Source organism: Panthera pardus, unplaced genomic scaffold (genome assembly GCF_024362965.1).
Source record: "Panthera pardus isolate Hobbes unplaced genomic scaffold, ASM2436296v1 HiC_scaffold_6, whole genome shotgun sequence".
Taxonomy (NCBI): domain Eukaryota; kingdom Metazoa; phylum Chordata; class Mammalia; order Carnivora; family Felidae; genus Panthera; species Panthera pardus.
Genome location: NW_026526991.1, coordinates 86,358,233 through 86,496,316, shown reverse-complemented (window position 1 = coordinate 86,496,316; position 138,084 = coordinate 86,358,233). Strand labels below are relative to the sequence as shown.

The window sequence follows — 138,084 nt, the reverse complement described above, 5'->3', positions numbered from 1 at the left end:
CTCTCTCTCTCTAAAAAATAAATAAACATTTAAAAAATAATAATACATGAATAAATGTAATGAGGACACATCTGCAAGCAATGAGGCTGGAGTCACCGTAGAATGTGGACTTTGACAGCTGTGGATGGCAGGAGAGAGCAATTGGAAGTCAGAAATTTTTATTTGAATCTCATCCTAGCTTTGTGACTTTAGGCAAGTTATTTAATATTTCTGGGGCTTGGTTTCTTCAATGATACAAATTCATAGTATTAACATGACCCACTTCATAGTATTGGTTGTAAAGATCAGAGGAGTCCAAGAATGTTAAAGTCCTTTGAAACCAGAGTTACAAACGTCACTGCCTATTTTCTAATAGGTGACACTTACTGCTTATTAAAAATCTGTTGAATAAATAAATATGAATGATGTAATGTGAATAAATGGGTGGTGAAGGCTCAGACTAGCATCTTGCTCCCCACTAATAAAAGAAGGCCAAGGCAATCTGAACACCGTGAGATCAGAGTGGGTGTGTGGGTCTGTGGAGCGAAGCAGGAGCTGCAGGACCAGAGTATTAGTGAGAACCCTAAACCACCCTTCGACCCAGTGCAAGGAAAATGGAGCCAAAGAACTAAGAGGACAAAAGAAAATGAGTCAGGAGCCCTAAAGAAAAGTCCAAAAGAATCATGCTTTGATCTAAAACTATGTTAATGTTTTCCCTACTGTTATGGACTGGATATTTGTGTCCACCAAAAATTTATATGTTGAAGCCCTAAAGCACGATATGATGGGATTTGGAGATGGGTCTTTTGGGAGGCAATCAGGGTGAGATGAGGTCATGAGAGTGGGACCCTCATGATGGAATTGGTGCCCTTGCAAGTAGAGACCAGAGATGTGAGGACATGTAAGGACACGCTGAGAAATCAGCTTTCAACAAGGCAGGAAGAGAGTCCTTATTAGGAACGAAATCAACCAGTACCTTGATCTTGGACTTCCTTCCTAACATCTAGAAATGTGAGAAATAAATTGTTTGTGCCACACAGCCTATGATATTTTGTTATCGCAGCCTGAGAAGACTATAATACCTGATTCCCACAGAATCCCCAGTTTGGAAACACTAGTAAAGGCCTGCAATATCTGATACTCCAGCTGCTTCTGTATGTTTGTAAGGCACCCAGCAGAGTGCCTGGCACATGGCAGACACTCAGTAAACACTAGCCATTAAGATTTTCTGAGTTAGTTTCTTGTTATATTGGAAAAGATATGGGTCTCATAATAAGATTGTTCCAAGAGACCTTGAGCAAGTTACTCTTAGAATTTACATTACTTCTTCTGTAAAATTTGCTAGCACTTTGTGTGGTTGTTGTAATGATTCTGTATATGAAAGTGCCCTCTTCACACCATAAGCACTCAGCTAGTGGTAGCTCCTTAAAGCCTTCCAAGAGTCCAGGACCAGCATCCATTCAATATTTATTAGGTATCAGGCACTGGGCTAGATTAAGCAATACTGAAGTCAGGACATTTGAAAAATTTCTTATTTATTTATTTATTTTTTATTTTTGTAGAGAGAAAGAAAGCAGAGGAGAGGGGCAGAGGGAGAGAAAGAGAGGGAAAGAGAGAGAGAGACGAGAGGAGAGAGTGAATCTTAAGCAGGCTCCACACTCAGCACAGAGACTGATGCAGGGCTTGATCCCATGACCCTGACTGAGATCATGACCTGAGTCAAAATCAAGAGTCAGATGCTCAACTGACTGAGCCACCCAGATGCCCCCAGAGTCAGGACTTATACAAAAGAGAAAAGAGACTTTAAACTTCAGGAAGATAGGATTCATTTTTCAGCAGCTCCTTCCTCTAGAGAGGAAGCCTCTCGAGAGACTTTCAAAGTCACGTCAACCTTCTCTCTGACATAGTCAGGAGTTAGCTTGTATTCTGACAACATCAACTGTCTCAAGATCTCACAATCTCACTCAGTAAGTATTCTTCAGTCCTTGTATCTGTCACTTCCACTGGTCTTCATGGTATTATTCCCCTTGTTAAAAAAAACTGTCAGTGACTAACTTCCTATTCCTGATGGCAATCAAGTCCAACCTTCTAACCTGACATATAGGTTAGGAAAACATTAACTACTATAAAACATACAGCCCAAAATTTTAGAGTGGTAACAAACAGAAATGGATGTATTGGTCAAGTGAAGTCCAAAACACATGACCCTGATTAGCAAGCAGTCCTCTGCCCGGTAGCGATTCAGAGAACTGTGTTCCTTCTGACCTGTGGCCCTACCATCTTTAACATTTGGCCTTCAAGGTCCGTGTGCTTAAGGTCATATGAATCAAACCACAAAGGAAGGAACATGAAGGATCTCCCTTGGGAGGCTTCACGGGCCAAGCCTGGAAGTAGAACATGTTACTCAAAGTGAAACTGAAAAGTATGGTCCAGTTGTGTGTTCAAGAACAAGAAAGGAAGAGATTCTGGTAATATATAGCAGGCTCTGCCTGCTTTAAGTGGTTGGAGGCTTCAGATGAAAGGCACCCAAAAGCAAGCAACAGACACCCTATTTAGTCATAAAAGCAAAATACTATCAAATAACTTGGAAAAGGCAGATGCTCCATAACTTAGTGCAGCAGACAAGCAGGCATCCAGGAAGAGCAAATCAATCCTTTGACTCTAATCCTTTTATATGGAGATAAGGGGAAAGATCATTTTGAATGCCTCAGACTATCTGGAGAGTCTAGGAAGGGGGTTTGGAGTAAGTGGGGAGAAGGATGCCCAAGTCTTTAACTTGATTTGGGTTGTGGGTAGAGAGTGAATCCTTCACCTCTCCTAAACAAAGACAGGAGCAGGGACATGTGTTATCCTAATTCATTTAAGCCAGTTCAAAGGTTTGGGCAAACCAGTTCCTCCAAGTGGCTTGTTTGTGAGTTGTGACTGGTCCTGAATTATTACAGGCTCTCTTTTCAGTTTTATTCTTTGTTTACCTCCCCATCACCACCACCACCTCAGGCAACCAGTTCCCTTACTAGACCTAGAGGACTTTCTAGGAAAGCCCCATCCAAGGACCCCTGACACAAACCAAGTTGGGGAAAAAAATAGCAGTGCACAATATATTATTTTTACAGGGACTGTCCTGGATGTTGAAGCAAAGAAGAAACTGCTACCACAGCTAAGAGTTCCCCATCCCCTAAACAGTGGGTAGCCATGATGGAGTCAGGCAGCCCTGGTGGAGATCTACCATCTCATACCTTTGATACTTTAGACCAGTTCCATAACCATTCTGGCTTTAGTTTCTTCATCTGTAAAGTGTGAGCAACAATACTATCTATCCCACAGCCTGTGGTGTAAAGCAAACAGGAGAGTGCACTGCAAACACATCCTGCCCCTTTTAAGGCATTATGCAGAAGGTATTAGCACCTTAACTCCTCCCCCGATCAAGACTTTTGTTTCATATTTGATGAATGTTTCCAACTGTTATGGATTTTATTTGTGGGCAGTATTTGAGGTTCCTCAGGCTTAGATCTTTAGGGACAATTCATCCCCACTTAGAAAGTCAGAAGATTTGTATTTGGAGAAAACATGGACAAATTTTAACTAGGGGTTTCTCAGAGATGAAATCCCAAAGAAACCCCTTGTTCTCAATCTAGTACTTATTTTGGAGGAACAAGTTGCTTCTTTTAAGTCTGGAGGTGGCCCACCTTTCCTTCTCTGCTGAGTTTCTGTTGTCTTTTAAAGTTTCTACCTGACCCTCTGACTTCAGCCTGGCTTGGGGGTGTGATATTTGGGGGTGTGCACACGACTAGTGGCCATGGCTGATTGGACACTGTCCACTGTGGCTGACAGAGGATGAAGATTAGTGGGCTGGAGAGGAGTGATGACACGGGCCATGTCACAACCCTGGACTGAGGAGTTCTGATTGTTGTTGTTCCTCACCCAACCCCATATTTCTCGATTAACTCTCCCCACCTAACTTGGAACACCTTTTTCTCTCAATCCCATCTTATAGTATGCCTCCAACTACCTATCCAGGCACTTAGAATTGAGGCTAAATGGGGCAGAGAGAAAACGGGGAGAGAAATACTAGAGCTGGGTTCACATATAGTCACACCAGCAGGTTTTTAGTCCTGTTCTTGGCAAGACCTGAAAAAAAGAATGTTAAGTTCTTTTTGAACTATCTCTCCTTTCTCTCCACAATATATATACATTTCCCCTTCTCAGGACCCCTTACCTCCCACTTTCCAGTCTATCCCCTACCAGGGGATGGGACTTTCCTGGCTCCACGTTCCCAAATTCCATCTCCCCACACCACCATGTCCTATTGAATGTTTCACTCCACTCTTGAAGCAGCCGCCTCCAGAATTCTCGACATCCTGGAGTAACAAAGTTGAGAGACAGAACCTTTCCTTATATCTCCCTTTCCCTTTGTGTCTTGAATAAGAGCAGAAGCCTTTTTTTTCCTTCAATTCATGGGGTAGACAATTCATAGAGGGGAGAGAACTGAGACTTCAGGGGCCTGAGGATAGGGCTGTTGGTTCCCCCAGCCATTTTCCAGCTCTGAAGACTCAGCCATTACTTTCAGAGATTATTTGTTGATTTCAGGTGTTGTAAGTAACTCCTTGATACATGTGGAGTGTTCTTCAGAATGAGCAGGCCCCACACTTCAGTAGGATTTTTCGTTCAAGAACCAAATGATGTTGGGGGTGGGGGGGGTGGGATGGGAAGATGGAGGCTGAAGAATTTGGAATGCTCAAGTATGTTAGGAGATAGAAAAGGAGGGACTGAGGGGACAGAGCCTGGGATATGGAGACTTAGTCAATGACACTGTGAAAAGGGAGCAGAAATGAGAGAGAACTTAGCTCTAGGAAGAGCCTATGACTCAGAGAGGGTACAGTGTGAGACAGGATGGGGACTGATTTAGAAGGTCAGGCCTATGTCCAAAAACTAAGAATCACACCTCTACAGGGTCCTGTAATCCCTAGGGGCTGGAAACCAGATATGACTTCATCTCCAGGTGCAGTGGCAGGGACTATGGGTGGGTGGAGATGGAGTTGGGAGGAAGAAGAGATGGATTAGAGAGATTTTGGGGTATTAACCCTTTGTTTCACAAGGGGCAGATATCTGAGGGCAGGATGGAAGAATCATCACTAAGCCTGTCACCATCCTGGGGTGGAGTCAGCTTTCTTAATGTAGCCCTGACATACATCTCCTACATCAAGGTGAAATGTCTCTATACTCTTCCCCCAGGCACCGTGCCCAGTGCCAGTGACTAGATAGGCATCTACAAGATATGTCTGGAACACTTTTGGCTCAGATTTATGGATCATGGGTTGATTGGAATTGGGGGAATGACTCAGTTCTTGGGTTCTCAACCTCATGTTGGTAAAGAAGGGAGAAAAATGTCACAAATGACAGAGGCCATCTGTGTAAGCAAAACTCATCTTCTCCTGATCTTAGCCTTGCTCTCTCATGCCACATTAGTGTCCCTCCACTTTCCCTGTCTGTCATCATTCTTGAAACTGTAACAGCATCCTCTCTCCCCATTCAATCCCTCAGTCCTTTCTGCCATCCCCAGGTGGTAGTTCCATCACCATAGCCCTCTACCACTGTGGGCTTTCACAGGTGGAGGATGCATGTGTTCAAGATTACCACATGTTTGTGTGGACTTCATTGCCTGAAAGTGAAACTGATTGCTCCTTGGTCCATGCCAGGGTCCAGTTCTAAGGTACAGGGAAGATGGAAAACCAGGAGGGAAGAGGCAAGGGGATAGAGACTTGGAGGAAGGTATGGGATCAGGAACAAAAGTTAGGCACAGAGGACAAGGAAAAATAAGTGCAAATAAATAAGAACCCTAGAGTTCAGCAGACATAGAATCCACAGGGCTAAGCAGAATCAGGGGCTTAGAGATAACAGGAACTGTGGAAGGACACTAGTCCTGCCTCCTACCAAAACAAAGGAGGAAGTCCTTTTAGGGAACCACGGGTAGGGAAGAGGTGTCCTAGATTGAGAAGAAGGCGGTCATTAGATTCTGAAGGACCTGGGTTCAAATCTCAGTTCTAATACTTACAAGTTGTTTGACCTTGGACAAATTACTTGATCTCTCTGTGTCTGTTATCTTAACAGTAACAGGGATGCCTGACTTACAGGGACAATATGAGGTTTAAAGAGATGCAGATAAAGGGTTAGTATATGCCTGCTACATAGTGGGCCCTCAGTAAGTGCTAGCTATTATTATTATTATTATTATTATTATACAGGAGGGTAGGTTTGGGAAAGAGAGGAAGGTTGGGGCTAGGCAGAAAGGATGGAGAAGAGTATCCCAGGGAACAGAAATAGCCTGTGGGAGGTGGAGAGGAAAGTAAACAGTATATGGAACAGGGAACAAGGGACTGGAGCCAAGGACAGTGGGTGATAAGACACATCAAGGAGAAAGGGGAACTGCCAAACAAGCACTTGAGGGCCTGGGATCATTTTGGAGTCCTGGGTCCATTCCTCTTTCCACATCCAGCTACCTGTCCAGTCCCACATCCCAGCTCTACTTGTTCCGATATGTGAAACCCAGGGTCAGCTGTGTCGACAGAGCCCCCCGTTTCCATTTCTGAAAGCCAAAACCCATGGTGAACTGATGACCCTGAGGGAGACTGTAGGTGACACTGACATCCTGACAGTTGTCCCCAAGGCCTCTGTGCTGCCAGTGAGAACAGAACAACAGAGCTGCTCCTGGGCAAGGAAGTGGGAGGACAGCATAGCAAGGACCCCTTCTCACTTTACCCTCTGCTCAGCTATGTCCTCAACTGAGGACCTCACTGGGAGTTACGCATTAAGAAAGTCTCCATCTAACACAGACAGAAACATGGAAACAGGAAAGTAAGCCACCCACAGGCCAATGTCACTCAAGATTTCATAACTGCTTTTCAAGCATTCCTTCTCCCACGTGTGATGTCCTGTCCTAGGCTCTAGAGGAAGATACAAAGGGTGGAGGGAGGCCACTCCAGAGGAAGGGGAGGGTGAGGCACGCTTCCAGGACAGGTGGGAAGTGAGAGCAGATAGTAGGGCCCCAGACCTGCACCATCCAATACTGGAGGGGCTGCCCACAGGTGGTTCTTGAGGGCTTGAAATGTGACTGGCCCAAACTGAGATGTGTTGTGTGGATATAATACACAAAAGATTTTGAAAACTTCATATTTTAAAAAATTCAAAAATTTTTAATGATTTTTACATAGATTACATTTTGAAATTATAACATTTTGGATTGACTAGGTAAAATATCATTAAAATGAATTTCACCTGTTTCTTATTACTTTTTATAAGTGCGTACTAGAAAAATTTAAATTTATATGTGGCCTGTATTCTTATTCTGTAGGGAAGAATTAGAGAGTGGGCACAGATGTTGGCAAGGACTTCCTGAAGGAAAAGAAGGGACAAGGACAGGTGGGGACAACATCCATTCCCCAGACAAGAGAACAGACTTGAGGAAGGTTCAGGAGGTAACAATGAGTAACTTGCCTGTGATGTAGGTAATTTCTTACCTTCTAGAACCCTCTAAACACATGGAACCAACACAAGAATAGGAAGAAAATCTTTACATCTTACATAAGTCTGAGATGTACGAGCTCCTACCCTGTGTTCTGTTTTTACATTTTTCCGTTACTCTCGTTAAAATTACCTCTCATCAACTCAGGCTAAGAGATAACTTTACAAATGAGAACAGAGACTCAGAGAAGTTAAGTAAAGCATTCAAGGTGACATAGCTAGTAAGAATTGTATTGGAGATTTAAACTCATATATCTGACTCAAGAATAGATTGAGGAAAATTAGGGGAGCCATCCCTTTTGTCTGTATGGATTGAGAAAGATTTCTTCCAAGAGTGTCAGAGCTGGTGCATGAGATTGGTGGTGGGCAGGATTTAGTAGTGCAACCAAGCCTCCCCTTACTCACCTCTGTATAGCCTGTACTGATGCAACTTCCCAGTCCCAGAATGCATCAGCAGCAGCAGAGTGATGGGGATGGGACCTGAATGGGTGCTTCACAAGCACAAGCATAAACACCTCCTCATCCTGCCCCCTGTTGTATACCAGCTGGATGAGAATTAGCATGAGAGGAAGGACCCTTGCATGTGAAGCTACAGCTGGAGTGTCCAGTGACCAAGCTGAGGAGCCAAGTACAGGGGCTCCAGAAGACCCTGGCAGCCACCAGGCAGGAGCACGCAGAGCTGAGAATAGCCCTGCAAGGGGAGTTGGGCCAGGTGGGTGATGGTGCCTGGCTGCTCACCCAGGACTCAAAATCTGAACTCCATTAAAAGGGGAAAGGGAAGATGTTCATGAGCTTAAGATGGTTCTGGCATAAGGGCACCTGGGTGGCCCCATTGATTAAATGACCAACTTCAGCTCAGGTCATGATCTCACGGTTCATGGGTTCAAGCCCCGTGTTTGCCTCTGTGCTGACAGCTTGGAGCCTGGAGCCTGCTTTGGATTCTGTGTCTCCCTTGTTCTCTGCCCCTTCCCCGCTCATGCACTTGATATCTCTCTCTCTCACTCTCTCTCTCTCTCTCTCTCTCTCTCTCTCTCAAAAATAAATAAGCATTAAAAAAATTTTAAATAGCTTTTAAAGGGCAACAAGCAGAATTAAACTTGATATCACAGGAGACACCTCCCAAATGTAATGAGACTCAGTTCTTTGAGTACGGGAGGGCTGAGGTAGGGTGGAGATGGCTGTATTCACCAGTAAGGGAATGTTACCTTCCAGTGTCTTTTTGAAGGAAGGTGACAGAGAAGGGGGTGAGAACAGTCAAACTCTGGTATGCTCTACCGAAGCCCGTGTTCCATTTTTTGAGAGATAGTCTCAAACTCTCTCTTGTGAGAGAAGCTTCATTCCAGGGACTTTCTCAGTTTCATAGGTAGCTCATGGAAGAGAAGGACACCCTGAGCTGGCAACAAGGAGGCCATAAGGCATGCATCCTGGAGCTGGAAAGTGACATCTTGGCCATCAGTGAGAAAGTGCTGACAGAGAAGGTACAGCTGGAAAGGTGAGGGTACCTCCTCTACCCCCATCACTCCCCTTCATTTGCTGTTACCTCCAAACTCCAGCCTCCTGTTTCAGGCAGGTGAACCTGCTCTGTATTCTTATTTGTTTTTTTCCCTTTTTTACCCTCACTCAGGGTATTCCAATTACTGGGGATATTTTCCCTTGCCTAGCTCTCTTCCATTTTTCCTAAGCCTATTCTATGTTACTCACCTTGAGAAGTAATCATTGTTACCACTTATGGTGCAGCAAAGGCTAAACAGGAGCTAGGAGCAGAGGATTTGGAAGAGGAGAATAAATAAAACAGCACAAGAGAGGATGGATTTCAGATATGACCACAGCAAAGAAGATCAGACTCCTTTCTCGCTGTTAGGAAATGTGAGAACTGGTGATCCAGGAATGTTATGGAATCTCTCCTCTGAAAAAAAGTATAAATCATAGAATCTGAGCAGCAGGAAGAGTGTAAGATACTTAAGAAGGTATGTGAGAGAGGATCGCTACCTCAGAAGGCAGCTTCTTTCAATAGCAGATAGCTATCATTTTTGTATCTCTTATATTGAACAAAACACCTCCATCCTATGACTTTCTTCCATTGGTCCTGGTTTAGACCTCTGGAGCCACACAAATGAATTTCTTTCCTTTACTGGATAACTATTATTTCTATCAAATAGCACAAATATTGACCTCTTCCCATGCCTGTCCTTCAAATTTTCTCCAGGAGAAATCATACTAGTTCTTTCTTTCATTGAATAACATAATCAGTCAGGAAAGGACATTCTAGGAAAGAGACATTCTACCCAAGGCCCAGAGTAAAAAGTGAGTTGCTCCCTGAGGCTTCTTCAGTGCAGGATATGCTAGTTTTGCCCCAAGGAAATACTATTGCGAGGTAAGAATAGTTTTAACAATTATTAACGGTTAAACAACAAAAGAAGAAAAATACTTTGTGATGTGAAAATTATATGAAATTCAAATCCCAGGGTTCATAAATAAAGTTTTATTGGAACTTTAAGCCATGCTTATCCTTGTACATGTTGTCTGTCACTGCTTTCACACTACAGTGGCAGAATTGAGGAGTTGCCACAGAATCCACATGGCCTGTCTAAAATATTGACTGTCAGCCCCTTTACAGAAAAAGTCTGCCAACTTCTGACCTAGATCCAAAGTTTATGATCAATAACAGCTGCCTCTTGTCTAGAAAAGATTAGATTCTGATCTCTTAATTGAGTGAAAACAACTAGGAAGCCATCTTAATTGAGTGAAAACAACTTGGAAGCAATCAGCAGAAACTTTCTTAAAGTGATACCTAGAGAGAAAAGAAAAACTGTTTCTAGATTGTGCTCTAGAACGAGGAATCTTGGGTACTCAGGGTTTACAACAGGATCACCTTCATCTGGGGATTTGAGCATCGCATCCCAGAAATAAGTGGAAGTCTGGGCACAGAGGAGCACCAGTAGAAGAGCTCAAGACAGAAGTCCGAGTCCTTCATTTCTTCTGTGGTGACCAACTGGTTACCTGACATTCATGTCCCCACACACCAGATGAGAGACATGGTGAAGGCCCTGACTCAAGAACAGGAGAAGCTCCTTGTCGACGGAAAGACGTGCAAACAGACAAGGAACAAAGCAAGGTAAGGGCTCAGAGTCAGTTTGCTTTCTCAATTGTTCTTCCAGTGTCTGTTGAGTCCCTTCTGCGTGCTGGGCACCAAATGGGATGTAAATATAAAGAGGGCATTGTGTATGTTCTCCTAGGAAACATAAAATGTTTATCTAAATAGGGATTAGTCAAAGTGGAATATATTAAGCATCACTAGAGAAGAAGGAAATGTTATCATTCTCCACAGAGGTGGACGAGAGCACATCTCCTTAGGAACATCAGGAAGGGCCTTTAAAAAGGGGCATAACCAGCAGTGCATTTTCAAACCTTTCTAGCAGTGAAACTCTCCTCCCCACCCCCTAGTAAACTTATGTGGAACCTCACTGATTAAATACAAGCAATATTTTATTGATATAAATTATTTTGATAAATCCAAATGTATAATGTTTACCTATAAAGTAGCAAAAGTAATCAGGTAATTCTGATGAATGCCTCATCAGAATTGAAATTACTCAACAAATGTTTATTCAGCCCACTTTGGTATTTCTTGATACTTTAGTGGTCAGAATTGCAAGAACATCTGGAAGAGGTTTATAGCTTCTAACTTGTATTTTGTTTGTGTATGCACACAGTTTATTTTTTCGTCTAGCCTATAAACTACCTGACAAGGCTGTATGAGTCATCTCTGTAATTGCCACATTATTTAAGCCATTTATCGAACACAACAGACATTCAATATATGTTGTTAAATAAATGTATTCAGACGTGCTAGCCATGGTAGGGATCTGGCTAAAGACCATGGGCAGAGTTTTCTCACAGATTTGGGACCTGATTGGGGCTGGGGTGTTGAGGAGACACCCCTCTGGTTTGACATATATAACGCCTTTCCCCCACTGAGAGAGTTGGTCTTCCAAAGGCCCCGCTTGCAATATGACAAAGCCAAAGCTGCAATCCAGAACACGTTGTACCCCAAAGATTGGATTAGAGTGAAATTTTATTCAGTCACTAATCTGGTCAGAAAGCTTTTGATCTGTTCAATCCAAACTTCAAGTCTACCTGTCAACAGTTTGTAGAGAAGTACATTGAACTACAGAAACTCAGAGACTGTTTTATTAACAGAAGGTGTCATTTTAAGACAAGTAGGAGAAGCAAGGACTCAAAAGGAAGATAGTCATGTTTCCTGCGAATCTGAACCCACAGCTGTCAAACTTCAAACAGTATTGGGGTGGGAGGGTGGTAACAGCCTCTGGAAGAAGCTCCACAAGCCCACCATTTGGAAGAATCTGAATAACAGTCAAAGGGTCTCTCACCTCCCCGAAGAACAGGTATACCATGCATATTGACATCCAAACTGTAGCCACTAGATGAATGTTGAACTGTTTTTAACAGCTGAACTCGATCTCTAAGGCATTATGTTTGCCTTCTTTTAGTTCCTATTTCTAGGTTGTCATAAAGCTCAGTTTCATGGTTTGAATGAACTTTTATGTTATGACAGTATTAAATAAAGAATTCCCTGGTTGCTTGTAAAGTAAGTTTACTTTAAAATTGTAAATAGCACAAGGAAAACCTTATAAGTATGGTTTGAATGGGACTCGTTCTGTGTAGGTTTGCTTGGATTTTTGTGTTAACATGTGGGTTGGTTCTATTTAATCCTCTGGTATCTCTCTCGTTTCTGGCTCCTTCAGGCTTTTACTTGTGCATTACGGTATGTCCCCTGGCCAGCTCTTCCTGTCTGCAGATCATCTTTACATTTTGCTATAGAATTATCGATCTTCAACTTGAGCAGCCAAGCTGACTTGTGCTTCGAGGTAAGAGTGAGAGCCTATCATTGATGATAGACAAAGGTCAAAACTATAACTTTACTCTCATAGCTTGAGTATGCTGGAGATGATTAGCATAGGCCGAGCATAGTAGTTTGCTCAGTAAAGATTTGAATGAATAAGTGATTACATCCAGTTAAAGACTGAATACAGATGACATCTCTATTGATAACTGGATTGCCAACACGGAGCCAGTTAATTTAGATGCCATTCTCCACCAGCATCCACCTGCCTCCCTGGTATTGAGATGTGCTTACAAGACCTTACTAACTGTTCTGCTTTCTTCATTTTCATATCTTATACTGAATAAATGAAATATTCCTCTGAAAAAAACATAAATGTATTCTATGAATAATGAACAAAAATGAATAAGTGAACTTTAATATAAAGCTATGATTTAATACAGTGTGATAAAGTTGATAGGGTGTGGCAGCTTATACCCCTTGTAAAACAGGGATAATAATTGTAGGTATTTATTAAAGAGTAGAAATAAAATATGCAAAGTAATTGGTCATCTTGGGTGTTCAGTCAGTGATAGCTGTCATAGCTATGGTAACTGTACACAAACAAAGGAATGATATGGTATGATAGTGGGTAATTTTGTTATTGATAGCAAGTGAAAGGATATAAAAAGAGGCGGGTGGGGAGGTAAAGGTAGGTAACAAAGGTGAGCTGAAAACAATGTGGAGAAAACTTAAAAAAAACAAAAAATAGAATAATGACAATAATCTACCCAAATCCTAAATAGGATTTGTATCACAAGATACCTTTCCTGCTCCAATAACCAATGATGCAAAGGCATTTGTCCTGCACAACCACCAGAACCATACAAGATGCAGGTTCTGAAAATCCATCCTCTGTGATGTGAAAAACATTCCTTTTGTTAGTTAGAACAAAGGTCATGATCAGTAAGAAGAGGCACACAAGTCCTAATAAGGAAATCACAGACTATATAGAAAAAGCACATCTGGTAGAGTTTACCTGGGTTGGAAGTAGGTTAGAAGAGCAGAAGCAAATTCTCAAACTTTTAAAGGATGGAATTTAAGTAGCCAGAAATGTCACCACGTATTTTAGAAAAAAAAAAAAAAAAACTACATAAAAATAGATTCAATACTTTGAAACCAAAGATAACCTTTATTAAAAGGAAAATTAATTTCATCAAAAAATTATAGTAAAATTCTTTTTCCATCTATATTTTGATTATCCTATAAACATGTGAATATGGGACCTATGTAACTGAATTGCTGAAATAATTAGTGTGAGCTTACCCGAGGGCTGGGGGCCTGTGGCCCCACACACATATAACTATGATAAAACTAGTTGTGATAATGGACTTTATTTTATTGAATACATGCCTCCACTTCCAGAAATATGAATGATATGAATAAGCAACAGGACTAGCCAAACTCCTACCCTAATTAACCCCCATACTTTCTATGACTTGAAATCCATAATTTTGCATTTTAAAGGGTTTTTACTTCAAAAGTCCCTCAATAAAAGACAAATCCCTCTTGATAGGGAAATCCTGACCATCAACTAACACCCTACCTGAAGTATGATACCAGCTAGCTAATAACAAACCCTCAGAGAATGGAGTAGGCACCTAAAGACAAGAAAAAAGGTGGGCTGAGGGGAGGGAAGAGGGGGAGGGCTTGAGCTGCAAGGAAGAGAAAACAGAAGAAGCAAGAGGAAAAGACATAAAAGGGTCCTGGTTACCTTACAGTTTCTCTGGTCAGGCTTTGGGACCTACATTCATTTGTAACCATTTTTTTGCACAGAGTTAGGCACGATCAGTATTGAAAGCACAGATTCTACTCTGGTTATAAAGGCCTTAAATGTTAGCCTGGGTCAGTGGGGTAGAGAAGGCTGACAGGATAAAACAGGAAAAAGAGCAAGACAACAGAAACCATTTGTTTCTCTGAAGCTTCCTCAGGCTTCCTCAGACAGTATTGGATCCTGGGGAACCCTTTTTCAAAGTCCCCCACCTACAAAAATGGAACTGGAAAGACACCGTGAAACAGAATCAAATTCTTTGAGTACCAGGACATTTGAAGTCAGTTTCTGGAGTTTTCTTTGAATTTGAATTTTAATTAATAGATATCTAAACCCAGGAGATATTGTCTAAACATGTTCAACCTCCTTAATACCAAAGTAAAATCAAGCATTTAAAGGATGTCCTATCATTATGTTGAAAAACAAAAACTCACCAGGTCTCTGGAAGCTACTACAGTGAGGCTGCTGGTGTGGTGGGAAGGATAGGTTTTGGAATCACGCTGATCTTTGTTAGGATCCTGGTGCTTTTCAGAATTTTGAATACACTTCTTAATTTCTTTAACCTCAATTTCCTCATTTACATATGAAAAAGATAATATCTGTTCTGCAGAGATGAAAGGATAGAGACAATACACGGAAAGCACTTAGTATATAATTATATCTGGATAGAGGCACCTGGGTGGCTTAGTCGGTTGGGCATCCGACTTCAGCCCAGGTCATGATCTCACAGTTCATGGGTTCGAGCCCATCGGGTCTGTGGTGACAGCTCAGAATCTGGAGACTGGTTTGAATTCTGTGTCTCCCTCTCTCTCTGCCCCTTCCCTACTCACGCTCTGTCTCTCAAAAATAAATAAACATTGAAAAAATTTTTTAAAAATAATTATACCTGGATATACTACCTTTAGCAACTTTGAGCTGTGATTATTATTAGCTCAATTCCAGGATACAGCCTTGACCAGAGCATGAGGTATTAAACACTGCTACAGCTTCACTCTGTTCACGTTTGGCTGCACTTTGATTCTAAGATTTCCAAGTAAAAAAATAAGAAAAGAGTAAATTCAAGTCAGGATGCTCAGGAGATCCTAACAGCTACAACTGAGAAAAGCTGCGAGTGTAGGATTGGTCTTCTAGAGCCTATTCGAATATAGAGAAGACCCGTTTGTTCATCATCATGAACACCCTCATACAACAATCTAACGAACGCTTGACTGTGGCTGTTTTAACACATCATGTGCTGAGGTACTTAACCATCCTTTACGTCTACACATCTCTAGTACATGCTGCCCTTTTAGTATATTTGTGTTTAAGAGCAGAATCACCTAAAATGGATAACGTGCTGCTCTACCAAATGAGCTTAGTCACTGTGACCAGTAATCTGAGCTAAATTGTTTTTCATCTATAACACAGGAAAGCATCAGGATAAAATGTTTACGTATCTAAAAATTGTTATATCAATACAGTTACACTTTATTGCAAGTTTTATCTGGAACTTTGCCTCAGAAAACCTTAGGTATCATGACCTACACACCTCTTTTTCTAGCCTTTTCTAGAAATATATATTTAAAACTTAATTTAGCTGATAGAAATACACATAAATGTGACCACAATGACCAGATGCAGATGAGACTTATTAACAGATTAAGATCCACTGTTGACTTAAGAGGTTAGCAAATGATCCATGTCCCAGCTGGAAAATAGAAACTTGGAATACAGTGTATCCTCTGCCCTTTCCTTATGTATGTAAACAATTTCTTCTGTTCAGGTAAATATAGCAAAAGACAGTATAGAAAGATCAAAGATATGTTCTCTATTTCTGACATTGTAGCTTATTAAGTAGTCCTACCGCTTAGCCCCATTTACACGGGTTTTAACACCAAAACTCACAGCATAAACAATAAGAATGCATAAACTACAAATGATGTGTCACTAGCAAATGAAGGAAACATCACACTCATGTAGAAATAAAAGAAAGAAAATGTATCAAAAAAGAATCAGGACTTTTTCAAAATGAGGTGTTTCTGGTGGGCTTTTCAAATTCCTATTTTACTGGCTGTTTTCCCATTTGAGAATGCAAGTAAATTATACAGTTTCACTGGATCACCATATAATATTCTCATAAAAGTTGGTGAAATCACAGATTGTTACTGTCAAAGATTTCTAATTTATAAGACAAAAATGTTGGTGAGCCAAACCAATGCAGAACCCGGTCTACATTCTCCTCTCCTGTTCTTTTCCTGCACTAGCAATACAATGCGATTTACATCACATATTTAGATGACATTTTACAACACCCAAGCTCCCACTGCCACATCTGAATTAATTCTAATTTTTAAACCCAAGTAACCTAAATACCTCGGATTTTCCAGAACTGCCAAGGGACCATCTAAGTAGATCTTCTCAGGCTTTCTAGAATTGACTCAAATAGGAGATATCTAAATCTTCTTGCTGGATCCTGAAAATATCAGACATCCACATGGCATGTAATGAAAAATGAGATGAATGGTGTAAAGTACCTGTCAGAAAGCCTGACACATTTTAAGTTTCAATAATTGGTATCTCTTGCTGCCTCTGTTGCTACACAAAATGACTAAAAAGCTGCCAAACTTGAGCTTCATCTTATCCTGTTCTGCCTCTGAATAGCTGTATTTAGTAACTTTTTTTAAGTAATGTCTACACCAACATGGGGCTTGAACTCATGACCCTGAGATCAAGAGTGGCATGTTTTACCAACTGAGCCAGCCAGGTACCCCTGTAGTAAGTAACTCTTAAGACATTTTCTACTTGCTGTCCTCATTTCAGATATAGGACATGGAATCCTATTTATATCCTGTCTTTCAAGAAATAAATGGCTATTTGGAGATTTAAAATACTATATACATTTGGAACTCCTGGGTGGCTCAGTCAGTTAAGTGTCTGACTTCGGTTCAGGTCATGATCTTGCAGTTTATGAGTTTGAGCCATACGTCAGGCTCTGTGCTGACAGCTTAGAGCCTGGAGCCTTCTTTGGATTCTGTGTCTCCCTCTCTCTCTGCCCCTCCCCCACTCATTCTCTCTCTCTTTCTCTCTCTCTCTCTTCCAAAAAATAAACATTAAAAATATATTAAAATACTATGTATATTTCTGAAATTATTACCATTATTATAAATGATAAATTCTACCTTTAAAAATCTCCCTTTTTAACGTGGCCCAGATTTGATTCACATGCTTTGACTGTCCTCACCAATCCCCTATCCTGTGACATTGATGACCTACTTTCAAAGCTAAATCTATTCCCATGATTCATAAAGATGTCTTTAGGTTAAATGGTAAAATATTATGTATGTGTAGAAAATACTTCAGTAGAGCAACTAGCAACAGTATACTAAAGTAAGGGGAAGGTTGAAGGCAGGCAAATATATAATCCTGGTGTCTTTCTGAGAAGAAGGCCAATGTTTACTGAAAGGAATATGTTGTTGAGAAAAGACTTTAAAGTTTAAATAATCCACCCTTGTGCTCCTGACCAGTATTTACATTAGAAATTGATCACAAGTACAAGCCCCTTGAACAAATGGTCTTTATGATATCAGAGAAAAAGCCTTATTCTTCTCCCTCCACTGCCTATAAAATTTATTTTATGGGGCCAGTTCTTCTAATACGAAACGGAATTTCAGGTCACACTACTTTTTGTTAACTTTCAAAAGAAAAGAAAAAAAAAAGCCCTCTGGTCACGTTAGTCCCACAAAAAGGACTTTGGACTTAATTTAAACTGAAGCTTCTTCCATCCCACTACAACATATCCAAATCCTCCAGTTGGGAAGAAGGGTCCTGGTTGTGTCTCTATGTGCTGCACCAACTTCTCTTGGCCTCTCTCCCCAGCCCCACTCCAGCTTTCCCCCGACAGCTGAGGAAGGCTGCTTCTGTGTCCTCCAGAGTTGAAACTTGCAGGGGGTAGTTAAGGAGTCAGGAAATGTCATTTTTTTCTTTCTCTGGCCTAGAGAATAATTTAAAACAGACTCTCCTGGCCATTTCTGTGGGTCTTTGGACAGGCTACCCTTCATTTGTGATCTCTAACGTGCAGTATCTTCGGTGGGGTAAATGCACTTCATCTGACTAGTCACACACAAGTTTTCCTTCAAATTTTTACATGCATGACACACTTTTAGCCTCTCTACTCAGGTCTCATCACTGCTCCATATAATCCAATCAGTCAGAAGTAAGACAGACCCAGTGCCAGTGGACCCACCCTTGACTGGGATGTTGCTCCTTTTCAAATGTAGCCCTTGTTTCCTTCCACCTCCTGGCAGGAGGATCCACCCATGCTCTTTGCCTTCTAGACCTTTTAGCAAGAATCAGACAACAGTCCCTGCATCCTCCAAACTGCAGAGGACAAATATAAAGTGCTCTCAGAAAACCTCAAAAAGTCATGCTCACTAAGCTTGAGGTTGGTCAAAACAATGTCTTACTCTGCCCTGAAACTGAAAAGGATTGTGGGCACCTGCCATAGGAGATGCTAAAACCTTCTGTAGCACTAATGTGATTCAAAAAGAAAGTCATGAGCAAAAAAGCAGGCAAACAAGTCACTGGTACAAAACTGAGTCCATTACTAGATCCAGTAAAAATGAAAATGTAGTATATGATAAATACTTCAGTTATAGTTTATTAGGAAAAAATGCAGCTTATTTAAAAATGATACTGATATCATAATCAGATCTCATCTGGAAAGAAAATAGTGTTAGCCCTTCTTAATGTCATGTTCAAAAGTGAAAAGAGCAATGGATTGAGGATTTAATGTAAAAAATGAAAATATTTAAAAAAAATAAGAAAGTATTAGAGTCAGGAAAAAACTCTTCAAAATTAAAAAAAAAAAAAACCAAGAAACTATAATGGAAAAAATTTACAGAGTTGAATTCATAATAATACAAATTATACAAAGACAAAAAATATGATAAGTAAGGTAAATAAAAAAGGGAAAGAGATAGAGAAAAGGCTTGAAATATATATGAGGCAGAAATATATAAAGAAATATATAAATATATATTATAGATAGATGAAGAATATGTATTACATATGTAAAGAAGTATATAAAAGAGGAAATACAAATGGATGAAAAAATTTATGAAAAGTTTTTTGTAAAAGGTGCCACAGCTCACTAGCAGCTGAGAAATGCAACTCAACACAACCCAATACGCTCATTTTTTCATATATTAAGTTAACAAAATATTTGATAATTCATAACATTTAGTGAAACGGACTATAAAAATGGTGAAGTTGTGAATTGCAGTACACATTGTTTCTGTAAATGGAAACAATTTTGGAAATCTGTTCTGTAGAAACGGACATGTTTCTTTCTAAGAGATGAATGATTTAGATACATGTGCTGGCCTAGAGGAATGTTCATGGTACACAGTTCAATGAATACAGCAATGAGGTAAGAAACATATATAATAATGATCCTATTCTTGTGACTAAAAGTATGGGGTACATATGTATATAAATATGTATAATTATATATGTCATATTTTTATGTGAGTATAGAAAGAAATGTAAATGATAGGCACCAAATTGACTTTTTCTTTTTATAATTTTGTGTCATTTGGCTTTTTAAAAACATAACTCCCATTTTTGAATTTTGAAAGAAAACACCATTTTGTGTGTGTTGTGTGTGTGTATAGTATAGACAACTAGTGCTCTAAGATTTCAGGGGAGAAAGAGAGGGATATGGGAGACATGTGGCTTGATCAGAACTAGAAGGATGGGTTTGGAGAAATCAGATAAACAAAAAGAAGTCTTTCAGACCATGGACAAAACAGGAGGAAAGCAGTATTATCTTGAATCACTTAGACTCACTTCAAATGCTCCACACCAATTGTAACTACATATTTGAAAAAAATCAAAGTATATATCCATGTGTTTGTGAACAAGCAATATTATTATGATTTCATGATCCTGCATTACACAGAATTTTTGTCACTACCAGGAAATTATAGACAAGATAATTAGAAAACCAAAGAGTCTTATATTTCTGAGTATTAAATTGACCTTACATTTTTCCCAAGCAAAAATAACTGAATTGCAACTCACAACAACCTAAATCAAAGAACTCCCTTTACCTTAGCATTCACCATCATCTCTATTCACTGCTGCTTTTACACTTGCGTCTGATCATCAATTTTTTTAAAAAAATTACTCATTGAGTAACCAATATGTATAAAGCTCTGCACACATGTAATCTGGAGCTTCTTGCTCTGCAGAGAATCAGAGTTATAAATAAAGAGATCTTTGTTTATGTAAATTTTAATCCTTTGATAAAGTTTCCTTGGCTCTGAGGGTTACATAAAACAGGTTATAGAAAAGATTAGTCACTTGGAACCAGAGGCTCCTCCCTTGCTGTTTGTTTGTTTGTTTGTTTTGTTTTTAACAATTAAGCCTTATATGGTTGTGGCTCTGACTATAACATCATATTAAAAAACTAAAGAAAACCTCAGTGAATAAGTATAAGTAATAAGTAGTTCACTTGCTGAGCTTTCAGTGTTTTTCTTTTGTACTTTAACAAGGCATTTGTAAGTCAAAGAATTACTTACCAATTTGCTCACATATTAAACAAAATGCTAATATGTTGTTCGATTTTCTGGATAACTGTATAAGCTAAGAAAAGATGATACCAAAATAGGAATAAACTTGGAAGCAATAAACTTGAAGCAATGCTGTGGACAGGAGCATTCATTTCTATGAAACATTGGTTTTCTCCCATTGGCCACCAACATTTCTGAACAGTAGGCCAATGGGAGAAAACCAATGTTTACCAGTTAATCCACCTTGGTAACTTGCCAGCCATATTGGATGAGTGAAAGATCAGGGGCTATGTCATGTGGTGAAATAGTCAGATGCAGGTAAAATTTGGGATGAAGTAGAAAGGATGGTTTGGATTAAAATGATACAAATGCTATGGAATGTTTACAAACATCAGCTAAACCAGCTCCAGCACTGACGAGTTGTGATCTTTGACAAATTCATTTGCCTCAGTTTCTAACCTATTCTAAGGGATAATTATAGGACCTACCTCAAATAATTATAGGACCTACCTCAAACAAAAAGAGATTATTGGTTTTTCATTTAACAAATATTTGCTGAGTGCTTGTTCTATGTCAAATACTATCCTAGGTGGTAAAATGTCTAGAAGCTACTGTTTGGATCTTGAGGCAATCATCTTGGTAGAGTGTTAAGATGAAGGCTCAGACTCTAAATTCTGTAAAATTTGAATCTTAGTCCCTGACCATGACAACGGAAGAACTGGTGCTTTCCCAGTAATGAATGGCATAGTAAAGGAATAGGAATAGCGGCGCCTGGGTGGCTCCGTCGGTTGGGTGTCCGACTTCGGCTCAAGTCACGATCTCGCGGTCCGTGGATTCGAGCCCCGTGTCCGGCTCTGTGCTGACAGCTCAGAGCCTGGAGCCTGTTTCAGATTCTGTGTCTCCCTCTCTCTCTGACCCTCCCCCGTTCATGCTCTGTCTCTCTCTGTCTCAAAAATAAATAAACATTAAAAAAAAAAAAAAAAGGAATAGGAATAAAGGCCAAGATTTTACAATGTTATAGTGCTGTGACTTGCACTTTTGGACTTCAGTCCTTGAACATGCCAGGAAAAAGGTCTTATGACTTCTTAAGATACTTAGTTCACTGATTGTGATGCTTTCTTCTTTTCTTTCTTTCTTTCTTTCTTTCTTTCTTTCTTTCTTCTTTTTTTAATGTTTATTTACTTGTGAGAGAGAGAGTGCACAAGCAGGGGAAGGGCAGAGAGAGAAGGGGACAGAGGATCCCAAGCAGGCTCCATGCTGACAGCAGAGAGTCCAATGCAGGGCTTGAACTAGTGAACCACAAGACATTACCTGAGCAGAAATTGGATGCTTAACTAACTGAGCCACCCAAACACACTGCTTTCTTCTTTGTTAATGTAAGTCCTTATGGTTATAAATTTCTCTTGAAGTACCACAGGTTTTGATAAATAGTATTTTTCTTACCATTCAATTCTAGGCCATTTTTGTTATGATTTTTTTAACCTATGATTTATTTGATAGCACTTTTTTTTTTAATTTGCAAATATGTGGGGAATTTTATATATGTTTTGTTTCACTTCTAACTTGTCCTGGCTTGCTAATAGTATTGTTCAGATATTTTAAATCTTTCTAACCTTTTATATATCTGGCGTATCAATAATCAGAAGAGTGTACTGACATTTCAGTACTGTTAATTTGTATGTCAGGACCCACAAAATGGAGGTCACCCCAGGAACCTAGCCCATGTCACAAATGTAAACCTAAGTCCACCTACTCATACAGGAAGCACCTGTCAAAGAATCCTTACACCAGTCACAATCCTCCAACCTAGCTTTAGCTAGCTTCCCTTACTCTAGAAAACAGGACCCTGTTTCTGAGTTGCCCCTTCTAAAGTTCTACAAAACTCCCTCTTGCCTCAAATCCCTTGGGAAGAGTGTTCCACTGCTTGTGAGGCACTGTAATCCCATAACCTATGAATTGGTTTTCCTTGAAAACAGGGCATCAGACTTGTCACTAAATTATTTTAGTTTTATCATTTTACAGTACAATAGTGGATGATATATTAATGTCTCTAATGTCTATCAATTGTGATTAATGTATTTTAAGTTTTAAAATTTATACATTTTCAAGGCATATTGAATCTTTTTCATTGTGTGATGATTTATTTTAGTTTTAATAATTATTTTTTACCTTAAAGTCTATTTTATCTGATATAAATAACTATAAAAACTTAATCTCGGCTAACATTTGCCTGATATAAATTGTTTTCATATTTTTACTTTTGATCTTTGCATGTCATTATACTTGGTGTTTCTTTTGTAAACACTATACATTTAGATTATTTGTCCTATTTATCCCCAAAATTTTAAGTTTTTTTTTTTTTTTTTTTTTTTTTTTTGAGAGAGAGAGAGAGCATGCAAGTGGTAGAAGGGCAGAGAAAGAGAATCCCAAGCAGGTTCCACACTGTCACTGCAGAGCTCGATGCAGGGCTCAATCCCCTGAACTGTGAGATCATGACCTGAGCCAAAGTCAGATGTTTAACCAACTGAGCCACTCAGACACCCCTTTATTTTCCCTATTTATCAATCTGTATCTTTTAACTGGTGAGTTTAGTCTAATTGTATTTTTTTAAATTACTAATATATTTGGACCTGCTTCTACCTGCTTAATTCATTATTTCAATTTTTTTTTCCTTTTACTAAGTTTGTTATTAATTCAGTTCAACTGGGTCAGGGGAATAAAGGACTCAAAGAAAGAGAATTCTAAGGAAAAACGAAACCCAATACATTACTAACGGGTTTGAAGTTATTGAGTTGGAATATTAAGTGTTTGAACTTACTGATCTAGAATGTTAACTCCAAAAGAGAAGTAAATAGCACATAGCAGTTACCCAATATATTAATTTTCTATATTCCTGTCATATTTTAATTTTTTGGACAGTTTGGGAAGAAAGTAAGTGATTGGAACCAAGAAAACTAAGCAAATAAAAAAGCAAAGCAATTATTAACCCCAGGGAAAACAAAAAGTTTGTACAGGAGAAGAAATGTAGTCTTAGTGTAATAGCAGCTATGACCAATATTTATATAGTTTTAACTATATAAGCATTGAATACATATTTAATCAAAATTATAATTGTATTGGGATGCTATCAAAAGTAGTATTATATGTATAGATATATGTATAATGAATTATTTAAGAGAGTTACATCTTCCATAGGGAGAAGTAGATAACAACCATAAAGCCAGTTACTTAGTTTAAAAAAAAAAAGCCAATTACCAGAAAAAAACAAAAAAAAAACAGTGAAAAATATTAAAAATAGTTTTCTTTAATAAGGGGTATTTGGAAATGGGAAAAATTAACACGTGCTATATTTTTGTTGCAAGTTTTGTAAAACTTGACATTTATACATGTGTAATTTTGATACTTATAAAAATAACTTATTAAAAATTGTAAAACAAAATATAAAAATAAAAACTATGTGAACTAGTATACTTGCTCAATGACCAAAACTATGAATAAGATAGGAATTGGTGCATATCAAAGAGAAGTTAAACCATGGTAAATTTCCTGAATTGTTTGGGAGGGTGGTGAAAAAACATACATTTCAGAAAAGTACGATGTACATATGTATTGAAATGTAAGGATAATCAATAAACTTATAGAAATAGAATGTTGAGCTTTGCTTCCATTATTATATCAGATTAGAGCACTTAGAGACTGTATCACTGCACAATATCTTTTCAAGAACACTTCCAGCTTCTGGAAAGAAAACATACTTTTTTCAACGTGCCATGGGTCTATACAGGTAGAGGAGGTGTATAAGAATGGTCAACTTTATGACCCTATCCATTCCCAACCTACACCTGGGTTGCCCTAAGGATGAAGACAAGAGCAATACTAGTATTGGGATGCTATGCCATAGTCCACAAGCAAATTTGCCATTGAGCCAAAACTCTAGAGAAAGGTTCCAAGTCAGCAGTGCCCCCGGGTGCCCACAGAAGCAGAAGAAATCCTACCTGCAGAAAAATGTTCCTCAATTTAGTTTCATGATTAAGATAAAATAATTAGCTCCACACACAGTGGAAAGACAGATCCCTTTGAGTGAGAGTCAGAGAAATAAACAGAATCAGACTACTGAGAGCCACAGATACTGGAAATTTCAGGCACAGAATATAGAACAGTCATATATAAAGATTTAAAGAGGTAAGGGGGGTTCCACTTAGAACATTTAACTATTGGTAAATGCAACAAGCTAGATGAACCTCCAGAGAATTATGCTGAGTGAAAAAAAAGCCAATCCTAAAAGGTTACTTATTGTCTTATTCCATTTTTATAAAGTTCTTTAAATAATGAAATTATGGAAGTAGAGAACAAATTAGTGGTTATTAGGAGTTAAAGCATCATGAGGGTGGCAGAGAAGTGGGTGTGGCTATAAAAAGGAAGTATGAACAATCCTGTGGTGATGGAAATGTTCTGTATGGTTGTGACATTGTATTATAGTTTTTCAAGAAGTTACCATTGGGGAAAACTGGGTAAAGGGAACATAGATTTTTCTGTAGTATTTCCTACAAATGCATGTGATCTTCCATTATCGCAATATAAAATGCTTAATATTTTTAAAGTATGAAAATTTTATATGATTTTCAGTGTCCATAAATAAAGTTATATGGGAAGTCAGTCAGGCTAATTTGTTTATATATTTTCTATAACCGCTTTGCTGCTTTAATGAGAGAGTTAAGTAGTCATGAGAGAGACCATATGTCCTGCAAAGCCAAAATATTTTTTATCTTGACCTTTACAAGGAACGTTTGCTGACTCCTGACCTAGGTAAATCAGATCAACTTACACATTGAAGTAAATTTATCCACTAAAATCAAAATCTAGCAGAAAATACAATATGATGTAATCCTAGCATTCAATCATTCAATGCTGCTTTTGTCCAGAACACATTTGTTTTTTACCTAAGATAAACAATTGCAAAACTAATCAATGTCTATAAAATGTGGGTGCAAAAGTCTGACTTGGTCAAATTTAAGAGAAAAGGAGAGGGGCACCTGGGTGGCTCAGTCAGTTAAGCGTCTGACTTCAGCTCAGGTCATGATCTCACAGTCTGTGAGTTTGAGCCCCGCGTTAGGCTCTGTGCTGACAGCTCAGAGCCTGGAGACTGCTTCAGATTCTGTGTCTCCCTCTCTCTGCCCCTCCCCTGCTCATTCTCTGTCTCAAAAATAAATAAAAACATTTTTTAAAAAAAGAGAGAAAAAGAGGGGCGCCTGGGTGGCTCAGTTGGTTAAGCGTCCGACTTCGGCTCAAGTCACGATCTCACTGTCCGTGAGTTCGAGCCCCGCATAGGGCTCTGTGCTGACTGCTCATAGCCTGGAGCCTGTTTCAGATTCTGTGTCTCCCTCTCTCTCTGACCCTCCCCCATTCATGCTCTGTCTCTCTCTGTCTCAAAAATAAATAAACATTAAAAATTTTTTTTTAAAAAAAGAGAGAAAAGGAAAAAAGAAGTAGTATTTCTGTAAAGGGGTCACTAATGACTAGGATTAACTTATGTCCAGTCTTACCCAGGTCAGTTCTGACTTGCTCTTATTGTCTTAGCATCATAGTTATATCCACCCTCCCTTTTGGTTTTAGAAAAGCCAATTTTGAATAACTTATATGGTCAACCTACCTACGACCTTTCCATCACTAAATCTAACGGACATCTTCCCATCTTCTCTTATTTGACTTATCAGTGGCATTTGACAAAGTCTATGATTCTTTTCTTTTGGAAACTCTTTTCACTTGGCTTCCAGGACACCATATTTCTTGGTTTTCCTCCTATCTTATGGGTGATTTATTTATGTCTCCTCTGAAGGACCCCCCTCTTCTGCATGATCTTCTAACACTGGAATACCTCATGACTCAGTCCTTGGTCTTCTTCTCTATTTCATCTATATTTACTTCCTTAGGGATATTGCCTAGTTCACTGGCTTATAAATATTCCCCACAGGCGGACCATTCCCAAACAGATGTATCCAGCCTGGGTATTACTACTAAACTTCAGATATATGTCTACTCAACATCTCTAATGGATCTCTAGTGGACATATTAAAGTTAACATGCACAAAACAGAATTGATCTTCCCTTTGCCTCTTCTCTCCCTCAAAATACATATGTACATACATACATACACACATATGTACCCTTGTTCTACATGCAGATTTCCCCATCTCTTGTTCTTCTATTTAAGCAAGAACTATTCCTGGAGCAATACTTGCTTCTCTTTCTCTTCCAGCATATCTCTCCCGGCATTCAATGCTGATTTTGCCCAGAGGACATTTTTCTGAGCCAGGACAAACAATTGCAAAATGGATCACTTATTGTGGATGATGGGGCAAAGCCTGACTGGGATGGGATTGAAAAGAAAGAAGAGCAGAAATTGTTCTGCAATGGGAGGGGGAAAAAAGCTCTTTCAAGGTCACTAATATCTGTAATGATTTTATGTCCAGTTTTCTCCACGACAGTTCTGGTTTATGTCTCTTGTCTTGGTGGAATACTTAATAGCATCATCCCTTTTCTATTTTAGAAATGTTTAGTATAATATAAAAGTATATGGTCAACCTCCCCAAATCCTGTTGATTCTTTCATCAAAATATATCTAGAATCCAAATACTTCTTCCTGATGCAAGGCACCATCTCCTCTCACCTGCTGCATTTTGTCTCTGCTCTTAACCTTGCCTTCAGAGCAGGTCACTCTTATGTTCGAAGCCCTGCAATGACTCTACATTTCATTAAATAAATTCCAAAGTTCTCTCATGGCCTACAAAGCTCTACTTAATCTGTCCATCGCTTCCCTGATCCTTTCTCACCTCATATCTTATTATTTCCCCCTTGGGGCTCTGCTCCAGCCAGATTGGCCTGCTGGCATTGCCTTGTTCATGCCAGATATGTTCCCATTTAGGGGGCTTTGACTTACTGCCCACTACCTTGTCCTTGCCCCATCACCTATAATCTTTTTCTCCCAGACATTCATATAGATCTTTCACTCCCTTCATGTCTTAGCTCAAGTACCATCTTTTCAATGAGACCTCCCTTTTCACTTTGATTAAAATTGTAAACAGCATACCTCTACATGTATTATTCATCCCACTTTTCTTGTTCAAAGTGTTTTCCATAAATTTAACACTTTTAAACATACAGCTCTGTATATTTTATTTATTTTACTATCTGTCTTTCACTGGTAAGACAGAAATTTTTGTTTGTTTTATTCACAGCTATCACCCAGGTGCCAAGAACTGTGTCTGGCTTATAACAAATGCTCAGTAAATATTTGTTAAATTAATAAATCAGTGAAAGTGTAATTATTTTTAAACTTTTAAATGACATCAGAATGATCATGCTTATTTCCATTTGTGTAACCTAAATGTACTTCTCTTAATTCACTTCATTATGTTTTTCATTATGGAAGTAAATGTTACTGAGCTTATTGAGCATATATAGCTAATTATGATTAATACAAACTTTTATGAAACTAAAGAAATATATTCAGACCTAGAAATTCACTACATTAAATTATTAAATAGGATCCATGATATTTGGGAGGGGGGGATAAAGCCATTGCCCTGGAAAGAGTTGTATTTATGTACCTATTTGATATCTCAATCAGAGTTAGACATAAATATAGACATGCAGATATAGATCCAGATGTGTACATACATATGGATACATATAGGTGTTAATTATACGTTAGTCTGTACGGTATCCTACTTCTTGTTCATTGCTAAGCAACCTCAGTGTAGAAAACGTAGTAAACTGAAATCTGTGTGTGATAAAATATGACACAGCCCCTCACAAGGTAAATTTACAAAACGATTAATTTGGACTGGATTTGCAGGAACGATTAACATGAATTGGCATCAGTGCGGCCAGGAACAGTATAAGAAAATCAAATTGTCAGGAGGGTCCCCAAAGTATAAATCACATCATGCCTACAGCAAAATGTTGCAGATAAATCACAGTGAGAAATACCACAATAAATCATTGAACTCCTTTGAACTATAAAAGCAATTTATTTGACTTTGAAAACAATATAAAATACTACCTTCAGTTTTGTACTCTTTCAAATACCACATAGAAAGTTAGTCAGAGATGAGCAATAGGAATAAATATAGCTGTAAGATATAACAGGAGTGAATCAAATGTTTCTGCCCTTAGGTAATAAAATAAAAGAGATCTAGGTTAGAAATATGTTCAGCAATAAGCACAGAAAACTAATAGTGGCTTAAGTATATAGATTTATTTGTCTTAAGCAACAAGAGGGCTGGAGACAGGCAATCCAGAGTTTTGAAAGGGGCTCAATTTAGCCTTAAGAGGAGGGTTTTTCCATCTCTCCCCTTACATCATTAGAAAATATATATTTATCTTCATATTTCTGATCTCATGGTCACAAGACGGTGTCTTTATCCCTAATCTCACATCCACATTCTGGACAGGAAAAAGGAGAAAGAGAAAAGCAGGAACTAGCAGTACCTGTATCAGGAGAACAAAGGTTTCCTGAATCTCTGGCTCACTTCCACTTACTTAATGGCCAGGATGTGTCACATGGCCACCTCAGCAGCAAAAGGGTATGGAAAGACAGCTATTTTTAGGTAGCACACTGTCAATTTACAAAATTGGGAATTTGTTCGTAAAGAAGAAGGGAGTAATGGATATTCAATAGGCAACAAGGAGTAGATGTGTTAAAAAGACAGTATAGAAAGACAAGAGAACTTCACAGAGAATAGGGTTTTGAGAAATGAGTACATTTAGGGACAGGTGAAAGAAATGGGTCATCATGGGACAGAGAACAAAAGGATCTAGAGATGTAAAAGGGAAATATGAATACTGGTAAAGGATTTATTTATGTTTTACAATATTGTTAGGTTTGTATAATATTTTGACACATTTCAAAATTACCTTTTTAATGCGAGGAAGATCATTACATTTTGATTCCATAAGTCATGGTTTTCTGATAATTGGCATTAACATTAACATTCCTATTTAAAAAAAAAGGATAGTGTAGGTTCCTGGGGCAGATAGCTGGGGGAAAAGAAAGGAGGAAATCAATGGTTGCCCAATTCTCCACCAACACCAGATGCTGTAACTATTCTGTAACCAGTAAGACATTAGATTACTTCAAAGATGTCAAAAAATGAATCATTGCACAGCCAGCTGATGTGTATCTTTAAATAAATGCCTCATCTTTCTGAGGAAAATCTTTTCCCTCTGTGAATGCAGTTTCACAGCCACAATAACAAACTTCATGTTATACAAAATGTTTTTTAAAACATTGTTCTTCAAAATGTGACCCATACAATAAATGACCTCACCAAAACCTAACCAGAAATCAGTTAAATTTGTGTCTCCCATTTTCTAATGATGAAATGCCAATTTCTTTTCACTTTTATCTTGATATGTTTGAGTCGGCATGATCAATGTGAATCATTGTTGCTACCAAGCATGATTTGATCAAAGATCATTTTGACAGCTGGAATTCCAAAGTTTCATGTAAACTTGAAAGTATTTTCCAGACTAAAAAGGATAAATTTACTTAAACTTTCATATAAATCTGTCTTGTATACAACATAATTTTTTTCTTTCTAAAATACATAAAATTATTTGATACAATCTAATGCTAAAAAAATTTTTTTTACGTTTATTTATTTTTTGACAGACAGAGCACAAGCAGGGTAGGGGCAGAGAGAGAACGAGACACAGAATCCAAAGCAGTCTCCAGGCTCTGAGCTGTCAACACAGAGCCCCACGCGGGTCTCAAACTCACAAACTGTGAGATCAGGACCTGAGCCAAAGTCGGACGCTTAACCGACTGAGCCACCCAGGCACCCCTTAATACAACCTAATTATAATGTCAATATTTTATATCAACTAAAATGAATTAGCCACATCTATTTGATGCCATAATTTAGTCTTTTTTTTTTTCATTTTCAGGAAAATACGCTTCTTTATACCTTCACTTGTGTTATAGGAATTACAAGGGGTTTCAATAAACAAAAAGTGTTGTTCCTTACTTTTCCCTTAGTATAATAACCAGCTGTGGGAAATATTCTATTTATTTATTAGAAAACAACCTGAATTTCTCTTATCTTCAATGTAGCTGATGTTAAAATGTTGCCTTACACATCAAAATGGAAAAAGTTAAACATCAAAATAATTAAACAATAATTTCATCCCAGTGGCCTTTCTCCATTTCCTCTGGGAACTTGAGTTCCAGTCTATTCTTCTCTTTGCCCATCCTAAAGGGGGAGTAGCTTTCATAATATACAGGAAGACCTTAACCTTGGAAAATGAATGAAAGGTCTTGAGGGAACTTCCAGGCAGTCCCATGCTCCACCTAATTACATGTTCATTCAGGACATTTATATTAAGCACTCATTACTAATTAAAAATTGAGGATACAAAGGGAGACTAATAATCCCTGAGATTAAGGAGTTTATGTGGGTGGCGCATGGGAGTCAGGAGAGGTAGTAGGTAGTTTTAAAATAAGGTGATATGAATCTAAATTCAGCGAATGACAAGGTGCTATTGGAAAATATAGAGAGGACACCTAACTCAGTCTTAAGGATATTCAATAAAGATTCTTAGGGAAGGTGATGGCTTCTTGAAACCAAAGGTCAGTGAGGATTTAGCTAGGGAAAATTAGTTGGAGGAAGAGCATCACAGAAAATGTTATGTGCAAATGCTCAGATAAGAAAGAACAAACCAGGGGCACCTGGGTGGCCCAGTCAGCTGAGCGTCCATCTCTTGATTTCTGCTGGTGTCACAATCCCATGGTCTTGGGAGTGAGCCCTACAAGCCCATGCTCAGTGTGAAGCCTGCTTAAGATTCTTTCTGTCTCTCTCAAAAATTAAATAAATAAATAAATAAATAAGCAAGCAAGCGAACGTTTGAAAATTAAAAAAAAACAACCGAAAGAACATACCATATCCTGGGTGCTGCCAGCATAGTTCAATCTAGTTAGAGCACAGTGTGAGTGAGATTATGTGAAAATAAGAAGCTACAGAAGTAAACAAGATTGGATTGCAATGGCTTAAAATAACTAGTTCCTCCTATAAATATTTTGTTTGGTTGTCTAAGCTAATAGTGGGAATTAAAATCATTATTGAACTGCCTACTATTAAGTTTATTAAATCAAAGCACAGTAATTGTTAGGTTATCAGTAAATATCAGTAATTACATGGTAGGTTTTCCTGTTTATATAGAATGGTTATTTCCAGAGTTCAAAGAATCAAACGGGGGTTCTAATTACCAGTTTTAGAGTGAGCTAGAGAAATTGTACCCTCTTAATATTATAATACAACCCAAGGGAAAATATTATATGAGATAGCAAACGCAAGAGTAAATAATGAAAATAGTGAATAATAATGTGCATATGGTAAAAAAATATTTTTTTAAAAAAATTAGACACTTCTCAAAACAAATGAATACCACAGAAAGGTGCTAGCAGTAAAATTAAGATTGGGAATATTTAATTCAGACTTCACACATGCTATTTACTGAAAAATTGGGAGGAACGTTAATTTATTTTGACAAAATGGCGAGCAACTCACTATAGTACTGGAAATTTTAGCCAAGGTCAAAACTGTAAACAGAATAACTTCTGAGAGCAATTCACTAGTATTGCTTTGCTTTAATATGTCATGAATAATATGCTTCCAAAATACACAACCTTGGATTGCTAGGCGAAATGTAGGGAAGGATGATACTGCCTACGTCATTAAGAGTTTAAGAGCTGTCCCTATGCCAAATTTCTCGCAGGAATGAATAGTGAAAACTTCAGGGCAGTTCATTAATTCTGAGAGTGCTCTGTCCTGTGAGAACTCTGGTTTGTGTTTAGACAATTTGCCAAGCTTCTCTTGGCGACCCGTCTTCTTTGCTTTGTTTTAAGTTCTTTTTCCCCTTCCCCTTCTTCTTCTCTTTATCAAATCAACGTGGAGAAACCACAGTCAGGGGTAGTAACAGTAAAATGAAACCCCGGAATCAGAGATGTCTCTGCACTTCCGAATCGCAGCCGGAAGCGGAAACGCAAGGAATTAAGTGTGAGCTACTGGGTACCCGTAGCTCAGAGTTTCACGTTAAGGCACAGGCACCGGAAGTAGCCGCCCAGCTTTGCTCCAGCCCTGTGAGTACAAACTATCCGGCCTGGGCAACCCGCGGTCAGTAAACCACTAGGAGTCTGACCTCATGGAGGCAGGACACCCTCTCTCGAGGCGGGGAAATTTGTGGTGGTTGGAGGTGGCATCGCGGGTGTCACCGGTGCTAAGCAGGTAAGCTGACCCGCAGACAGTTCCGCCTCTTCCCCGGCTCAGGTGGTGGCGATCAAGGCATCCTCCCGCCTCTCCCCAAGTCCTCGTTCCAGATTCCTCTATAGCCGCTGCCTTTTCTCCCGCCCCCTGCACTCCTTCTTCTTCTCAGTTATTAGAGACTGCGTAGTGGCCCTTGAGCGAAATTCTTAGTACCTCGCAAGGTTCGCCTTAGGCTCAGGGAGAAGTGGGGACAAGTTGTTGGGGGGACCCCAAAGCTGAGTGAACCAGACTGTGGTGATAGTTAACCTGAGCAGACAAGAGGGTTTAAAACTGATGAAGTACTTGGTCAGAACATTCAGCCTCCTTTCTTAATTAGCTGATTGAGTTCAGCTTCCAGGTAGATGCCAGAGCCTTAGTTTATCGTAAATAATTGATAAACTCATGTTGTTTCCTATACTTTGAATTTCCAAGATAGAAGAGATTTCATCTCCAGTAATGTTTTATAAAACAACCAACAAGGGAATAGATGCAGCTGGGGAATAGTTTTCTGATTATAGTGAATAATCAGACCAAATGTATACATATATACATTCCAAAAAGGACTATTTTGTGGATATAAAGTAAACATAAGCAATCACTGAAGTCACAGAAGTAGTGCAGGAAATTCGAGAGTTGTTTTCACACTTTCAATCCTAGGTGTCTATTTTCCGTTTTTTCACAAAGTAAACACCTGTTATCCAGGTACTGTACTAAGGGCTGGTTAGTCAATTATAAACAGAGCCTTGTATTTCCTTTTTAGGGATTCACAGGCTAGTGGAAGAGACATGTAAATAAATCATTTCATCAATGTGTTTGCCAGCTTAAGGATATCAGTGGAGTTGGTAGGGCATGAATTAGGGGAGAGGTATCCTTTTGTCTCAGTGTAGAAAATGAGTAAAAGTTCACCAGGTGGACAAGAAGAATTAGATAGTTCAAAGGGAGGCGAGGATATAATCTTAGGTGGAAAGCATGGCAGTACTGAGAGCAGCAAAGCTTAAAGAACATGGTGCTTGGGAGGTGATCAGAGATGAAGCTGGGAAGGTTGGCAGAGACCAGAACATGAAGGGTCTTATAAGCCTTGATGAAAATGTAACAAGAACTTACGAGTAATGAGATGATTTTGAGCAGTGGCCTAATGTGATCAAATACATTTTGAAAGATCATTAGTTACAATGCACTTGGGGGAGGGGTTAAAATGAGACTGGAAGGCCAGTTGAAAGGTGATTTTAGTAGTACAAAGAAGTTTGAGGGGTGTCTGGCTGGCTCATTCTGTAGCGTATGCGACTCTTGATCTCTAGGTCCTGAGGTTGAGCACCATGTTGAGTGGCAGGATTACTTTAAAAAAAAGGTTTGAGAGCTAGATGTAGCAATGAAAAGAGAAAGTAGGTAAATAAATTGCAGAATATATACAGAAAAGAAAGATGGAGAGAGTGGTAATATTATCAAGTATTATAGAAAGTTCAAATAAGATGATATTAAAAAAGAATCTGGTGGGTTTTAAGGATGTATAGGTGAATGGAAGATGCTCAGGGTTTTGGTTTTTTTTTTTTCTTTTTTAATATTTATTTATTTTTGAGAGAGAGAGAGACAGAGTACAAACAGAGGAGGAGCGGAGAGAGGGGGACACACAGAATCTGAAGCAGGCTCCAAGCTCTGAGCTGTCAGCACAGAGCCTGACACGGGGCTCTAACTCACAAACCATGAGATCATAACCTGCGCTGAAGTCAGATGCTTAACCAGCTGAGCCACCCAGGCACCCCCTCAGGGTTTTTTTCTTTATTGAATATTGACATACAATATTCTCTTACTGAGGTGTACATTGTAGTGATTGGATATTTTTATGCATTATGAAGTGATCACCTCAATAGGCATAGTTACCCTCTATCACTATACAAAGTTATTATACTATTATTGACTATATTCCCTGTGCTGTGTATTGCATCCTTATGACTTATTTATTTTATAACTGGAAGTTAGTTCTTCTTAATTTTTGTTTTGGCCACTCCCACCCCCTACCCCCCAACCCCTTCCCACTCTGGTAACCAGAGTTTGTTTGTTTCCTGTATCTTTGAGTCTGTTGTTTGTTTTTAGATTCCACAGATATTGAAATCATATAGTATTTGTCTTTCTCTGACTTATTTCTCTTGACATAATACCCTCTGGGTCCATTCATGTTGTCACAAATGTAAAGATTTCATTTATCTTATGACTGAATAGTATTTCATTGAATATTTATATACATATGCCACATCTTCTTTATCCATTCGTCTATCAGTGAACACTTAGGTTTCTCACCTACCTTGGCTATTGTAAATACTGCTGCAGTGAACATAGCAGTGCGTATATCTCTTTCAGTTGGTGTTTTTGTTCTCTTTGGATAAATACCCAGAAGTGGAATTCCTGGATCATATGGTAGTTCTATTTTTAATTTTCTGAGGAAACTCCATAGTGTTTTCCTTAGTGGCTACACCAGTTTATATTCCCACCATGACTGTACAGTGGTTCCCTTTTCTCCGCATCCTCACCAACACTTGTGACTTCTTATCTTTCTAATTACAGCCAATCTGACAGGTGTGAGGTGGTATCTCATTGTGGTTTTGATTTGCATTTCCCTGATGATTAGTGATGTTGAGCATGTTTTCATGTGTCGACGTGTGTTGGCCATGTGTATGTTTTTGGAAAAAATGTTCAATCTACCCATTTTTTTAATTGAGTTTTTTTTATTCAGTTGTATAAGTTTTTTAAATATATTTTGGATATTAACCCATTATTGCATGTGTGATTTGCAAATATTCTCTCCCATTCAGGTTACCTTTTCGTTTTGTTGATGGTTTCCTTCTCTCCACAAAAGCCTTTTAGTTTTATGTCATTTCATTTTACTTTGCCTGAGGAAAATGGTTCAAAAAATATTGCTAAGACTGGTGTCAGAGAGCTTACTGCCTATGTTTTCTTCTAGGAATGTTATGGTTTCACATCTTATATTCAAGTCTTTAATCCATTTTGAATTTATTTTTGTATATGGTATAAGATAGTGGTCTAGTTTCATTCTTCGGCATGTAAGCTGTCCAGTTTTCCCAAGACAATTTTCCATTGTATATTCTTACCTCCTTTGTCATAGACTAGTTGGCCATCTATGTGTGGGCTTATATGTGGGCTCTCTGTTTCATTTCATTAATCTGTGTGTCCATTTTTTTATGCCAGGACCATACCGTTTTGATTACTATAGCTTGGTAGTATGGTTTGAAATCAGGGAGCATAATACCTCCCACTCTGTTCTTTCTCAAGATTGCTTTGACTATTCAGGGTCTTTTTGTGGCTTCATACAAATTTTAGGATTCTTTGTTCCAGTTCTTTGAAAAATGCTGTTGGTATTTTGGTGGGGATTGTATTGAATCTGGAGATAGCTTTGAGAAGTATGGACATGTTAACATATTAATTTTTCCAAACCATGAGCATGATAGATCTTTCCATTTATGTATATCTTCTTAAGTTTTTTCATCAGTGGCTTATAGTTTTCAGTGTACAGGTCTCTTTGTCTCTTTGGTTAAATATATTCCTAGGTATTTTATTCTGTATGATGCAGTTGTAAATGGGATTGTTTTCTTAATTTCTCTTTCTGATAGCTTGTTATTAACGTATAGAAACTAGACCAATTTCTGTATGTCATTTTGTTCTCTGGAACTTACTGAATTAATTTATTCATTCTAATAGTTTTTTGGTTGAACATGCTCAGTTTTAACGGTATAGTAGTGAAAGAAATAGAAAATGGTGGAGTTGAAGTGGAGGATGATTTAAGAAAATTCTTTCAAGAAGTTTAAAGTGAAAAAGAAAAAGGTTGTAGCTGAAGGAAAATGATGGAAAAAAATGGTAAGTTAAGCCTCTAAATTCTTTCGAAGCTAATACTAAAATGGCTTTGTTTTCCCAGAGTATATACTGGCATATAAGATAGTTTAAGTAAATAAGGAATACAGTTGATGGTATTTGAGCCAATATGACAAAATCAGAGTTTTCAAGCCAAAATCAGAATTTTGGAAAACTCATATTCTTCACTGTGAGCCTCATGAAACTTGAAGAATTTTCTGATGAGATTGTTGGTGATAATAATGAATGTGTTTTTTTGATAATGTAGTGATTTGAAATTTGTTAACATTTGGAAGATCTCTATAAAACTTAGTGAACCAATATTGTCCAGATGACAAATGTGATGTTACAAGATCCATTTAAAGTTCAGGATAGACCAATGGCTTTCACAAGAACAGAATATGAAAAATTCTTTGATATGGTTTCAAATTCTACATTGCAACTAATCTTTAAGAAACCACACGTGTTAGTGTAATACCAAAGTAGAATATACAGTTCTCTGAAAAGGCTGCATATCTGTGTGAGGGTGAACTGTCTTCAGATACTTCAGCCAGATTAACATATTGTAATAGTTTGAATGCAGAAGCAGTTCTAAGACCAGACATTAAAGAAATTTTCAGGGGTGGCTGGGTGGCTCAGTCGGTTAAACGTCTGCATGATCTACAGTTCTTGAGTTTGAACTCCATGTCGGGCTCTGTGCTGACAGCTCAGCCTGGGGCCTGCTTCAGATTCCGTGTCTCCCTCTCCCTCTGCCCGTCCCCTGTTCATGCTCTGTCTCTCTCTTTCTCTCAAAAATAAATAAAAACATTTTTAAAAAATTAAAAAAATAAACTTGCAAAAATGTAAAAGTGCCATTCTTCTCAATTTGTTTTGGAAAAAAAGTATTATTTTTTATTAAAAGGATATTATATCTGTTTAACATGTATTGGATTTATTATTCTTTTAAGTGAATTAAATATTTTAATTTTTTCTTAGTTTTAATTTTAATGTGGCAAATATCACTGGGTTTAACTCACACAGACAAAAGTTCTTTGGAGTCCTCAGTCATTTTAAGAGTGTAAAGGGGTCTTGAGACTGAAAGGTTGAGAACTGCTAGGGCCATGGAGTAGGTAGGTCTTCCAAGTAGTATTTGATGGACAGCTGAAGTCAAATGCCAGTCTGCAAGGTGTGGTCCTTCCACCACACACTGAATATAGGACTGGAGAAAGCAGGTAGTTCAATCTGTGATTAGGAGTTTTAGGGTAGTTAATGGTTAAAGATAAGAGAGCAAGGAAGTAAAAGTTTGGGCAAAACATGAAATGATCTACAACGGAGTCTTGGCTGCATAGGAAGAAAAGTGAACCCAAGAGGATGCTCATGGTTTTGGACAGCAGGAAAGAGTCCAAAGACTAGATCACAATAAAGTTAGCTAGTAAGTGGACAGAGAAAACTGTAAGGATATGGAAATAGACAAGCTATTCTTGTCTATTCTATGTGGTTCAAGTATGCAGAAGTAAGTAGAGTTAGCCCTCATTTTCCAGGCTAGGAAACTAATGTGGAGTGACTTGGCTGACTTGAATTCAAGTCTTAAAATGTGGACTTTGCCTACTTTTCACTGCATATAGTGCAATTAGCTGACCTTCTTGTTTTATGAACATGAAGTAAGTAGTGTATACAAATAAAAATATTTTTATTAAAATTCTTAAAAGGAAATATTTTTTAAAAACATACATTTTTTTACCTTTTTGATCTAATATGGGTTTCTGAAGTATTGGAGGAATTTGATGTTGAAGAGCGACAGAAAACCATGTTAGAAAATTGCTTTCCCAACATTAAGGTTATAGAATCCAAAATAAAGGAACTGAAGAGTAAGGAACATGTAAGAGGGTTTTTTTCTTGGGATGCCTGGGTGGCTCAGTTACACGTAGGACTCTTGATTTTGGCTCAGCTCATGATCTTACGGTTCGTGGGTTTGAGCCCTGCATCTGGCTCTGCGTTGACACTATGGAGCCTGCTTGGGATTCTCTCTGCCTCTGTGCTCCTCCCACATTTGTTCTCTGTCTCTCTCAAACAAACATTTAAAAAAAAAAAAAAAAAGGATTTTTAATGACAGCCCATTGTTCGGTCATTTTTTAATATATTTTTTTAATGTTTTATTTATTTTTGAGAGAGAGAGAGGGAGACAGAGTGTGAGCGGGGGAGGGGCAGAGAGAGAGGGAGACACAGAACCCGAAGCAGGCTCCAGGCTCTACACTGTCGGCACAGAGCCGGACACAGGTCTGGAACCCATGAACTGGGAGATCATGACCTGAGTTGAAGTCGGCCGCTCAACCGACTGAACCACTTAGGCATCCCCCCCACCATTGTTCAATCTTGATGAGCTTTTGCCTGCTTTCTTTTGACCCCATCTGTACCCCCACCATTACTAAGGCCCCTAGTATATAAAGCTTAGTAACATTGGTTTCATTATTAGAAAAATTTATACTTTTTGAGAGTTTATTGGGATTATATAATTAGTTGGATTTAGCATTTTAGGTTTTACATTTCAAATTAGCATTAACATTTATATAGTGTCTACTATGTTCTAGGCACTGCAGAAGTGCTGGGATACAACAGGAACATTACAGTGAACTTGGCCTGGGAGGTCTCATTGTCATAGGGAATACAGACATGCACATGTATTAATTATATGTACATGTGGAAGCACAGTCACTGAAATATTATCAAAGCTCTGATACTAGGGATTTTGGAGGACCTCACAGAAGGAGAAAATATTTGAACTGGGTTTAAAAGGTGGGTGAATTAAGAGTTCTTAATTAAGGACACTGTAGGAAAAGGAGGTTGCTTGTTCAAAGACCCAAAGAAAAGCAGCACGTGGAAGAGTAACATTGTCAGAGGTACTGTCTGTGGTAGAGATAAGGAGAGGAGATTGGCAGACTAGGGCAAACAAATAGGACTGTGAAGAGCTGTTTACATCATGCCAAGAAATTTATTTTACCGTCAGTGGAGAAATAAAGAGAATTTACATGAAGGCAAGGATGGTAATATATTTTTAGGAAGATAGATGGCAATGTTGAGGATGAAGCGGGATGGAGTGAGTGATAGTGGCCAGCAATCAAACCAGAAGGTGGTTGCAATAGTCCAAAATGATAGAAGACCTGAATGAAGACAAGGACAGTGTAGTTGGAAAGAATGGCCCAGATATGAATGAGATTTTTACTATAAACTCAGCAGGACTCAGTAACCCATTGGATGTGGGAATGAATAAGGCAGTCGGAAGAAAGGTGTTGTCAGATGAGAAACAATATCCTCAGGTGAGCCTTAGGTAAGATGAGTAGTAGAGTTTGTAGTTGTTTCTCTACAGCAACTCTAATGTGGGAGTTCTCCCGAGAAAACGGGTAGGTAACACATTTGAAACACAAATAACTTGATAGGAAAAAATAAAAAGTACTAACTTTTCGGAGAAAAACATTAAAACTCTGAATCCCAAGCCAGAATAAATTTCTAATACTCATAGTGGTACATATCGCCTAGGACATCCATGTCATTTAATTTGCAAACTGAGGTGGGCACAAATGTATGCTGATAAATTGTGAGGCAGTTATATTAGCACCTTTGAATAAATCAGAGTGCCACCCATTACCATTTGAAGTGTCCTACATGAGATCATGTCTGTATTCTCTTATTTAAATGTCCTGAATATTCTTTAATGAATTAGAGATTTTTTTATCTTCGTGTCTACTTGCAAAAATTTAACATTAACCAATGAAAAGAATGTTTGTTTTTACAGTAGCCAAATGTAAATTATTTTTTAAATTTGGTCAGTGTCTGTAACTACTGTTGATCAGATAAAATTCTAACACATTATCTGCAGGAAGACATATAGAATTTCTATGTGCAGTATACTGTATTGAATTATTGGCCTTATGTATTTGCAATGCAGCTAAAGAGTTAAATGGATAATGAATGGCTCAGTGGGTATCAAGTGCTGTCTTATGATTTGCCATATTTTATAACATGGCACAATGTTAACCTGTAAACCACTCCCACTCCACCAGTCTGGCATCTCTCATAGTTGTATGTGGGTGTGTGTGTGTGTATGCATGTATGCTTTTCTAAAAGCTACGACTTATATGTAGGTTTTCATTTGATATTAAGGAACAAAAACAGTGGATCTTGAATGTGTATTTTTAGCCTCAATGATATTAAAATTTAATATAAGGGTGCCTGTTAGTCAGTTAAGCATCCGACTCTTGGTTTCGGCTCAGGTTATGATCTTACGGTTCGTGGGATCGAGCCCTGCCTCGGACTCTGCACCAACAGTGTGAGCCTGTTTGGGATTCTCTCTCTGCCTCTCCCCTGCTTGCCCTCTATCCCTCTCTTTCTCAAAATAAATAAACATAAAAAATTAAATAACCCTAAAACAGTATATGCTAGGATTTAAGGTTAACACACTTTACACTTATATGAAAATATCAAGGAGCATGTTTGCGGTAAAGTGATTGTTATTTGTACTTAAGAAGAATCCAAATACTGTTTTAGTACTTCCAATGTTTTTATACTAAGACATATTGTAACCTTTTCTACCACACTTTACTCCCCTGTACCCATGGCAGACATTAAGGTATGATATGATTAGAATTACTAGATCTTAGTAACTCCCATTGAGATCAGAAATTCTCAATAAGGCCTGCCCCAGGTATAATATCAGAATGCTCAAATTTTATTTATTTCTTTATTTTAATTTTAACATTTATTTATTTTTGAGAGAGAGAGTGCAAGTTGGGGCGGGGGGGGGGGGGGGGGTGGGCAGAGAGGAAGGGAGACACAGAATCCTAAGCAGGCTCCAGGTGCTGAGCTGTCAGCACAGAGCCCGACACGGGGCATGAACTCAAAAATCGCAGAAATCACGACCTAAGCCAAAGTCAGCTGCTTAATCAACTGAGCCACCTGGGCGCCCCCAGAATGCTGAATTTTAAATTTTTTTTAACCTGAGGTCAACATGCCTTCCTGAATATCATGAGATTACCTAAGTTTTATGCAAAATCTGGTGTGAGTGTACCTTTTTTCTCCAAGAGAGAAAGATTAGTTTTCACCAGATTCCCAAAATGGTTCACGGACCTAAAATGATGGTGACTCACTGGATTGGATAATGGGTTCTCAGGTTTACTTTGATTTTCAATTGCTATAACAAAGTATTGAGTATCACAAAAGGCAACCTTAATGTATTTTTTTTTGCTTTTGTCTTAATGAATTTTTTATTTAAAATGAAATTCTACCCATGTATAAATATATTTCTCCTCTCTTCTTCATGGCTCTATGTTTTTACAGTGCACTGTAACAGGAGATGGCAGTATGTGTATAAGAACTTTTTGTGCTGGAGCTAAAGCAAAATTGATACATGAAGGAAATCCTTTTGTATCAGGAACCCAGGATACAGACAGTGCTCAGGTAACATTCTGAGGTTGGGTCATGGAAAAGGAACATGAATATTTCTTAGATTTTTCTATATTTGAATCAAAGTATTCCACTTAGAGTGTTAAGTTCTAAATTATAGAAGAGGTTTGTTTTATGATCCATAAACCAGAAAATAGTTACAGTGTTTTATTACTACCTATTTCAGTTTTAGTTTTGGGTGATAATTTTTGTTTTTTAGTTCATGCTCATGTTCTGTGTTCTTTCCATTGTGCACTATCCCAGATGTAATGACTGAGCTGAAGGTTATAACTTTCTTTATACACATATTCATTACTGTACTTTGGGAATATGTGATTTGCAACCTAAATAATGGAGTATAATATATTAATATTTTTAAATAATTTATAAGGTAATTATCAATTTAAATTTACTTTGTTAGAAGTTCTATGCTTAAATTTGAAGGAAAAATGTTTAGAATGCCCTATTTTGTAATTATTCCCAAAACAAGGAGATAATATTGATTGCATTACAATTGTTTTAGCAAATGTGCCTTATAGACATTATTTAGGTCTTTTTTTTTTTCTTAAACTACAGTGAACGTGGGGCTCGAACTCATCTCCCCAAGATCAAGAGCCGTATGCTTTACTGACTGAGCCAGCCAGGTGCCCCTCAAGGGGTGTTGTTTTAAAGTCCTCTCTCACCTTTTTCTTTCTTTCTTCTATGCATTATCACGAAATGCTATAGATAGCTGGTGGTGATTACATTTGAGAATAAAGTTTGGTTTGTATTTTTGTTTTTAGAGGTATGGCCTACATAATTGACCAATGAAAAGATATACAGCTGCAATTTCATGGTCGGTGCTACAGAAGTTACTCCAAATATAGAACCTTTTCTCTGTGGCAACAATGTTAAGGTGAAGTTTTTTTATGTCCTGCTGTGAATATTTTTAAAATACTGTATTTATAAGATTTCTAACTCCCAAGCATAAATAACTGTTCCTTGCTTTAGTGTAAAACTGTAACTTAAGGAAGGTGAAAACAATTTGGGTCATATTCATGTTTGGATTTGCAGTTATTCCTTACTGCCTAAAGTCCTTAAGCAGCTAACACCCCAGCATAGATGTCATCGTTGATGGGACATAATGCACAGTTCATTTGTCTAAAGGTTAAGAGACTGACACCTATGGATTCACAAGTGATTTCTTTTAGAGAAACTATCTTGTCTTTTTTTGCCTTTTAGCATTTGAAGCTCACAAAACAGGAATATTGTAATTATGAGTGGGGTACTCATATGGTTACTAAGTGTTCTTGATGTTGAAAGTCTAAGAATTTTTGAGGTGGTCTGTCTTAGTAGCATTTTGATTCCCTGGAAATTGAGCTGAGTTATCTAAACTTGCAGCTATTTTTTACTTTCTCATTAAAGATCAGCATACCAAGGTGTATAAATGTGGTGTATAAATGTGACTTGTTCTTTTACTTTAGAATGACAAAGCCATCTTTCACTTTTCTTCCCATGTGTTCTCATATGAACATTGTTTAGTTTGATGTAGGCGAAGATGGTGGCCTGAAAGTGGATGATCACATGCACACGTCTGTCTCTGATATCTATGCTGCAGGTGACATCTGCACTGCATCATGGCAGCCCAGCCCAGTGTGGCAGCAGGTAAGCCAGCATCCAGGATCACATCTTCATATCAGAGATTCCATCTGATGGTAAAGGAGTTGCTACCAGCAAATCTAAATATCTGGTTTTCCAACTTCTTTACTTTAAGTAAGAAACTGTCATAGCGTTTTTTGTGACAAAGAATTTTTCTCTTTCGGTAAGTTATTATATAGTGATGGAACAGTAGTTTAAGAATTATGGGCTATTACTTTGCTTGTCATTTTCAGATACTTACCAGCACTGTCCAATGGAACTTTATGCGATGACAGAAATGTTCTGTACCTTTGCAGTGTCCAGTCAGGTAGTCACTAACTACGTATCTCTATTGAGCACTTGAGTTTAAATAGCTACATGTATTTAGCGTCTGCCAGACTGGACAGCACAGCTTTAGATTAATAAATAATTACTGAGGTATAAACCAAGTTGATAAATGATGATCCTATGGGACCCTGATTACCCTACTCTGTCCCTGGGGAATTAGGATTGAAAAAATTTCCGATAGTAAACAGCCTTCCTCAGCTGAACACGTCCATTCAACTGGATGTAGACTTCCTCCTGCCCTCACAGTGTTGCCGCCCTCCTAATGGTGGAGCAGAAATCCTTGAAGAGATACTCAAACTGTGGTCATAGGTGAGGTTGTCTCAGGGGGAGTAGAGACACAGATAAATGAACCAGGCAACAGTTGGTAAAAGACCAGCTCCAAAGGTTGGGATATCACTCCTTCAGATCAACCATGGAGCATGAAGTCATGAAGAACTAGATGTATTTTAAGAGGCAGCTTCATTACTTTGTGTGTTTTTACCTACAGCAGGGCTAACAATCATATAAGAGTGCTTTCAGCCTGTTTCTAAAGTGCTAGGTTGTTTTCAGTTTCCTCTGGAGTCATTCTGTGTCACTTCTATGGTATATCTGTCATCAACTCTCAATTAGGAGTTGGGGGTTGTGGGATTTTTTTTAACATTTTAAACCCTCTAGAATAAATTATATCCTTAATGTGTCATATTCTGCTATAGGCAATATCCAAAAATAAACAGGTGTCTGTTTTGAGTGAATCTAATAGACCTTGTCTCTTAATTTGCAGAAGCAATAAATAAGTACACTAAATAATTTGTTTTACATAGTCCAAGACACAAAGTGAAGGGACTTTGAGGCTAGAATACATTTGGTAACAGTCCAGGCAGTGTTATACTGCAAGCCACTTCTATTAGCCATTTTCTAGTACTGTGCTCTGTTTACTCTGCTCCCTTACCATAGGGAGGCTATGATTTCATCACACCTACCTTGTTTACACAGGAGACTGAATTAAAAAAAAAAAAATTATCACTTCTACCAGAAATGAAAATCCTATCTGTGACTGTGGTATTTTTGCATATGAAAGAACATTAGTCACACACAGTTATAAAGAAACTAATTGCTTAGCTTATTTAATTCTCATTTAATAGATGGGATACATTTATGTTTTAAGTGAAGAAATCAAGGCTCAGTTAATTAAATAAAAATATAAAAATTAAATATGTAAAAAAGTTGACATTTAAATCTCTTAACTCCTGGGGTGCCTGCGTGGCTTAGTCAGTTAAGCATCTGACTCTTGATCTCCGCTCAGGCCTTGATCTCAGGGTTGTGAGTTCAAGCCCCACATTTAAAAAAATAAAATAAATCTCTTGACTCTCAGGGCCAGTGTTCTATCAGGGATTCACAAAACTTGGTAGAAATATAATAAAAATACTGTAGAGGAGAAATTAATGATGTTTTAAAGGGAAGAATTAAAAATGTATTCCCAACATGGGTTGCTGAAATCTGGTAAGATTTCCTGAGACTAGACACCAACTAGTATTATCGGTCTGTGTGACCATTGAGGTTTAACTGCATTGGAAGCCTTAATCTAAGGATTAAAAATCTAAGGATTAGGAAAAGGGACATATATTTCAGTGATACTTTGTCATTTCTTGTGTGATAAACTTACTCTGCAAGGGGAGACTGGTTATTAGCGTTATTCTTACCTAGTATAGCCTCAAATATTTTAGTTATTTTTGATAGAGAATTTATTGAAACATATAGAGTTGGTATTATCCTTTAATTTTAGGGCAGTAATTTGGATAGAATTCTCAAATAGCCAAGTCAGTTTTGGTTAGTGTGGACTGGTGATTGCTTCCATGGCAAACATAATCTAACTAGTCATCTGGCTAGCTAGATCTAACCAATCTCAAGGACTGTCAATATTGAACCCCTTTTAAGGAATTTTTGTCAGGTTAAGGTGCTAGCATTTTTTAAGTAAGGACATTGAAAATTATATCTCATAACATTTTTCATTTCAGATGAGACTGTGGACCCAGGCTAGACAGATGGGGTGGTACGCAGCCAAGTGCATGGCTGCAGCTACTTTAGGACAATCTACTGACATGGACTTCAGCTTTGAACTTTTTGCTCATGTAACATTTTTCAACTATAAGGTAAAATAGATAAGCAAATTAGTACCTTTTTCTGCTTGTGAGTCTTGTAACTAATTACCTGATTTTCTCATTGAATAAGAATTTACATGGTTTTAATCATTTTAGAAAAATGACATGTTTTCTCATTTCTTGCAAATCAAACCTGGTATTAATGCTGGTCTTAAGGGAGAAAAAATCTCTTCTGGAGTTGTTTCCCATTAGTGCATTTCTACATTTATTTGGGATTCAGTCTCACTTTTTAAGGGTGATAGCTACTGTACTTAAGAATGAACCAGGTACTTTGCCATACTTATTATTTACTCCTCTTTACATTATTCTGAGGTAGGTTTTTTTTTGTTTTTTTTTGTTTTTTTGTTTTTTTTGGTAATTTAATGATGAGTAATACACACAAGGTTTAAGGAGGTTAAATAATTTGCCCATGCAAGATATAACTCAGTTCCTTATTAAATATTTAAGTCATGACTCTAATATATAGTCCAGATCCTACATATTTAATTTACTACATATTTTTAATTTTCATATAGATTGTGTGGTAGTGTCATCTGAACAATAAATGTAATGTCATTCAAATGTTTTCTGTGGGACCCTCTCCAATGAATGACACTTTTAGCTATAAAATTTTGTGAATAGATTTTTGTGCTAGTCATCCTAAAATAACACAGTGTAACTGCATATTATGCTTCCTTTTTGGTACTCATTAGAATAACTTTATTATCTCTGTATATAGGTTGTACTACCAGGAAAATACCATACATGGGGCTGAGGTTCAGATCATGAATTAATGCTGAGATGTACCAAAGGACAAGAACACATCAAAGTCGTCATGCAGAATGGGAGAATGATGGGAGCTGTCTTAATTTTAAATCATATGGATCTTTCATCATATGAAGAAGGTCTGCTAGATCCAAATATTGATATACATTATTTTGATTTAAAAAGGCATTTCAAGAATTACATAAAGTTCCGAGTAACACAAGAAAGTCACAATAAGGTAAACGACCACATGGATTTAATGAAGTTAAGAATACAGAAGTCATAATGAGAGTAGTGGGAAAGTATTAAAATAGAAGTAAAATGGTAAAGATCAAATAATTTACAGATTTTTTTTTTTCCAACACAAATTGACCACTTATGTAAATGTAAGGATTTAAGTTAATCATTTCTGTGTAACTGCTTTGGAGCAGATTTAGCTACTTTATCTACTTAGCTGACAACTTGGTCTGGTATACCAAAGTCATTCTTTGATTGTGAAATGTCAGAGAGGATTGTCGTTTCAAGAAGCTTACAATTTTACTTTAAGGAGGTAACAAGATCTTACTTGCTAATATCCTTTTATGTTCTGATTGTATAGCTGTTATGAGCTGAAATCACTCTTTTCTGTAATAAGCCTACATAAATATTCCTTATGATAACATTAATATCAAAAGAATACAATTAGGTATATCAAGGGATAAAAATATTTTACATTAAAATTATTTTTCTCAAAAAATAATAAAATTACTTTTCTCGTTTTATACTGTAAATTTATATAATTCATGATCTTAAATATTGAAGTCTTCAATACTTCAGGCAAGTTCCATATGTATAAAATATTAATAAAACTGTCTTAAACTTTTAACTACAAAATAATGGTGTACACATGCATAACTATTTTCTTGGAAAATTTAGAAACACTCATCTCCTGCATCATCAATTTTTCTTTTTTTAGTCCCTGTATTCTTAGATCGCTGAAGCATGTTTGCAGACTTCTGGAAGTTACCTGAATTTTTTTCTTCCCTCCTTTTATCAGCTCCTTCAGAATGACAAGTTTCAGATGATTCAGTCTGCCAACAAAAACAAAGCAAACATTCCGATCAAAACTCAGCTGTTCCATTTTTTCTTCAGATTAACAATCCCCCTGGTCCTTGTATATCCAGTAGCTCTTTAGTTAAGTGTCTAGTGGTCTCTTTTTTACCTTTAAATATCCACTCAAATATGAGCCCTATCCTAAAGGGATATGCTGTCAGAAAAACCCTAATCCATAGACACAATGATACATGGCATGTCTTTGCAGACGAGAGTATTTCATGCATAAGAGTCATTGGTTTTCGACATCTGCTACAAACATAGACTTCTCAACCAGTGTTGATCACAAACTAGACAACACTAAAATGGATTTTTCATGTTCTAAAAGGTTGGAAATTCTAGTCTATATTAAAAGGTAAAGTAGTTTAAATTGTTACTTAATACTTCTACAATAAAACAAAGGTAATGTTTTCTCTCTTCCATGCCTAGATTCCTGCCTGTCTCCTGTGTTCATCTGGACCCAGCACAGTACCATTTAAAGTATCCCATAAGCTTTAATGTATTTTTTCATTATATAAAGAGTCAGTTACCTTGAAACAACTCTGTGTGGGCTTCTTTACTTGCATGGTAATAACATGCGCCTCATTATTTAGAAGATGAGCTTTAGGTCCTATTTTCAAATATGAAATGGTAGCGTAAGCTGTAAAACTGTAGTCTTCTCTGTGGAAGATAAAGGCCAACAATCAGAAAGCTTTTAAGAAATTACAGAAAAACTACAATTTATAAAAACAACCATAAGTGCAATAATTTTAATATGTGGAATATGAAACTTGTGAAAAATTAAAATACTTTCTGTAAGTTGTATTTTTTTTGACATACAATGATCTGTTAAAGTTTATTAGGTAAATTTTATATGGCATTAAAGAGTTTCACATGAGACAACTGGAAAACCACTTGCTTTGTTGCGTTATGAGAAACAAAGACAACACCAAAGGACAAGAAATGGATCTGTATATACTTAAGATACTGCTGTAGAAGAAAGTGTGCAATAATTTTCTCCAGGTCTTCACGAGGAAGTTGGGGAGAAGCAACGCCTGCCACTCTCAGTTTTGCTGCCCCCTTTCCCATCCAAGAATCCATCAGTTTCAGTGGAGTTAGCTTTTCATTCAGGTCCTCTGCCTGCTTCAAAATCTTGATTAGATCTCTGCAGTATGCTGTTACATTCTTTACTTCACACGCTATAATGAGACAGGCAAATGAGATCTAGAAATTACAGCAAGGACAAGCTAGTCTAAGTGGTTAAACTGGTTTGAAACGAGTCCTCAACATGACCCACCCTAAACACTGATGTGTTATTTTGTTCTGAACCAAAATTAGGCTATTCCTCAAGTCTATCAGTAAACTAAGTTATAGTCTCAATAAGACATTGTTGAATTTACATGCTCGCTTTGGGAGCACATGTACTAAAATTGGAATGATACAGAGAAGACTAGCATGGCCCCTGCGCAAGGATAAAAGGCATTGTTTAATTTACAGTGATGTAAAGAAAATCAGCTGGTTACCAGAAGGCCTTTGGGTATGCTCTAGGAATTAGTGTCTGCCAGACCTGAGAGATTTATAGAGAATCAGTCTATTCATCGTATTTACCTAATTTGTGCTCATTAAACAATATTCTGAAAACTATGGCTTCCTTGGTACTGATTTAGAGACAAGAATGTCCTGGTTAAATATTCCTAATTATTGATTCTAGCACCCTGATTTACATATCAGACTCTTATTCATGTGATCAGTATAACACAGTATAATAAACTCATAAACAAGGTTATCTAGCTGCAAAGTTAAGACTAAAGTGATCTTCACCCACCAAGGCATCAGAACTCTGTGAGGGGGAACTGGTTATTCCCGCTCTTTGGACACAACACACAGGATGAGAAAAGTTAAAATACAACACCAAAACACTGGTAAATTAGTATCTTATGAGTAGTTAGGCATTATCTGGATCAAAAATGATTGGACTGTAATCTCTCCTTTACAATAAATTCTCTTCCTAATTAGTGACTTAGTGACTAGCCTTTTCTTACAAATAGCAGTAGCATTTAGAAGAATTTAAGCTTTTCCCTTCATTTAAACATTTAACATGACTTCAGTATAGCAACATAAAATACATTCATCCACATACCAATTTTCCTTTTGCCTTTGTTTTAAAACTTTGAGTTGTTACTTTTGAATCTAGAAAATGCTAGTCACAGCTTGCTTAATCCATTTTGGCGTCTAATAATTCCCCCCATGTAGTCCTAGCTATATACGTTAGCCTATAAAGATTTAAAAACAATGAACTAGGGAGTGTTCCAATCCAAGATGGCAACTTAGTAAGATCCTGAACTGGGTGCACCAAATCTACACCTATTTATAGGCAATTCCTCTTGAAGAACTGAGGACTGACTGAACTAAAGACCACACAGAACACCAAGAGAGACATGGTAACCAAGGGTACCCCACCCCTGATGCTGCAAACTGCAGTGAGGAGAATAGTAATGTACCAGGAGCAGATTCGTCTGCACTTAGACACACAAAATAAAAGCCACGGCTTAAAAGACCAACTAGAATATAAAGGAACTAGCCGTGAACCCTGCTAAATGGGAGGGGAGCTGCTACAACTCTCTCTGGGTTGGAAGATCTAATATGTGTCAAGTTTATGCACCCTCCCACCACCTTGACAGCATAGATTGGAGCAGGGTCCAGGCATCCTAACCAACCTACCACCTCAGTGAGCCCTGGGCCCCTAACCCACACCATCCCCAGCTGTCCCACCAAGACAGCCCCATGGTGGCGCACACCAGGAAGTCCTGGTCAACGCTCACTACAGCTCCACCTGTCTCACCACACTGAGGCAGGCACAAAGCACCTTGGAACATTCTAGGCCCTCACTAATTTGGCTTCAGGAAGCTTTCTAAGGCACCCCAGTAAATGCCCGTTTTCAGCTCCACCTGCCCTGCCAGGACACCCTGGCTTGCACCCACTTCAGCTTCTTTCCAGGGAACCATCTGTTCAGAGAGCCCTACAACTGCCACAGCCCATGCCCTTTCAACTACCAGCTGCCCTGCCAGGTTGCCCCCTGCACAAAGCACCCAGGGACCTCTCCAGCCAACAATACACCTCAGTTCCACCTGCCACAACCAGAGCACCTGCTGCACATCCCAGAACACCCCAGCTTACACCCACTTCAGTTTCAGCCATCCTGCCAGGGTGCCCTCTACATGGAGAACCCCAGAACCACTCCTGACTACACCCACTTCAGCTTCAGCTGTCCTGCCAGGACAACCTGTCTCTGCAAAGAGCCTCAGGAATGCCCCAGCCCACACCCACTTAAGCACTAGCCATCTCGCCAAGGCAGCCCCACCATGGGGTGCCCTGAAACCCCCAGCCCATGCCAGCCACAGCTCCAGCCAGCCAACAAAAGTCACCAGGCATATACAGTCAGCACAGAGGACCACCACACACCAAGAGCATTCCTTCAAGTTTGGGAAAAGTAGCAGTTCTGCCTAATTCATAGAAATAAACACCATGTCAAGCAAGATGGGGTAACAAGGGAATATGCTCCAAATGAAAGGATAAGACAAAACCTCACAAAAACAATAAAACAGAGAAGAGCAATATGCCTAATGGAAGAGCTTAAAGTAATGATCTTAAAGGTGCTCACTGGACTGAAGAATGGGAAAACTCAGCACTTCAACAAAGAACTGAAAAATATAAACAACCAGAGTTGAAGAATAACTGAAATGAAAAATTCATTAGAGGGAATCAAATAGTGATTAATGGATACAGAACAGATCAGTGATTTAGAAGACAGGGTAATGCACTCAAAGCTAAACAGCAAAAATAAAGAATTGTTTAAAATGAGGATAGAACAAGGGATCTGTTGGCCAATATCAAGTGAGTAAACTTTCATATTATATATGAATATATATGAATATATTTATATTTATATATATAAATATGTATATTATATATAATATTTATATATTCATATATATGAATATATTTATATATAAATATGTATATTATATATAATATTTATATATTCATATATAAATATATATGCATATATATTCATATATACTGCTTTATACTTAGAATGTTACATATGAACCTCATGATAACCATAAACAAAACCTGTAATAGGTTAAAAAAAAAAAAAGGAAAAAGTACAGTATACAGAATATAGTCAATGGTACTGTAACAGTGTTGTATGGTGACAGTAACTACACTTGTGATGGGCACAGCATACCTTATAGTTGTTGAATCACTATCTTGTATATCTGAAACAAATATAACATTGTGCTGACTCAAAGTAAAAAGAAATTTAAAAATTAGGGGTGCTGGGCTGGCTCAGTGGGTAGAGTGTGAGACTTTTGATCTTGGGGTTGTGAGTTCAAACCCCATGTTCGGCATAGAGATTGAAAAAAATAAGACAATAAAAAGTCAAAAAGATGTGAAAAAATATTTTAAAAATTATAAAATAGAAAGCCAAATATAACACCTCAGAAAGTCATCAATCACAAACAAAGAGAGCAAGAACAGAACAGAGAAGAACTACAGAAACAACCAGAAAACGATCAACAAAATGGCAGTAAGTACCTAGCTATCAATAATTACTTTAAATGTAAATGGTCTAAATGTTTCACTCAAAAGATACAGGGTGGTGGAATGGATTTTTAAAAAACAAGACCCGGGGCGCCTGGGTGGCTCAGTTGGTTGGGCATCCCACTTTGGCTCAGGTCATGACCTCGCGGTCCATGAGTTCGAGCCCCGCATCGGTCTCTGGGCTGACAGCTCAGAGCCTAGAGCCTGTTTCGGATTCTGTGTCTCCCTCTCTCTCTGACCCTCCCCTGCTCATGCTCTGTCTCTCTCTGTCTCAAAAATAAATAAATGTTAAAAAAAAAAAAATTTTTAAAAACAAGACCCATCTATATCTTGCCTATAAGAGATTAACTTCAGGCCTAAAGATACATGTAGATTCAGAATGAAGAGATAGAAAAACATCATGCAAGTGGAAGCAAAAAGAAAAGCCAGAGTAACAGTACACATATCAGACAAAATATGCTTTAAAACAAAGACTGTAAAAAGAGTCAAAGACGGGTATTACATAATGATAAAGGTACCAATCCAACAAGATATAACAAGTGTACATATCTACACACCCAACATAGGAGCATCGAAATACATAAAACACACATAACCAAAGAGAGAAACTGATAGTAATACAATAATGGTACGGAACTTTAACACACCACTTACATCAATGGATGGATCATCCAGGCAGTCGGTCAATAAGGAAACTGTCTTTGAATGACACATTGGACTGGATGGACATAACAGATATAGACAGAACATTCCATCCAAAAACAGAATACACAGTGCACATGGGACACATCTCTAGGACAGATCATATTAGAGGACAAAATAAAAATAACTCGATAAATTTAAAAGATGGAAATCATATCATGCAGCTTTTCCAACCACAACAGCATGAAACTAGAAATCAGTCACAAGAAAAACACAAACATGTGGAGGCTAAACAACATGATACTACACAATCAACAGGTAAGCAAAGAAAGAAGAAATTAAAAAAATACATGGAGACAATGAAAATGAAAACACAACTGCCCAAAATCTTTGGGAAACAGCAAAAGCAGTTTTAAGAGGTAAATTTATAACGACTACCTCAAGACAAGAAAAATCTCCAATAAACAATCTAGCTTTATACCTAAAGGAACTAGAAAGAAAAGAACTAGAAAAAGAACAAAACCCAAGGTAAATAGAAGAAAGGAAATAATGAAGATCAAATCAGAAATAGAGTCTAAACAAAGAAAAAGATCAAGTAAGCTAAGAACTGGGTCTTTGGAAAGATAAACGAAATTGCTAAACCTTAACCCCACCACTCATCAGCAAAAACAAAAGAGGACTTCTACCCAGTGTGGAGCCTGCTTGAGATTCTCTCAAAAAAAAAAAAAAAAATCCAAAATGAAAGTGAAGCAACTGACACCACATACAAAGGATTCTAACAGAATATGAAAAATCATGTGCCAACAAATTGGACAACCTAGAAGAAATGGGTAAATTCCTAGAAATGTACAATTTTCCAAAAGTGAATAAGGGAAAATGGAAGTCTGAACAGACCAATTACCAGTAATAATATGGAAGTTTTTTATTACTAAAAAAAAAACTACCAACAGGGGAGCCTGGCTGGCTCAGGAGTCCAGCTCTTGATCTCAGACCAGGGCTTGATCTCAGGGTTGTGAGTTCAAGCCGCGTGTTAGGCTCCACACTCGGTATGGATCCTACGTAAACAAAAACAAAAACAAAAACGTTTTTAACTATCAACAAAGGTCCAAGACCAGATGGGCTCACAGGTGAAATCTACCAAACATATAAAAAGGAGTTAATACCTATTCTCAAACTATACCAAAAACTAGAAGAGGAAGGAAAGCTTCCAAATACATTCCATGAGGCCAGAATTACCCTGATGCCAAGCCAGACAAAGACAACACCTAAAAAGAAAGCTACGGCCATTATCATCAATGCACATAGATGCAAAAATCCTCAACAAAATATCAGCAAACCACATTCAGCAATACATTAAAAGGATCATTCACCAGGATGAAGTGGAATTTATTCTGGGGATACATGGATGTCTCAATATTTGCAAATCAATCAATGTGATACTCTTTTACAATAGGTAGAGTAAAAACCATATGATGATTTCAATAGATGTGGGAAAAGCATTTGACAAAATTCAACATCTGTTCATGACAAAAACTCAACAAAGGTTTAAAGGAAACATACCTCAACATAACAAAGGCCATACATGAAGTATCTAGAGCTAAAATTGCACTCAATTGTGAAAAACTGAGAGCTTTTCCTCTAAGGTCAGGAGCAAGATAAGGATGTCCACTCTCACCACTTTCATTCAACATAATACTGGAAGCCCTAGCCACGGCATTCAGACAAGAAAAAGAAACCAATATTAGTAAGGAATAAATTAAAATGTCACTATTCGCAGGTGACATAATACTATACATAGAAAACCTTAAAGACTGCATTTACAAGCAATTAGAGTAAATGAATTCAGTAAAGTTGCAGGAAACAATACACATCAGCTATGTTTCTATATGCTAATAATGAAGTAGCAGAAAGATAAATTAAAAACACAATTCCATTTACAATTGCACCAAACATAATAAAATACCCAGGAATAAACTTAACCAAGGAGGCGAAAGACCCTGTACTCCGAAAACTACAAAACACTGATGAAAGAAATTGAAGATTACAAAAGCAAATGGAAAGATGCTCAATGCTCATGGATTGGAAGAATACTGGTAAAATACCTACTACACAAACCAATCTACAGATTCAGTGTAATCTCTATGAAAATACCAAGAGCATTTTTCACAGAACTAGAAATAATCCTAAAATTTGTATGGGACCACGAAGACATCAAATAGCCAGAGAAATCTTGAGAAAGAAGAATAAAGCTAGATTTCAAATCCCAGATTTCAAGATATACTACAAACTTGTAATAATCAAAATAACGTTGGGGCACCTGGGTGTCTCAGTCGGTTGAGAGTCCGACTTCGGCTCAGGTCATGATCTCGCAGTCTGTGAGTTCAGGCCCTGCGTTGGGCTCTGTGCTGACAGCTCAGAGCCTGGACCCTGCTTCAAATTCTGGGTCTCCCTCTCTCTCTGCCCCTCCCCACCTCATGCTCTGTCTCTGTGTCTCTCTCTCTGTCAAAAATAAACATTAAGAAAAAAAATTAAAAATATAATGTACTGGCACAAAAACAGATCAATGGAACAGAATAGGCCAGAAATAAACCCATGCTTATATATATGGTCAATCTATGACAAAGGATGCAAGAATATACAATAGTCTCTTCAATAAGTGGTACTGGGAAAACTGGACCACTTTCTTACAACATACACAAAAACAAACTAAAAATGGATTTAAGGCCTAAATGTGAGACCTGTTACCATAAAATGCCAGAAGAGAACATAAACAGTAATTTCTTTAACATTAGCCATAGCAACATTTTTCTGGCTATGTCTTCTCATGCAAGGGACACAAAAGCACAATTATTGGGACCACAACAAAATAAAAAGCTTTGACAGTGAAGAAAATCATCGACAAAACTGAAAGACAACCTACTGAATCAGAGAAGATACTTGCAAATGATATAGTCGATAAAGGGTTAGTATCCAAAATATATAAAGAACTTATACAACTCAACACCAAAAAAATAATCCAATTAGAAAATGAGAAGACCTGAATAGACATTCTCCCAAAGAAGACCTACAAATAGCCAAGAGACACATGAAAAGATGCTCACTAATCATTAGGGAAATGCAAATCAAACCCACAGTGATCAAACCACAATATCACCCCACACCTGTCAGAATGGCCAAAATCAACAACATAAGAAACAAGTGTTAGCAAGTATGGACAGAAAAGGGAACCTTGTGCATTGTTGGTGGCAATGCAAACTGGTGTAGCCGCTGTGGAAAACAGTATGGAGCTTCCTCAAAAAATTAAAAATGGAACTACCACATGATCCAGTAATTCTACAACCAAGTATTTACCCCCCAAAACCAAAAACATTAATTTGAAAAGATAGATGTAATCCTATGTTTAAAGCCAAGATATGGTAGCAACCCAAGTGTCCATTACCACAATGGAATATACACACAATGGAATATTACTCAGCCATATAAAAGATCTTGCCATTTGCAAAAACATGAATGGATCGAGAGGGTATTATGCTAAGTGAAATAAGTTAAATACTATAGGATTTTACTTATATGTAGAATCTAAAAAATAAAGGAATAAGCAGAAAGCAAAAACTGACCCATAAATATAGAAAACAAAATGATGTTTGCCACAGGGGAAGGAGGTAGAGGGATGGGGAAAATGGGTGAAGGGGAGTGGGAGTACAAGCTTCCAATTATGGAATGAATAAGTCATGGGGATGAAAGGTACAGTACAGAGAATATAGTCAATGGAACTGTAATAGCATTGCATGGTGACAGATGGTAGCTACACTGGTACCTGGCACAGCACAATATATGGACTTATCAAATTTCTATGCCATATACTTGAAACTAATATAACATTATGGGTCAACTGTACTTCAATAGACAGAGAACTCAGGGGTGCCTGGGTAGCTCAGTCAGTTAAACATTGGACTCTTGATTTCGGCTCAGGTCATGATCTCACAGTTTTGTGAGATCAAACCCCATGCCGGGCTCTGTGCTGACTCTATACAACCTGCTTGGGATTCTTGCTCTCTCTCTGCCCCTCCCCTGCTCATGCTCTGTCTCTCTCAAAATAAACTTTAAAAAATTAAAAAAAAAAAAAAACAAAACGTGAACTCACAAATGTCTTTACAACAGTTATCACACATTCTGTTGCATGCTTCTGAATTCCATACTTCATCAAAATGTTGAGCTATCAATACACGGCGACACCTGCAAACACATTGATATATACATTATTAAATGACCTAGTAAGTTTTAAGAATTCCTATTTCTTTTTTAATTAATTTATTTTTTTTAATGTTTATTTATTTTTGAGAGGAAGACAGAGTGCGAACGGGGGAGAGGCAGAAAGAGAGGGAGACACAGAATCCGAAGCAGGCTCCAGGCTCTGAGCTGTCATTGCAAAGCCTGATGCGGGGCTCAAACCCCTGAACCGTGAGATCATGATCTGAGCTGAAGTCAGACACTTAACTGACTGAACCACCCAGGCACCCCAAGAATCCCTATTTCAAAACAGAGTTATATATTATATTAGTTTCCTATTGCTGTCATAACATTACCACAAATCTAGTGGCTTAACACAAATTTATTGTCTTACATTTCTATACATGAGAAGTCTGATATGGGTTTTACTGGCTTAAAATCAGAGTATCAGCAGGGATGGATTTCTTCTGGAGGCTTTAGGGGAGAATCTGTTTCCTTGTCCTTTCTGATTCCTAGAGACTGCCTGAATTCCTTGGCTCATGCCCCACTTTCCTCCATCTCCAAAGCCAATGAATATCATTCTAACCTTTCTTGCTTCATTCCACAATTAAGTACCCTTATGATTATACTGGATCCACACAAACAACCCAGAGTTATATCCCTATTTTAAGGTCAGCTCATTAGCAACCTTAATTCCATTTGCAGTCTTAATTCCCTTTTGCCACGGAAGGTTAATTTACAGTTGCCAGGAATTTGAATGTAGACATCTTTGGGAGACTATTCTGCCTATCACATATTTTTTTTCCATATATACTTGATAAACACTGCTTTCAGAAGTTGTCTGAGATTCCCTTGAGATTCAATATGTGGGAACTATTAAAAGAATCTTCCTGATAGCAAAGCAGTTTCTTGTATCTTAGTAGTTTCTTGTATTTGACTCTAAACCCCCAAATATGCTTCTTGATATCTATTGGATATCTAAGAAAATTTTCATTTTCTTACTTCTTTAACTAGATTATTGTACCACCTACAGGAAGAAATGACGTTTTCTGTTACTGTTCGATAGCTGCTTATCAGTTCAAAAATTTTGAGTCCATTTTACATGATGGGCAATAAGAGTACAAAGATGACTAATACTGAAAAGCCACCAAGGAACTATATGCTCTAACTAAAACCATCCTAGATTTAAATTTTATTTAGTAAGGAGAAACTTAACCCTGCTCTCAATTATTTCATCAACCCATCAGCTGGTAAGATGGTACATGTTACAGAGCTCAGCTCTCAAAATGCCTATCATAAATACCTTTTCACAACTGGTAAAGCATGTAGCTGTATGTCAGTGCCAGAGAGAAAAGGCTTGAACTCACTGTGAATTTGTATCAAAATTTTCAATAAAAGTGGGGATGGATGAAATACATGAAGGGGATTAAGAGGTACAATCTTCTAGTTATAAATAAAATAGAGATGACAGGGGGATGTAATGTATAGTCCATAATATTGTACCAACTCTGTAGGGTGACAGAGGGTAACTAGAATTATTGTGGTGACCATTTTGTGATATATGAGAATACTGAATCACTATGTTGTCCTCCTGAAACAGATACAATATTGTACTTCAATTATTCTTCAATTGAAAGAAAATCAGCATCTCAATATACTTGTTTTACTTAAAGAAACAACAAAAAAAAAAAAACTCCAATGAAAGTTTTGGAGGATTATCAAATAGAAAGAGAGAATACATTTTCTGGAATTAAGGCAGATCCTGAGGGTTCACGTACTGGTTCCCACCCTTTAGACATTTGCTTTTACAGGTTTGTACTTGATATTCTACCAGTGTATTTACTTACTGAGCAAGTATCCAAAGTAATTTCCCAGACTTTCATGTTGTGCTTATTTTTAAATAACAAGTTATAAAAAGGTATGTGGCTTACTTGCTTATGTTTTGACAGTATGACACCATCTCATAAAGCTTCTGTTGTCCCACATTTTCCATCACCACCATTGAACTTATTCTGAATATATCTCCAAAGCCATAATACAAAATACAGTCCGCCTTCATGTCATCTCGACCTGTAGTGTGAGAAGTCTTGAGATTGCATAATTACTTGAAAATTTCAAAATATGCAAAAATAATATATATAAAATTAGCTGGCAATGCTTCACAGTCTAAATATATCACATCTAGAAATTTCAGATATGTGCAAGTTAATTTGTAACAGCTGCCCTGAAATTATAAAAAGAAAAACCAACTAATGAGAGCTATCAACAATCAGCTTTATTAGTAAAAAAAAATATGTGCATAAATAATCCAATTATTGAAGTTAACAATTTGAAGCCACTAATTAAAAATTCAGAAGTTAAAGACAGACATCAAATTATCTTAGAAAACATAGGAAACAATTCATAACACTCCAATACAAGTAAAATAAGCACACAAACATAAGTACCAAAAAAGTATAAAACTGTAAAAATGACTTCATTGTTCTAAAAAATACTAGCTACTAAATATTTAAAATACAGAATTATTAAACATATATAATGTGTTTTCTGGAAAAGCTTTGTTAAAAGTTCCCTCTGGTTAGAAGTTACACATACCTGCACGTCCACTCTCTTGGTAATAATTTTCAATAGATTTACTCATTGAATGATGGATAACAAATCTCACATCTGGTTTATCAATTCCCATACCAAATGCAACCGTGGCCACCACCACCTAAAATGTTTCAACATTTTATGTTAATTATATAAACTTAAAATATTTTTAAATGTTAATGAGGATGCTGTTGAAGATATATACTTAACCTGAATTTCATTGGCTGACCATCTTCTATGAACCTCGGTCTTATCTTCTGGTTCCATATTGGCATGGTATGCACCTGCCTGAATTCCCAGTTTCTGTAAGCTAACTGTAACTTGCTCAGAGTCTTTCTGAGAAAAGCAATATATGATTCCTGTAATAAAATATGTCCAATTGTTAGATATACATACACACATATTCAAAATACTGATTAACACAACGCATGAGGGAAAAAGATTTAGGAAAAAATGCCAAGGTCTTCAACACATAATGACTTTCTGATATAATTCAAGATTTGATCAGCAGCTTGCTCTAAAACAGAAATAAGCCCTGGGCCACAAGTTTTGGTTCCCATTACCTCTTTTTTTCTCTCAAGTATGATGTGAAAAGTTTCATGTGCAAAGGAGTTTGGGAACCACTGCATTGAACAGGTTTCTCTCTTTATTTGCAGGACTGGCCAGAACCTCTAATGTGCTGGTATACCCCATGAAGCTCCAAGAGGATAAATAGCTGCAGCTTTTCTCAAACTTATTTGACCCTGGAGCTCCTTTTACCCTGGGTACTCATTAATGTCTCCTGAAAATCTGTAGAACAGCTTTGAAATGCTACCTTTACACAAACTCTGTGCTTCAGTAATGCTCATCTGTGCATTAATCCAGGAAACAGAAATACTCTCAACTCCATCTATAGATACCTCACTCAATGTGCACTATTTATTCTTTAATTGTCCTTTGCTATCAAGGACTATTTTACATCCATTCAGAAAGTCAGTGCTTAACCTTCTAATACACAGTGGATAATTAACTAAATGTGCTGTTGATAATTAGCATTATGCCATTAGGTCCACTAATGACTACTTAAAGCAATTAGGTGCAAATAAACAAAAATAAATAGTTTTATGACTCTTATAATCCATCCCATTAGTAAATGACACACCCAATTTCTAAGATCACCAAGCAAATTAATTTTTTTTAATTTTTTTAATGTTTATTTTTGAGAGAGAAACACAGAGCATGAGTGGCAGTGGGGGGGGGGGGGGGGGGTTGCAGTGCAGAGAAAGAGGGACACACAGAATCCAAAGCAGGCTCCAGGCTCTGAGCTATCAGCACAGAGCCCAACACAGGGCTCAAACCTGCAAACCATGAGATCATGACCTGAGCCAAAGTTGGACACTTAACCAAATGAACTACCCAGGCGCCCCCACCAAGCTAATTAATTTTAACATAACATTTTCAAATATCTTCTGCCATGCACTAATATTTTTGGTGGCTAATCATTCATCAGTAAATCAGTATGATATTACTTTTTGAAACTTTTCTCTCAGTCTTCAAAGTTGTTTTTGTATTACCTGATTGCCCTTTGTATCTCCCATTGATGAGCTTTACAATATCCTCGATAAAATCTTCAGTGTTGGAGGGCTTCTGCCGAATCTAAGAGAAAGCTAACTTATTACAAAGTAAATTAATGAGTACCATCCATGTAAACATTGACTTACAACTTTCAGGGTGCCAATCTTTTATAGGCATAGTGCCTTTTCCTTGCTCTTTCATTCACCTCTCCTGACCCTGCCACCTCCCAGGCTCTTCTTGATCCTTGGTTTTGAATTTGCCAGGAATAAGAAGGCACAGAAGCAGTGAACTTGTAAAGATGGAGACCTTTTTATTTTTTGATGCTACTTTTATAAAAACATAAACCATGGCATAAATAACTTGAATGGAGACTCAGAAAAATATTATCTATTCTTAAAAGGATATAATACACACACACACACACACACACATACATACATTTAGGAAATTAGAAAAAACATGTCACATAATCTGAATAGAGTATTAGCAAATGGTATATTAATCTTGAACTATTTTGTAATTAACTTCAATAGAGATGTAGTTAGGGTCCTTGGCATCAATCTTCCCTCCATCCTTGCACAATAATGTGCATCAACTTCACAAGGCAATGTCTTTTATTTAACCCAGCAAAGGATTATGCAGCAAAAGAGATACAGAAGAAAGCACGAATCAATGAATATGCTTCTCATCACTTCCTCATTTTAAAAACTTTTAAACAGAGTTACCTGTTACTTATAAACATAATGAAAAGGTAACCTCTGCTATAATCCTTCATGAAAGTAATACGTTGACATAAAAGTTACACACCTCATAATAAAGATTTGGCCGATTAAAAGAAGCTGTGAAAGTAAAACACTTTTCCACACACAGTATTTTCTGGGCATCCTTCAAAACATGGCTAGTTGCGGTTGCCGTCAGCCCGATTAGGGCCGTGTTAGGGAACTGCCGCTTCAAGATACCCAGTGCCTTGTAATCTGGAAAAGAAAACATACAAAGTGGCCCACTTTCTACATGTAAGCAGTATATATCTAGCATGTGCTGCCTGGCCTTTCTGAGTAGGCAGGCTATATGATACTTTTCCCTGGCTCTTCAGAAACACTGTTCTTGGCCACAGGTAGAACTCCCTGTTGAAGAGAGAAAACCAACACATTTCCAGTAAGCTGTGCACTGGTCTACAACCTCTGACTAGTGGATTTAAGAGGCAGTGGGAGTGGCCACAGTGTGTGAATCTCTCACAACAAACAAGAGATAAAAGAGGCCATCAGGCAAACTCCTTCTACCAACACTATCACGCAAGTGTGGCAAATTCAGACCAGAAAAATTTTGGTGAGGGCACTAGTTTTTATAGAATGTACTTCCAGGAAACCATTCTGGGCTCATATTTGTCATCAACACTTAAATCACTAGGTAAGTTGTCCTTATGTAATTAACTCTTTGCAGAAAGTAGAAGAGAACTGTGGTAGAAACTGCTAACTGCAAAGCTAGAGGACTATGAAAATAGAGGAGAAGGTCACTGCTGGGGAAGTCGTGAAGGTTTCAAGGAGGTAACATGTGAGTTGGGTCTTGAAGACAAGCAGAAGTTACTAGGAAGGGTAGAAGAAAACACCAGGCAGAGAAAACAGCACTTACACCGCAAATACACTGGCATGAAATTACTTAGCATATTCCAAAAACAGCAAGCAGGTCAGTCAGACCAACCCACAGGGTGTCGAGCTGGATGTATTACTGTCAACTCCAATAAGCTGGTAACCACATTCCCTGTATGGATCCACGCTAGAACTAGACCAAAAAAGGAACGAACGTGTACAAGGTGTGGCAGGCAGAAGTGAACCAGTTGCCATTACTCTCTGAAGATCTTTCCAGGCAGATAAGATGAGGGACAGATAGATGCAGAGGGGCCCAGCCAGTTCTAACTTGTCCTAGTTTTTTTCCACTCCTCCTTCAGCTCTTATTCCCAACTGTAGGTCTTACCCATCACCAGTCCCCACTGGATGCCTGGCAGGCAGCAGGCTCACAGAGCTGACAGCTACTCAGAGAGAGCTTACCAGAGACCTCTCACAAGCTTCCTGTCTGTGTACCCTCTGGCCCCGGCCATGCCAGTTGCAGACCTCCCTACAAGCTCCAGTTGGTCCTCCCACACCAGGGCTTCAGGAAATCAGAGACCATCCTCCACCTCCTTCACACCTTCTCTTTCCCTGCTCTTCACACAGTTGTGCAGGGTCTGCTTCCTAAAATAAATCCCTGATCACCTGCCATTCACAATGGCTCTGCTTTCCTGCCTGCACCTTAACTGATACTGTTACACTGAAGAGTACAAGAAGGCAGGTTTAAGTAAGACTGGGAACAACATAGTTGATTCTAAGAACTAGGACTTTATCCTATAGGAAATTTTTGAAGCATAAAAGGGAAATTAATAGACTCATCTTTTGGCAGTAGTGCAAGGTATGGGCTGGAAGAGACAAAACATAAACAAATGGAGATCAGTCAAGAGATGGCAGCAGCAAACCAGAACCCCACTAAGAATAGGAAACAAGGCATGACACTGAGGATAGAGCAGAAAGAAAAGACTGAATACAAACCCAAGAACCAAAGCCCGATAGGTCCTGGTAACTATTGGTATATGGGCTCCGGGGGATGCGGGGTGGGGAAAAGGGGAGAGAAGGGGAGGGAAAGAGCCCAAGATTCATCCATTTGTGCCAAGCATGTCTTCAGGAACTGAATGTTAAGTGGTGAACAAGACAAAGCCGTTTTGCAAATGGAATGATTCAAGCAAAGAACCAGACAAAACAAAAAGTAAACCAATAAATATGTTATTATCAGAGAGTGAGAAGGGCTCGGAGTGGTAAGCCCAGTGTAATGGAAGTATAACGAGGGAGGGAGGAAGAATAGGAAATTGAAGAGAGGTAAACAAAGGACAGACCACATGTCACCTTATGGACCTCGGTCAAGAATATGGAATTTATTCTAAGTACAAAGAGAATCTGCTGGGTAGTTTAGGAAGGGAAGTAACAGGATTTGATTTATACTTAGAAAAGATCACTTTGGTTGCTGTATGAAGAATGAACTGTAAAAGGGTAAGACTGGAATCACAGACTAGTTAGGGAATCATTGTAGTAGGTCAGTGGAAAGGAGCCCAGGTGTACCTAAGAGACAGCAGGACAAAGAGAAGAGGACAAACTTGAGATTCACTTTAGAGGCAGAGTTGACAGGACTTGGTGATGGACTGGATCTGCAGAAGTGGGATAAACCGGGCGCCTGGGTGGCTCACTCGGTTGAGTGTCCAACTTCGTCTCAGGTCATGATCTTGCAGTCCGTGAGTTCAAGCCCCGCATCGGGCCCTGTGCTGACAGCTCAGAGCCTGGAGCCTACTTCTGATTCTGTGTCTGCCTCTCTCTCTGCCCCTCCCCCACTCATGCTCTGTGTCTTTCACTCTCAAAAATAATTAAAAAATTAAAAAAAAAAAAAAGAAGTAGGATAAACCAAGGATGATGGACTAGCTATTACATTATTTGTTCACAACTCCAACTCCACCTTTTGATACACTGTTTGCAGTGCTGATGCAGGGAATGTGCACACTATCTTTCTGCTTTGCCAGCTGGCCCTAGACTACAAGGCTAAGGGAAGAATTAGGGTCTTGCTCCTTCCTTTTTGCTTCCTGTGGGCTTGCCTGTGTTCTCAAGAATGTTACCCAGCAAGGCTTCTTCATCCCTATACCAGCACTGTCTCTTTGTAGTAGCAGCCAAATACAGTTTTTCCAAACTTTGAAGAACCAGCTTCATCACAGGTCCACCTCACCTCTGCCTCCATTAAGAGGCTCCAGCACCAGGTAGCTGTGCCTCCTCAGAGGTCTGAGTTTCAGCTCCACAAAGACCCTCCTCTCAAGCTTATTAGTTCCAACCTTTTCTTCTCGCTCAGGAACAAGACAAGGATACCCACTCTCACTACTCTTATCCAACACAGTATTAGAAGTCCTAGCCAGAGAAATTAGGCAAGAAAAAGAATAAACAGTATCCAAATTAAAAGAGAATAAGTAAAACTGTCACTATTTAAAGAAAGTTTGCAAAACATAAAATGAATACACAAAAATAAGTTGTGTTTCTATATACTATTAATAGACTATTAGAGAAATTAAGAAAACAATTCCATGTGTACCTGGGTGGCTCAGTCGGTTAAACATCTGTCTCTTGATTTTGGCTCAGGTCATTATCTTGCAGTTCGTGAGATAGAGCTCCATATCCGGCTGTGCACTGACAGCATGGAGCCTGTTTGGGATTCTCTCTCCACTTCTCTGCCTCTCCCCTGTTCACACTGTCTCTCAAAGTAAATATTTAAAAAAAAAAAAAGAGGGATGACTGGGTGGCTTAGTCAGTTAAGCATCTGACTCTTGATTTAGGCTCAGGTCATGATCTCACGGTTGTGAGATCAAGCCCACGTTGGGCTCTGTGCTAGCAGCATGAAGCCTCCTTGGGATTCTCTCTCGCCTTCTCTCTCTGCCCCTCCCTGCTTATGCATGCTCTCTCTCTCTAATAAATAAACATTAAAAAAAGAAAAGAAAAGAAACAATTCCATTTACAATTGCATCAAGAAGAATAAAATGCTGAGGGATAAATTTACCCAAGGAGGTAAAAGATCTATACACCTGAAAACTATAAGACATTGATAAAAGAAATTGAAGAGAACACAAATAAATGGAAACATATTTTGTGTCTATGAACAGGAAGACTTAACACCGTTAAAATGTCCATACACCCTGAGCAACCTACAGATTCAATGCAATCCCTATCAAGATTCCAATGGCATTTTTCACAGAACTAGAAACAACAATCTTAAAATTTGTATGGAACCACAAAAGGCCCCCAATAGCCAAGGCAATCTTAAGAAAGAATGAAGCTGGAGACATCAAACTCCCTGATTTCAAACCATATTACAAAGCTATAATAATCAAAACAATATGTTATTAGCATAAAAACAGAAACATGGATCAACAAAACAGAATAGAGAACCCAGGAATAAATTCACATATATATGGTCAATTTATGACAAAGGCATCAAGAATATACAATCAGGAAGCAACAGTCTCTTCAATAAATGGTGTTGGGAAAACTAGACAGCCACATGCAAAAGAATGAAACAGGACTTTACACCATATACAAAATCAACTCAAAATGGATTTAAAAAGTCTTAAACATAAGACCTGGAACCAGAGCACTACTAGAAGAAAACATAGGGTATATCCTTTCTTCTGTTAACGTGATGTATCACATTGATTGATTTGTGAATACTGAACCAGCCCTGCAGCCCAAGAATGAATCCCACTTGACCATGGTGAATAATTCTTTTAATATACTGTTGGACTCGATTTGCTAGTATCTTGTTGAGAATTTTTGCATCCATGTTCATCACAGATATTTGCCTGTAATTCTCCTTTTTAGTGATGTCTTTGTCTGGCTTGGGAATCAAGGTAATGCTGGCTTCACAGAAGGAGTACAGAAGCTTTCCTTCCGTTTCTATTTCATGGAACAGCTTGAGAAGCATAGGTACTAACTCTGCTTTAAATGTCTGCTAGAATTCCCCTGAGAAGCCATCTGGCCCAGGACTCTTATTTGTTGGGAGATTTTTGATAACCAATTCAATTTCTTCACTGGTTATGGGTCTGTTCAAGTTTTCTATTTCTTCCCTTTTGAGTTTTGGTAGTGTGTGGGTGAGTAGAATTTGTCCATTTCTTCCAGATTGTCCAGTTTGTTGGCATATAATTTTTCATAGTATTCTCTGATAATTGTTTGTATTTCTTCAACGTTTTTTTGTTTTTTTTTTGTTTGTTTGTTTGTTTTTTTTATTATTTATTTTTGGGACAGAGAGAGACAGAGCATGAACGGGGGAGGGGCAGAGAGAGAGGGAGACACAGAATCAGAAACAGGCTCCAGGCTCCGAGCCATCAGCCCAGAGCCTGACGCGGGGCTCGAACTCATGGACCGCGAGATCGTGACCTGGCTGAAGTCGGACGCTTAACCGACTGCGCCACCCAGGCGCCCCTTGTTTGTATTTCTTAATGTTGGTTGTGATCTCTCCTCTTTCATTCGTGATTTTATCTATTTGGGACCTCTCTCTTTTCTTTTTGAGAAGCCTGGCTAGGGGCTCATCAATTGCTTATTCTTTCAAAAAACCAGTGATTCATTTATCTGTCCTACTGTTTTTTGGATTCTATATTGTTTATGCTCTAATCTTTATGATTTCTCTTCTTCTGCTGGCTTTAGGGTTTCTTTGCTGCTCTGTTTCTAGTTCCTTTAGGTGTGAGGTTAGATTCTGTATTTGGGATTTTTCTTGTTTCTTGAGATAGGCCTGGACTCCAATGTATTTTCCTCTTAGGACTGACTTTGCTGTATCCCAAAGGGTTTGGACTGTCATGTTTTCATTTTCACAGGCTTCCATATATTTTTTAAGTTCTTCCTTAATTTCCTGGTTGACTCATTCATTCCTTAGTAGGATGTTCTTTTCTTGTGGTTGATTTCAAGTTTCAAAGTGTTGTGATCTGAAAATATGCATGGTATGATCTCAATCCTTTTATATTTGTTGAGGACTGTTTTGTGAACCAGTATGTGATCTATTTTGGAGAATGTTCCATGTGCACTCATGAAGACTGTATATTCTGCTGCTTTTGGATGAAAAGATCTGAATTTATCTGTTAAGCCCATCTGGTCCAATGTGTCATTCAGAGCCACTGTTTGCTTACTTATTTTCTACCTAGATGATCTGTCAATAGAGGGAGAAAAAGCATTTGACAAAATACAGCATCCTTTCTTAAAAAAAAATCCTCAAGAAAGTAGGGACAGAGGGAATATACCTTAACATCATAAAAGCCATATATTAAAGGCCCACAGCTAATACCATCCTCAATGGGGAAAAAGTGAGAGCCTTCCCCCTGATATCAGGAACACAACACAGATGTCCACTCTCACCACTGTTGTTTAACACAGTGTTGAAGACCTAGCCTCAGCAGTCAGACAATAAAATGAAATAAGTCATCCAAATTGGCAAAGAAGAAGTCAAGCTTTCTCTTTTCACAGATAACACGATACTCGACATGGGAAACCTGAAAGACTCCACCAAAAAACTGCCAGAACTGATACATGACACTATTTCAGCAAAGTTGCAGGATAAAAAATCAATTTATAGATATCAGCTGAATTTCTATACAACAGAAAGAGATATCAAGGAGTCGATCCCATAAAATACTTAGGAATAAATCTAACCAAACAGGCAAAAGATCTGTATGCTGAAAACTACAGAAAGCTTATGAAAGAAATTGAAGAAGAAACAAAGAAATGGAAAAATATTCCATGCTCATGGATTGGAAGAGCAAATATTGCTAAAATGTCGATAGTACCCAAAAAATCTATGCATTCAATGCAACCCCAAACAAAATAGCATCAGTATTCTTCACAGAGCTAGAACAAGCAATCCTAAAATCTGTATGAAACCACAAAAGTCCCCGAATAGCCAAAGTACTGTTGAAAAAGAAAACCAAAGCTGGAGGCATCACAGTCCCGGACTTTAACTTTAACCTCTACTACAAAGCTGTAAACATCAAGACAGTTATGGTATTGGCATGAAAACAGACACAAAGACCAATGGAACAGAATACAGAACCCAGAATTGGACCCATAAACATACAGCCAACTAAACTTCAACAAAACAGGAAAGAGTATCCAATGGAAAAAAAACAGCCTCTTTAGCAAATGGTGCTGAGAACTGTACAGCAACTTGCACAAGAATGAAACTGGGCCACTTTCTTACACCATACACAAAAATAAACTCAAAATGGATGAAAGACCTAAATGTGAGATAGGAAACCATCAAAATCCTACAGGACAAAACAGGCAACAACCTATTTATTTGACCTCAGCCACAGCAAATGCTTACTTGACACGTCTTCGAAGGCAAAGGAAATAAAGGCAAAAATGAACTATTGGGACCTCATCAAGATAAAAACCTTCTGTACAGCAAAGGAAACAATCCAAAAAACTAAAAGGCAGCTGACGGAAAGGGAGAAGATATTTTCAAATGATGTATTGGATAAGGGTTAGTATCGAAAATCTATAAAGAACTTATCAAACTCAACACCTGAAAAACAAATAATCCAGTGAAGAAATGGGCAGAAGACATGAATAGACACTTTTCCAAAGAAGACATCCAAATGGCTAACAGGCACATGAAAAGATGCTCAACATTGCTCATCATCAGGGAAATACAAATCAAAACCACATTGAGATACCACCTCACACCGGTCAGAGGGGCTAAAATTAACAACTCAAGAAACAACAGATGTGTCAAGGATGTGGAGAAAGAGGAACCCTCTTGGGCTGTTGGTGGGAATGTAAAATGGTGCAGTCATTCTGAAAATAGTGTGGAGGTTCCTCAAAAAGTTAAAAATAGAATTATCCTGCGATCCAGCAATAGTACTTCTAGGACTTTATCCAAAGGATACAGGAATGCTGATTCATAGGGGCACATGTATCCCAATGTTTATAGCAGTGCTATCAACCAGAGCCAAATTGTAGAAAGAGCCCAAACGTCCATCAACTGATGAATGGATAAAGATGATGTGGTGTGTATATATGAGCACGATGCTACATAAAACTATAAAACACTTTTGTACAGCAAAGAAAACCTATGGGCTAGGAAAAAATATTTGCAACTATATGATAAAATGTCAACATAAAAACTACACAAAGAATTCATTTATCTCAATAGCAAAAATACCTAAAAATTACAACTGAAAAATAGGCGGAGGATCTAGATAGATATTTTTTCTAGAGAAGACATACAAATAGGCAATGCGTACATGAAAAAGTATTCAGCATCACTAATCATCAGTGAAATGAAAATCAAAACCACAATGAAGTATCACCTCACACCTGTTACAATGGCTATTATCAAAAATACAAGAAATAAGAAATGTGAGAGAAAAGAGAAACCCCGATGCACTGGTGTTAGCAATGTAAATTAATGTGGCTGCTACGGAAAACAGTACAGAGGTTCCTCAAAAATTTAAAAATAGGGGCATCTGCGTGGCTCAGTTGGTTAAGCGTCCAACTTTGGCTCAGGTCATGATCTCATGGTTCACAAGTTCAAGCCCTGTGTTGGGCTCTATGCTGACAGCTCAGAGCCTGGAGCCTGCTTCAGATTCTGTGTCTCCCTCTCTCTGCCCCTTCCCTGCTCATACTCTTTCTTTCTCACTCTCAAAAACAAACAATAAAAAAATTTTTTTTAATTTAAAAATAAAACTACTTTATGATCTAACAATTCCACTTCTGAGTCTTTACCCAAAGGAAACAAAATCACTATCTTGAAAAGATATCTAAGCCACTATGTTCACTGTAGCATTATTTATAATAACCAAGACATGGAAAAAATGTAACTGTGCACTGATGTACAGATAAAGAAAATGTGCTATGTATATATACATACACACACAATGGAATATTATTTGGCCATAAAAGAGGAAATTCTATTTGCAACAACATGGATGAAGCTTGATAGCATTATGCTAAGTGATGTAAGTCAGCCAGAGAAAGACATTGTATGACATCACTGACATGTGGAATCTTAAAACAAACAAACAAAAAACATCTCAAAGATACAGAGAACACAATGGTAGTTGCCAGAAGTGAGGCATAGTGTGGGAAAAATGGGTGAAGGGAGTCAAAATGTACACACTTATAGTAATGCTCAATAGTGATAATACTGTATGTTAAGTCGCTAAGGGAGTAAATCTTGAAAGTTCTTATAAAGAAAAAAAAGATTTTGCAACTATGTGTATTGATGATGTAACTAAACTTACTGTAATAATCACTTCCCAGTATATGCATATGTCAAAGAACTATCTTACACAACTAAGACTAATAAGTGCAATGTTATATGTCAATTATATCTCAAACAGTTTTTTAAATGGGTACACATTTCTAATAAACAATTAGGAATATAAATCTACAGCTGAGGAGTAACAGGACTAGACATGGGAAAAACTGATTACAGCTGGCAGCTAATCTACAGAGCCAACACAAGTTATGGTAATACACAAGCAATGGTTCTCATCCTAAGTGATCAGCACTGAGGTTGGAAATATAAGGTAAGGGTCAGAAACCTAGCATTTCCACTAGCTACCAGGTAACAACTCTTTGGAGTAGTCTGATTAAGATGGTGGGGTCTTTTGTAGAAAGGACAGTATATGTACTGAGGCATTTAAAACAAAATTTTAAAAATTACCTGTGTCCCAAATAATTCTGAAGGCAGTGAATGTGTCTTCAGGCCACAAGTCCACTAGGCCTGGGGAAGTGTAAGAAAAGGTGAAAGAGATCGGAACCATAGAGAACACTAACATTTGAGGTGGCAGCAAAGGAAGAAGGCAGCAGTGAGCGGGGAAAGCGTTCCGTCACTGAGGGAGGCGAAAGTGGCAAGGAGAGAGGTGAGTGCAGGAAATGCTCCTGAAAGTGAGCAGGAAGGGGAATGCAGATGAGCCCACAGCATTAAGCAGTGGGGAGTGAGGTCTCAGCTCACCCCTAAGCAGAGTGGCAGAGGCAGAAGCGACTCAGTGAAGTCAAAAAGGAATAAAGGTGAGAAGGGGAGAGAGTTTAGAGGAGGAGGCAAAAAGAAGAACAGAAATAGGACAATGCCATAAAGGGGTGGAAAAGGCCAAAGACTACTTGGGCTTCTAATGTTTGTTTTTGTAAAGTCTGAAGATGCAGGAGTGAAGACTTTGACAAAGTCAAAGTTAAGAAGGCAGGAAAGGATGAAGCGGAAGGAGTCATGGTAACTTATAAAGAAATGGTCCCTTTTGCCTTAAGAAAAAACAAAATAAAACAAAACAAGATTACTAATGTTTGGAAGGGGAAAGAGAAGACGTCCATACCTGCTGGCACCTACTTTCCGGGCTCTGGGAGGCATCTGCTAAGTATGAGTTAGGACCTAAAGAAAAGTTAGCGGCATGAAAAGCTCATTGGAAGAAATGTATGCAGGAGACAAAACAGGAACAAGAAAAAGATAGTGGGGTACGATGAAAGCTGAACTGAGGTGGAAATTAATGCAGTTCTGCAATTTTTTCCCACCAATGCTTAGTACTGAAACAGCAGGCATAGAGAAAGCAGAAGCCTGGATGGGTCCAGAAGAAAAGTCTGGCACAGAGACTGAAGTAGGTAAAATGCCAGGCAATCCACGAGAAACACAACAGAAAAGTGGCAACAGAAGAGTCTGGAAGGAGGAAACAGTGGCCATCAGGTGGGGCCTAGAGCAGTGGGCAAATATAAGGACAGATTAAAGAGGACCCCAGGGGAACCATATGAGTGTGAAAGCAGGTTCAGAAAGAAATGAGGTTGAAATCACAAGCAGGACTTTTTAAATCTAAGACCGTCTTACACAGAATAAGTCTGAGTGATCTGCTTCTGGCCATGTAGGATTAAGTTGGAGAAGTAAAGAAACAGGTTACTCAAATATCCCACAGAACTTTAACCCTGAGGTGTTAGTTGAGTGTAGATCTGGAAGTGGATGCCAAAGACCCTGAAGACGACCTTGAAGGAGATCCTAATTCCTCAACAGATGTGAGAGAGAACCTGGATGTCAGTAAATCTTTATGGCTAAAGATGGGAGAGAATAATGTTTAAGAAACATACATTTCAAGGGATAAAGGCAATCAGACTAAGCACTACCATGGCGGGGAGTAGAGATTAAAATTCTGCCTCTTCGGGGCGCCTGGGTGGCGCAGTCGGTTAAGCGTCCGACTTCAGCCAGGTCACGATCTCGCGGTCCGTGAGTTCGAGCCCCGCGTCAGGCTCTGGGCCGATGGCTCGGAGCCTGGAGCCTGTTTCCGATTCTGTGTCTCCCTCTCTCTCTGCCCCTCCCCCGTTCATGCTCTGTCTCTCTCTGTCCCAAAAATAAATAAAAAACGTTGAAAAAAAAAAAAAATTAAAAATTCTGCCTCTTGGTTCCCCGTAAGTTAAGGCAAGAGAAAATGAGTAATAACTGGCTGAGAAAATAATTTTAATGGAAGCAGGGATTTCCATCATATAAGAAAACAGTCCCTAGAATCAAGGAGTTTTCTAGACACATCATACATACCAGGTCTGAAATCATGTCCCCAGTGGCTACAGCAGTGAACTTCATCCACAGCAATTCGGGTAAATCTCCTTGCTTCATAGGCTTTCTCTAGTCTTGACATGAACATTTTGCTTTTTGCAATTTTCTCTGGAGTCACATAAATTAGCTTTAGCTTGGAATTTTTATTTACCATTTCAGCATGAACCCATTTCACATGCTCCTGTTGGAAGGAGAAACAGACATAATGACGGAACTGAGCTAGCCAGTGGGGATGCTAAGCAGTAAATTAAGATGCTCAATACTCAAAGCAACAGCCTTAAACTGTTTTTTTTTTTTTAATTTTTTTTTCAACGTTTTTTATTTATTTTTGGGACAGAGAGAGACAGAGCATGAACGGGGGAGGGGCAGAGAGAGAGGGAGACACAGAATCGGAAACAGGCTCCAGGCTCCGAGCCATCAGCCCAGAGCCTGACGCGGGGCTCGAACTCACGGACCGCGAGATCGTGACCTGGCTGAAGTCGGACGCTTAACCGACTGCGCCACCCAGGCGCCCCAGCCTTAAACTGTTTTAGCAGATGTTGAGTTCATTAAAATTGTGACCATGTCCCAGTACTAAACTTCAGGGCAGCTGTAAATAGCATTTTAGTTATTTACTTATAACCAAATATTGATAAAAGAATAATCTCATTTGACAAAAAAGAGAAAAGTAAAAATGAAAACACTCCAATAGGCATTTACTCTATGAAGACATAATTCTAAGTTGTTCATATAAATGCCAAAATATGAGCTAAATGCAATAGGGATGGTTATAAAGTTGGGTTTTATTAATTTTAACATTGTATTTGTGATCTCTTCATGTATCTGAACAAAATCTATTCTTTATTAGCTACTTTAATGATGCTATCAAATCTACGCAATCTCTTTAGGTTTTATAAAGTATCTTATTCATTGAATTATGATTTTATAAAATAAAATATATACTTATATATAATAAAAAATAAATCCTAAAAGCTCACAGTTATTAGGTTCTTAGTGCTCTATTTCATAAAATATTTAGCACATTAGGTGTCATATTTTTCCTTCTAACCTAATTAGGACCAAAAGAAGTGTAAAGAAACAATGGTGAACGTGATGGACAAAGTCCAAACTGCTTTCAGTATCCCAGCAAAACCATTTGCTAATTCCTCAAGAATCCTTAAGTTTCTTAAGGAATGACTAAAGTACATTAAACATTTCAACTGGTCCTAAATGTCTCAGAAATCTTAGGGGAGCAAACATAAGGCTATTTCCTCAGAAATGGAGGAGTTAAAAAAGAAAAAAAAAAACACCAGAATTTCTGGCAAAGTGGAGCAGCAAGATTAAAAAGATTTGTATTCACATCCTATGAACTGCTAGTGAAAGCAAACAGAAATTTGGACTTGACATATCCCTTCTCTTTATTTTCTCTCCAACTTTTCAGTCGTGATACAGTTCAAATTATTACTCTTTTTCAGTGTTAAAGAAGTACAGTATTAGCGGGGCGCCTGGGTGGCGCAGTCGGTTAAGCGTCCGACTTCAGCCAGGTCACGATCTCGCGGTCCGTGAGTTCGAGCCCCGCGTCAGGCTCTGTGCTGACAGCTCGGAGCCTGGAGCCTGTTTCCGATTCTGTGTCTCCCTCTCTCTCTGCCCCTCCCCCGTTCATGCTCTGTCTCTCTCTGTCCCAAAAATAAATAAAAAAACGTTGAAAAAAAAATTTAAAAAAAAAAAAAAAAAAAAGAAGTACAGTATTAGAAAGCAATGTTCTCCACATTCATCCATTGAATAAGAGAGCAGTTAGGACATGACAGTTTCAATAAAATGGGAAAAACCAAGGAACCAGGGCTACCTGGAGATATGGCTGATGCCAGGTCTGAGAGGAAATATGCAAACTGAGCATGGAGTAACTTCACAAAAAAGCAAGGAGTCAAAAACTATGGGATGAAGAAAAAAGATTCAGGAGCCAACTTGAAGAGATGCTCACTGCTCAAAGATGGGGCTATTTCAGCACAAAAAACAATAATATGGATTAAGATCTATCAAATACGCTAGATACTCGTAGGTTTATAATGATACTTAAAAAAACAAAAAAGATCTTATTGACCACCTTTGGAGAATGCTAAGAAAACAACTCTCTGACAACTGGGAAAGAATGGGAAACAATTCTCAACCTGCAAAGGTTTATAAGGAAAAAGTTCTTTATAGAAAATGCCTAGCTAATAAAAGAAGGAGTGACAGAAGGAGAAATCACCACTTTGGAAGCCCCTAATTAGAGCTGTTACTTAAAGGCAGGCAATAATCATCAGTGGCTTTAAAGCCAATAGATGAAAAGGGGACAAAGAACTTGATAATAACAGAACAAGCAGTTATCACCTGAACCCACTGACCAAACTTAACATCACACAAAATAACCAGGTTATGATGTACCTCCTACTTATGCCATGGGGAATAAAGTCTTGAAAAAGAAAAGACCAAATACAGTCACGCTTTTAAGTCTAACTAAAAATAACAAGTTAAACAATATCACAAGAAGGTTATCAGAAAAACCAGAATGTAGCAAACTAGAAAAAGACCCTAGTTTCAATAAAAAAATTAAATTTGCATGGGGAAACAAATAAAAAATAAGGGGAATCTACAGAGAGATCAATAAAATACAACATAATGCATGAATTTATTCTGGACCGTGATTTTAAAAAAGAAAAGTAAGATTTGATGAGACAAAGGAATGTGAATTTGTTTGTTTTGTTGTTTGTTTATTCTTGAGAGAGAGAGACAGACAGACAGAGAGCAAGTGGGGCAGGGGCAGAGGCAGAGAGAAAAGGAGACACAGAATCCGAAGCAGGTTCCAGGCTCTGAGTTGTCAGCACAGAGCCCAACACAGGGTTCGAACCCAAGAACTATGAGATCATGACCAGAACCAAAGTCAGATGCCCAACCGAGCCACCCAGGTGGCCCAAAATGTGAATATTTTTTAATGTTTTAATTTTTGAAAGAGAGAGAGAGAGAGAGAGAGAGAGAGAACGAGCAGGGCAAGGGCAGAGAAAGGGAGACCGAGGATCCAAAGAAGGTCCACACTGTCAGCACAGAGCCCGATGGCAGTCTCAAACCCACAAACCCTGAGATCATAACCTGAGCCGAAGTCAGACACTTAACCAACTGAGTCACACAGACACCCATTTACTTGATGATTTTAATGAATCAATATTAAATTGTTTTAGGTATGATAATGCCATTGCAATTATTTTTTTTCTGATATATATTAAAGGAGTTACAACTAAAATGATATGATATCTGGGAACTGTTTCAAATGAATAAACCAAGGGGAGGAGGCAGGGAAAATTCCAGGTATATAATTGAAAAAGGATTGGTCATATGTTGATAAATGTTAAAGGTGGTTAATGGGTACTTACAGTTTTATTATGATTCTACTTTTCTGCACTTTAAAAAATTTCAATAACATCCTTTTTAAAAAAGAATAGTTGGGAAATGCTTATTCAACAGATGAAAGTAAGAGAGTCCATTCCGAAACCAAAAAGATTCCATAGGGACAGGTTATCTTGTTAGTAGTGCACCATTTATATTTAATAATATTGTATAATTAGGAATTCTTATTTACTATTTTCTAATAGATAATATAAAACAGCTCAGCTGATGTTTACTGTAAAGTGCCAGATAGTAGATATTACTAGGTTTTGTGGGCCATACAGTATCTATCACAACTATTTTGCCATTATTGTGTGAAAACACATAAATGAACGAGCACTGTTGTGTTCCAATAAAACTTTACAGACTTCCTTATAATTTTCACACTTCACAAAGTGTTATTCTTTTAACTTTTTTTTAACCATTTAAAAATATAAAAACCAGGGCGCCTGGGTGGTTCAGTTGGTTGGGCATCCAACTCTTGATTTCAGCCCAGGTCATGACCCCAGGGCTGTGGAATCAAGCCCTGTGTCAGTCTCCGTGCTAAGTGTGGAGACTGCCTAAGATTCTCTCTGTCTCTCCCTGTGCCCCTCCCTTGCTCATGCTCTCTCTCTCTCTCAAATAAACCAAATTAAATTAAAATATATAAATATAAATGTAAAAACCATTCTTAGCTCACAGACCATATAAAAATAGGTAGTAGACTAGAACTGGCCCATCAACAGTACTTTGTAACTCTTGATATAGTTATTAGCTTATAATTTTATAACCAATTCAATTGTAACCAGGGCTCCTACTTTAGTGAAGAGTTTGGATTTTAAAAAAAGGGCGTGCCTAGGTGGCTCAGTTGGTTAAGCATCCAACTCTTGGTTTCAGCTCAGGTCATGATCTTTTTCACGGGATTGAGCCCCACTTCAGACTCTGTGCTAAGAGCATGGAGCCTGCTTGAGATTCTCTCTCCGCCCCTCTCCCAAACAGGCATTCACACTCTCTCTCTCTCAAAATAAATAAACTTTAAAAACAAATCAAAAAAAAAAAAGAACCACAGAAGCATACCTTAGGACTAGAAGCATTTAACATGGTAGCTGAAATTCCTAATTGTTTTAAAACCATTAACTGGTCTTCCATAAGAGAGATCAATGGGCAAATCACAAGGGTAAAACCTAAAAGAGAAAGTATCTACTTTAAATTTTATACTACCTCCAGAATGAGTTTCAACCACTCACCTGAGGGCATCACAACATCAATATACTACCTATTTTTTTAGCCTCATTAATAGAGGAGATAGATATAAATAAATGATCATTAGTCAAATAAGCAGATATAAGATTAGACAGAAATCTCTTCCCTCATTTGTTACTATAAAGATAAAAATAGATATGATTGTGAATTTTTACTTTACTATCATTTTTAACAATCAGTACTGGTAACCTTAGCAAAATAACATAAATCAAGTCAAGTAGTAAGCAGTTATATCAGAAAAAAGTTATTCCAAAGTTTCCAAAGAAAACATAAGCAACCCGTATAATTAAGAATGATAGTTACAAGACTATTCTTCCACTTACTGTACCAGATTAATATATGCCACATAGAAACCAGTGAACAGTTTATTGACTGGATGAAATTCTGATAGTGTCCCCTTTCTCTTATTATTGAAATTGTGCACAGCTGTAAGAGCTATTCTACATTATTAAAATCACTGACCTTATGTTTCTATAGTTTGTTCCTTAAAATAAACCAGAGAGCAGACCAATTAAAAAATATACCAGATTCGGACTTTATCAGGGATTTTGACATCTCAAATAGTCTCTCTGCTGTATTTTCATATTCTCCCTCATCAATGATAACTTCACATTACATTTAAACACAGGCAAGCCTCTCTCATCTTTGAAAAACCCTGGACACCTAATTTAGGGTCCCCTCTTTTTCCCTTCACAGCAATTCTTTCCAAAGAATGTCCTATTCACTACCTCCCCTTCCTCAACTCATCTTCCCTCTCTCTCCATTCCCATGTAAATTATGTCTCCAAATGTAACCTATTTCAGTGAACAATTTGTCCCAGCCTAGAATTTGGGCAACATTCTATACTATCCCTTCTCCTACCCCGAATCGAATGAATACCAAGTCCTACTGAATCTACCTCCTAATTATTTCTGGAATTCCTCCATCTTCTAAACCACAATTCTGGCAAGTCTCTTACCTATATAAAACCCTTCAATGGTTTCCCACTCATCTAAGGAAATTTTTATAATATCTTTCAAGACTCTTTCCATGTGCCTTGCCCCTCACTGCCTGCCACACTGAAATTCTTCCAGATTATTGATACTCCCTACCATGCATGTTCTTACTTTTGGGCTCTCAGAAATACTGCTCCCCTGCGTGAACATTCTTCCTTCCTCTCCTGTCTATCTTTGCCTACTTATCCTTCAGCTTTCAGCTCAAATGCCACTTCCTCAGGACAGCCTTCTCTGGACAGTCCCTAGACCAGATCTTTGCACTGACTTAATTCCCTATTAACACCTTTCTCATGGGACACCTGGGTGGCTCAGTTGGTTAAGTGTCCAACTCACAGTTTGTGAGTTCAAGCCCTGCGTTGGGCTCTGTGCTGACAGCTCAGAGCCTGGAGCCTGCTTTGGATTCAGTGTCTCCCTTTCTCTCTGCCCCTTCCCTGCTCGTGCTCTCTCTCTCTCTCGCTCTCAAAATAAATAAATTAATTAATTAAATTAAAAAATTAATTAATTTGGGGCGCCTGGGTGGCTTGGTCGGTTAAGCGTCCGACTTCGGCTCAGGTCATGATCTCACGGTCCGTGAGTTCAAGCCCCGCGTCAGGCTCTGTGCTGACAGCTCAGAGCCTGGAGCCTGTTTCAGATTCTGTGTCTCCCTCTCTCTGTGCTCCTCACCTGTTCATGCTCTGTCTCTCTCTGTCTCAAAAATAAATAAACATTAAAAAAAATTTTTTTTTAAATTAATTAATTAATTAAAATAAAAAAACCTTTATCACAAAACTTTTATTGCAATTGCCTACAATTACCTCTATTTTCTAGTCCAGGTATCAATAAACTAAGAACTAGCTACTTGTTTGAGTAAATAAAGTTTTAATAGAATACAGGCATATCCATTTGTTTCCATGCTGTCTATGGCTACTTTTGTACCACAATGGCAGAGTTCAGTAGTTGCCACAGAGACCATACGAACCACACCTATCACATTTACTGACTGCCTCTCTAAAGGTAAGTTTGCTGACCCCTATCTATACCACTGCTAGTCCCCAAAGAGCAACCCAGTACCTGGGAGCTTGTTAGAAATGCAAGATCTTGGGTCTCACACAAACTCAGAATCTGCATGTCAATCATGTCACCAGTAATCCTTACACACATTATAGTTTGAGAAAGTTCTGCTTTACACTATGAGCTCGGTGAAAACAAGAACCTTGCCCATTTTGCTCACTACTGTTATCTCCAGTGCCTAACACCCCTAGCTGACACTCAATAAAGATCTGGGACTAGACTCCAGGTCTATAGATTCCTTTTCTAGTACTTTTTGTCCCACAACATGTTTTTTAATTATGTTTGAAGAACCATATAAAAGAACCAATTCTGCTCAAAGTCTTTAACATTCCCTCTTTAAGTGAACCTTTTAAAATGTCTATTAACATTAAGATAAATGAAATTAAAAATGCACTTGATTTATACATAAGTATGGTTAGAAATTATTTTTTTTAAGACTTAAAAGAGAAATTCCTTGGGGTGCCTGGGTGGCTCAGTCGGTTGAATGTCCGACTTTGGCTCAGGTCATGATCTCATGGTTCATGAGTTCAAGTCCACGTCAGGATCTGTGCTGACAGCTTGGAGCCTGGAGCCTGTTTCAGATTCTGTGTCTCCCTCTCTCTGCCCCTCCCCCACTCGTGCTCTGTGTGTCTCTCTCTCTCAAAAATAAATAAACATTTTAAAAAAAGAGAGAAATTCCTTTGTTCAACTTAAAACGAATCTTTATTAATACATACCATCTGAACATAATGCTGGTAACTGGTAGCATAAGCTCTTTCCACCTCCTGTAGGCATAACAAGAAATACCTCCTTTCCAGACATTGTTACATTAATAGTTTCAAGCTGAAGCAGTCTGAACCTCTGCAGTTTAAAGACATTTTGCAGAACCTCTTTAACTTTACCAGACCAGGGAAAATCTAGACAAAAAATAATAATAAAACAATAATAATAATAATAATAATAATAAGCCAAATATATTAGAATTATTTAGGATTATAAATGCAATACAAACGTAAATGGCAGCTTTTATATTAGAGAAAAGCAGTTAAGAATTTATGTAAGTTTTAATATTACTGACAATTTAACCTTTATACTGACAATTTTGAGATTAGTTTAACTCCAAAGCTTAGGCAAAAAGATTTAATGATATATAGTAAGAAACAATCCATCAGAAAAAAATGAAAACATTTGTCAGTTGAGAATTAACCTACACAGAAGAGGAAGGTCCTTGACCAGGCATTTGAAAACCAGTCTGATTGTTGATCAAGGAATTCATAGTATCATAAAAATCTCAAATACCGTCAAGTTAACAATTATGCGGAGCTTTTTATGTAAATATCTTGTTTAGAAGCAAATCCCCTGAAAAGCAAGGGCTACAAAAGCACTGTTACGAACTCCAGTATAAGTGATAGTTCATGATAAACATGAGACTTGGCAAGATCTTGAATCAAGGAAGGTGTTCACTAGGGCAGGAAAATGAACTAGACTTTGGCAACTTTGAATTTTTTTTTAATTGTTTAACTTTTTTCTAATTAAAACTTAGAAAATTTAGTAAAAAATCTTCTTTTTCCAAGCATTGATTGATGCTGCTAGAACCATATTTGGAGGGGCACCTGAATGGGTCAGTCAGTTAAGCGTCCGATTTTGGCTCGGGTCATGATCTCATGGTTCGTGGGTTCAAGCCCTGCGTCAGGGCTCTGTGCTGACAGCTCAAAGCCTGGAGCCTGCTTCGGATTCTGTATCTCCTTCTCCTCTCTCTGTACCCCTCCCCCGCTCATGCTCTGTCTCTCTTTCTCTCTCAAAAATAAACATTAAAAAAATTTTTAAAAAACGAACCACATTTGGAAAAAATAATGAAGTGTGAATAATAAAAGCTTCATTCAAAAAGAACATGGGCAAAGAATGGTTTGCCTACTGGTTTCCCATGCACTTAAGGAACAGCCAGTTTCCCTTCCAAGTGCCTAGAAAGCACTGATCCAGGAACAATGATTTAACTCCTGTGTAAAGAAACAAGCAGAAACAAGACTAGCAAACAAAAACAGAGCAAACCTTCTTTATTCCAAGCAGCAGGTGAAGAATCCCATTCACTGCTTTCCCCAGCATCAGAATCCTCAAAATGCTGCTTTATTTGGTTTGTTAGGATGTTCTTTTTCTGAATAAGCTCTTGTTGCTTTTCCAGAAGTTCCTGAATTTGAATGTCTACTGCATGTAGCTCATTGGTTACAGACTCCAATTCTTCAGTTAGAGCTATGAGGAAGGAAAAAAAGATGCAATAATTAATTAGTTTTAGGTATCTCTGTTGATTTTTGGCTATTCCTCACCATCAGAAATACAGACAAACTTACAGTAGTAGAGTAAGGTGGTTAAGAGCATGTGTGCTGGAGTCACATAGACCTAAATTTTAGGTCCTCCTCTTAGCTCAGGCTAAGCACTAAACCAAGCCTCAATTTCCCCATCTGTACAAGGGGACAATATCTAGCTTTCATAGTATTGTTTTAAAGAATTAAGTGAGATAAGGGGCGCCTGGGTGGCGCAGTCGGTTAAGCGTCCGACTTCAGCCAGGTCACGATCTCGCGGTCCGTGAGTTCGAGCCCCGCGTCAGGCTCTGGGCTGATGGCTCAGAGCCTGGAGCCTGTTTCTGATTCTGTGTCTCCCTCTCTCTCTGCCCCTCCCCCGTTCATGCTCTGTCTCTCTCTGTCCCAAAAATAAAAAAAATAAAAAAAAAAAAAAAAAAGAATTAAGTGAGATAATATATGGAAAGTTTTAACATAGTAACTGGCACATAGTTATGCATTTAATAAATGATCATTATTATATTTACTGTGTTGTAGGGCAGTGGTCCAACAGTCTCCTAAGTCATTTAAGTGACCAAACTTTGAAACAAAAGGAAGCTTTTTTTTTGCTAATTTGAATCCAAGGTAGTTAACATATAATGCAATAATGGTTTCAAGAGTAGAATTTAGTGATTCATCACTTACATATAACACCCAGTGCTCATCACAACAAGTGCTCTCTTTAATGCCCATCACTCATTCAGCTCATTGCCCCACCCACCTCCCCTCCAGTAACCCGCAGTTTATTCTGTGTATTTGAAAGTCTCTTATGATTTGCCTTCCTCTCTGTTTTTATCTTATTTTTCCTTCCCTTCCCCTATGTTCATCTGCTTGTTTCTTAAACACCACACATGAATGAAATCTTAATTTGTCTTTCTCTGACTTACTTCGCTTAGCATAATACACTCTAATTCCATCCATGTTGTTGTAAATGGCAAGATTTCATTCTTTTGATTGCCAATATTCCATTGTATATATATATACCACACCTACCTTATCCATTCATCAGTCAATGTACATTTGGGTTCTTTTCATAATTTGGCTATTGTTGATAGTGCTGCTATAAATACTGGTGTGTTGTGCTTCTTCAAATCAGCATTTTTGTATCCTTTGGATAAATACCTAGTAGTGCAATTGCTGGGTCATAGGGTAGCTCTATCTTCAATTTTTTGAGGAACCTTCATATTGTTTTCCAAAGTGGCTAGACCAGTCTGCATTCCCATCAACAGTGCAAAAGTGTTCCCCTTTCTCCATATCCTCACCAACATCTGTCGTCTCCTGAGTTGTTAATTTTAGCCATTCTGACAGGTTATGAAGTAGTATCTCATTGTGGTTTTGATTTGTATTTCCCTGATGATGAGTGATATTCACCCCATAACTACTTAGCTATTATTTCATGAAAACATATTTGGGTTCATATGTTGGCAAGATAAGGCGTTGGTGATTATAAACAAGCTGATGAAACAATTAAAAGAAAAATCGAGTGTGCTACTGGAATTGACATTATAAGTCCATCATCACTAATTTATAAAGCAGACTTAATGTACGATTCTAATCAATCCGAGTATTAAAGTCAAAGTGAGATTCCTTTTGACACCATACCAATAGAAACCAAAAATTTTTAAAGATGTCCTTGATGCTCTCTAAAACATCAGCCTGCTTTAATCAATGTCCAGCTTTAATGCCCCAAATTTTCATAAGATGAAATCTCATGGCTATGATTTAAAATAGGATGTTATGGTGTTTTTGTATTATGTCAATACCAGAATTGCCTTCCCTGCATGATTCTGGTTAGGATTGGTCACAAGTGAACTCTGCTTCAGACCTGGAAGGTAAAAATGAAACAGCAGTCAGGTTTACATTCAGATGGCTGGCATAATGTCAGGTGCTGCTGGGGTTCATTCACATTGTCATGGATCTGCTGCTTCACCTTCCTGGCATAAAGCAGAACCCAATTCCACCAGCTCCTACTGAACCTCTTTGGGGCAGCAGCTTGGCCCACAGCTTCTTCAGCTTCCCTGAATCCCTGGCCATGTTCTTGTGCAATTTTCTATGGCAAGTGTACTAGCTCTTCTGCAGGGCACCAGCATCTGGAGTCAGAGCCTTGGAGGCGGTTACACAACCAACACAAGTCCAAGTGAAAGGCAGACAAGCTCCATTTTGTCCTCCTGGGTTTGAGCTCATCTTTACCCTCCCACACTCCATCTCCATCTTCCCGTTCCTACTGCTGGCACTGCTGACTTCAGGACTAGCAATGGACTGCTTAACCAGGCCCCATGATCATACAGGAACTGATCCCTACAATAAATCCCTTAAATCACTCATGATTCAGCTTCTCTGAGTGAACCCTAACCAATATCAAATGTTGTTCCAGAGGAAAAGAAACTTAAAAGCAGGTTCTCTAAATTGCTTCTATGCCACCTAGAATAGTCTCCGATCTGATTAGATTTAGGCATTAATGACCCTTGCCTGCAGTTCAATTGGTATTCCATGGCATGTAGTAGACAAAGTTATTTAGATTACAATCTAGACACCAGTAATTAAGAATCTAGAGAGGGAAAGGCTCTGGGTGACCAAGTGTTTGCTGTCACAGAATATTTCTGTTGAGAATAATGCGGTTGATTAGCCCCTCCTAAATATGCTGAAAAACCTGAGAGAAATGTAGGATCTGTATAAAGGAACCTCAAAGTCTCTATGATTGTCCCAGAAGAACCCCTTATCTCCTATAGGTACTGGGCCAAGACTACCGAATGTCAAAAGCCAATACAGGCTGAAAGTTAGACCTCTTGAGTCAGTTAGCTGAGTTGTGAATGGAAGGGAAAAGTTCTGGAAGGAAATTAAAAGTACTATTCCAGTAAACGTATGAAACGTAAGAAAGGAAAACAGCCTTAATGCTGATATGGAGAGAGGTTTAGTAATCCGAACAGAAGATCACACCAGCCACAACATTCCCCTAAGCCAAAGCCTAATCCAGAGCAAGGCCCTGACTCTCTTCAATTCTAGGAAGGCTGAGTGCTCACTTCGGCACATTTACTAAAATTCTACGAAAGCTCAGAAAGGTGAGGAAGGTGAAGAAAAGTTTGAAGCTAGTCGAGGTTGGTTTGCTAGGTTTAATCTCCATAACATAAAAGTGTTAAGCAGCAAGTGTTGATGTAGAAACACCAAGTTATCCAGAAGATTTAGCTAAAATAGTTAATTAAGGTGGCCACAAGAAACAACAGATTTTTATTGTAGCCTTCTACTGGAAGATGCCATGTAAGACTTTCATAGAGAGGAGAAGTCAATGCCTGGCTACAAAGCTTCTAAGAACAGACTGACTCTCTTGGTAGGATCTAAAGCAGCTGGTGGCTTTAAGTTGAAGCCAATGCTCATTCATAATTCCAAAAATCATAGGGGCAAGAAGAATTATGCTAAATCTATTCTGCCTGTGTTCTATAAGCCTGAATCTATAATTATGCACATCTGTTTATAACGTGGGTTATATTTGAGCTCTATTTGAGCCCTAGGGCTCAGAAAAAAGATTTCTTTCATTGACAATGCACTGGTCACCCAAGAGCTCTGATGAAGATGTTTAAAGAGATTCATCTTTTCATGCCTGATAACACAACATCCATCTGTAATTCGTGGGTCATTTACTTTCAAGTCTTATTATTTATAAAATACATTTCATAAGGCTATAGCTGCCACAGATAGGGATTGCTCTGATGGGTTTGGGTAAAATCAATTGAAAATCTCTGGAAAGGATTCATCACTCTAGATGCCATTCAGAAAATTCATGATCCATGGGAAAATGTCAAAATATCAACATTAATAGGAGTTTGGAAGCAGTTGATTCCAACCCTCATGGATGAAGGGCTCAAGATTTCAGTGGAGTAAGTCACTGCAGATGAGGTGGGAATAGCAAGAGAACTAGAATTAGAAGTGGAGCCTGGGACACCTAGGTGGCTCAGTGGGTTAAGCGTCCATCTCTTGGTTTCGGCTCAGGTCACAATCTCACGGTTCATGAGTTCAAGTGCTGCATTGGCTCTGTGTTGACAGTGTGGAGCCTGCTTGGGATTCTCTCTCTCTCTGTTCCTCCCCTGCTCATTCTTTCTCTCTCTCAAAATAAATAAATAAACTTAAAAAAAAAAAAAAAAGTGGAGCCTGAAGATGTGACTGAATTGCTGCCATCTCATGATAAAACTTTAACAGAAGTTAAATGAACAAAGAAAGTGGTTTCTTGACATGGAATCTACTCCCAGTGAAGATGCTGTGAAGATGGTTGAAAGGACAACCAAGGATTTAGAATATTACATAAACTTAGTTGATAGAGCAGTGACAAGTTTTGAGAGGACTGACTCCAATTCTGAAAGATGTTCTACTGTGGGTGAAATGCTATCACACATACAGAGAAATCATTCGTGAAAGGAAGAATCTATTAATGCAGCAAACTTAAGTGTTGTCTTATTTAAGAAATTGCCACAGCCACCCCACCCTTCAAAACCACCACCCTGATCAGTCAGAAGCCATCAACATTACAGCAAGACCCTCTACCAGCAAAAACATTACACTCACTGAAAGCTCAGATGATAGCTAGGATTTTTCAGCAATCAAGTATCTCTAATTAGGTATGAACATCATTGTTTGACGTTCTATTGCACACTTAGTAGAGAACAGTATAAACATAATGTTTATATGCACTGGACAACTAAAAAGTTCATTTGACTAGCTTTATTGTGATATTGACTTATTATTGCAGTGGTTGGAAACAAATCTGAAGATCTCTGAGGTATGCCTATATCACCAGAAATATGGTGGGAATATGTGAGGGAACAGATCCCAACGGTACTAAATCAGAGTGAATAGAATATTAAATGAAGCTAAATTCACTGATACAGACTCAATATGTAATTCTGGTTTAGTGCAGTAGTACAGTGGCCAGGAGTGGCTCTAATAATTTACTTCGTTGGTTGCCAGAAACCTGGCTCCAAAGATGAATTATTAGAAAGTTGAGATAGAATGACACAGGTGTAGATCTCAATGATACTGAAGGGCTAGAACTTTCTGGGTATACACTAAAGGAGGGGATCCAGAGGCTTCAGGAAAGGAGAATGCTACCCAGCTTCCCTGAGGAGCTCACAGTGACTGTTCTCTGTAAGCTAGGAATGACAGCGAGGGAAGTACTGCCTTTGAAGCAGATCAACAGAATCAATGAGAATAATGGACTTTCCAAGGTATGAGGGCTAATTCAGTTCACAACCAAAGAAAAGATATATGTGGTTGCTATAATAGGCAACAGAGCAGAAACAGTAATCAGAATAGTCTGATCCGCAGAGAACTCTGGCATTGGCTAGTTGATCATGATGTCCTTGAAACGGTTTACTTGATTTGAATATGCAGAATCCAAAGCCCTGATTCTGGTAAACTAAGTTTGACTTGAATCACTATAGAGTCAGAGTCTTTCAACCAGCTCCCAGAAAAGAACCAATTTATAGACCCAGAGTCCCCTGAATAGAGATTGGGACCCTGTGAGAAAAGACACAACTAAAAATTTATATAGTAAATCTTCTCACTAGTGTTCTCCAAAGAAACGTATCAGGGTAATTATGTATTGGGGAAAGGAAAATAGCTTCTCATAAATTACTGGACACTAACTCTGAATGGACAGTTCCTGGAAGACAAATGCCATGGTGATCCACCAGTCAAAACAGGGACTGGACTAATGCAAATCACGTGATCAATGCAGTTTTGCTCATGTCCATCATACAGTGGGCTCAGGAGATCCTCTAACCCATTCTATGGTTATTTCTCCAGTTCTAGATCATATTATCAGAATAGATACATTCAGCAATGGGCCAAATACATATATCAGTCCCCTCTTAGGAAAGACTAAGTGGAAGCCAGTATAACTGCCCTTACCTACCAAAACAATGAATAATGCTGTTTGTCCTATAGATCGGATTCTTGAGCCTAGGGATCAGGGTGGAAATGAGAGTGGCTCTTCTTACTATTACCACTTACTAGTGATCCACTAATAAAATGTTTGCTTCCCATCCCTGAAACTTTGAACCTTGTTGGCTTAGAGGTCTTATCAGGAAGGAATGCTTCTACCAGGGGAAAATGCAGTGGTTCCATTTAAACAGAAGTTGGTGGGATTGCAAACTGGTGTAGCCATTCTGGAGAATAGTATGGAGGCTCCTCAAGAACTACCCTATAACCCAGAAATTGCATTACTAGGTATTTACCCAAAGGATACAAAAATACTGATTCAAAGGGGTACATGCACCCTGATGTTTACAGCAGCATTATCAACAATAGTCAAACTGTGGAGACAGCCCAAATGTCCATCAACAACTGATGAATGGATAAAAAAGATGTGGTATATATACACAATGGAATATTACTCAGCCATCAAAAAAATGAAATCTTGCCATTTACAACGACATTGATGGAGCCAGAGTGTATTATGCTAAGTGAAATCAGTCAGTCAGAGGAAGATAAATACTCTATGATCTCACTCATATGTGGAATTTAAGAAACAGATGAACATATGGGAAGAGACAAAGGAAAAAGAGAGAGAAACAAACCGTAAGAGACTTTTTAGTGTTTATTTTTGAAAGAGAGAAACAGAGTGTGAGCAGGGGAGTGGCAGAGAGAGGGAGACACAGAATCCAAAGCAGGCTCCAGGCTCTGAGCTGTCAGCAAGGAGACCAGTGTGGAGCTCAAACTCACGAACCATGAGATCATGACTTGAGCTAAAGTCAGATGCTTACCCCACTGAGCCACCCAGGCACCCCCATAAGAGAATCTTAACGATAGAGAACAAAAAGGGTTGATGGAGGGAGGTGGGCAGAGGGTGGGCTAAATGGGTGATGGGTATTAAGAGCACTTGTTGTGATGAACACTGGGTATTATATGTGATGAATTACTGAATTCTACTCCAGAAACCAATATTGCACTGTATGTTCACTAAAACTAAAATTTAAATTAAAAAAAATAATAAAAATAAATGGAAGTGGACTGCCTCTTGACCACTTTGAGCTCCTCATGCCAGTAAATCAACAGGAAAAGATGGAGGTTACTGTACTGGCTTGGGTGACTGATTCTGACTATTCAAGGGAAATTGGATTGCTACAACACTACTGAAATAAGGAAGAGTATGTGTGAAATGTAGGAAAACCTCTAGGGTACCTTTTGGTATTCCCACATTCTGTGATCAAAGTTAATGCAAAACTACAAAAGCTAAATCCAAGCAAACTGCTAAGGCAAGTCCACACACCGGGCAAGGATTTGTAACCAGGTGAGGTGTTGTTGACAGCAAAGAAGGAATACGTAAGTGAAGAACATAGTTATAAAATAACATCTAATGACCACATGACCAGGTGAGAAACAGAACTGTAATAACTATAAGCATCTCTTCCTTTTTGTTGTTGGTGGTAGGTATGTATGTATGTATCTAGGTCCCTTTTCCTATTTTCCTAACATCTAAATAAAATGTGCTAATAGTAGCTGACTTCATATCTCAGGAATTAAGTTAGAGGATTACCAAGAAGGATGTGATTTAGCAAGAGGAATGAGCATCATCCAAAGATGAATAACAAGAACCTGTGCCCTTTTTTGGGGAGAAGAAGAGTTTGTCTTTGGTTGTACAAGGGACACTTGTTTCCTTGGGCAGCCAGATATATGGAAGGTAGAAGTGAAAGAGTACCCTTGTTTTCCATATGTGGAAAGGTTAGTTAAGACCAGGACTGATGACCTCACTGGCACAGGGCAGCACCAAGCCCACAACTCTGGGTGCTGCTAGATATCCTCGGGGAAAGAGCAGAGTCTGCAGCTCCCCCAGATGCTGTTGGTTCTCCTTCAGCTTCTCTGAACCCTCAGCCAAGCAGTATGCCAGTCCATGTGCATGTACACCCACTCCTGAATCATCCACACTGGAGACTGTGAGGCACTGAGACTAATACAGGTTCTGCTAAGAAACACGATTCATGATTCACAGGTTGCAGTTTGCCTCTGCACCCCCACTGTACATCACCTTCTCTTCCTGACCGTTGGCGTGGACTTCAGTGCCACACACACAGGTGACAAACACCAGGGAAGAGCTTGACCACTTCACACAATCACATAAGGTTAAATCCCTCCAGTAAATCCCTTGTTTCATGCATAGTGCCTCTGCTTCTCTGATCAAACCCTAACTGACAGAGAACTTCTGATCCAAGATGGCAACATAGAAGACCCTGAACTCATCTCCTCCACAGACACAACAAATCTACACCTATTAACAGAGCAATTCCTTCTGAAGAACTGCCAGCAGACTGAACAGCTTCTGCACAACAAAAGATAGAGCACATGAAAAACAGCAAGAGACATACACTGTAACAAAGAAAACTCCCAGCCCCTATGCTGCAAACTACAGTGGGAAAGGATACTATTGAAGGGCCGGGAGCAGGTTCATCTGCCCTGGGACACAGAAAAACAGCCACAGTTTGGAAGGGAAATTAGAATATAAAGGAACCAGCCTTAGGCCACTACCAAATGGTGGGGCAGCTCCTAGAACTCTCTCCAGATCTGAGGCGCTGGCAAGTGCCATGGTTAACGTTCCCAGTCCACCTTGACAGCACAGACGGGAGCGGGTTCCAGAAGCCATAGCTGGCCTGCTGCCTCTGCAAGCCCTGGTCATACTAGCCCTGAACCCCCTAGGACACAGAAAAAAAGCCACAGTTTAACAGAACAACTGAAATATAAAGGATCCATCCCTAGAACTCCACCAAATAGCAGGGAAGCTGCTGGAAATCTCTCTGGATTGAAGGGGCTGGTTGAGTGGAGAGTATACATTACTTTCCACCTTGATTACATGGATGGGAGCATGGTCTAGGCACCTTAACTGGCCTATTGCCTCAGTGAGTCCTGGTCCCCTAGCCCACACCATCCCAAGCCGACCCACCAGGGCAGCCACGGTACAATGAATGCCAGGAAGCCCTTGGTCAGCACTCACCACAGCTATGGCCATCTTGCCAAAGTGACATAGGCCCAAAGCATCCTGGAACAATCCAAATCTGTACCATACTAGCTCCAGATGACATGCTAGGACACCACAGTGAACAGCACTCCAGGACCTCCTGGCTCATGCTCTCTTCCACTCCAGCCACCCTGCAAGAGCGCCACTTGCACAGTGTGCCACAGGAGCCACTGGCTTGCACACACCTTGGCTACAGCCACTCTGCCAAGGCACCCCCTACATGGAGTGCCCTGGGACTCCCCTCCTTCCCAAACCTTGCCTCTGTTCCAGCAGCCCCACCACAACCAACTCATGTCCACTTCAGCTCCAGCCACACCATTCGGGTGCCCCTTATGCTAAAAACCCTGGGACACCCTGGCTTGCACCCACTTCAGCTACAGCTCTCCTGCCAGGGCACCATCTGTACAGAAAGGCCTGGGACTGCCTCAGCCAATGCCCACTTCAGCTCTGGCCATCCCACCAAAGCAACGTCAGTACAGAGTGCCCCAGAAACCCTGGCCCACACCAGTCAAAGCCTCAGCCAGCCAGCAAAAGTCACCAGGCACACACAGTCTGCACAGAAGACAACTATACATACACAAAACCATTCCTTCAAGTTTAGGAGAAGTAGCTGAAACAAACACAGAAGGTCAAAAAACATGAGACAGGAGCATATGTTCCCAACACAAGAAGACAAAACCTCAGAAAAAGGACTGAAAGATGGATATGGCAAATCTAACTAATGAAGAATTCAAAGTAATGGTCATAAAGATGCTCACCGGACTGGAAAGAAGAGTGGATGAATTCAGTGAAAACTTCAACAAAGAAATACAAAATATAAAAAGGAACCAATCAGAAGTGAAGAATAGAATAACTGAAATTAAAAAATATAGTAGAAGGAATCAACACATCACAGGATAGGTTAAGGGACCTCTGCAATAACCTCAAGCATAATAACATTTGCATTTTTAGTGGTCTCAAAAGCAGAAGAGAAAGAAAAGGGGGCAGAAAACTTTTCCAATTTCCCTAACCTGCAGAAGGAAACAGACATCTAGGTTCAGGAAGCACTGAGAGCCCATAACAAGATGAAGCCAAGGAGGGCCATATCAAGTCATATAATAATTAAAACGGCAAACATTAAAGATTAAGAGAGAGTTTTAAAAGTAGCAAGAAAGATGGGGCGCCTGGGTGGCTCAGTCGGTTAAGCGTCCGACTTCGGCTCAGGTCACGATCTCACGGTTCGTGAGTTCGAGCCCCGCGTCGGGCTCTGGGCTGATGGCTCAGAGCCTGGAGCCTGCTTCCGATTCTGTGTCTCCCTCTCTCTCTGCCCCTCCCCCATTAATGCTCTGTCTCTGTCTCAAAAATAAATAAAACGTTAAAAAAAGATTAAAAAAAAAATGTAGCAAGAAAGAAGCAAAAGTTATATGCGAGGGAAACAGCTTAGAGCCCAGAGCCTACTATGGATTGTGTCTCCCTCTCTCTGCCCCTTCTCTGCTCACACTCTGTCTCTCTCCCTCAAAAATAAATAAACATTAATAAATAAATAAATAAATAAATATTAAACAAAAAGAGAAACTGAAAACCAAATAAATAAAATCAGAAATGCAAAATACATAACAACTGATACCACAGAAATACAAAAGATTACATAATAGGCTACAATGAAAAATTATACACTAGCAAATAAAACCAACTAGAAGAAATGGATAAATTCCTAGACACTTACCACCTTCCAAAACTGATCAGGAAGAAATAGAAACTGACCAATTACAGGCAACACAATTAAATCAGTAATCAAAGAACTACCAACAAAGGAAAGTCCAAGACCAGATAGATTCACAGGTGAATTCTACCAAGCATTTAAAGAACAGTAATACCTATTCTCCTCAAACTATTGGAAAAATGAGGAAGCAAAACTTCCAAATACATTCTACAAAACTGGCATTATCTTCATGCCAAAGCCACACAAAGATACTACAAAAAAAAAAAAAAAGAAAACCAGAGACCAATGTTGCTAATAAACATAGGCGCAAAAGTCCTGAATAAAATATTAGCAAAGCACATTCAACAATACTTTAAAAGGATCATTCACCTCAATCAAGTGGGACTTATTCTGGGGAGGAAAGAATAATTCAATATTCACAAATCAATCAACGTGATATACCACATTAACAAAATGAAGGATACAACTCATATGATCATCTCAACAGATGCAGAAAAAGCATTTGACAAAATTCAACATCCATTCATGATAAAAACTCTCAACAAAGTTGAGTTTAGAGGGAATATACATCAACATAACAAAGGCCATATAAGACAAACCCACATCTAACATACTCCAAAGGTGAAAAACTGAGAGCTCTTCCTCTAATATCAGAAAAGGCAAGATGTTGTTCACTCTCAACACTTTCATTCAACATAGTACTGAAAGTCCTAGAAACAGCAATCAGACAATTTTTTTTTTTCCTAACCGGTACATTTTATTTTTTTTTTCAATATATGAAATTTATTGTCAAATTGGTTTCCATACAACACCCAGTGCTCATCCCAAAAGGTGCCCTCCTCAATACCCATCACCCACCCTCCCTTCCCTCCCACCCCCCATCAACCCTCAGTTTCTTCTCAGTTTTTAAGAGTCCCTTATGCTTTGGCTCTCTCCCACTCTAACCTCTTTTTTTTTTTTCCTTCCCCTTCCCCATGGGTTTCTGTTAAGTTTCTCAGGATCCACATAAGAGTGAAACCATATGGTATCTGTCTTTCTCTGTATGGCTTATTTCACTTAGCATCACACTCTCCAGTTCCATCCACATTGCTACAAAGGGCCATATTTTGTTCTTTCTCATTGCCATATAGTATTCCATTGTGTATATAAACCACAATTTTTTTATCCATTCATCAGTTGATGGACATTTAGGCTCTTTCCATAATTTGGCTATTGTTGAGAGTGCTGCTATAAACATTGGGGTACAAGAGCCCCTATGCATCAGTACTCCTGTATCCCTTGGATAAATTCCTAGCAGTGCTATTGCTGGGTCATAGAGTAGGTCTATTTTTAATTTTCTGAGGAACCTCCACACTGCTTTCCAGAGTGGCTGCACCAATTTGCATTCCCACCAACAGTGCAAGAGGGTTCCCGTTTCTCCACATCCTCTACAGCATCTCTAGTCTCCTGATTTGTTCATTTTGGCCACTCTGACTGGCGTGAGGTGATATCTGAGTGTGGTTTTGATTTGTATTTCCCTGATAAGGAGCGACGTTGAGCATCTTTTCATGTGCCTGTTGGCCATCCGGATGTCTTCTTTAGAGAAGTGTCTATTCATGTTTTCTGCCCATTTCTTCACTGGGTTATTTGTTTTTCGGGTGTGGAGTTTGGTGAGCTCTTTATAGATTTTGGGTACTAGCCCTTTGTCCGATATGTCATTTGCAAATATCTTTTCCCATTGCGTTGGTTGCCTTTTAGTTTTGTTGGTTGTTTCCTTTGCTGTACAGAAGCTTTTTATCTTCATAAGGTCCCAGTAATTCATTTTTGCTTTTAATTCCCTTGCCTTTGGGGATGTGTCGAGTAAGAGATTGCTACGGCTGAGGTCAGAGAGGTCTTTTCCTGCTTTCTCCTCTAGGGTTTTGATGGTTTCCTGTCTCACATTCAGGTCCTTTATCCATTTTGAGTTTATTTTTGTGAATGGTGTGAGAAAGTGGTCTAGTTTCAACCTTCTGCATGTTGCTGTCCAGTTCTCCCAGCACCATTTGTTAAAGAGACTGTCTTTTTTCCATTGGATGTTCTTTCCTGCTTTGTCAAAGATGAGTTGGCCATACGTTTGTGGGTCTAGTTCTGGGGTTTCTATTCTATTCCATTGGTCTATGTGTCTGTTTTTGTGCCAATACCATGCTGTCTTGATGATGACAGCTTTGTAGTAGAAGCAATCAGACAATTTAAAAAACTAGACAAAAGGCATTTGGATTGGTAAGGAGTAAAAAAAACTGTTACTATTTGTTGGTGACAGGACCCTATTAGAAAACACTAAAGAGTCCACTAAAACACTACTAGAACTGACAAACTCAGTGAAGTTGCAAGATACAAAATTTATAGAAATCTGTTGCATTTCTATACTCTAATAATGAAGTAGAAGAAAGAGAAATTTACAACTGCACCAAAAAGAATAAAATACTCAGAAATACACTTAACCATAAATATCAAAGACCTATATACTGAAAACTAGAGGACACTGCTAAGAGAAACTGAAGAAAACACAAATAAATAGAAAGATATTCTCTCCTCACAGACTGGAAGAATTAACATTGTTAAAATGTTCATAATACCTGAAGTAACCTACAGATGCAATGCAATTTCAACCAAAATTCCAATATATTTTTCACAGAACTAGAACAAATAATTCCAAAACTATGGAACCACAAAAGACCCCAAATAGCCAAAGCAATCTTCAGAAAGAAGAACAGAGCTGGACAATCCCAGATTTCAAGATATACTACACAAATATAGTAATCAAAACAGTACGCTATTGTCACAAAAACAGACACACAGATTATAGAACAGACAAGAGAGCCCAAAAATAAATCTACGCTTATGTGGTCAATTAATCTATGGCAATGAAGGGAAGAATATACAATGGGGAAAAGACAGTGTTTTCAATACATGGTGTTGAGAAAACTGGGTGGCTACATGCAAAAGAATGAAACTGGACCATTTTCTTACACAATACACAAAAACAAACTCAAAATGGATTAAAGACCTAAATGTGAGACCTTACCATAAAACTCCCAAAAGAAAACTCATGCAGAAATTTTTTAGACACTGCCCTTAGCAACATTATCTAAGTTTTCTCAAGCAAGGAAAACAAATGCAAATATAAACTATTGAGACTACATCAAAATAAAATGCTTTTGCACAACCATCAACAAAACAAAATGGCAACATAGTGAATGACAGAAGATATGTGCAAATGATATCTAATAAGGGATTAACATCCAAAATACATAAAGAACTTACACAACTCAACACCAGAAAAACCCAAACAATCCAATTAAAAATTTGGCAGAATACCTGAATAGACATTTTTCTGTAGACAGAGATGACAGACAGATGAAAAGATGTTCAACATCACTAATCATTAGGGAAATGCAAATCAAAACCACAATAGAATATCACCTCACACCAGTCCAAATGGCTACTATCAAAAACACAAGAAGTAGCAAGTATTGATAAGGATGTGGAGAAAAAAGAACTTTCATGCATATGTAAAAACAGTATGGAGGTTCCAAAAAACATTAAAAGTAGAAATACCGTATAATCTAGCAATTCTCCTTCTGGGTATTTATCCAAAGAAAATGAAAATACTAATTCAAAAAGATATACACATCTCTATGTTCACTGCAGCATTATTTACAATAGCCAGGATATGGAAGCAAACCAAGCATCCATTGATAGACAAACGGATAAAGAAGATGTGGTGTGTGTGTATATCTGTGTGTGTGTGTGTGTGTGTGTGTGTATGCAATGGAATATTTCTCAGCCATAGAAAAGAATGAGAGCTTGTTATTTGAAATAAGATGGATGGACCTAAGAGGTATTAGGCTAAATAAGTCAGAGAAAGACAAATACCATATGATTTCATTTACATGTGGAATGTTTAAAAAAAAAAAAAAAAAAAACTCATACAGAGAACAAACTGGTGGTTGGCAAAGGGGAAGTAGGTAGAGAAATAATGAAATTGGTGGAAGGGATTAAGAGGTACCAACTTCCAATTATAAAATAAGTCACAGAAATGAAAAGTACAGCATAGGTAGTATAGTCAATAATATTACAACAATATTTTATGGTGACAAATAGTAACTACATTTATCATGGTAAGCACTGATTAATGGATAGAACTGAGGAATATGTTGTGCTCCTGAAACTAACATAACATTATATGTTAATTATACTTCATTAAAAAAATAATAAAAACTCTTTGCAAACTAAAAATCTGTTGAAAAATAATGCATCCATATATTACAGTATTAATTTGAGTAGTGGGATTTGGAGTGATTGATATATTCTACTTTGTGATTTCTTAGGTTCCCATAATTCCATCAAAAAACATCACCCTTCTGTACTACTGCTGGGAATGTAAAATGGAACAGTGAGTATGGAGAAAAATACAGCAGTTCCTGAAAACTTAAATAGAAGAAAGAGCATGTGATTCAGCAGCTCCACCTCTAAGTATATATACCCAAAAGAACTGAAAAAAGAGACTCAAGCCCATTTGTATTTAAACGTTCATAGCAGCATTATTCACAATTGCCATAAGGTAAAACAACCCAGATGTCCACTGACAGACAAACTGATAAACAAAAGGTGGTATATACATACAATGCAATGTTATTCAACCTTAAAAAGATACATATAAAATGGATGAAGCTCAAAGACATTATACTAAAGAAAACAAGCCAGACACAAAAGGACAAATATTGCATGAGTCCAGTTATCTTAGGTACCTAGAGTAGTCAAATTCATACAGAGTACGAGTAGTGTTACTAGCAATTGGGGGAAAGGGAGTAAGAGGGCATTATTGTACGATGGGTACATAATTTCAGTTTGGAATGATGAAAAAGTTCTGGAGATGGATATTGGTGATGGTTACACAATAATGTGAATTGCTCCCATTGAATTGTATACTTAAAATTAGTTAAAATGGTACATTTTGGTATGTTTTACAATTTAAAAAAAAACACAAAACATAAAAATCAGAATTTTTAAAACAAATATTTTTATAATTTATTATTCTTTATTTTTATTAAGACTTTCCTCTTAGAGCAGTTTAAGGTTCACAGCAAAATTGAAAGTACAGAGAAAAACAATTTTTTTCAAAGAGCATGCAGTTAGAAACAAAACAGAATATACTATAAAATGTAATCATTTCCACTAACCTGAAATGGCTGCCATCCTAAAATTGAATTGGGATCCAAACTTCTTTCTAAAAGTGAAAGAAAAATCACAGCAAATTTTTTTAAACCATAGTATTGATAATGCCTACCCAATAATTTATCACTACTAAGCATGAAAAATGTCAGAAAGTAAATTATATATTATAGTGACTTTTAAAATAAGGACTACATGGTTATTCCCACACTAATTTTTATAGCGAATTCTCTAGATTTCAGAGAAGTGTCCAAAATCACATAAACAAGTATAACATCAATGACACTTAAACACCACATACAAAGCAATTAGCAAAAAAGAAAGCTTTGAGGCTAAACAGTTTTAGCAATAAATTACTGTATGATCTTAGCAAAGTTAAACAACCTGTTCCTCTTCACCTCTTTCCTTATCTGTAAAATTGGGATGGTAAAACCTATCTTATAAATAACAGATTCAAACATCCCAGATTAGGTAAAATCCACCCACATAAACACTCAAATTAATCATTCAACATTTTATTGAATACCTGCTTTACAGTTACAATTTAGGTTCAGTCTTAAAAGAAGAACTGGTATTCCACGGAGGGACTAGATTTCAGGAAAAAACATGAAAATACCAGAAGTGGGGGAAACACATGGTATGTAATTAAGGAACTTTAAATACCTATGAATGACTAAAACTTAAGACTACATACAGATGAACAAGTAGAAGGAGAGGAGGCTTGAGAGCAGGAATTTCTCACTATATAAACCACTTTCTAACAATATACCTCTGAGCTTCCTTCCATGTTTTGGTTTGAATGCTCTTGGTTTGCAGTCTGTCTTTCTGGTGTGTGCACAATAAACTTTTCCTGATTACTACTTCAATAATTCATTGGTTTTACCTCTGGTAATTCTAAACTTTTGACAGTCTGTGGTGTAAAAATGGGATCCAAAAGGGGTGCCTGCGTGGCTCAGTTGGCTGAGTGTCTGACTTCGGCTCAAGTCATGATCTTGCTGTTGCCAAGTTCAAGCCCCCCATCAGGCTCTGTGCTGACAACCCAGAGCCTGGAGCCTGTTCCAGATTCTGATGTCCCCCTCTCTCTCTCTGCCCCTCCCCAACTTGCCCTCTATCTCTCTCTCAAAAATAAATAAACATTAAAAAAAAAATTTTTTTAATGGGATCCAAAGAAGACACCCCCCCCAACCTCCCTTCCTCCTTAACTCTGAGGCCCCTATGGTGATGGAACCCACAGAGTCCATTTAATTCACTTTCTCACTGACCCTAGAGTTTGAAGTCAAGTCTGTCTTAGATCTGAGCTCTGTTCTCTCCATTTTGAGCTGACTTTAATTTGCATACCTGTATTTTGTTTGTTGAAGCTTCTAGGTAAATCTTCCTATTCTACTCCAAAGAGAGGAGGGCAGGGAAACACATGATTGCCTGTGTTTTAGAACAGCTTTTAGAAAGCAGGGCCCCTCATATCTAAGAACTCTTAGGGAATCTAAAGGTAAAGATGTATTCTACCTGGTTGGTCTATGGACCAGGATTTTGTGCCTTTTTGGAAAAATGGGTGAACTTCTAGAATTGTAGTGGCCACTGGAGGGCAACTTTAACTTAGAGAAGTGTATCTTAAAGCTGTGCCTTTGACAAGAGAAGATTTCAAATCTCTCAGAGACAACAGAATGCATTCTCTGATAAGCAGAAACTTCTAAAAGACACAATGACTGCAAAAATAGCTCTAAAAGATCTTTGCATCATGCAAACAAAAAAAAAGTTACTAGGGGGAAAACAAACAACTTTGCTATCTGAGCAGGTAACCTCAACTTCCCAGAAAGACAATTTAGATCCAACTGTTCTTTTCTAAACTGGAGAATTTTGCAATATTATGGCTAGCAGCTCATGGCTAAACCTTTTTAAACAAAAGCTACAAGATCTGTTTGCCTCTGTCTGTATGTTTATGTATGTCTACGTATGCATGTTATAGATGGGTAATATTTTTCTAATTCCAGATGCTATTGCCAGAATATGTAAGGAGCTCTATTTAATTGGCTTAAAGAAAAATAAGCACTTATAAATTAAGTACTCCTGAAACCCTCAGACATATAAAAACAAACCAAAATGTTTTTCAAGTTCACATGACCTGATACAACCTTTGATATGTAAAACCTAGTTTAAGTTTGTTGACTTAAAAAAAGCAAGCATGTCTGGGTGTCTGGGTGGCTTGGTTGGTTGAGCATCCGACTTCAGATCAGGTAATAATCTAGTGTTTCATGAGTTTGAGCCCCATATCAGGCTCGCTGCTGTCAGCTCAGAGCCTGCTTCAGATTCTCTGTTCCCTTCTCCTTGCCCCTCCCCCATTTTCGCTCTCTCAAAAATAAAACAAAAACATTAAAACAAAAGCAAGCATGACTTCAAAATTTGTTGATAAAAAAAATAGCGTGATGGTTAGCTGTTTAATGTCTAATCCAAGAATAATTGGTAAAAATAAATAATTTAAATAAATGTAAATAAAAAGTTTATAACAAGTTAAACTAAATCATGAATATTTGTTGAGTATCTAAATCATTTGCAAATGAGATAATATACTGAATCATTAAATGCAAAACATAAGTTTATCTACTTTAAGCTTTTCTTTTTTGTACAGTATTGTAGTATTACTAATACTTTATTTAAGGAAACTAACTTTAAACTTTTACTGAAATAAAACTATACATCACTACCAGAAATGAAAACAAAAAAACAAAACAAAAAACTGTCACTTGCTAAAAACAGAAAGTAACCATACCTATGACTGTAATAAACATAAACCAATAATATTTCTACCTGCTACAGTTTGGAGCTTGGTAACTGCTCTTTTTGTTAAAATGAGTAATTAGCCGATATAAGAAAATTACTAAGGACATACAACCTCAACTAATAATTTTTCCCTGAAGCTAATAAGAACTACAGAAAGTTAAAAAGAAAGTATAACTATATCATTCAATATACTTTTCATCAAGTCTGAGGGCCAACTAAAACTGACCTGAGCAAATCAGTGTTTTGGAAATGCCATTTAAAGGTTGCTTAAAGTCTGCTCTCTGAATTGGTTCCCATCATGGCAGTCCCTCAGTACTACTACAGTGTCTCAAATCTACCTCAGAGTGAATGGTTTTCATTGTGCATCTCCCTTGCACTACTATGCAAGGCTCTTATTTATGTTTAATTTCTAGTTCCATTTGTATCATCTGCTACAAGATAACCTAAATCTAGTTCATCTTCTAGAACTCTTCCAATAAATTCAAGCTTTGGCAACTCTCCTTTTATTAATGACAAATTGCTTTCTATTGGCACCTGCCAACATTGTTTTACCCTAGCCTCACTTGCTCAGACAGTCTCAAAAGAGTCACTCAGACGTTAGTAGCCTAGGATTCATTAGAACAACCCCAACTTTTGGCTTTTTAATTTTTACAGACAGACAATAGATACTTGGGTCTATTAATAACTATATCCTTTGTCATATTAAAAACTATATTATAAAAAACATAGATCTCTAACAGGTTTTTATAATTGTGTATGTATAAAGTTGCCAGTCCACAATTGCTTAATTCTTGTTTTTTACTAGGAATTAAAGATAAGAGTTAAGAAATCTAATTAATATATTTAATTAAAACTACTAGAAAAAAAAAAAACTACTAGAAAGAGTAAGATTAAAAGAAAACAACAGTATATGAAAAGTAGTTAAAGAAAATAGAACATGTTTTTGGACAAGGAAAGATATGAAGAACATGGGTATGTTGTTTTGGTAAAGGAATAAAGGAAGTAATTTTGTCCAAAAGTAAAATGATTATTCCAGAATGAGGGAAAAAAAAAGACGTAACAAAAACTGGATGGATATAAAGTGTAGAAGTTTTATGGAAAAGGGATCTTGAGAAAGGAATTTTTTGTGTGGTCTAGCTAAAATTGAACTGGATTTAAGTTTGTTTTTGCAAAACTGTTCCTACGATAGTGCTTCATCTGCAAGGAGATTCATGGAAAAGACTAAGAAGTACAGGTTTCTGTTAACTTTAAGATCATAACACTGAACTGGGTAAGAATTTCTAAAAATCTAATGAAAAACTGATTCATAAAGTTATTAACCCTAAGGTGAAGCAAAACAAGAATTACAGGAGACTGAATGAACTAATGAAGATGATTATAATTTTTTATGATTTCATTTAAAATATTGCTGGTTCTGGGGCGCCTGGGTGGCTTGGTCGGTTAAGCGTCCGACTTCAGCTCAGGTCATGATCTCACGGTCCGTGAGTTCGAGCCCCGCGTCGGGCTCTGTGCTGACAGCTCAGAGCCTGGAGCCTGCTTCAGATTCTGTGTCTCCCTCTCTCTCTGCCCCTCCCCTACTCATGCTCTGTCTCTCTCTGTCTCAAAAATAAATAAACGTTAAAAAAAAAATTAAAAAAAAAAATATTGCTGGTTCTTCAATGTCCTGCTTTCCAGACTTAAAAAGCTCCATTTTCTCCTCTCTTTTAAGCTATCTATAGCTTACAGTGATTCAGTAAAAACTACTTTTGTAAACAAAGGTTGAAACATTTATCTTTTTCTCTCTACCTGATCCCACCAGAATGTAAAACCTTTTATTAAATAGTCTTATTTTTCATGACAATATATGTATTTACTTAAGCTCGATCTGATCTCCTTGTAATAGGACACAATTAGACAAGTCCTTAGCTTGGCTGCTTAGCCTGAAGAGCCCTGAAAAGTTCAATCTAAGATTCTTTATGAAAAAGTTCCAGCAAAGCAGATTTAAGAGCCTATATGGTCAGTCACTATTTTTGCTGCACTTATGTAAATAGTCAGGCCAAATTTATTGAAACTAGACTCAATTTGCAAACAAATTAGCCTAACTGTAGTTACCCTAATAGAAATGGGATGATGACAGAAAAATTATGATTGTGTTTTGGTAATACATCTAGTGCTATTAATTTTCCTTAAGGTTTTATTTTCTACTTATAAACTGAACTGGATCCTGAATTCTAGTTTCCTCCAATATCTGGCTAGAACTCTCCAAACTAACATTTCCAATTTCCTCCCATTCTTGTAACTTGGAATCACTATGAAAATAAAACTGCCCTTTTCTCAAAGCCATGCAAACTAAAGCTGGACAACCTGATGTAAACTTCAGAGAAACCACCAAAGCAGCTCATGTGAGGAGGACAACGTGCCTGTTGCTATGTGGTCACTCAGCAAGATCACCAGTGACATTCAAACTGCAAACCAGGAAAATCTGTCAGATTGTTACTCTTGCCTTCATCCATCTAAAGATAATTTGAACCCAACATCTAGAAATTTTTTCAACTGGTTTCTCTCCAAACTCAGACACTGAATTTATAATCTTCTTAAAATATTAGCTTTTATTTTTCTTTTGCTTCCACAGAAATGCCTCTCTTTAAATTATTTGATTGCTCACACCATAGAGGCTTAATTTAGGTGGAAGTTCACCTGCAACACAGCCACTTAAAATAAAGCATCTTCACCTTCATCCAGTCCTGAGTCATCACAAAGATGTGACTGTTAATATATCATATTATGCTTATGTAAATACCTTTAAAAAGCTGAAATCCATTTAAAGTGAGCAGCCACTCACAGACCAAATGGTATCCATCAGGATCAGACAACTGTATGAAATCAACAATAACCACATAAATGATGAAGATGGTGACCACGTGGCCCTTAGCCTAATAATCCAACTAATGACAACAGCAAAAATGTGATTCTTGGGGCGCCTGGGTGGCTCAGTCGGTTAAGCGTCCGACTTCAGCTCAGGTCATGGTCTCGTGGTTTGTGAGTTCAAGCCCCCCGTCAGGCTCTGTGCTGACAGCTCAGAACCTGGAGCCTGTTTCAGATTCTGTGTCTCCCTCTCTCTGACCCTCCCCCGTTCATGCTCTGTCTCTCTCTGTCTCAAAAATAAATAAACGTTAAAAAAAATTTTTTTTAAATAAAAAAAAAAAAAAATGTGATTCTTCAGCCTGAGTACTTCAATGGTAGAACCTGAAAATAACACTATACTGGTTGATCATACTCTCATCCTGCTGAGAGAACCAAAAGGGGGAAAATGTTAAAATCAAAAACAAACGGAGAAGAGCCTTGAAAATTCCTCAAACGGACAAAACCAGTTTACTCAAAGTCAATTGACCTTACGTTGTTGTAAGACTAACTTGACCTAGGTAATTTCCTTTTTATGCCTCCAGAAATCATAAACAAAACTTGAAACGTTTCCCAAGGCTGATATGAGATAACCACTAACCAATTCCCTACCTTAAGAAAATGTTAATATTCGAATCACTGCGAGGAATAAAGTCCCTGACTTCTTACTACATAAGCCGCTTTGTAACAATATACCCAAAAGCCTCATTCCCTTTTTGGCTTGAGTGCTCCTGGTTCCCTAGCTGTCTCTTTGGTGGGTGCACCACAAACTTTAATTACTACTTCAGTGATTCATTGGTTTTACTCCCGCTATTTCTTAACTTTTAACAGTACCCACAGCAAATATTTCACGGGGTCACAGCCAGTCATTGATACTGGAGTAACCGTCACTACGGTACCACAGGCTAATTCACCAGGCTCCCCAGCACCTGCTTTTTAAAGACAACTTTAATTTAATAATACCCTCCACTGGGCCTATGCGTCCACCGTGCTGTTCACCAATAAATGGTGGTTGCCAATAAACAGACTTTGGTAACCAAGCTTCCTGCATGGGAAAGGCTAGAGATAAAAAGAGAGGAGCAGAAAGTTCAAGGTGCCCCTAAAGGCCCGAACTCCATTAGAGATGGGCGACGATTAACGCCGGTTTCTCTCCTGCCAATATATTGGTGAAAGGAAGTGATCCGCGATAGACCGGCCTCGCCCTCAGGAAGGAAAAAGAAAGGTTAGCCCATTCAAAGCAGAGTTACCCCCAGATCCCCACCCCTCCACACTCCACCCCTACCCCACCCCACTGGCTTCCTCGGTCTCCCACCTCAAAGCGCCCGGCTCAGGACCACTAGGTACTGCTTTCAGCCACTCTCCAATGAAAACTTCCCGCCACCAAGCTTTCCTTTTTCTCTAGCTGGGAGCATCCGCCCTTCCGGTTAGGTCTCCTCAACCAATTGCAAGTAACACTCTTCTCTAATTGGTGAGGGGGTGTGGCCACCATTTGCGTCACCGAACAAGACTAAGAATGATTGGTCTATATTGGGAACGGATTTCGCCAATGGGAAGCTGTCTTGAGGCTAGGGTAGGGGTGGCTGCGTGTTTCCGGAAGACGTGGCGGCTCTCCCCTGGGTTGTTTCCCGGCTTCTTTTCTCCCCACTTTGCTTAACGCCCTGGGCGCTCGGAGGTGCTGTAGCCGTTCCCCTCACCGCTGCAGCCATGATCTCCTTAACGGACACCCAGAGTAAGCACTCGCCCCGGTATCCCCGCCTGGAGCCTCACACACCCGTTGCTCGAGCTCGTCTCGCTCGCCCGCCCCTCTGCCCGGGTCAATGAATGAAGCTCCGTGTTGGGGGCGGCGGCCTGCGGGACTGAGCGAGGGATGCGGGACTGGGAGGGCTGCCTTGAAGGGTCGGGGGCTGGACTTGCAGTGGCAGACCTGGTCTGGGAGGCGGGTCGGCGGGGTCTGGGGAGAAGTCCGATCTGGAGTGGGGGGAAGCCTTTGCCGAGCGTCTGTCTTGCACCAGGGTCTCGCCGCCCTCACCCCAGTGAGATGGACGCTTTGTTCCTGCAGATGGCCACAAGAGAAAGTTTGATGCGCGGTACCCGCGGTTCATCCTTGGGGACGTTTCTGCACATGACAAACTTGGGGTCCTCTACAAGTTACTGGCCGGTTGTTTGGGAGGCGGTATTTTAGATGTCACCTATTGTAGGTGTTTGGGTTTTTTAAAAATATGCTTACACTTAAATATTTTGAGTATTTCGTCTTTTGCCACCTCTGGAAACCTTCCAAAAATTCCTTGAAACGACTTCACTTTTCTACCACCTAATGTTTCCGCAGTAGTAAAAAGCCACTTTGTGTTCAGTTAAACGATTTCTTTCCTTAATGTTGTATATTGTGCTTTGTGGTTTGTTTTATTATTTTAGCATTTCTTTCTGCCTACCACAGAGTTCTCCAGGCTTATTTTATATCTAAGGTTAGCATTGCTATCTGTTACCATTTCTTTCATTATAACACTTCTACTTTTCTCACGCTTTTGTCAATCTTAATAGTTTTTTTATTTACATATCTGCCCAACAGTGGGTCCTATCTTTTAATGGTCATGATAGTCTTTTTGTCTCACCTTGCTTTATCTGTCAAGATTTTTTTCTTAATTATGCTTAACTTACTTTGATTTTCAAGATTTTAAAATCTAAACAGTCTATTGAAAATAGAGTTTCATTTAAAATGCTCTATATTAAAGTGGAGTCTTAAAGTTTGGATTCAAGTCATGGCTGAGTTGAACTTGACAGAGCTTCTGTTTTGTCCTATATACAATACCACTCCAATCAGGTGCTTTTCCTTCCAGTGGCTGGATGGGTCTACACCTTGGTGCCACCTGCACTGACCCCTTTTGGTCTGTTGGCCTGCTCTGATCAGAAAACATAAAGTCCTTTTTTGTTTCTTTTTTTCCTTTTTTCTTTTCTTTCTTTTTTTCTCCTTTTTCCCCCCCCTTACTGTTATAATAGAAACTAACAATTGTATAAAGGCATCTTCTTTTATTTTATCAAGTGCTTTCATGTAAATCATTACACTGAATTTTTATTAGAGCCCTATAAGGCAGGGAGAGGTATATCTCTTCTATAAATTAAAAGAGGCTCAAAAGAAATTCAATGTGTGGTCATAAGGAAAGTGACAGAAGCAAGGCTTGATCCCAGGTCTCCTGGCTCAGAAACCTTTGTGTTCACTGGACCATACTAGCATCTAAGAAGACTTGACATAAATCTTATTTGAGATCTATCTTAGAATGATGTAATTCTTTCATAGCAAGAATAGTTGCAACAGTAGATATTTATCCTACACAATTATGCATTGATTTTTTTTTTTTTTTTGAGAGAGATTGTGTAGGATAGTGAGATCCTATTCTGTTTGTGATGCAGTGTTCTGTTCCTCTTGACTGAGACCCAAAATTAAAATTAAGTTGTTTAGAGGAAATTAGGAGAATTGTATACCTAAATTGCTGAAATTTATTTCTAATTCTACTAATTAGAAGAAGTACTTAATCTCTACACAGTTATTCTAACTATAAAGTATTATTTTTTTTATCTGAGTCTGATTATTACACAGATTAAAACTATGAACTATTATCCTTTGCACAGAGATTCTCTTCTATGGAAGACTTCTTATAGGGACAGGTGCCTGATTTACATTCTTCCAAAATCCAGAACCAGGAAATTGAGTTGGAATATGGGCAGAATAGGTAGGGAGTGTTCCCCCTTATTAAATTGATGAGAAAGGTTAAATTATACTCTTTGATGTTCATTTGCCATATGTTTTAGTTAGGACAGTGGATTGGAACACAAAATGGTTAGTGAACCAAAAGCTCTTGGATTTCAAATGGTGTTTGTGTGTGTGTGTTTAACTGCAGAAATTGGCCATCATTCAAGTGATTTGCCGAGATTATTCTGGAATCCTGATTCTGGGAGAGGGTGACAGAGCACTGAACAGAATCAATAGCAATTCATGATTGTTTTAAGGGATTCTATAATAGCACTCTCCCCACCCCCTCCATAAAAACACAAGATTTATTGAGGGGATGGAGTAGGGTATTTCCCATGCTGCCTGTAAATCTTTACATCATTATGTCACTTTGTCTGAAATTCTACCATAATATTCAGTTGAGTGGTTCAATTAGCTGATATTCAGTCGAGTTCTTTATAATGAAATTTTCTGTTTTTTAAAAGGCATAGGAAGAAAGAGAAAGCTAATATTAAAATTTTTAAATAAGATACCAAAATGTTAGTGATTGCTATTGGATTAAGTATATCTTTCCTTATAAAGTTTCCACAATAAGTTCTCTTTTTATTTTAGACAAATTTCATTAAGTTGTTTTTATTAGATTGTTCTTTAAAAAAAAAAAAAAACCACACACATGGGCAAGAGGAATGCAGATTTGATAGCTGCAAGAGAGGAAGGTAAATTTGTTTTTCTGGATATGATCCTGGTAATGAGCGGGCAACTCCATGTAGGGCTTTACTAACCAGAGGGCTTATGAATGCATAAGCCTAGGGAAGATGGGAATTTGGGAGATGAGAAAAGGGCACAGTGAGACCAGAAACTTTTGGCCCATTCAGGTCCGGAAATAACTTGGCAAGTACCAGTTTGGGCAAATATGTCACAGGCAACTGTCTGGATGAAATAGTTTTGGTTCCCCTGTTATGGTTTTAAGCTGTGGAGTCCAGAAACAGGGTTTGAATTCTAGCCTGACTCCACACAACCACCACTCTTCCTGCCCAGCTGTCCCCCCACCTCCAAGGCACCACATACATACATTTGCTGATTCTATGAACAAAGATGAGTTCCTAATCTGTGATACGTGGGGCGGGTGCTACTTTTCACCTCACATTTTTGTTAAAAGAATTACAATATATTTGTATAAACATTTCAGTGAATATGAAACCATATCCAGATATTATCTTTTTTCACAGCAGTCAATTTTTAATACTTCTACTAACACCTACTTAGTTGTGTTAGGTAACAAACTAATCCTATTAAACTTGAGTCACCTAGAGATGCTTCTCCCAGAAGCTCAGTATGCTCCAGTGCCCTTGAATTTAATTTAATCAGACATATTTAACCTAAAAAAAAAAAGGTAAGAAAGTCCTGTAGGAAGGGGTATGATGTAATAGGTAAGCACAGGGACTGAGTCCAAATGGTTAGCCAGAAGTGTGACTCCAGTATATTAAGTCATCTCTCTAAACTCCTCTTACTCGATCTCTAAAATGATGTAATGATACCTACCTTGCAGTAGTATTGGGAGGATTAAGTTATGTAAGGCATGCAAAGCACCTCCTAATGGCTAATTCATGGTAAATTCTCAGTACATAGTAGGTGTATTTCTATATAATTCCTTTCTGCTGAACAAACCTCTCAAAATTTTTATGTAATCATTAGGACAATTTATGAAAAGTTGGAAGTTAGTCATACTCAAGTAACTCAGCTGTTGATGACTAAATCCTAACTACTAAATAGTTGTACAATGGAATTTTACTTGTTCTTTTGTCCATGTTTTCCTCTAGGAAATTATGTCTGACAGCTAAACAGTTATTTTGGTGAATTCTCTTAAGGGATTTAAGCATGAAAGCATTAGCTTCACATTTTCATAGGATTTTGTGTCTGTGGAATACATTTATCAGTGTATTTATAGACTAGTACCTGAATTCTTTTAGACTAACTTTGGGAGAAAAGGTAGCTGGAATGGAAGGCAGTAGATAACTGCAAATTGAGGACATGGGGGATATAAAAAAGGTATATGATAGAAGTATTCAACTCATCAGAACATTTTACAAGTCTTAAATTTTTTTTTTTAAGTGGCTGTGACCTAGATTTGGGCTTTCTGGAGCCACAGCCAAAAAGTTAAGTAACAGATCAGAAATCATTAATGGTGTATTTAAAATTGAGTTTCCAGGGGCGCGTGGGGGACTCAGTCAGTTAAGCATCCTACTTCCGCTCAAGTCATGATCTCTCAGTTGGTGAGTTCCAGCCTCTCATAGGGCTCTGTGCTGACAGCTCGGAGCCTGCAGTCTGCTTCAGATTCTGTGTGTCTCTCTCTCTGCCTCTCTCCCACTTGTGCTCTGTCTCTCTCTCTGTCTCTCAAAAATAAATAAACATTAAAAAAATAAAATAAAATTGAGTTTCCAAAAATATGGTAGTTTTTGCTCTGATTGATTATTTCAAGCAGATAGTAAGCGTCTAGGTAAAATAAGGATTGGTGAGTATTTCCTGACAGCAAAACTAAAATGATCAAGGTGACCTAGTGGCTTATGCTTTTAGCATTAACAGAAAAGGACAACTGTAATCTTAGAAAGTTAGGAATCTTCAGACTGAAAAGAGAAGACCAAGAGAATGTGAAGGTAATAAAATTATTAGTTTTATATACAAGATGAACATAAACTTCGTGCTTATGCTTCATTCACCATCAGATAGTACCTAGAAGAGATACAGGCATTTCGGAGTCTTTGAATAAAAAGAGTAAAACTCCAGAATATTAATATTAAGTACAACTGTGTTCTTTGAAACTCTGGAGTGCTGCTTTTGGGACTCGTACACTAAACATGTGATTGGATTCATGGTTTAGGTAATTTATAGAAGATAAACCCATACCATCAAGAAGTTAAAAGTGATACATAACCTTCTGAAAATTAACTTTTGAGGAGATGGCAATGTGATTCTCAAAATACTGTTGTTGTGAGAAGTGTATCATGGAGTGAAGTATACCGTGCAGACCCACTGTAACATTTCCACTGGGTTTAAGAAGGAGTTAGATGAAAAGAAGGAAGAAGTAACTGGAGATATTGTGCATTATCAATAATATCATAGAATATGAAAGAGATAAATAGTAAAAGTAAACTCATATATTTATGCCTGGTGCCAGAGGAGTTCTTGGGAGGGAAAAAATTTACAACCCAAGATTTAGAATCCTGATTATCTTTCTCTGTTATGCATATGTTTATGAGAAGTGCTGTCTCTCATAAATTCATATTTTATATGTTGAGGTTATTTGCTGATGTTACTTTGTTATAGACCTTAATGAATGTCATAAAGTTAACCTGCAATGTTAGGAACCTATTTTCTTATATCATCCAAAAGAAAAACTGAGAAACTTTCTTACTTAGTTTATAGGGATCTTAATGTAACTTTAATTTTTCTCTACCCTTAACTATATAATTTATATTGCAGAAATTGGAATGGGATTAACAGGATTTGGAGTGTTTTTCCTGTTCTTTGGAATGATTCTCTTTTTTGACAAAGCACTACTGGCTATTGGAAATGTGAGTTTTTCAATATATATTTTAACTAAATTCATAAGGAAATTTTAACTGCAAATGAATTATTGCCTGCTGTTAGGTTGGGGGGAAACAATTCCCTATTATTCATGTAAAGATTCCTGTTAGCTTCTCTGTTTCCATCAGGAGTAAAACCTGTTTTCTGTTTAAATAAAAGGTAAACACTTAAAGAAGTTTTTGAATAACTACTCTGTTAAGTGTTTGATGTGTGATATACAATAGATTAAATCAAGGCTGCCTCTAAATAGGAGTTCAAAATAAATGACTTGGTAGCCCCCATGTCTTGGTAAATTTATAAATATGTTTAACTTAAAACATACGACCTTAGACATTTGGTTCAGTAGCATGAAATAGATGTTTAAAAGCCATTTAAACCTCTTAATATATCTGTATATTAAGAGTTGACTTCCGGGGCGCCTGGGTGGCGCAGTCGGTTAAGCGTCCGACTTCAGCCAGGTCACGATCTCGCGGTCTGTGAGTTCGAGCCCCGCGTCAGGCTCTGGGCTGATGGCTCGGAGCCTGGAGCCTGTTTCTGATTCTGTGTCTCCCTCTCTCTCTGCCCCTCCCCCGTTCATGCTCTGTCTCTCTCTGTCCCAAAAAATAAATAAAAAACGTTGAAAAAAAAAAAATTTAAAAAAAAAAAAAAAAAAAAGAGTTGACTTCCTAAGAAACGTGTATATTGTTTATTTGGACTGTACTTTGTTGTCCATGTGTGGAGGTTGTGCAAGAGTGAAATATCTTAGAAGTGTGTATTACTGTTGGGCTTGTAATTGGAAATTGGAAGATATAAAGGGTAACAAAATTGTTCAAAATTGATAGGTTAATTAATAACATATAAGTAGCATTGGTATCTGAGAATACGAAGCTTAACCATTAGGTTCAATCAATATTTGTATGAAAATTTTTCATTAAACACAGTTATGAAATGGGGCACCTGGGAGGCTCAGTAGGTTAAGCCTTCAACCCTTGATTTCTGCTGAGGTCATGAACTCAAGGTTCGAGGGATTGGAAACCACCACCACCATCACCCTGTGGACGCTGAGCCATTCAGCCTGCTTAGTATTCTTTCTCTCCCTCTCACCCTCCCCTAATTATGTGTATGTGTGCACACGTGCGTGCACACTTGCTCTCTCTCAAAAAAAAAAAAAATAATAAGTAAATAAAAATTAAATAAAAATGTTTCATCCCATTAAAAAAAAAAAAAAAAGATAGGAAGGAAGGCAAGTATTGGGAATAAAGCCTGGGAAAAAACAAGCTTTTACTAGATCACCATTTCTTGTTCACTATCTGAAAACATACAAAATATATATTTGAGAACGTGGCTTTATTTTTATTTCTGCTGCCACCAGATATTCTGGAATTAGTAAGACTAATTCCTCTTCCTGGCTTTTCATGGTTTCTTCCATCATCTTGGCCATGTCAGTACTTCTCCCACCCACAGAACACCTCTAGCCTAGGGTGAAGTGTGCAAAACCAGGAATACCTTCGGGTGACATATTTATGGGCAGCCTTCTTTTTTTGCCCTGCCTTTCATCTGCTTAGCCAAGCCCTCTCCATCTAGTTTACCTGGGAAAACCACTGCATGTACACATGCCCTTCGGTAACATCTAATCTTTAGTTCTCTTTTCTGCATTTAATCAAGATAGAAGAGGACTGAGAAGACTGGACTACAACCTACAACATTAGCATGCTTAGCACACTCCTTGGTTCTGCCTCTTCGTGTGCACTGTAGTTTTCTTCAGCCAGTTGCCCACACTAAGAGCCAGATGTATTTCTTTTTATTATATTTAGCTTTGACCTTGCTTTTCAAATTTATGCAGTGTGTGTAACTGCTTTTTCTGTCTTGCATTTTCTTTCTCTCCTAGGTTTTATTTGTGGCTGGCTTGGCTTTTGTAATTGGTTTAGAAAGAACATTCAGATTCTTCTTCCAAAAACATAAAATGAAAGCGACAGGATTTTTCCTGGGTGGAGTATTTGTAGTCCTTATTGGTTGGCCTTTGATAGGCATGATCTTTGAAATTTATGGATTCTTTCTATTGTTCAGGTAAGGCAATTTTTTTATTTTACCTTTTCTCTTTCAATGAACCAGTACCTCAAGTAATTATTACAAAAGCCCAGATATTTGCATCAGCATGAATACAAAGACCATAATTTTCTCAAATGGATTTTTGTTTACATTGAATCTTTTATTACAGCTTTAGATAATTCAGTCAACTATAAAAGTGTTTATCAAATGTATAAATAGTATACATTATCTTGTATTTTCAATGCAATAAAATTCATTTTATTGGGATTTTAAGGCACTGTCTTTCCTATTAAGGCACTGTGTCTGCTATTTTTATCAACTAAACAGTGGTACATACATACAGCATTTTAATACATAGAACCTAATACTGCATAATTACTGCCACTTGATGACAATTCTTTTAGTACATACTCATATTAGAAAATTTTGTGCTAAATGAACTATGTTAGATTTTGATCAGTTAACATTTTACAAATGCTAGTTACTAAGTGAATAAATAATAGCATGCAATGTGAGAAAATACCTTTATATAAGGTAAGTTTATTTATTCAGGAAATGTATATCCTTTGTCATCTATCTGCCAAATACCATATTCTTCATGGGAAGACATGAAAATGAATTGAGTGTCAAATCCGCCTTAGAAAATCTCTCATTTCTGATATGGGCACTAGACTATAAATATCCAGTAGTAGGGGAGCCTGGGTGGCTCAGTCGGTTAAGCATCTGACTTCAGTTCAGGTGATGATCTCATGTTTCATGGATTCGAGCCCCGCATCAGGCTCTGCACTGCTACAGAGCCTACTTAGGATTCTCACTTTCTCCTCTCTCTCTGCCCCTCTCCTGCTTGCACTTTCTCTCTGTCTCAAGATGAATAAATAACTTTAAAAAAAAAAGAATATAGTAGTAGTAATAATAGTAGTAATGCTGTTACAAATGTATAAGCAAAATACTATATGAGCATAATTAAGAAAGATCAAATCCAGGGAGAGGAAAGAAACATTACCACTAAAGGTAACATTTGAAATTTGAAGTCTCCAAAACATTTAAAATTTTAATAGGATCCTTTCTTTTTACTTGGTTAGCAATTGATTTTGATAATAAAGAATATGTAAGTTCTGAGAACCTTTTTTTCCTTCTTCCTAGGGGCTTCTTTCCTGTGGTCATTGGCTTTATTAGAAGAGTACCAGTCCTTGGATCCCTCTTGAATTTACCTGGAATTAGATCAGTAAGTAATCATGTATTAGAAATAAAATTTTTAAACCTACAAAATAAATACTGTGATGTTCTTTACTTCTAGAAATACAAGTAATTGATGTTTTTATTATGATATAAATTGTTACATTGCCATAGATTACCATGAATACCAGAGAAAATAATCATTTCTGACCTTATAAAACCTGGAATTTTGTTTCACTATATCCATTTAATATTCTTGTTTTATTTTTTTTTTTTAATGTAACTCAAATTTATATGCTGCCTTTCTCTTTGAAAGTTCTGGTACTTTTCAATTAACTTTTATATGATCTCTAATTTTAGAAGCCATTATATAAAAAGGACATCATTATTTCTAGTAAATATTATTTTCTTTCTTAGTATCACCAATAGCATGCATTAAGACAATTAAATCAAGCACTAATTATACTGGAAGTCAGATGATAAAATGCTGTTCCCAACTCTGTTCCACAGTTTGAATGATCTCATCAAATCTGTTCCTCCAAGATGGGCCATCAACATCCTAAAGTTGTTTACAGACATTTGTAGATGTTACTAACAAAGTCCATAGCATTTACTGGATTCTCAGAGAGCTAAAGGATGGCTCACCCACAGAAGAATAGGTACCACTGTAAGACAAAAATCTCATTTTCAACCTCAAGTCGATTTTAGAGTCAGAATATTACAGCCCAGACAACCTTGATGTTTGAAGTTACTTTTGGAGAGAGAATGTTGTGCTTTCTCTACACATAAATTTAACTGAAAATCCTAATGAATCCATGGTACTTTCAAAGCAACATTTAGTTTTAGTGCACCCATTACCTATTTATAATAATATAAAAGGTTGGAATATGTATATTCTGATTTCATTTGCTTTAATCTCCAAACTCTTACTGTAGTAAATGTTGTTTTTACTTAGAATGGCTTTTGAATTTACTGAAACTTCTAGTTATGCAGTTGTAATCATTATTCATGTCCTTAATTTAAGGATCCTTCATTGTTTGCATAAACACCCAATGCTGTCAGTTATGTTTCCTATCATTATTACTTTCTTATAATAAATTCTTAAGTAAAAGTGTGAATAGTGAAATGAAAAGAAGGGTTAAATGATTGCTAGAGTTTGATAGTATTGTGACCACTTGGGTTACACAACTTTTAATATATCCACTAATTATTTTGTTTCAATATTTGCATCACCATCTGGAATGCTGAAGAAGGCCCAATTGCTTTATATTTGGGGTGGAGTAGCCAAAGTAAATAACCACTTAACATTAATGTGTGTTAAAATTTATATTCTATAATTATTAATTTGTGCTTGCCTCATTACATCTATTTTTAATGTCATTGCCACTTTCAGTCTGAAGTCCAGAATACACATTTAAAGTATTTTTAGTCAATAGCTGTTGTTAATTGTTGAACTTAATGGAGTTAAATCTGTTTGTTCAAAGACTACATAGGCCCAGAAGAGATCCACAGTAATGGTCAGTGGAAATATCTTATTGGGTTCATTAATGCATGAATGGCTGACATTTCAGCTTTTTATTTTTTTATTGTTTTGTTAAGCTAGCAGTGTTACCTTCATTTTATCCAGTTTTTTTATTCATTGTGTTGCATTTCTTGTGTTGCACCCTTAAAGTCATATGCATAACATGTCATGCAAAAACAACCTTAGAAAAGAAAAATTTTTATACACATTTACATGTCAGAAGATTGTGGTGAGTAGTACTGGATTAACCATTGTCAGTCACACCTTAAATTGCCACGAATCTTACGACGTTGGGTTTTTTAAATCAACATATAAAATGTTGATATAATGTTTTTGTAATGCTCTGGGCTTTCTTTTAATTATCTGTTTTTCTTCTCCTTGCAGTTTGTAGATAAAGTTGGAGAAAGCAACAATATGGTATAACAACAAGTGAATTGAAGACTCATTTAAAATATTGTATTATTTATAAAATCCTTTGAAGAATATTCAGCACAAAATTAAATTACATGAAATAGCTTGTAATGTTCTTTACAGAAGTTTAAAACGCATAGTCTACAAAGTACCAATAGCAGTTAACAAAGAAGCAATGAGAACAGGCTTCTAATCAAGTGATCTGAGAAGTCAGCAAGCAAACTAAAGGAGATGAACTCTAGGTTACAGTACTTATTGAAACTCTTGAAGGCGATTTTTATTGTTTATCCACAATGTGCGAAGCACAGCCATCCTTGGAGAACTGTGGTGCCTGTTTCTTTCCTTTTTATTTTGAAGGTGCAGGAGCACGCATAGGCATTTGCTTTTTAGAAATATCCACTGGAATGGCAAAAATATTTCCAGTTGCACTGTGTCTCTGAAAGTGATGCATGAGTTAGATTGGATTATGTCATTTTAATGTATTAAAACCAAGGAAAACCCAGTTTTGATGTATGAATCACTTTTTTTTTGTAAACATATGGCTAAAATAAAACATTTGTGGTTCTTCTGATTCTTAATATTTTAGAGCCAGATGAAAACTGAACTAGATATTCGCTGTTGGAATACGCAAAGGTCATTTATTCTTTATAACTGAACACTCCAGAACTACTCATAAGTCTTGAGAGTCTAACTTGGTTATCTATATCCTACATTACATGTAAGCATCTAACAAAAAGCATTCTTAACCATGAAGTAGTCTGTTACATTGAATAGTCTTTTATTTAAGATACTAAATGATGCAAACCAAATGGATTTTTCCATGTCATGGTGCAGTTTTCCTTTCTTTTTAGTTTTTGTTTTTGTTTTTGATTTTAGCAGTGGTTTTACTGTTTTGCTTTTCATAAATAACTATTGGTAATGTTTACTTTAAGATGTAATATGTTAAAAGGTTAAACTTACAGGTATTTGTTAAGGGCTTTTCATGTAAAATTGAGTTTTCCTTTACTTTTAGCTTTTTCATAACATAAACATCAATACGCATGACGAATGCTTCATAAGATGCTTTGTCTTGAGTTTATGGAGAAAATACCAGAATTCACATGCTAAAGTTAGTTTACTGTAATTAAATGGGCTATAGTTTCTTAAAAACATGACACTAAAAAAATATGTTGTTTTTCCTACTATTGATGTTTGACTGGCAGTAAGAAACAGTGGTTGTTTCTTGGTAGTTTTCCAAGTTGACAGCTTTTCTGCTAGATGTAAGAACACATTTCAACAGCCACAGTACTATTTGTTTTACCACTAATGATTGCATTATTTACCTTTTTTTTAACAGTTGCAAAGCTTTTTAATGCACAAAATCATAATTGAAATTTGTGATTTTTATTTAGAAACATGTCTACAAAATATATCATAGCTTATATTATTTTTAGTTAAATCTCAATACACAGGGAACTCCCATTCTTGCTTGTCGAAAGAAGGAAAGACTTGGTATGTAGTTTAATGGTTCAGTCTTGTGGATTACTGCCTTTTGGTACTGGCATTTGACTTATGACATAATCTGTGAAACTAGATGATATTGACAAAATGAGACTCCTACCTCAATAGTTCATGGAATAATAAGAGACCTAGTGTTGTGTCTAATGTTCTTCAAAAAAGTAATATCCTCATTTGGGAGAGTGTCAAATATATACATATTTTGGGGATCGACTTATACAAGTTGCCCTGTAGGACTCTTCTACATATTTTTGACTGATCCATATTATTTTCAGTGGCTAGATAATTCTACCTTTTTAGAACAAGAACAGTATCTGTTAATGTAAGGAACATCTGTATTATTTAACTCCTTTGTAGACATGAATTTCTATCAAAATGTTCTTTGCACTGTAACAGATAACTTTTTCAAAATCTTATTTCAGAAGCATTATTAGAAGTTATGTAAAGGATTTGATAATTTCCCAGTCCTTAGTAAGATTGAGAGGCTGGAGCAGTTTTCAGTTTTCAAAGAGTCCACAGTTAATCTCAAATGTGAGTTTGGGACTGCTCGGCAGCACTGTATATTTCTTATTCATAACCACTGATGAGGCTCTATTTTTAAACATATTAGTCTTCTGACAGAAAGCACTGTACATTGTATTGTTTCTTCCTTTCCAAAATTAGCCTTCTGTCTTTGTGACAAAAATGTACTTTGATCATTGCTATAAAGATGGAGGAGAAGGTCTAATACTACTTAGCCTTAAGTGTATCTGGCATTGTTCAAATGTATTTTCTGTAACAGAAACATACTTGCAATGTTTTTCTTTTCCCCTTATAAATTGTAATTCCTGGAATACTGCTGCTTTAAAAAGTCTCACAGTCAGATTATATGATCTAACAATTGAATATTGTAAATACACTTGTCTTACCTCTCAATAAAAGGGTACTTTTCTATTAATTGGTGGTTGTCTTAGCTCCGGCTGCTATAACAAAATTCTGTAGACTGGGTAGCGTAAACAGACATTTGTTTCTCAGTTCTGGATGCTGGGAAGTCCAAAAAGACAGGTGAGGGTAGACTCAGTTAGTGGTAAGGACCACAGCTGCCTTCTTGCTGTGCCCTTGTGTGGCAGACAGCTTTAGTCTCTTCATCTTTTTATAAGGACACTAATCCCATCATGGAGAGCTCATCTTCATGACCTCATCTAAACCTAACTACTTCCCCCAAAACCCAACCTCCAAATACCCTCATATTAAGGGTTAAGGTCTCAACATAATGAATTTGGGGAGGATACATATTCAGTCCTTAAGAGCAGTCAAATAAATCTTTATAATGAAATCCTAAAAAATTAGTTTAGCATTGCACAATAGCTTGCCTCATTTTTTTTTAAATTAGCCTTATATGCAGTTTCTTTTCTATAAAATGGTCATTGCATTTTTCATTTCCAAATTGTTTAGATGTACTCAAACCTTAGGTTAAAAAGTTGGCAGTTAGAAACTGGAGAAATGCGGGGCGCCTGGGTGGCTCAGTCGGTTGAGTGTCTGACTTCGGCTCAGGTCACGATCTCACGGTCTGTGAGTTCGAGCCCCGTGTCAGGCTCTGGGCTGATGGCTCAGAGCCTGGAGCCTGCTTCCGATTCTGTGTCTCCCTCCCTTTCTGCCCCTCCCCCGTTCATGCTCTGTCTCTGTCTCAAAAATAAATAAAATGTTAAAAAAAAAAAAAAAAAACTGGAGAAATGTTTAAATGATTTTTCTCAAAATGGAAAGAATAGTAACAATTCGTAAGTATTTTGTGACGAAACCACTTCTGCGGTGTTTTGATTATAAATTTTGGTAAGACCAAAAATCACTGCCTATGTCTACCACTTAAGGTACCCAATAAGTATTTGTTGAATCCAATAATTGAACGTTAAGTCTTGACTATTGTCCGGCAAACCAGAAGTCTTAAATCTGTTTATCTTTCTAACCTTGTCCTCTGTGCTAAAATGTTCCAACCTCTACCCTTCTGTTACCTGTACCCATGGAGGAGATTGGACACAGAAGTAGGATGCCCCAAACCCAACAACTGGGACACATTTTTTTCTTTTTTAATAGGCTTCACACCCAGCATGGGGCCCAACATAGGGCTTAAATTCACTACCATGTGATCAAGACCTGAGCTGAGATCAAGAGTTAGATGCTTAACGGACTGAGTGATCCACCCAGGAGCCTCTGGCACACTCTTCCACAACCTTGTCTTTATTAGCTCTCAAGACCAAATCAAAAGTGCACCTCTGTCATATCTTCTTTGACCCACTATACCGAAACGTCTGGTCCATCCTTGTCCTCTCATAGAACTTTCCACTTGTTTTGTATTATTTGGTTATGGAAAAGAGATTCCCAAGGTTCAAAACCTTAAGTAAAAGAAAAACAGTAGACATTGGCCAATGAATAGGGAGTTTTATTTTGGATAGCAGGCCTTTTCTGTGTCCCTGAATCAGAAACTGGTAGCCCTTTGAGAAAGATACTTCTATTTGTGAGACAGCTGGCCTACGTGGCAGACTGGCCCTGGCATAGAATAAAGCCAAAGTAGAAGATTGAACCAATGACCTCATTCATATATACCAAAATCCTCTATTCTGTCATCAAAGAAGTAATTTGGATATTTTATTAGTATAATAGCCATATTATCCAAGTAACTTTACCCAAAATAGGTGTGTTGCCTATATGAACACAATAATCACTAATCTTGTAAAAATATGATTTAAACAGTGACCATTATTGTGTAAATGGCCTGGGCACACTGCAGTCGATTGGAAGAATTCAGGTAGCATCAGTAATACAGGCAAAATGGTCTTCGTTGAATATGTCTTTAAAAAAGGTTTAACCAATGGGTGCCTGGGTGGCTCAGTCAGATGAGCATCCGACTTCAGCTCAGGTCATGATCTCACGGTCTATGAGTTCAAGCCCCGCGTCGGGCTCTGTGCTGACAGCTCAGAGCCTGGAGCCTGCTTCAGATTCTATGTCTCCCTCTCTCTCTGCCCCTCCCCTGCTCATTCTCTCTCTCTCTCTCTCTCTCTCTCTCTCTCTCTCTCTCTCTCTATCAAAAATAAATAAACATTAAAAATTTTGAAAAAAAAAAAAAAAGGTTTATCCAAGTTGTCTGGTGCCTGGTCATAATATCAGCAGAACAAAATTGAATGGTTTTATCCCTCAAGTGTTTTTTGATCAAGTAACTTTTCTTAGCCTATCTCTAAGTTTAGATATGTAAAAGTCCTAAAATGTTGTGATTTAACAAAAAATATATTGGGAGGCAATGCCATTTTAGAACAAATGCATTATGCCGCTTTTGATAAGACTACAATATTGATAATATGTCAAAACCATTCTCTTCGTTTGTGCGTATTACACTGAAAATGGCAGCTTTGACGTAAAGCATCTGCTTGTGAATTCATCAGCTAAACCTTTATAAACAAGCCACATCATACATTTTTCCTTCAAATTATAAATTCAAAACATGGTTTTATTGGTGATTCACTTTCCTGTCCCTCTTCCTAAAAATGTTTCTGTGTTTTTGGTAGGGAGAGGGGGAAGAGGCATTTTATTTGTTTGTTGAGTGACCTAACATTTGGGTTTCACTTAGGACTTCATTTGAAACAATATATAATTTTATTTAGTTTATTGCTCATTTTTGGAAGTTGCTACCATCCCTTGAAATTAAATCCTAAAATCTAATATTTAAAGAAATATTATGATTTTATCCAGTTTCGATGGTAACCTTTTAGTCCTTAGTTTTTAATGTTTTCCTTCTTCTAAGACCTTGGGAAACACTACAGGAGCAGCTTTGTCTCCTTCTTGCTTGACTTACGCTTTAAAGGGAATAAATATTCCTCGAGTTTCTACCTATAGACTACTTTCTATATTCCATTCTCATTTACTAACCTAACCTTATGTTCATGTCTTCACAGCTGGCAAGTCTAAATATCAAGTGCCCAAATCCTAATCTCTCTTACACAATCTATTTGCAGATAGAGAGCATCAGCCCCTCAAACTTCAATCCCAAATCAACTGTATCTGTTCTCTCCCCGTACACTCCCTGATATTTCTATTGCTAGCCATTTTCCCAGCCACACAGACTCACAAAGTTTCATTTTTGTCACTTATATCATCTAAAGCTTTACTACTCAAAATGTCTCAGGATCAGTAGAGTAACATCCATCAGCGTCACCGGGGAGTTTATTAGAAATGAGAATTTCAGACCTCACCCTAGCTGTACTAAATCAGAAACCGCATTTTTACAAGTTTTCCAAGTGATTCATATGCATTTTAGTTCCTGAGGAGCACTACTCTAACTTTTAGAGGAAAGGGATTATCTTGCTTATCTATGGTACCTTAGCATATGGTGGGTACTCAGGTCCTTGTTCAGTATCTGCCTATGTATGTAACTGTTTCGACTGAATATTGATATACTTTGCATCCTTTCCCTCTTGCACTCTACACATTCCTTTTTGAAGTTACCTTATGTTCAGCATCATTAATGTCCCCTTCCCCTGGTCATCTCCATCAGCATACATGTTCGGTAAATGGTTTCTTAATTGTTATTCAGACACACCAACAAACCTGATTTTAGCAGGACACTGCAGGTGGTATCACCATCCTGGAATCTGACTTTAGCCCTGTAGGCAGGCAATATTGCCCCCAGAAACTTAAACTTACCACAACCATTTCGGCACCAGAACATGCTTCTCCTAATTCCCACTTTCCTCCATCTTAGCTCCAGATTTCCCATCCAAGTGGGCATGTCTGATTGGTGAAGCCTGTGTCATGTGCTCATATCCTAGCTGACAGGGAGGCTGGGAAAGTGAGTGCCTGGCATTTTCAGCTTGTACAATAGAAGGAAGACTCTGCCTCCCACCAAGATTCTTATTCCATAATTCATAATTTAGAAAACTTTAGGAATTCCCTAAAAATGAAAGGGTTCAGATATTACTGAAAGGCCAAAAATTAATAACACACTTCCACCATCCTCAAGCATCTACTCTTTAAAAAAAATTCACTTTTTCTTTCCCCCTTTTAGTGAAATGTAGTGAAACTAACCTAAAAATTGTGCACACTTGTCTTTCTTGCCTCATATCCTATTCACTTTAGACCCTCTCCAATATAGCTTATGGCCTCAAAAGCTATCATATTCCCAAATCCAGTGCACACTTCCTAGTGCTCATCTAGCTTGACCTTCCAACATTGTTAGATATTCTGCTGGCTTCCATGGCCTCATGATCTCTGGAAATTTCTCTTTTCTTTTTTATTGCTTCACCTCAACTTGTTTTGCTGGCTCTCCTGTTTATCTCTGTATGTTTGTTTTCATAGCTCTGTCCCTGTTTCTCGCTGCCTTCTTCTTCTTCTTCTTCTTCTTCTTCTTCTTCTTCTTCTTCTTCTTCTTCTTCTTCTTCTAATTTATTTTTGAGAGAGTGCAAGCAGGGGGGGGAGGGGCAGAGAGAGGGACTGAGTATCTGAAGCAAGCTCTGTGCTGACAGCAGTGAGTCAGTGAGCCAGATGTGGGGCTTGAACTCATAAACTATGAGATCATGACCTGAGCTGAATTTGGATGCTCAACCAACTAAGCCACCCAGGTGCCCCCCTGCTTCTCTTTCGTAACTCCTCTTAGTCTCTAGGTGTTCTTGTTCAATTCCAATCCTTTTCCTTCCTTAAAATTCATAGAATTCTTAAATTTGAATTCTGCCTTTAGAAAAAAGTCTCGGGGCGTTTGGGTGCCTTACTTGGTTAGGTGAGTGAGCTTTGGATTCCTATTGGAGAGACACTAAAGATGGTTGTGTCTATTGGTAAACATGCTTCATGCTTTATTAAAAGGTTGTACTACGCAGGCGCGTGATGGCTCCGTTGGTTAAGCATCCGACTTTGGCTCAGGTCATGATCTCTGGGTTCGTGGGTTTGAGCCCATTGTCTCTCTCTCTCTCTGCCCTTTCCCCTTTCACATATTCTCTTTCCCTCTCAAAATAAATAAAAAACATTAAAAAAATTATAGGCTGGTGACCTCTTTGCTGAGCTCTGTAGAGTTTTGCATTTCCAACTGCCTACTTAACATTTCAACTTGAATGCTTAATGCATATTTTAATTTTAATATTCAAATTTAATTTCCGTCTCTTTAACTGGCTCCTTATGAAGTCTCCAATTTCAGTAATGGCTTTATCATACCCAGTGTTTAAGCCAAAAACCCAAAATTCATCCTTGATTTATTTTTCTTATACTCTCATATCCCATTTATCCACAGGCTCTACATTTTCTATCTCTAACATCTATCCCAAATTCATTTACAGCTCTCCATTCCCTGCAAGTACCACCCAAATCTAAGCCATCATCACTTTTGCTTATAACCATGTTTGCACATGAACTGGTCCAATTCTTCCTCTCCTACCTCATTTCCAAGTGCTCTCGCCTATCACCCTGTGACCAACTTAGCTTTGGCCTCATTGGTCTCCTCCCTATTCCTCAAACAAGCCAAGCTCTTTGTCATCCCAAGATTTTGCTTTTCTTTACTCTGCCTGTTACACTAATTCTCACTCTAACTCATCTCATGTCTGACTCTACCTGATCCTTCCAGACCCCTTCAATTGTTGCCTTCCCTAAACCAGCCCATCACTTACCTTATCACATCACCTAGCTTATTTTTACTTTATAAAGCATTTAAAACAGTTTTGAATTACCTTATTTACCTGTTTACTAGTTTACGGTATTTCTCCCCTGACTGGAAGATAAGCTTGATCACAGCAGAGAAGGTGTCTTTTTAATGCATGGCTGTGTCCCTTGAACTAAAAGAAGAAATGTCCAATACATAGTAGGCTTTTAATAAATGTTTGTTAAAGAATCGAATGGATACTTAGGTGAAGGATTGATGTAAAATTCCATTGAGATCCCCTAACCTTTTCATTTCTGCCCAAAGGATTCATCTTTAGTCATCGGTGATAGCTTTGATAGCTAGCTACCCAAAACAAGTTTGCTTACTGTATTCATTTACTTTTGATTCAGCCTGGGCTTGTTAATCATTGTCTCTACTACTACTAATAACTACTTTGGGAAGCTAGTGGGAAAAGCAAAAAACGATGATTCTGATATATTCAGGATATCTCCTGGCTGATGTGGTCAGTATCTAAATAAGTGATGCCCACTCATCAATCATTTCTCTACTTCCTGCAAATGAATCTCCCTGGAAAAATCATCAGATCCTCTCAATCTTGAATACTGACAAGAAGTCCCTATGGACTCCCTAACTCTACTGAAGATCCGGAGGGGTCCTAGACACTAAGATTTAAAAGCCCCACTCTCAGAACAAGATTAGAAAACTGACAGGCAAAGTTGTAGTTACCTCAGGTTCTGGAAAGGAGCAGAACATGAAGGTAAGTAGAAGTTTTACTTACTTGAGACTTTTAAGCTATTTTATGAAACGCTTTATAGTTTCTTACCCATTTTATCTTTAATAAGCATTTTATAGGCTAACGGATATTTAAACAATATGCCTTAAAATATCAAAATCATTTGATTTTACTTCAAAAAAATCAGTCATTTGAGTGAATTAATGGAAATAACATATTTCTACTTTTTCTTACAAAGAGAACTCCCTTGCAGATTAATTACAAGGTAGACTAGGGAATCACCCTCTCCCCCACATGCTAAGTGTTATTAAAAATAATTATCAAAAATAGAGCACGTCGAAAAGTAAGAGGTTTGTAATTGTTCGGGTGTAATGGAGTAGAAGATCCTATAGGCACAGAAACTACTTTCTTTGATCTTTTCTTGTAGGGACTCAGAAGTCTGGTGGCAACAACCTTGGCTCTTTTTCTAGTGTTTTCTTTCATAGGAGATTCCAGTAGCGCGCCACAGGTAATCAAACGCAAAAACCGGGGCTCCTGGATGTTCTTTCCCTCCCTTCCTTCTTTTCTGTTCTTTTTTCTCTTCTCCCTCCCTCCCTCCCCCTCTTTCTTTCTTTTTGCTAATAGAGGACTGGGCTACATTGTGTTATTAACCGCTTTTCTCTTCTACCTGGGTTGTAGGGACTCTTTGAGAGAAGGAACTGGACTCCCCAATCTATGCTCTATCTGAAGGGTGCACGTACGTTCCAAATACTTTGCTCTCCCTACAGCAATAAAGGAAGATCTTTAGGGGTGTAAGAATCCATGGGATAGACGCGTGGGGAGAAAATAATATCGAGTGTGTTCCCTTAATAGCCGAGGTCATCCTGCAGGACAGAGTGGGGGTGGGGGGGGGTGTGGCAACGGAAGAAAAAGACTCCCTGATTATTAGAAATTCTCCATCCTCAACTGGAGGGTTGCTGGCTCTTGCCGCACAGGAAGACTGCAGACTGGCCTGGGAAACACCCCACGGGCTAGTGAACCCGACCGACCGCTCCAAAGCCCATGCGCCGCGGCGGGCCGGGCGCGGGCAGGTACCGGCTGGGTGCAGCAGGTGCAGGAAGTGCTCGGGCCGGTCCCGGCTCGGCGCAGACAGGCGTGGGGGCAGGGCTCGTCTGGGGGCGGGCAGCGCAGGGGCGGGGCGCTGGTAAAGGGCGCTCGGTGCAGTCCGGGGGTGCGCGACCAGCGCCCGAAAACCGGCTGTCCCGCGCGGACCCAGGCCGCCGCCGCGGACCCACCCCTCCTGACCTGGGGACCCGCGGCGCGGAGCCCATTTTAACCGCGATTGTTGAGTGTTTAGCGGGCCAGCTCAGCCCCGCGTCTCGCCTTTGCAGAGGGGCGCCGCTTCATCTCGGACCAGAGTCGGAAGAAGGACCTCTCGGACCGGCCACCACCGGGTGAGTGAGCCAAGGAGAGGGGGGCGGTCCGGAGACTGGCAGCAGGACTCAGCGGGCAGGGCGCGCTCGGCCAGGCGCCGAACAACTGCGGCTCCGCTCCGGGAGGGACGTGGCTCCGGGGCCACCCTGGGGGAGAGCCAGCCAAGGCTGAGTCCAAGCTGGCAGCCAGGGCACCGCGCACTGGTGCGCGGCTGAGGCTGGGGCTGACGCTCCCGAAGCTGAACTGGGCCTCGTCTGCTCCGACCGCCCTCTGGCCGACGGGTGTGCAGAGGTCCCGGGGCGGGGGGGGGGGGGGGGGGGGGGCGTCATCCAGAGACAGGCCAGGCCTGGGCTTCACGTTCGAGGAGTCAAGGAGGAGGAGGAGTGAGAACTGTGCAACTGCCCCTAAATGTACCTCCCCGTTTTTGGCAAGACCTTTACACGGTTTCCTCTTCAATGTTCTTGTTATTAAAGTAGTGATTTTCCCGGACAAATATACGCTCCTATAAATTACTAGAAAGGGCTCTAAAGCAGCTTAAAACCGGAAATAGTTCATAGGCAGAGGCCATTAAGAGTAGGGCCAGGGACTGTTATTTTCCTTATGTGTGGCCAAGAATATAGATTATTATTTCAAACTGCTCTGAACGAATGAGAGAGGAAGTAGTCGAGACTCCAAGGAGGATCCATCCCATCCAGATGTTTCTGCCCAGACGTCCCATGTTAAGCTCTGAAGGGAAAAGTTACTCAGGGTCCTTTATCCTAATCCACCCTCCTTTCATGGCATTGTCTGCAGTATATTTAAATACCTTTCCATATATGTAATACACAGCAAAACCAATTGTAAGTAACGTCCAAGGGAAGTGTGAAATGCTTCAATTCATAAAAATCAGTCCTCTGTGGAAGGGGCATCCTTGGCTAAGGCATCAAAAACCTATTTTATAAGGGTTTTTCTATTTATAGTATATCAGAATAGGGTTTATCTACTACAGGAATATTTAAATGCTAATAAGAATGTGTATACACTTCTATTTCTCCAGAAAGACGAAGCCCAAATCCCCAACTACTAACTCTTCCAGAGACAGCAGCTCTGCTACTGGCTTCCTTGCAGAGACCACAAGAAGGTACAAATATAGTGACTGCTTTCAACTGCGGGACAGGGAAGCTTTGATCACTTTTGGGATTCTGTGTTGAATACCAAGTTGCCTTTGTTCAGATTTTTGAATATAATTAACAGTTGCCCCCCTCCACAAACAATTCAGACATCTTTCTTATATAAACACTAGCACACTTCTCATTAACGTGAGTCCCCAAGAACATGAAAACATTTCCTCGAGGACACTGGGGAATTTCATATTGATTTCATAAACCAGAGCCTATTGTGACCTTATTTTCACTTAGAACTCTAGCACTAAAAATGCTCAAAGTTCAACCTCATTATATACAGTTAATAAAACTGAAGCCAAAGAGGTTTAAAAATGTTAAATCCAATTGCTCACTATTAAAGACTGGGCCAAATGAAATTGTTGACAATGAAATAGTTTTTACTTGCATATGTAGCAGTATCTTATGGCTGATCCTAATAGATTCTAAGCCTGTGTAATTTTCATTATACTATACAGCTGCTTCTATATGAAGATTAGGTATAATTTTCAAATAGAGGCACTCTGGACCACACTGTCCTGGTCAGTTAGGCATCCAACTTCAGCTCAGGTCATGATCTCACGGCTGGTGAGTTCCAGCCCCATATCGAACTGTGTTGACAGCTCAAAACCTTCAGCCAGCTTCAGATTCTGTGTCTCTCTCTGCCCTTCCCCAGTTTGTGCTCTGCCTCTCAAAAATAAATAAACATTTCAAAAATTTTTTTCAAAAATAGAGACACTCTGTCCATGTAACATTGAAACCACTAGTTGAATTAAGGCATCTTGCTACTAGATAAGTCAGGGCTTTGGAGTATGTAACAGACTGGGTTCAAATCCTTGTTCTGCTGCTTTACTAGCTGGATGACCCTGAGTCTTAGTATCATTATTGGAAAAATGGAATAATGATACCCATGTGCAGGGTTGCTATGAGAGCTAATTGGAACAAGGTACATAGTTTTAGTTACTATTAACAATAGAGGTCATCAAAGCATTATTCAGACCTAGAATGTTCCCTCTCAAAAATTGTAATGATGCCATATTGTGACATAATTTAAAATTTTAAATATTAAAAAAAAAAAAAAAATATATATATATATATATATATATATATATATATATATATATATAGCAAGTGGTCTGGTGATCAAAGCACAGGCTGCTGGCCTTGTGCTCTGACACGTATGCTAATGGAGAAGACATATCCTTGGTGCCTAGTATTGGATGGGCCATATGAGGAGGAAAAAAGAGCAAAACATATTTTCCAGCTTCAAGCTTATGGTTTTCTTGCGAAAAAAAAAAAATACTGATGAGAAGCAAATGCAAGAGAGTGGGATTGGAGGTCTTCTGAACTCAGTGCAAGGCCGAGGTCAACGTGGATGGGTAGTGGGGATTATAATACTTAATTGAGCAAATGTGCATTTATGCCTGCTAGGCGCCAGCTAACTGGCAGGCAGAGAAGAAAGCAGATTAAGGGGAAGCAGGAATGAGAACAATCTTTGCAGCAAAATGATAGGGTGAGCAGTCAGTGGAATAGCAGAACGCAGGAGGAGTGGTTATGTTAGAGCTAGGACGACCATTACTGCTATTATTACTACTGCCCGGAGCTACTAGTTGTTGAGGGCTTACTATAATACAGGGGGCCAGGTGCTGTTTCAGCATATGATATAGGTCAATACTTTTAGCCCTCATAGTAACCCTGGGAGGTAAGGGCATTATTATCCACACTTTCCAGGTGAGGAAATAGAGGCACAAAAAGATGAAGTAGCTTGCCCACTATTACATGGCAGGTACTTACTAGAAGCGAGATGAAGAATGAAGATAATTTGTCTTTGTTTGAGAATCAGTAAGAAGTCCTCTGGATTCACAGCAGAATGATGACATGGTGAAGGAGGATGAATCTGATTATGGCACAGAGGGTAACAATAAAACAATGATTATTTTTCAGAGAGTAACAATAAGAACAGTAACAATATCTACAATATAGGAACATCTGCCATGTGTCACATATGAATGCTAACCTTTATAGTTGAGAAAACTGAACCTTTATGAGGTGTGTTTACTTTCCTAAAGTCATGCAATTGGTAAAAAGCCACGTTGGGATTTTAACTCAGGTCCAAGTGACTCCACTGCTCTCTCCATTATATCTTGCCATCTCTCAAATGCATTGTATCGAACAGGAAAGACCACAGATGGGGATCAGGGAGAAGCAAAGGAAAGTGAAAGGAAACCACAGGAATGAGGAGGTGAGGTGGAGCAGTCAGGAATGGACAGAGAGGCTCCACTCTGAGGTATCCTGGAAGGAAGAATAAGTAACGTGGGATAACTATTCACTGAAAGGATAGAAGGGAATCCAGAACAAGCACATTTTTGAAGTGGTATTATGGGAGTTTGAAATGGTTATGCTGGTGAGGAATGAAAATTTCTGTGGATATAATGGAAGTTCAGTTTGAGATGACAGAGACAGTCCAGTGAGTAAAGGAGTGTAGGTCAGTGGTTCTCAATTATCCATCTATGGACTGGTTCCATTGGAGTTAACTGGAGAGAGTCCTCAAAATACAGATGGCTCAGCCTTAGACCCAGAGATTCTGATTCTGTAAAACTTGAATGAAGCCTCAGAATCTGTATCCTTAAAAAGTTCCCCCAAATGATTCTGATGGTCAGTCAGATATGGGAACGACTGGAATTCAGAGCCAGTTAATAAAGAGTGAAACCATGAAAATGGAAATCTCTTCTAGGCCTCAGATATAACAGGAGAAGGGCAGACAATAAAGGATTTGCCTTGGAGAGTACCTAGAGATTAAGGGGAATGGAGGAAAGTCATATCAGTGAAGGGACTTTTAAAGGAGAAGGCAGGGATGTAAGAGGAGAACCAGAATAACAGCATATCCAGAAATCAAGAATGGAGAGTTCCAAGAAAGGAGTGATTAAAGCATCACATGGAGCAGAATGGTTAGTAAGAGTACAGAAATCAATGGAAAGGAAGATCCTGTTGGCTAGGACGGGTCACTGAATAGCAGTTCACAGGACTTTAGCTCAGCCCCTGCCCAGTGATACTACTTGCCACTGCCATGCCCCTTCTGAAACCTTGTTGAGTGCGAACTGGGGACAAGAAGTAAGCAGTGCTAGCTGTCCTGGCTCTCAGGACTCTTGCAATGAAAAGGTGAGAAGTAGTTGGATCGTGGATAGAGGATGCTGTATCCAAGGTGACCTTTACTAAATTGGACATTCGGCAGGCATGCTTACTGATTGTTGAAATGTGTTAGGAGATCGCTGGCGAAGATGGATTGAAGGAGACGTTTTTTATTTGGTTTTTGAGAAGATGTGTGAAGCCAGAAAGAAAATAAATAAATAAAAAGTGAGCTAGAATGAAAGGGGGGGGGGGTAATTTCAAAGAGGGGAAGAAAGGGGCCCCTGGGTGGCTCAGTCGGTTGAGCATCTGACTTTGGCTCATGTCAGGATCTCACAGTTCATGAGTTCGACATCTGGTTCTGTGCTGACAGCTCAGAGCCTGGAGCCTGCTTTGGATTCTGTGTCTCCCTCTCTGGCCCTCCCCTGCTCACACTCTGTCTGTGTGTGTGTGTGTCTCTCTCTCAAGAATAAATAAACATTAAAAAAAAATTAAAGAGAGGAAGAAGAATCTTCATTAGAAACTTTAGGAAAGGGTGTGTGATTATAGGTCCCAATTTCAAGTCGTTTTTGGAAAATAAATATAACTTAAAATTTTTTATTCTAGAGAGAAAGAGAGCACGAGTGGAGGAGAGGGGTAGAGAGAGAGAGAATCCCAAGCAGGCTCCATGCTCAGTGCAGAGCCTGACATGCAGCTCAATCCCATGACCCTGGGATCATGACCTGAGCCGAAATCAAGGGTTGGACACTTAACCGACTGAACCACCAGGCTCCCTGGAAAATAAATGTAATTTTGTAGTCATTGAAGTTTCCAGAGTAGCTTGTTTCTGATGATGAAATAAGGGAACAAAATTTTATTACTTTAAATTGATGGGAAAGTTTTGGATTTATATACGATATATTCGTTACTAGTGCCTTTAATATTTTTATTCTAAAATCCCTAAGTATTACTTGGTAGACTCTTATTTTAAATAGTTAATTTTTATTTTAGTAACTGACATACAAGGATGCACTTCTTACAGAGTTTTTTTTTCCCCCTTCTCTTTAAAGAGCAGCCCATCATCTGTAATATTCTAAAATGTGCTAGCCATTCAAGTTAAAATGTAACTCAGACATTTGAATTATATTGTAACTAACTAAAGGAATGTGATTTTATCTAGAAATAATCTTAAGGAAGGTTAGGAGAGGCATTTTCCTCTGGCAACTCCCAGTCCTGACACCATGGTAAGTTTTAGCTCTTCTGCCCGTTGTTACAGTCCCAGGAACCTGCTATCATCTGACTTCTTAGCTATCCTGACCCGGAAGTGATACCTCATGCTCTAAAGTTTTGCAATCCCATCCAGCTAACAAGTGTCTCCTCTTTTTGTTTCATTTCCTCCCCAGGCCTAGTATAGCTCAGGTAATAAGAGAATATGTGCAAAAGTATTCCCATGTCATCTTTCCCAAGTAGGATGCATTGTTAATAGGAAACAGGGAAACAGCGCCTTGATGCAATTTAATGGTTCTAATGGTGGATATTTTATTTTATTTTTTATCTTATTTATTTTATTTTTAATGTTTATTTATTTTTGAGAGAGAGAGAGAGAGAGCACAAGTAGGGGAGGGCCAGAGAGAGAGGGAGACACAGAATCTGAAGCAGGCTCCAGGCTCCGAGCTGCCAGCACAGAGCCCGACATGGGGCTCAAACTCATGGACCCCGAGATCATGACCTGAGCTGAAATTGGATGCTTAATCAACTGAGCCACCCAGGCATCCCTAATGGTGGATATTTTAGACATGTGGCACACTTAGAGCAAGATATGTGACCTTTTCAGATTTCTACCAAACATACCATACTATAGTTTCACTCATTCTAGAGAATGACATGTGACATGTGAGTTCCCCTATGTGTGTAGATATGAGGGGAAAAAATTTTAAACCAAATCGATCAAAACACACTTATTTTGATTCTCCATAGCAAACTGCAGGAGTTAACATAATCTAGGAGGCTAAATGTTTATTTTTTAAATTTCTCTTTATCTTATTTTTTCTCCTTTTAAAACACAGAGAATTATGTTTATTTTATGTATTTTTTTTTCTCACAGCTGGAGAAGAAAACTTTGATCAAACCGGAATCCTAGAAGACTACTAACCTGGGGAAAATAGACCAAATTACATTCAAATACAGTTCCATTCTTGTTGAAAACATGAGCCATGTAAATAAAGCCTTTGGAGGCTTTTTACTTCAGTTGTAATCTTAGGAACATGCACAACCAGTTTCATTCTTTCCAGCAACAAAGGTAATGTAGAGTTCTTAGCTGAGAGCATCACCTTCTTTCATTGCTTCAGGTCCTGTTTAGGTCACCTTGTGTCTTAGTCCCCTTTAGAATTAAGCATAAGGCCAGCGACTCTTTAGAGTGTGCTTTCTTTTTGTTAAAACGAGTCTGTCTTGAACTAGTGATTCTCAGTTGTTTTTTTTTTTCATTCTGTTACCCCTTGCATTGTCCTGTCACTCAGCAGCAGATCTCCCTCTCCTTTTCTGCCTTTTTCCCATCTTCATGGGTGGGGGGATGGGGAGGCATGGCAGGATGGGAAAGAGTAGAGTGTTCTCTTAATAGTTCATCTAGGAGACATAAATTAAGAAGGGAAGAGGAAGGAGTTGACTGGGAAGAAGCCCTGTGCTAAGAACACTTCAGTGTAGTTGCTGAAAGAGGGCATGATCTCTGAAGCTGGTGGAAGGTTCCACAATGGAGAGCTTCCCTTTGTATTATTTGGGGATCTCCCTGAATTCTGGGAGTTACTGGGAAATAAGCAGATGGAGACACACACTCTGTTCCTGTGTACATTGTACAAAAGGAACAAACCAGTTTTTCAGAGGTAACTCATTTTTCACAGCTAAACAGATTCAAAGAGTCTGCTTACTCTAATTAACTAGAGCTCTAGGCTTTATTTTACCTTAAAACATTACATAAAGGCACCCTGATAACATCAGTACAGAGTGATATGCCTAATCTGGTCCTTCTCAAAACTTTGAACTTAGGTTCAAAACTGTCTGAAAAAAACACACACATGCAGTAACACACACACACATATCCACAGCTAGCATAATAACCTATTTTTTTGGAATTGGAATGTGATCACCATGTTAATTTTTTGACCTAATTAATTGAGAGCTATTATTGATAAATGTCATAAGTGGAAAACATTGTTAATTCTTATTGTCATCAATATATAGCCATTATTCAGTAGCTAAAGAATACCTTTATGTGAATGTATCTGTACCTTGAGATTACAGTTTCACTGTTATGAAGTCAAAACCTTGCTTATAAGATTTGTCTGTATCTTGTTTCATAATTGAATAATGAAACTATATTCAAGTTAATGTAACACAGATCTCTTGCAAAAACTAATATGCTAGCATTAAAAAAACTATGTGGTATTATATAGGCACCTGTCATTTATTATGAATTGACTTTAAAGTAGATTTTCTAGATAGTGCTTGTATCCAGTATATTGACATTTTACTCATCTGACATAGACTTATACATATTGGCTATTTAAACATCATGCTTATTCCAAGAATATTTTAAAACCCTATCATGTGAAATAATTCTTCCCACAACTAAGCAGAACAACCTCAAGTATTTCACACTAAAACAGAGTTTTTAAAAGCTTTCAGGAGGTGCCTGGGTGGCTCAGTTGGTTAAGTGTCTGACTTTGGCTCAGGTCATGATATCGTGGTCCGTGAGTTTGAGCCCCACGTTGGACTCTGTGCTGACAGCTCAGAGCCTGGATCCTGCTTCAGATTCTGTCTCCCTCTCTCTCTTCCCCTCCCCCACTTGTGCTCTGTCTCTCTCTCTCTCTCTCTCTCAAAAATAAACATTAAAAAAAAACTTTCAAAATGACCAACAGCTATTAAAATAATAGTGTTATATTATAATACTATTAATATTGTATAGAATACTAAGTATATTATAGGCGCCTGAATTCCTTGAATGTTGTTCTGCCATACAGATGTGCTGATTAACATAGTAGTTGCATACAGGCCCCTCTGCCCAGCTGCTATAACATTCTGTCTGTCTTGGGATATTTTGCAGTTCTCTTTATTTCTATATTTTTCAAAACTGAAATGAACAAAAAATGTTCACATTATATGGCTTATATTTTAAACTTGGGAAATACCTGCCTGCAAGTCACATCCATGTCCTAGAATACCACTTCCTTCAGGTGGACAGCTCCCACTGGACAGGACAGTGTCCACTGCTCTTCCCTGTTTGCTTCTGTATCCTTTCTCACCTTTTGCCATCTGGCCTCCAGCATGGGCTCTCAATTACTCTTTTTTCCCCTGGGTTTCCCCAGTGGGTGCCTCCTCTCCCCCAACAGCACCATAATGATCCCATGAGGAGAGGGACGGCAGAGGCCCTGGCATGTTAAAACCAGCCTCCAACTAGCATTTCCCCTTTATCTGGTTATGAGAAATAAACATCTGTATCCTATCAACCTTGATTGGATAATCAAAATAAGTTACATTATTTTGCTTCAGTGCCAGGAGAAAGGGAAGTGGGGATGTCACCTGTTGGTTTCCTGTTACTGGACTATAAATTCCATTAGTAAGAGTTTATTTCTAATATGACCTCTTCTTTGTATCCCTCACATGTCTCCATAGAAGTGTATCTTCACCCTTTGGACCTCTCCAAGTACCTTGACCAGTTCCTCTCCTGAGTCCTCCTTGTGGGAAACTATTAGCAGAGCACTTGTCACATGTTCTAGTCTCATCAGTATATATAAAACCAGCTCTGTGCACCCTAACTCTTGACATGGAAGGAAGGGTGGTGCAATGCATGAAACATGTCTTGATGGCTGATCAGGCAGACACTATTTTCTATGGTTCCTGTGCTCCAATTTATGAAGACATACATTCTTGAAAAACACCCATTTTCTTGCACTTCTGTTTCTCCCAATATGACCATTCATTTGTGCAACAACTGTTTATAAGGCACTATGCTAGAAACAGAGTCACCTACCAACAGCCCTATTTGTTGCTCTTCACCTGGCTTTGTCAGTCTTGGGGAAAGGACAGTAAATGACTGGAGCAAGGGGATGGAGTCCAGTGGCAGCAGCTGTCTGAATAGAGGACGGAGTCCAGGGTAGAAACATGCCTGGCTTTGCACTGGCTGGGGCGCTGGGTGGCTCCATCAGTTAAGTGTCTGATTCTTGATTTCAGTTCAGTCATGATCCCAGGGTCGTGGATCCAGCCCCGTGTCAGGCTCTGTGCTGACAGTACAGAGCCTGCTTGGGAGTCTCCCTCTCTCTCTCTCTGTCTCTCTCCCTCTCTCTTCCCCTCCTCCACTCATGTGTGTGTGTGTGTGTGTGTGTGTGTGTGTGTGTGTGTGCGCACGCGCATGTGTGTGCACACCTTCTCGCTCAAATAAATAAACATTAAAAAAAAATAGGTGTTTGCAAGTCAGTTTATTTCCATGTGCTCTATCACTTGTACTCCTTTCTAATCAGAGAACTATTCTTTCATTCAGAAAAAAAAAAGCACTTGAATTTTAAAATGTTTTATTAAGAAGCTATTTTACGGAGGAAATCTCATGCTTTCAATAACAATAGACTAACCAGTTACCAACCAAGGGTATCATTTGAATAGATGTATTGTGCCCCCTTACTAGGAATATATTTTCATTGTTATTGTAACACTGAAACCCCTTTTTATCATGAGATCTTTCTGGCACTTCAGCAAGTGAATATCTACATTATAATACAAATCCATCTCCTATTTTCTGACTCCCTGTGCAGACCTTTGCAAACTGCTCTGCAGATGTTGGGTTAATTTGGCATGCACAGGGCATATTTCAAGGATTAGGCTTTAGGTAATTTATTTCCCTTTCTCCTGGGCCCTAAATGAGGTGAGTTTGCAATCATCTTCCATTGTGACCTGATTTATGGCATATATCCACCATTCATCTACTTTTTCTTAACAATAGTGATGCGATTTGAAGTTTCAGTTTGAGAGCGAACAGCTAAGAAAGAATTTCTGAGATAGTTTTGGTGCAAAAAGGTGATTTTATTATAGCATGGGGACAGGACCCGCGGGCAGAAAGAGCTGTATCTACAAATACAAGGGATGACTGATTCTATATTTTAGGTTTGTGGAGGGGGGTGGGGTAGAGGTAACATAAGTTTCCAAGAAATTTTTGTATGCTGAAAGCAGGGTCTTGCAGGACCTTGAAGATTTAGCTATTGTCAAGATAAGGTTGCTTTTAGTCTTTAATGAAATATAAACATTAAGGCATTAAGGCAGCCGTGAACCCCTTGAGGCATGTCATGTCCTGCATCTATCAGTGGGCTGCAGGCTGTAAGGAGATTTAACATAAACTGCATTTTTCTTGCCTTTGTTCTCATCAATGGGGCAAGCAGTGGAGAGCTAGATTATAGTTTTCCCCTAGTCCTGAGCAATTCGACCCAGACCCACCACGGTCGTTGTTACTCTTCCCTTGTTGCCATCGACAATCCCACACTGAACAGACTAAAACTTTTTTAAAAGCTCTGCAGATCTAGGTCAACTGATATGCCAACCAAGGTTTTCACTGTGATCTAAATGTAACAATACTCAAGTTGTGGGA

At 38.3% G+C, this 138,084-nt stretch overlaps 4 protein-coding genes, 2 non-coding genes and 1 pseudogene across 12 annotated transcripts; 6 read left to right on the top strand and 1 right to left on the bottom strand.

Annotated features, from left to right (window-relative positions):
• Positions 1 to 11,352: 11,352 nt before the first annotated feature.
• Positions 11,353 to 12,373, top strand: LOC109268562 (28S ribosomal protein S23, mitochondrial-like; annotated as a pseudogene).
• A 20,415-nt stretch (positions 12,374 to 32,788) lies between these two features.
• LOC109268718 (pyridine nucleotide-disulfide oxidoreductase domain-containing protein 1) lies at positions 32,789 to 48,779 on the top strand. Of its 5 annotated transcripts, XR_008419419.1 has the most exons (7): positions 32,826 to 33,006; positions 42,196 to 42,315; positions 43,083 to 43,189; positions 43,822 to 43,944; positions 46,260 to 46,394; positions 47,122 to 47,385; positions 48,669 to 48,779. XR_008419419.1 is itself a non-coding variant. In XM_053894772.1 (6 exons), exons 2-5 carry the CDS (start codon positions 43,133 to 43,135, stop codon positions 47,155 to 47,157), a joined length of 351 nt encoding a protein of 116 aa, XP_053750747.1. In that variant the 5' UTR covers positions 32,789 to 32,861; positions 43,083 to 43,132; the 3' UTR covers positions 47,158 to 47,385; positions 48,669 to 48,779. The 5 variants fall into 5 exon arrangements, 4 of the variants coding, with proteins under 4 accessions (XP_053750747.1, XP_053750748.1, XP_019307725.2 ...); XM_053894772.1 differs by lacking the exon at positions 42,196 to 42,315 and having other exon boundaries at positions 32,789 to 32,861; XM_053894773.1 differs by lacking the exon at positions 42,196 to 42,315 and having other exon boundaries at positions 46,260 to 46,373.
• Positions 47,387 to 105,953, bottom strand: RECQL (RecQ like helicase). Its single transcript, XM_019452175.2, has 15 exons — positions 105,829 to 105,953; positions 98,870 to 98,916; positions 82,685 to 82,882; positions 81,373 to 81,552; positions 78,426 to 78,532; positions 73,953 to 74,151; positions 62,649 to 62,815; positions 61,841 to 61,922; positions 60,498 to 60,646; positions 60,291 to 60,408; positions 59,627 to 59,765; positions 57,610 to 57,701; positions 49,198 to 49,417; positions 48,770 to 48,899; positions 47,387 to 48,217 (listed from the first exon to the last, which is right to left on the bottom strand). The coding sequence occupies exons 2-15, from the start codon at positions 98,883 to 98,885 to the stop codon at positions 48,059 to 48,061; spliced, it is 1,956 nt and encodes a 651-aa protein (XP_019307720.2). The 5' UTR covers positions 98,886 to 98,916; positions 105,829 to 105,953; the 3' UTR covers positions 47,387 to 48,058.
• On the top strand, positions 49,619 to 49,721 carry LOC128775152 (U6 spliceosomal RNA). Its single transcript, XR_008419803.1, has one exon. It is a non-coding gene; the product is annotated as a U6 spliceosomal RNA (small nuclear RNA).
• Positions 52,558 to 52,630, top strand: TRNAK-UUU (transfer RNA lysine (anticodon UUU)). Its single transcript has one exon. It is a non-coding gene; the product is annotated as a tRNA-Lys (tRNA).
• Positions 105,954 to 106,085: 132 nt separating the features above from the next.
• Positions 106,086 to 119,396, top strand: GOLT1B (golgi transport 1B). Its single transcript, XM_019452181.2, has 5 exons — positions 106,086 to 106,245; positions 111,721 to 111,812; positions 113,693 to 113,871; positions 114,997 to 115,078; positions 116,936 to 119,396. Exons 1-5 carry the CDS (start codon positions 106,221 to 106,223, stop codon positions 116,972 to 116,974), a joined length of 417 nt encoding a protein of 138 aa, XP_019307726.1. The 5' UTR covers positions 106,086 to 106,220; the 3' UTR covers positions 116,975 to 119,396.
• Positions 119,397 to 125,576: 6,180 nt separating this feature from the next.
• SPX (spexin hormone) lies at positions 125,577 to 134,902 on the top strand. Of its 3 annotated transcripts, none has more exons than XR_008419535.1 (6): positions 125,782 to 125,826; positions 126,230 to 126,310; positions 126,481 to 126,872; positions 127,173 to 127,235; positions 128,252 to 128,335; positions 133,564 to 134,902. XR_008419535.1 is itself a non-coding variant. In XM_053895145.1 (6 exons), exons 1-6 carry the CDS (start codon positions 125,821 to 125,823, stop codon positions 133,608 to 133,610), a joined length of 339 nt encoding a protein of 112 aa, XP_053751120.1. In that variant the 5' UTR covers positions 125,806 to 125,820; the 3' UTR covers positions 133,611 to 134,902. The 3 variants fall into 3 exon arrangements, 2 of the variants coding, with proteins under 2 accessions (XP_053751119.1, XP_053751120.1); XM_053895145.1 differs by having other exon boundaries at positions 125,806 to 125,826; positions 126,481 to 126,538; XM_053895144.1 differs by lacking the exon at positions 133,564 to 134,902 and adding an exon at positions 128,834 to 129,368 and having other exon boundaries at positions 125,577 to 125,826; positions 126,230 to 126,872.
• The last annotated feature ends 3,182 nt before the right edge of the window (positions 134,903 to 138,084 follow it).

Bases quoted from the DNA above. Each gene is read 5' to 3' on its own strand.
- LOC109268718 (XM_053894772.1), top strand. From the start codon at position 43,133: ATGGTCGGTGCTACAGAAGTTACTCCAAATATAGAACCTTTTCTCTGT. The intron at 43,190-43,821 runs GTTAAGGTGAAG...AACATTGTTTAG, and splicing joins CTTTTCTCTGTGGCAACAAT to TTTGATGTAGGCGAAGATGG. The intron at 46,395-47,121 runs GTAAAATAGATA...CTCTGTATATAG, and splicing joins TAACATTTTTCAACTATAAG to GTTGTACTACCAGGAAAATA.
- RECQL (XM_019452175.2), bottom strand. The intron at 78,533-81,372 runs GTATGTATTAAT...TTTCTCTTTTAG, and splicing joins ACCAGCATTATGTTCAGATG to GTTTTACCCTTGTGATTTGC. The intron at 74,152-78,425 runs GTATGCTTCTGT...TCCTTCCAACAG, and splicing joins TAAATGCTTCTAGTCCTAAG to GAGCATGTGAAATGGGTTCA.
- GOLT1B (XM_019452181.2), top strand. From the start codon at position 106,221: ATGATCTCCTTAACGGACACCCAGA. The intron at 111,813-113,692 runs GTGAGTTTTTCA...TTTCTCTCCTAG, and splicing joins CACTACTGGCTATTGGAAAT to GTTTTATTTGTGGCTGGCTT. The intron at 115,079-116,935 runs GTAAGTAATCAT...TTCTCCTTGCAG, and splicing joins ATTTACCTGGAATTAGATCA to TTTGTAGATAAAGTTGGAGA.
- SPX (XM_053895144.1), top strand. From the start codon at position 126,844: ATGCGCCGCGGCGGGCCGGGCGCGGGCAG. The intron at 126,873-127,172 runs GTACCGGCTGGG...TCGCCTTTGCAG, and splicing joins GGCGGGCCGGGCGCGGGCAG to AGGGGCGCCGCTTCATCTCG. The intron at 128,336-128,833 runs GTACAAATATAG...TATACTATACAG, and splicing joins CTTGCAGAGACCACAAGAAG to CTGCTTCTATATGAAGATTA.